We start from the raw sequence: 144,179 nt of genomic DNA, 5'->3' as shown, positions 1-144,179 counted from the left end.
GAGCGCAGGAAGCACCCACACTGTCCAGACACAAGGGCCTCGGCCATTGGCTGCTGAAATCACATGTTCTCTCTATATAAAGAGCGGCAATGTTCTCTCAGCGCCATTTTATGCATGTCACTGCTCACAGACGCTGCAGCTGAGTGTGCTCCTGTGTAAAGAGCGATTTTAGCTAGATAGATAGGCAGTTGTTTGGAAGTCAGATAGTTTAGATAAGTAGTCTGCTGTGTGCCTGTGAAATCGACCTTGCGGCACATTTTTTTCTTGTGCAATTACTCAGGTTCAGACAAAAACAGCAGGGCCCATGGCATAGAATTGTGTTGTGCAGTGTTTGTATTGTGCTCTATGTACCAGTATTCCTTCAATCTACTTTTTCACTTGCTAATGTGATACAGCAAGCAAGCAAGTTCTACCAGCCCACCTGTTCATTTTGTGGGGTTAAAATTCAGCTGTATGCAGACTCTGTAGAGCTCCTGTGTGCAGAGCACAACACTCTTTTTTTTCATTTGATAATGTGATAGCTCAAGCTATAGTAGCCCACTTTGTCATTTTTTTGTGGGTGAAATTCAGCTGTATGCACAGTAAAAAATATATATTTTTTTCTATTGCTAGGCAGAGTCCAAACAAAGATTTTTTTCTGTCGCAAATGTGATATACTCTGCTATAAGCCACCTACTACTTTAGTGACATTGAACTTCAGCTGTTTTCAGAGTAAAGAAATATATTTTTTCTGTTGCTAGCCAAACTACAAAAATATTTTTTTTGGTCTCAAACATGTTACACTCTACTATAAGCCACCTAGTCCTTTAGTGGCGGTGAAATTCAGCTGTATGCAGAGCTTATGCAAGAGTAAAAAAAATCTATTTTTTGTTGTGACTAACGTAATACTTTCTTTGATTCCTAATGTTATACAGCAGGGGACATCTCAGTTTGAAACAGTTTGCAGAATATCTCGTATGTTATACAGGTCTCATCCACAATAAAAAAAATACTTTCTTTTGCTACTAACCTCATACACTATGGGACATCTCATGGTGCCAAGGAAGGGTCGAGAGGGGGTTGGGGATACCAGAAAAACTGTTAGTGAAGGTGCAGGAGGCGAGGAACAAATGGAAGATGAAGAGGTGAAGGACGAGCAACAGTCAGAAGATGAAGAGGATAATCATCCCCTCTCTGTTCGTGTTTGGCAGGAGGGGACGGAGGAAACAAGCATCAAAGGTACCAAGCCACCAACACAGCATGGGCTTGAACCTCATGGGAGAGCCCAATATATGAGCGCCTTCTTGTTGCACTATCCGCAACATGATTCCTGTATAGTTATGATTCGAAATAGTGCTGACTACTGGGTTGCCACTCTGTTACATCCACGTTATAAGAGTAAATTTTGCCAGATGCATCCCGCCCTAAGAACGGACCCGCAAATGCTGGAGTATCGAAATACGCTTTTACACAACCTTAAGATAGGTTTTCCCCAAGACAGCAATGAGGCACACAGAGTGCATTGCAGCTCTACACTTCCAACCTACGGCACGTCAATTCGTCAACGCCAAAATATTAGCAGCAGCAGTAGTATAAGTGGCAGAAGCAATTTCTGTGAGTCTTTTCACACATTTTTTAGACCAGCTTGTGCACCTGCACAACAGAGTACAAGTCTGCACGTGGTGAACGACTGGAGAGGATGGTGCACTACTGATTGAGTGTCCATCTTCTGGGTTGTGTCAAGGGTGTGTCAGAAGTGACAGACGCCCTGCAGTTGGTTGCAGGAGATCTCTACATTTGGCATTACAGACATCTTCTTAGAGGCTGTCTCTAGGACCCAGCGGCTACCTTCCTCTGGCTAATTAACACCCTGCCTGGGTGTATAAATGTGTTTCAGAGGGAGGTGCCAGCGATATTAATTACTACTTGTGAAGGCTTAGCAAGAGCAGTACTTCATCCTCTCTGGAGCTTGAGGACGTATGCGCATGTAGCTGGAGCTGTCTAAAGCTAAGAAATTCCCCTTGTTCGTGTACCCTTGTTGTCTATAGTGTTTAATGGAGATCGACTAGTGCTCATCTCCTCCCTTCCCTAGCCATAGCCATATGCCAGGTAAAGACAGGGCGAGGCACGCGTGCGGTGATTGAAGAGCCAATACATGAACATTAGGGGAGACAGGGTGACCCTAGATCAACCTAGGAGGTCTCCACTTCCACCTTTTCCCTAGAGTCTGTGCTCCCTTTCCCTATTCCCTTTGTGTTGCACTAAGTCTTTCCCTCACCTTGCGTGATAGGTTAGCTGTAGGGGAAGAGGTGTCGTTCCTAATTCTACTGTAGTGAAATTGATGCAACTTTGCTGGTGTCTGCCTCTAATTTTTGGAAATGTGGAGAATCCTGATTGGGTCTCCATCTACTGGGTTGGCTGTAGTGGAAGAGGTGTCTGTCCCCATTATACTACTTCTAATCTACTGAAATTGATGCCACTTCAGTGGTGTCAGGCCATAATTTTTTTAAATGTGAACACTTCTGGTTGGGTCTCCATCTGCTGGGTTGGCTGTAGTGGAAGAGGCTTTTGTCTCCAATAGCTATACTCTAGTGAAATTAATTTTTGGTGCTGATATTGTTCTCCACGGAGGGGTACACAAACATGATAAACTCAAAATTGGTTTTCAATAAACAACCATCAGTCGCCCCATCAATCGCATCTGCTTCTTCTTCCTCTGTTACCGTGCCAAGTATTGTCACGCAGGTCTCTGACCACAGAACCTCCGGTTCTTTACCCGCTCCAGTCAGGTTGAGTAAGAGCCCGTCAGCTTTAATGGAAGCAGACAAGCCTGCTGTGTTTGTTTCACCGAGAACACCACATGTTTCTCAATCCACCGTAACATCTCTACCTGCATCTCACTCACGGTCCAGTAGTTTGTCCGGTTCACAGTACTCCACCCTCTCTCAGCAATGCAGCCAGCCCTTGGTCCCGTAGTTGTTGTCACGTAAAAGATTGTTTCCTCCTACACATGACAAAGCTAAGAGATTGAACTCCACCATCTCCAATTTGTTGGCCATGGAAATAGTGGTGTCAGGCCCTAATTTTTTGAAATGTGAACACTCCTGGTTGGGTTGGCTGTAGTGGAAGAGTTGTCGGTCACCATTATACTAGTTCTACTCTAGTGAAATTAATTCTTTGGTGCAGATATTGTTGTCACAGGGGTACACATGATGCAGTCGAATTGGTTTTCTTAGTACCGTTGATTTATAAAGCAGTCTATATTTCATCTTTTAATTCTTTGGTGCTGATATTGTTCTCCATACAGGGGTACACATACAGTAATGAGAGAGCACTAAATGTTCTCAACTTAGTGGTTCAGTGGTTTCTCAAAACTTACCCATATCTGCCAGAGCTGCTTGTGACACTACAACACGTGTGTGCCCATTTCAGAAAGTCCGCTATAGCTTCCACCACCATGGCAGTTCTTCAGCAACTTCCAGCTCACCGACTGTTGTGCGATGTCACCACACATTGGAAATCAATGTTGCAGATGTTGGGAAGGATTTATGAGCATTAGAGAGCAGTTATTGAGTACCAGCTTCAACATGCCCGTTGGAATTCAGGTCAGTCTCCGCACATAAGAGCTGTTGAGTGGGCATGGATGTCTGACATCTGTGCCATCCACCAAACCTTTGAGGGCTCCACTAACATGGTGAGCAGCAATGACGTCATAATTAGCGTCACCATTCCGCTTCTCTGTCTACTGAAACGCTCGGTGCTCACAATTAAAGAGGAGGCATAGCAGGCGGATGAACAATACAGGATGATACTACACAGCCCAGCCTCATATCAACACGGATTAGGTGATAATGAGGAGGAGGAGAACATGGACAGTCGTCCTCTTGGTGAGGACAGGGAAGTCTTGGATGTCTTGATACCCCTCTTTCAGTCTGTGGGAAATATGTACGAGTTTCGCTTAATGATGATCTTAAGTGGCTTAAACCGTGGCTTTGCTTATGCAAGTTATTTCTAAAAACGCATTGCAGATCAGGCCATTGCCCAACTCTGCATTCGTGAAATTCAAGGCGCAAAGAAAGTTCTTTGTTGAAGCATCACCGAGAAGTGTGAGCTGATGTTGGATTGGTTGCACTATGAATCTATAAGATCCCTTCACTGGTCCCAATTGCCCAGCGTATCCAGTTCAAACTATTTACACTGATCTACAAAGCCATCCATAACCTTTCTCCTCCATACATCTCTGAGCTAATCTCTCCCGCTATATTCTCTTACGTAATCTTCAATGTAACATACTGGAGAAACTTGTACCTACTGCCACTCAGTATCTTCAGCTACTTTGTGAGAAACTAATGTTTGGGCAGTCTACCAAATAAAATTCTTGAGAAGGAAATTGTGGATAGCTTCGCTTCTGGTACTGGGTGCACTGCTAATACCAATGGTGTGCCATAATTCACTGAAAATATTCCAGGTTGGTTGGAGACCAGCTCATTATCACAGAAAAGTACCAGCAGCAAGCTAAGGAGATGGTGGCCTCTACCATCACCACGACCTGCAAGGTTTGCATTATGAACTCTCCTGAAAGAGAAGCCAGGGCCCACCAGAGGAGTCTCCGGTTCTCTGGTGGGCCAGTCCAACCCTGCCAAGAAGCAGCCCTGGCTAAGAAGTGTATGAAGGTTCCCGGACACTCTATGGCAGCTTTTTTCAACTGTGCACTGGCTCCGGCAATCTATAAGATCCCTTCACTGACTCCCACTTGCCCAGCGTGTCCAGTTCAAACTACTAACACTGACTTACAAAGCCATCCATAACCTTTCTTTTCCATACATTTCTGAACTAATCTCCCGATATATTCCCTTAGGTAATCTCCGGTCCTCCCAAGACCTCCTTATCTCCTCCACACTTATTTGTTCCTCACCCAATCACCTCCAAGACTTCTACAAAATGTCCCCGATCCCCTGGAATTCTGTGCCTCAACATGTCCGATTAGCCACCACATTCGGATGCTTCAGACAGAACCTGAAAACACATCTCTTCAAGACAGCCTACAGTCTGCCATTGCCTCGCTGCCACCTCAACATCACTGGAGCTAATGCAACTCCACAACCTACTGTCTCCTTCCCCACCATCCTGTAGAATGTAAGGCCGCAAGAGCAGGGTCTATAAGACTTAAGATGCAATATGGCACCTTGGCAAAGCCCAGTTATGTTCTCCCTCTGATATCTAACAATAACAAACAGGTCATGCTGGAGAAACTTGCACCTACTGCCACTCAGTGTCTTCAGCTACTGTGTGCGAAACTAATGTTTGGGCAGCCAGTCTATCAAATAAAATTGCTGAGGTATGGAAATAGTGGATGGCTTCGCTTCTGGTACTGGGTGCTAATACCAAACCGTGGCATGCTATTCATTGGGTATTCCTGGCTGGTTGGAGACAAGCTCATTCCCACAGAAAAGTACCAGCATGCTAAGGAGATGGTGGCCTCTATCATCATGAAGGAGTTTGCTCGTTGTCTAGTAGACTGGTTGTTATACTAAAGATCCTGTTAGTTTTTATAGTTTTAAGTGAGCACACAGAGACCGTGGTTTCTGCAGCAGCGCATCCAGGCCGGGATAGTGGCGAAGAAATTGCTGTACCATCAGGTTGAGGATGCGAGCCATGCAAGGCATGTGTGTGTGGTTGCCCCAGCATAGGGCCGCCACCAGGTTTGCACCGTTATCACACACAACCTTTCCTTGCGCCAGGTTCAGTGGAGACAGCCATTGCTTAAACTCGGCCTGGAGAGCTGTCCACAATTCTTCAGCTGTTTGACTGCGATCTCCAAGGCATATTAATTTTAACACTGTGTAAGGTGGCTGCCGGACAGGTCGTGGATGGGAGGTATGTGTCCCCGAAGTGCCAATCTTCGGTGATGTAGGACCCGGAGAAGCAGGCTCCAGCACACATAGTGCGGAGAGGAATTTAATGGGCCAAGATTACAGGGCCGGGCTTTACAAGCAGCTGAAAGAGCTGGGGGGGTGGGACAGCTGCTCACTTACCTCCAGTCCAGGTCTTGGAATGCTGATTTAAGACAGCTGCGCCTGTCTCAGTCTGTCTGTGTGTGTTGAGCAAGGTGAGCAGACATTGCATGTGCTGCTTAGACTCTGCAGGAGGCAGAGGAAGGCACTTTGTTTAAACGGCTGAGGCCGTGCTGCATGGACTTGTTATTTTTATCTTTGTTCTGTTATTCCTTTTTTGTGCCACGAAAAGGCTGTTACTTTTGTTTCCATCACTGTGTGAACCTGTGCCTACCTCCAACGCGGCTCAGTGAGTACAAATCTCTACAACTGCCTGATTGTGGTGAGCCTTGGCTGCACAGTACAGAGGTGGGAGGGATTCTCTGTGCACTGTTGGAATGTGTGCCTCATTAAGGCAGAGGTTGAGGGCGCAGGTGGAGGCCCTAAAGGAGGTGGAGGAGGCAGAAGCATTGGAGGAAGTGTTAGATACAGAGGTTTGTCCCATTGGGATTCCAACACTTGCTGTCTAGTGACACCTTGGTGTCTATGGTTTAGTTCTACATCCCCTGGTGTGTAGTAGTTTAGTTCTCCAACCCTAGCTGTTTAGTAGGTTAGTTTTCGAACCCCTGTTGTAATATTAGTTTAGTTCTCCAACCCCTGTTGTCTATTAGTTTGGTTCTCCTTCTTCTGGTGTCTAGTGGTTTAGTTCTCCATCCCCTGGTGTGTAGTAGTTTAGTTCTCCAACACTAACTGTTTAGTAGTTTCGTTTCCCAACCCCTGTTGTATATATTAGTTTAGTTCTCCATGTTCTGGTGTGTATTTATTTCGTTCTACAACCCATCCATGCCCACCCCCAGGGGGTTAGCGTCTGGTGATGAGGGTTGGGATTTTTCTTGGACCCTACTTCGTCCGGGCCCGGATCAAGGGTAAAAAAAAAATTTGGGCATCGCTACACATGCTTTCCCCCTCTTGAGTCTGTGAAGCTTTGGATCAGACCTCTGATGTCCTGAAACAGAATGTGTGAACAGCTCTGCAGACTCGCCCATCTGTGCTTCCCCACAGTCAGTTGGGCGGTTGTAGAATTGTGATGTGGGTGAAAACAAGGGTAATTTGGGTGCCTCTTCTGAGGACTGTACTATGTGTGATGTTAAGATGGAGGAAGAGGGGCAGAAGCCACTTGATGCATCGCTTGTCATCTACAGGAGCACATTTCCTTCCTGGCCCTCAACTACAAGGTGTACCACTGTGCGACTGCCAAAGAAAGGGAGTTGAATCCAGTAACAGAAGTTTTCAAAATGTTGCACAATTGCTCACTGCTGCAAAACCAACCTACTTCTTGTTACGCTCACACCCGGACTGATTGGCGTGAGCGTGGTTAGTGGTCCCACTGGGCCACGAACCGAGGAGTGCCTGGAGGGGTGTGACTAGGGGCCTTGCCAGATCTGACCACGAACACACGGCGGCTTAATCGACTCCGTGGTCTGAGGAGGGACGTGGGAGGTGGCCACGGTGCTACTCCAGGTCAGACCCCAGTCACAGCTGTTGACCCACACCGGGGAATGCAGAAACAGGCAGGCACGGCTGTTATGCAGACAGGCGTGTACTGGCAGGCACAGCTGCTATGCAGACAGTCGGGTACTAACAGGCACGGCTGGTATGCAGACAGGCGGGTACTGGCAGACAGACAGATACTGGCAGGTAGGAATGCAGACTGGAGAGGGACCAGTACAGCCTGGGATACAGGAACAGAGCCGCAGGTGCGGAGGACAAGCAGAGCAGAGCGAAACCGCAGGTGCGGTGGACAAGCAGAGCAGAGCGACACCGCAGGTGCGGTGGACAAGCAGAGCAGAGCGACACCGCAGGTGCGGTGGACAAGCAAAGCAGAACGAAACCGCCTGTGCGGAGGACAAGCAGAGCAGAGCGAAACCGCCGGTGCGGACGACGAGCAGAGCAGAGCAAAGCTGCCGGTGCGGAGGACAAGCGAGGCAGAGCAGAGCAGAGCTAAACCGCAGGTGAGGAGGAACAAGCGGAGTAGAACAGAGCAGAGTGAAACCGCAGAGCAGAAGGTGCAAGCAGACAGGACAGGGCTCTTTTCACATGGAACAGACTGGGAAACACAGGAAGATAGTTAGAACACAGGAGGTAGATATGGAGGCAGGGAAACAGGACAAGAAGAACCAGATACACACAAGGTACTTACAATGAAGTAGAGAGTGGGCACAAAACTCACAAACAGAAGTACAGAGACAACGAGTTGGAGTTAGGTGCAGGTTCAGACACTGCAGGAAAAGGGAAGGTACGGACATAGAGACAAACAGGTAACGGGCTAGGACACAGTTCAGATAGGAACTGAATCCGGAACAAGATACAGGAACAAGCCTGGGAACTCAGCCCCCAGGGTGGCGTAAACAGACTAGAAGTCACAGATACAGGTAACGTGCCTGGGTATACAGCCCCCAGGGTGGCGGAAACAGACAAGATACAAGACAGGACCTGGCAACTCAGCTGCGCAGAACACACTGAAAGAAAGTGCACCTCCTACTGGGTGGAGGGGGTTTAAGTATCCAGTGACTCACAGCAATAGGCTGGGGACGCATTAGGAGTGCGCACACTGTAACTTTAAGAATCAGGCAGTAACCGCGCCACCGCCCTAAGCAATCAGACAAGAGACATGCACACAAGCAAGTACTGGAGCAAAGTGTGCAGTCTGGACTGATAGGTAAGTTGGCAGTCTTGCATGGTGGGAGATGGTAAGCCATGCCAGCACGCCGCCAGGGATGTTACACTTCTTATCTATCATATCATACGTGTCTCACAACCCTAAACAGTTATTCAGTACTTTCAAGTCTCTCCTCTGTCCACCAGCTTCCCCTCCCTCTCCTCTTATCCCCGCTGTAGACTTAGCCTCATTCTTCAAGCAGAAGATTGACAACGTAGGACAAAGCTTTTGATTAAAGTCCCAACAGCCCCTCCTCATAACTACTCAACTCTCCACCTCTAAAACCCGCTTTCCGCCATCACGGAAGATCATCTTTACTCTCCAAATCACATCTCATCACCTGTGAACTTGACATCCCACCTCATTCTAAACCGCACCACAGTCTTCATCCCAAGCCTATCCCTCTTCTTCAACCTGTCACTAACAACTGGTGTCTTCCCCTCATGATTCAAACATACCTCGATCACACCCATCCTCAAATAGCCCTCCTTTGACCCATCCTATGTCTAGCTATCGCCCCATCTCACTTCTCCAGTATGCCTCCAAACTATTGGATCAACACGTCAATTGTGAACTGTCGTGCCACCTCTCCTCCTGTTCCTTCTTTGAACGCTTACAATCTGGCTTCCGACCGCACCATTCCACTGAAACTTCCCTGACTAAAGTCACCAACGACCTACTAACTGCCAAATCCAAGCAACACTACTCTGTCCTCCTCCTCTTAGACCGGTCATCTGCCTTCGACACAGTAGACCATTCCCTCTTACTACAGACTCTCATCTCTCGGCATCACAGACTTGGCCCTATCTTGGATCTTTTTATACCTAACCAACAGGACATTCAGTGTCTCCCACTCACACACCACCTGCTCAAAATGTGTCTGTGTCCCCCCAAGTTTCAGTTCTAGGAAAATGCTTCAGGAATAACGTCACAGTTATTACCACAGTAATATTTGACCATGTTTTTAGGCAGTGGCGGTCTAACGATGCTATTGGTCAGTGGCCTAGTGTGTATATGTTTTGAACCCACAAATGGCACACTTTAAATGGAGTATAATATTTGGCAGTTTCCCAAAAATGTCGGGATTATTACCGCATAATATTTGATCACCTCTGATGACCACGTTTTTAGGCAGTGGCGGTATAGCGATGCTATTGTTGAGCGGCCAAGTGTGTATATGTTCTGAACGCACAGCTTGCACACTTTAACTGGAGTATAATATTTGGCAGCTTCCCAAAAAATGGCACGATTATTAGCGAAGTAATATTTGACCACCTGAGATGATGGACAAGTTTCTCTGCTTAAACTATACAGCAATACTATTAAAATCAACCATATCTGGCTGTATGCTGTTAACAAGCAAATGGAGCAGTATAAATGGTGCATTATATTGCTTTTAACAAAAATTATCAGGATTAAGAGCAAAAAGAATATTATTAGTTTTGATATCTAGGGCTAAGGATATGAGTTGCAGTGGCATGAAAAAATGTGCCGTGGAACCTATTCTGTACTATACTAGCTCGCCACAAACTTTGCCTAACTACTGCTAACAGCAGCATTAATATTTGTCCCGCGCCGGGTTCAGCTCTGCTACATCTAGAAGGCAGGCTGCATTATTGCATGATGGCACTATACAGCCTGCCATCTTGCAGAGACACTGCTGCGCACCTCAGAGACTCAAGGTGACGTGATGAATTAATTAATATTTAATGAACTCTATTCACCTCAACGACATCAGTCACCATGAGCATGAGAAAGTTTGCATGCTTGCGGTGCTGTTAGAAAGGTGAGCGGAGCTCAGAGACAAACTCCTTTCAGCTCATTGTTGTCAGCGCGAGCACCATGGGAAAGTTCTCATTGCGCTCGTGCTGACGTCATTGAAATGAACGGAAATCATTGGATATGAACGCCTCTCACTACACCACATCACCACAAGTCACTGAGGTGCGCAGTCATGCACAGCTTAGTGTCTCTGCAGAACGGCAGGCTGTATAGTCGCATCATGCAACAATGCAGCCTGCCATCTAAATGTAGCAGAGCTGAACCCGGCACAAGACAAATGGATTATTTTCTCTTCGGACAGGTGAGAAATATGGTTGTTTATTTTTTTTAAACTCAGGAGACACTGGCTTCAGTGGATTGGGCGTTATGGTACTTATAATTGTTTTTGGTTAATGTAGATTCAATAAAGGAGTCTGTGTCATTATTTCAAATAAAGTACTTTATTCTGCGTGTTTCTGTTTTATTTCACTGTTTGACTATGGGGTTAGTAATGGGAGCGTCTTATAGATGCTTCTCCATTACTAACCTGGGCTTCATGTCAGCTGCCAATACAAGGCTGACATGTACCCCAACCCTATTACCCCACTTGCCACCACATCAGGGCAAGTGGAAAGAGTGGAGGCCAAGTACCAGAATTGGAGCATCTTATGGATGCGCCATTTCTGGGGCGGCTGAGAGCTTATGTTTTTGGCCTCGGAGGGGGCCAATATCCATGGCTCCTTCCTAGGCTATTAATATCAGCCCAGCATGGTCTGCCTAGACTTTTAATTATAGGGGGATCCCCACGTAAATTTTTAGGGGGGTCCCCTGTGACGATACAGAGTAAAATATTAATTATGCCAGACATACTTTCTGATGGCAAGAGCAGCATTCCTTTATTTTTATGTTGACTCTTTAATTCGTGTTCTTCTTTAGTTGATTAACCCCTTTACCACCGAAAGTGGTTTGCACGTTAATGACCAGGCCAATTTTTACAATTCTGACCACTGTCACTTTATGAGGTAATTACTCTGGAACACGTCAACGGATCCCACTGATTCTGAGACTGTTATTTTGTGACATATTGTACTTCATAATAGTGGTAAAATTTCTTCAATATCACTTGCGTTTATTTGTGAAAAAAATGGAAATTTGGCGAACATTTAGAAAATTTCACAATTTTCAAACTTTCAATTTCCATGCCCTTAAATCAGAGCGATATGTCACACAAAATAATTAATAAATAACATTTACCACATGTCTACTTTACATCAGCACAATTCTGGAACCAAATTTTTTTGTTAGTGAGCTATAAGGGATAAAAATTTACCAGCGATTTCTCATTTTTACAACAAAATTTACAAACCATTTTTTTAGGGTCCATGTCACATTTGAAGTCACTTTGAGGGGTCTTTATGACAGAAAATACCCAAAAGTGACACCATTATAAAAACTGCACCCCTCTAGGTGCTCAAAACCACATTCAAGAAGTTTATTAACCCTTTACGGGCTTCACAGCAATTAATCGAACGTGAAAGGGAAAAAACATTTAACTTTTTTTCACTAAAATTTTAATTTAGACCCCAATTTTTTTATTTTCACGAGGGTACCAGGAGAAGTTGGACCCCAAAAGTTGTTGTGCAATTTCTCCTGAGTATGCTGATACCCCATATGTGGGGGAAATACATTTTTGGGCGCACAGCAGGGCTCGGAAGGGAAGGAGCGCCATTTGATGTTTTCAATGCAAAACTCGCTGGCATTGACATCGGACCCCATGTCACATTTTGAGAGCCCCTGATGTGCCTAAACAGTGGAAACCCCCCACAAGTGACCCCATTTTGGAAACTAGACCCCTTAACGGTCACGCTATGATTGCTATCAATGTGATTGGCGATCGCACCGATCATAGCGGTGCTTTTATGAGCACCGATCCTAGGCTGCACATCACTGTTTCCGGCAATCTGATTGCCGGAAACAGTGAGAAATGCTGTGATTGGCTGTTCAGAATTGAACAGCCAATCACACCGATCGTGGGTGCGGGGGTGGGGGGCGGCGACACTTCCGGGGATGATGGCGCCATCTACCCTGAGGTAAGATGGCGCCGTAAATTTAATGCGACCACCGCGACCAAAGTCGCGGTGCAGCATTAAAGTTAGGGTGTACTAATAAGTATCAGGCTCTTAAGTCCCAGGGTGCAGATACGTATTAGTATACCCTGGGCTTTAAAGGGGTTAACACAGACTATTATTTGTATAACCTTGAATGCTATCTGCGCTTTGATTCTGAAACAATGATGTGTATTTACAAGAGCCCCTGTGATACAAGCTATGCAAATAGATTAGCTAGAACAATGAATGTTAGCTAGATATGTTAAATACTATTGTAGGGTGTCAATCTTGGGGAATGAACTGTGGATGCTCGAGCCCTACACCTTTACCTCTTACCTGTGCCTGATGACCTCACACAGATGTAAATATAAACAGGGATGTCTGTTGTGCTAGAGTCAGAATCAGTCTTGAGAAAGAAATTCAGAAGGACTTTGGAAGGAGAATGGGAGACATCCTTCAGAAAAGTAGATGGATTGCATGGCATCCAAAGAGACACAGATTTGTATTCTACATGATTCTAGTCTAAGGATACTGGCCCTGAATGGAAAGATTCAGATCTGCTCCATTAACCATCAGAGAGATATGGATACCTTTTGGGGATTCCAGGAAAGGATGAAGATGTCACCTGGCCCCATGTATATGTTGTTTTGGGGTTGCTAGGAGTGAGCCACCGGTCGCCTAGAACCCATGGAGACATTCGCAGTTGCCAGGACGGACCCCCCCGGTCGCCTGGCCCAATGGAAACTCTCAGAGAGGCCAGATTTGGACCCTCGGGTCTCCTGGTCTTATACCTCGATGGACTGCTAGCTTCCTAAGCTTGCCGCTACCTCCTCTCTCTGGGGGCCCGCCAGAAGTGGGGAGCCACTGGTTGAGGTAGTTGGCCCTTGAAGTCTCCAAAGTCACAGCTGTTCTATCCCAGGAGGGTCATCGGAAGGGTGAGACTGTGTAATGTACCATCTTGGGCATTTGCTGGGACTGTTCTGTGTGTTTATTGTCCGCTTTGTGGTTCAATAAAGTATTGCCACGCTGTTTTACCCTCACCCTGCGTTGTCTGAGTAGTGTTACACCCACGGAAGACCCCGTGTCATTCACATTTTAATAACCAGTAAAGGCTAAGTATACAGCTGTGAGCTGATATAAATAGACAGGGAAGATGCATGTCCCAGCCTATGAACATCAGCCATAGCTGTCCGCTTTTCCGCTTCTGGTTGATAAAATTACAGGGGATCCCACGCCATTTTTTTCAGAAATGTAATCATTTATTAATAAATTACACGAACAGTATGGTACACACGCAAAGCACTGATTATATATACAGTACAGACCAAAAGTTTGGACACACCTTCTCATTTAAAGATTTTTCTGTATTTTCATGACTATGAAAATTGTACATTCACACTGAAGGCATCAAAACTATGAATTACCCCATGTGAAATGATATACTTAAAAAAGTGTGAAACAACTGAAAATATGTCTTATATTCTAGGTTCTTCAAAGTAGCCACCTTTTGCTTTGATGACTGCTGTAACATACCTGGCGGCGTCCTTGCATGGTGGTCCATCTCCCACTGTGCAAGAGGGCGCACTTGATCTCCTGTCCAGAATGTCTCTCTGGCTTCCCTCCATGCTGTCTGTTTGTGTCTGTTTCTGCTGCTTAAGGGCGGCGCCCGATCACTTCCTGCCTTTTGTACCTGCTGTGGGTCACACCCCTTGTGCGTCCTCAGCCTATTGCTGTCTGTCACTTGGTATATAGCCCAGCAGCTCCCTTCTATCCCGGCCTGAGCATAGTGTTTCCTTCAGTGTGTGCTTGCACTCTGAAGGTGCCAGGTCCCGTCTCTTGTCTCCTGCTTTTTGTATCAGTTCCCGTGTCTGAACTGAGTCCTGTATGTCTCCTGCTTTGCGGTATCAGCTCCCGTGTCTGAACTGTGTCCTGTATGTCTCCTGCTTTGCGGTATCAGCTCCCGTGTCTGAACTGAGTCCTGTATGTCTCCTGCTTTGCGGTTTCAGCTCCCGTGTCTGAACTGAGTCCTGTATGTCTCCTGCTTTGCGGTATCAGCTCCCGTGTCTGAACTGTGTCCTTTTTGTGTTCTCTGGTCTGTCCTGTCTGAACACGCTCCTTGCCTGTTCGTTCCGCCTTCTAGTGGCCGATTTCCTAGACCCGCTCCTGCGTCTGGTCTGTCCTGTCTGAACACGCTCCTTGCCTGTTCGTTCCGCCTCTCTGGGGGCCGTATTCCCAGACCCGCTCCTGTATCCCTCTGCAGTGTCGGTCTCCTCCGTACACTCAGTTCCAGTCTGAACTCTCTCCTGTCCTTTACCTGTTTTGCCTCTATGTCCGTTCCCTTCCTTTTTCTGCAGAGTCTGAACTCGTACCTAACTCCTGCTTGTTGTCTCTGCAAGTACTGTGTGAGTATCTGGCTCTGTCTTTCCCTTCCTGTCTGTTCCGTGTGAACAGAGCCCTGTCCTCCCTGCTCAGCCTTGTCTGCACTCTAGCTGTGCTTGCCTGTAACCCTCTGCCTGTATTGTTCCTGAGTCCCGGTGTGTACTGGGTCCTATCCCGCCTGTGTTCCTACCTGCTAGTGCCTCCCTGTCTGCACTCTAGCTGTGCTTGCCTTTACCCCCCTGCCTGCATACCCGCCTGCCTGCATACCAGTCGTGCCTGCCTATACCCACCAGTCTGTGTGCCAGCCTACCAACCTGTTCCTGTATTCCCCTGTGTGGGTCAACAGCCGTGTCCGGGGTCTGTCCTGGAGTAGCACCTGGTCCCTCTGCTCGGTTCCTCCTTGGTGCACTGGCGTCGTATGCCGTCGTGCGACCCTGGTCGGATCGGGTGAATACTTAGTCACGCCCCTCCAGGCATTCACTCTCCGGCACGGTCCAGTGGAATCACTACAATCACACGCACACGCCGCTTAGGCCGGGCGTGTGCATAACAGCTGCTTTGCACACTCTTGGCATTCTCTTGCTGAGCTTCAAGAGGTAGTCACCGGAAATGGTCTTCCAACAATCTTGAAGCAGTTCCCAGAGATGTTTAGCACTTGTTGGCCCTTTTGCCTTCACTCTGCGGTCCAGCTCACCCCAACCCATCTCGATTGGGTTCAGGTCTGGTGACTGTGGAGGCCAGGTCATCTGGCGTAGCACCCCATCACTCCCCTTCATGGTCAAATAGCCCTTACACAGCCTGGAGGTGTGTTTGGGGTCATTGTCCTGTTGAAAAATAAATGATGGTCCAACTAAACGCAAACCGGATGGAATAGCATGCTGCTGCAAGATGCTGTGGTAGCCATGCTGGTTCAGTATGCCTTCAATTTTGAATAAATTCCCAACCGTGTCACCAGCAAAGCACCCCCACACCATCACATCTCCTTCATGCTTCACGGTGGGAACCAGGCATGTAGAGTCCACCCGTTTCCCTTTTCTCCGTCGCACAAAGACACGGTGGTTGGAACCAAAGATCTCAAATTTGGACTCATCCGACCAAAGCACAGATTTCCACTGGTCTAATGTCCATTCCTTGTGTTCTTTAGCCAAAACAAGTCTCTTCAGCTTGTTGCCTGTCCTTAGCAGTGGTTTCCTAGCAGCTATTTTATGATGAAGGCCTGCTGCACAAAGTCTCCTCTTAACAGTTGTTGTAGAGATGTATCTGCTGCTAGAACTCTGTGTGGCATTGACCTGGTCTCTAATCTGAGCTGCTGTTAACCTGCGATTTCTGAGGCTGGTGACTCGGATAAACTTATCCTCAGAAGCAGAGATGACTCTTGGTCTTCCTTTCCTGGGGTGGTCCTCATGTGAGCCAGTTTCTTTGTAGCGCTTGATGGTTTTTGAAACTCCACTTGGGAACACTTTCAAAGTTTGCCCAATTTTTTGCACTAACTGACCTTCATTTCTTAAAGTAATGATGGCCACTTGTTTTTCTTTACTTAGAATTTGTATTATGACAAGCAAAAAGCAGCTAACAGTCTATTCAGTAGGACTATCAGCTGTGTATCCACCTGACTTCTGAACAACACACCCAATGGTCCCAATCCCATTTATAAGGCAAGAAATCCCACTTATTAAACCTGACAGGGCACACCTGTGAAGTGAAAACCATTTCCGGTGACCTCTTGAAGCTCATCAAGAGAATGCCAAGAGTGTGCAAAGCAGTCATCAAAGCAAAAGGTGGCTACTTTGAAGAACCTAGAATATAAGACATATTTTCAGTTGTTTCACACTTTTTTGTTAAGTATATAATTCCACATGTGTTAATTCATAGTTTTGATGCCTTCAGTGTGAATGTACAATTTTCAGTCATGAAAATACAGAAAAATCTTTAAATGAGGTGTGTCCAAACTTTTGGTCTGTACTGTATCTCTCATATTTCTAGCTATCTGTATATCTACACACATGGTCAAAATTGTTGGTACCCCTTGTTTAATGAAAGAAAAACCCACAATGGTCACAGAAATAACTTGAATCTGACAAAAGTAATGAATTAAAAATCTATGAAAATGAACAAATGAAAGTCAGACATTGATTTTAAACCCGGCTTCCACGGATTTTTTTAAAAAAAATTAAACTTATGAAATAGGCCTGGACAGAAATGATGGTACCCCTGAAAATAATGTGACAAAAGGGACATGTTAAGTCAAGTTGTGTACACTAATTAGCATCAAAGGTGTCTACAATCTTGTAATCAGTCAGTGAGCCTGTATATAGGGCTACAGATACTCACTGTGCTGTTTGGTGACATGGTGTGTACCACACTCAACATGGACCAGAGGAAGCAAAGGAAAGTTGTCTTAGGAGATTAGAAAGAAAATGATAGACAAGCATGTTAAAGGTAAAGTGTAATATTTATAATGGATAACTCGAGTCTTTTTTGCGTGGAGCAAAGACACAACAGAACACAGTTTATAGGTGAAAAAGCCTATATTATAGCACACGGAGATTCTAAACAAGTGCAGCAGAAAACGCAAAGTCCATAAACACACAGTGTAGATATTGAATGAAAACTTAAAGTCTGTTGGAAACCTCAGAGGAAAATGCAAGCAGCAGAGCAGTCTATAAAGCGCAGTTTACACTTAGGGTGTGTGCAGACGATCCGGCATCACTGCGGGTTTGACGCTACGGACTTATGCAGCGTCAAACCCACAGGCCAACTGTTACAGCATAGTGGACATGGGATTTGTACAAATCCCATGTCCACTATGCGTCTCTGTGCACCCGCAGAAACTGACATGCGGTGCGTCTTTCCAGACCGCAGCATGTCAATTTCTCCTGCAGGTCCGCATGCAGACTTTCCCCATAGACCTAATCTCTATGGGGAAAATCCGTAGGTTAAAAAAAAAACAAAAAACAAAAAAAACCGCGGAGCTCATTTACATATCTGCGCCCGGCTACTCCGCAGCATCTGGGCCGCAGGCTGGGAGATACGTCTGCTTGAATCAAGAAAGACTATCAAATCCAAACACAGATATTTATTAATGTTGATCGAGCACTAAAATGCTCGGCTGCTCGAAGCTCGGGCCGAGCTCACTGTGATACTCGGGTGCTCGACCCGAGCAACGAGCCTAATGTTAGTCTATGGGAGACCCGAGCATTTTTGCAGCGGCACCCCCGGCAGTCTGTAGAAAGACTAAAAAGTGCCCAAAACGATAGTGACAGTGCTCAAAAGACACGGGGACAGCATGGGCACCACCCCAGGAAGCATTTCTGACCCCCAGGTAACTGCTGTCAGGTCAGAGGTATTAAGCTACTTTTACGGGCTCACAATAAAACGTTCAAAAAAGAAACTGAAACGGTTTTCCTGTGAAATATGTTAAGGAACATCCTTTCCAGGGTAAAGACTTGTGTACAAGGTAAAATAAATAACCAAAAAACAAAAATATTCCTCCACACCTTGGGCTATGTTCACAAGTAGCATTTTTTATGCGCTTTTTGCACTTTTGTATTGCTTTCAACCGTGACAAATGCATTCATCGGGAAATGTCATTTTAACATTTTACAACCTTATTTGGCCATGTGCTGTGTGACACATGCATATAGTGCTGAAAAGACATGGGAACAGCATGGGGAAGACCCCTGGAAGCATCTGACACCCAGGTCACTGCCTAAAAGTGTGCCCATCAGAAGTGATCCTTGCCGCATCAGAAGATGCAGACTTGCAACTATCCCCGTGCAAGTCCTTGTCCCAGGGCAGTGTTCAATTGTACCTCCCCCATTCCTTGCAATGCAAGGGTAAGTGTGCAACCTGCCACCCACCCACCGGCTGCAGTACCATACTGCTAGCTTGCTTGCACTTGAAATCGGGCCTTTTAGGCATGAGGAGGCAGACGCCGGCCACCATGTCATGGCTGCGTAGGCGGCCTGGTATCCATACTAGGTCCCCAGCCGCCTGGGGGCGGCCGGGTGTCCATAAACTGTCCCCAGCCGCCCCTATTTCTCCTTGGAACAATCCCCACACTTTTCTTAGCCTGGCCTGCTTTAGGGCAGCATTGGACGAGCACACCAGAGAACCAGACTCCTCCGGTGGGCCTTGGCTTCTCCATCAGGGGAGTTGAGAGTGCCAAGGTGAGGAGCATGATGATGATGATAGAAGATAGCATCTGCTTTGTTTTCTTGGAATGCAAGCGCATGTATGTAGTAGCGTCTTGGCCTGAGGTGGTCAGCGTTTTGGCGCATATCCTACCTCCTCCGAGGATAGCTGGATGTTTTCCTACTATCCCAGTTCTATGACTCCCGTTAAAACAAAGCTTCAGGTGATGAATGATGGATGGAGGTGGTTGCAAAGGAGAAAGAGCAGGATGAACAGGGACCATTCACATCAATATCAGGCCAGTCAACCACATGTCTTGTAGGATATGTTTCTGTACCAATAGGAGCGGTTTGGCTACACAGTTATCGGGCATGCAGTGAATGCAATACCTACCAAAAATTTCGAGGCACTCCAATGCCCCTTGGAAGTGACATGGAGGTTAGAGGGCCTTAACTAAACAGTTTTTTCCATTTATAGCAACTGGGTCTCCTGTGCACTGTTGGCCTAAGCAGTGAATGGAAGGCTTTCCAAAAATTATGAGGAACTGCAATGCCCCTTGAAACAGACATGGATTACAGCATACTAAAAGCCTTCTACCCATTATTGGGGAGTGGGTCTCCCTTAGTGTTCGCCTATACATTGAAAAGCAAAAGCTGACTAAAATTAGGAGAAAATGCAATGCCCGTTGGAAGAATGGTGGAGGTCGCAGTGGAATAAAAAGACAATATCCATGCCCCTTGGAAAAGTGGTGGAGGTCGCAGTAGCTTAAAAAGACGGTTTTAATGCCCCTTGGAAGAGACGTGAAGATTGCAGTAGCTTAATAAGACGGTTTTAAGGCCCCTTGGAAGAGCTGTGGAGGTCGCAGTAGCTTAACAAGACTGTTTTAATGCCCCTTGAAAAAGTGGTGGAGGTCGCAGTAGCTTAACAAGACAGTTTTAATGCCCCTTGGAAGAATGGTGGCAGTCGCAGTGGAATAAAAAGACAATATCAATGCCCCTTGGAAAAGTGGTGGAAGTCGCAGTAGCTTAACAAGACGGTTTTCATGCCCCTTACAAGAGCCATGCAGTACAGCATATTAAAAACATTATTCCCATTATTGGGGAGTGGGTCTCCCATAGTCTTTGCCTAAGCCTTCCAAGCAAAAGCTGCCAAAAATTAGGATGGAGGAACTTGCAATGCTGGCAACACAGACCACGGTCACCCTGATGGTATAGTGGTGGTGGAGGCTGAGGATAAGGAGAAGAGCAAAATACAGCTGAAATGAGGAACCGTATACCCATGTGTGGGTGTGAAGCGGTGCATGGGAATACACCTCCCGAAATAACACAGTGGATTTGACTTCATGTTACTCTGCTGTCATTTAGTGGTGATGAGAAGTCTGGCCCAATCCAGCCCTTGTACATTTTGATAAGGGTCAGCTTGTCAGCATTGTCAGTTGACAGACGAGTGCGCTTATCAGTTATAACTCCATCGGCACTAAAAACACGCTCCGATAACACGCTAGCGGCAGGGCAGGCCAGGACCTCCAAGGCGTACAGAGCGAGTTCATTCCAAGTGTCCAGCTTGGATATCCAATAATTAAAAGGCACAGAGGAATCATGGATGATGCTGGTACGGTCGGCAAGGTACTCCCTCACCATCTTTTGAAACTTTCCACTCCTTGTGAGAGTACACTGCGCCTCAGGGCCTGTAAGCTGAGCGGGTCTCAGAAAACTGTCCCAGAACGTTGATAGTGTTCCCCTGCCTCTGCTGGATTGGAGTTGCGTCTCTCTCGCCTGTAAGCCTTGGTTGGTCAACGAACTGTGACCTCTGCCATTAGCGTGTTCAGATGGGAATTTTTTTTTTTAACAGTTCTGCAGCAAGGGCCTTCTGGTACTGCCACAATTTTGTAGACCTCTCCACCTCAGGAATAAAAGAGTGAAAGTTCTCCTTGTAGCGGGGGTCTACAAGTGTCAACCAGTAATGACTGTCACCCAACATTTTGATAACGCGAGGGTCACGGTTAAGGCAGCGTAACATAAAGTCAGCCATGCATGCCAGACTGGTAATGGGCAAGACTTCCGTATCCTCACCAAGATGACGACTGACCATGCTCTCCTCCTCCTCCTCCTCCTCCTCCCCCCTGTCCTCAGGCCACCCACGCTGAACCGACTGTATGACAGTTGTATAGGTACTACCGTCTACAGCGCATGATACCAGCTCCTGTTCTTCCTCCTCCTCTCCCTCATTGTCCCCCAATGCACGTTGGCATGAGATGAGGCTGGGCTGTGTGTAATCGCCCATTACGGCTTCTTGATCCATCTCATAATACTCTGGCTGCAATGCCTCCTCTTTAATTCTGTGCAGAGAGCGTTGCAAAAGACAGACACAGTGGGATGCTGATGCTAATGATGGCATCATCGCCACTCACCATCTTGGTGGACTCCTCAAAGTTTGTCAGGATGGTACATATGTCAGACATCCAGGTCCACTCCTGAGGTCTTATGTGTGGAGTCTGACCTGAATATCGACGGCCTTGTTGCAGCTGGTACTCCACAACTGCTCTCTTCTGCTCACAAATCCTTTGCAACATGTGGAGGGTAGAGTTCCAACGTGTGGGGACATCACACACCAGTCGGTGTGCCGGAAGCTGCAAACCCTGCTGCAACACAGCAAGGGCCGCGGAAGCTGTAGCCGTTTTCCAAAAATGAGCTGACAGGTGGCGTACTTTGACGAGCAGATCTGGCAACTCGGGGTAGATTTAAGAAACCGCTTAACGACGAGGTTAAGCACATGAGCCAGGCATGGTACGCGTGTGATCTTGCCTCAGAGCCGCCACCAGGTTCGGCCATTGTCACACACAACCATGCCTGGATGTAGGTTCAGCGGTCTCAGCCACAGATCTGCCTGCTCTTTCACAGCTGTCCACAACTCACAAGCAGTGTGAGGTTTATCACCTAAGCTTATGAGTTTCAGCACAGCCTGTTGTCGCTTGGCTGAGGCAGTACTGCAGTGCTTCCAGCTTGTAACTGATGTGGTGATATCCGAGATGGAGGCTGAACATGAGGAGGAGGAGGAGGATGATGATGCGCAGGAGCTGTACACTGTGGGGGCAACTCTGACTGACATAGGGCCCGCAATTCTCGGTGTGGGGAGGATGTGTTCCGTCCCAAGGTCTGACTGGGTCCCGGCTTCCACTATGTTTACCCAGTGTGCTGTCAGGGAGATGTACCGTCCCTGGCCACAAGTACTTGTCCACGTTTCCGTTGTCAGGTGGACTCTCCCAGTAACTGCATTATTGAGGGCACGGCAGATTTTTTGGGACACGTGCTTGTATAGTGCGGGGATGGCACACCAGGCAAAATAGTGGTCGGCTGGGGACCGAGTACCGAGGGACGGCCACCGCCCTAAGGTTGCGGAAGGACTCCGTCTCCACCAGCCTAAAAGGCAGCATTTCCAACGCAAGCAGTCGTAAAATGTGCGAATTTAAGAATGTGGCGTTGGCTGCGAATTTGCGCTTTCGTTCAAAGGTCTGGGATATGGACAATTGAACGCTGCCGTGGGACGTGGACGTTGATGCAGTTTCTTGAGAAACTGCCATAACAAGTGAAGACTGAGAGGAGGGGGCATCTTTGCATGCAGTATGGACAGGGGATTGCCTTGCACGCACAACAGGGGGTTCTCTTACTCGCACAACAGCGGAAGAAGCAGTGGTGACACCCGCTGACACTGGTCGTGGACCCTGGGGTTCGCCCCACAAAGTCGGGTGCTTTGCCGACATGTGACTGATCATGCTGGTGGTGGTCAGGCTGGTAGTTTTGTCACCCCTGCTGATGCTGGCATGGCAGGTGGTACAAATGGCCTTTTTGAGGTTATCAGCAGAGTCTTTAAAAAAATTCCAGAGTCTGGAAGACCTACCGGTTGTACTGGCAACGTCCCTCGTGTTGGTGTTACGGGGAACTGTTGCCTGCCTTCTGTGTGCGGCCACCACACTGCTTCTTCCTGCCTGTTGGGGTACTCTGCCTCCCTCCCCGTGTGCTGCTGGCCTTGCTCTGCGTGTCCTCCTGCCACGTTGGGTCAGTTACTAGGTCATCCACCACCTCCTCCTCCTCTTCCACTTGCGCACCACGATCCTCCTTCTCACTTCCTGGCAATTGTGTCTCGTCATCGTCCACCTCGTGACAAATTGCCAGCGTAGACTTCCTGTGGCCGTGGCTGTTCACATATTTAGGCATCGCTACATGGGCTCTCCTCTTCCACCACTTCAAGCGGAGCAGGCAAGGGGCAGAAATATGAAAATGGACCAGTGAACAGCTCTTCAGAGTGTCCAAGTGTGGGATCAGTTGCCGTCGGACGACACTCGGCATGGTGGGAGGAAGGAGCATCAGGGTGAGGAGGAGTATGCGGTTGAGACTCACGGCTACTAAAACTTGACCGTGTGGAAGACAGACCGGAGGTGGTGGTGCCCAGGTAACTGGAAGTATTATCTGCTATCCAAGTAATAACCTGTTCACATTGATCAGTTTGCAATACTGGTGTTGTAGTGTGCTTCCCTAGTAATTCAAGAAGTGGGAGCAAGAAAATGTGGCTGTTGGTTGTGGCACATTTTCACCTTGGCCACGGCCACGGCCCCGTCCTCTACACGCACCATCACCAGAACGTCCAGTTCCACGTCCCTTGCCACGCGCCTTGCCCATTGTAAATGAAGTAAAATAGCTTACACTCGCACTATCAATGGAAAAGACGTAGTTACTTACCGGTAACGGGATTTCTCGGAACCCATGACGGCACCACGGAGAGAGGGGATCCGCCCTTCAAGGGCAGGAAACCTACAGATAAAAAGGGTGGCACTTCTCTCCCGCATCAGTTGTTTACAGAGCACAGAGAGGACCCTCAGGTTAGTAACACAAATTTTAACAGGAGCTTGCCAGACGGACCCTGTGACTAAACATAGGTAATAAGTAAATATGCACACCCATGTGTGAAGGGAGGGAATGTACGGGTGCCGTCATGGGTTCCGAGAAATCCCGTTACCGGTAAGTAACTACGTCTTTCTCTTTCCCCATGGCGGCACCACGGAGAGATTTGCAGAGAAGTGTCGTTTAGGGAGGGACCACCGCCTCCAGAACCCTTCTGCCAAAGGCAAGGTCCGAGGAAGAGGTTAGATCCAACCGATAGTGCTTAAAGAATGTAGAAGGGGAAGACTAGGTTGCAGCTCTACATATCTGCTCGATTGAAGCCCCAGCTTTCTCCGCCCAGGAGGCTGCAACTGCCCTTGTCGAGTGAGCCTTTAAATCCTCTGGGGTGGTTTCTCCGCTTGAGGAGTAAGACAGGGAGATGGCATCCCTTATCCACCTTGCCAGAGTGCTCTGGGAAGCCTTCCGTCCCTTCCGAGATCCCTGGAAGCGCACAAAGAGAGACCTGTCCTTCCTACACTCCCGTGTGGCCTCTAAATACTGGATAATGCACCTCCTGACATCTTAGGTGTGTTGGACTTCTCCCCCCTTGTTTTTTGGGTTTGAGCAAAAGGAAGGGAGGGTGACCTCCTGTGACCTGTGGAAGAGTGATCCCACCTTAGGAAGGTATGCTGGGTCAGTCCTAAGTGTCACCCTGCCTCCTCGAATTTGCGTAAAGGGAGGCCTTGCTGATAAGGCTTGTATGTCGCTAACCCTACGTGCTGATGTGAGGGCTACTAGGAGAGACGTCTAAAGAGACAGAATTTTAAGAGATGCATTCTCTAGAGGTTCAAAGGGACGCTTGGTCAGGGCTGAAAGAACTAAATTTAAGTCCCAAGGAGGAGTATTCCGGGAGGGGATCGGCCTGGACCTATTAGATGCCCTGATGAATCTGGAGATCCACCTATCCCTGGCCAGGTCGCAGTTATATAGGGCTCCCAGTGCCGCAACCTGAACTTTTAGAGTGCTTGTGGCCAATCCCCGCTCCAACCCCTTTTGAAGGAACTCTAAGATGGCAGTAATAGGGGCCTCCCCTAATACTTTCGAACCTATGAATGAGAGGAAATTTTTCCAGGTTTTACCGTAGAGCCTGGTGGTTACGGGTTTCCTACTCTGCAGTAGGGTGGAGATTAAATTGGGGGAAAAACCTCTATCTCTTAAGAGCGCCCTCTCAAAATCCATGCTGTCAGGTGCAGGTTTGCTACCTGAGGGTGAAGGACTGGTCCCTGAGAGAGAAGATCCGGAATTTCCGGAAGGACCCAGGGGACAGAGGTGGACATTATCCTCAGCCAGGAAAACCAAGGCCTCTTTGGGCAGAAGGGGGTGATCAGAATTATGTTTGCCTCGTCTTCCCTGATTTTCCTCAGAAATGCCGGAATGAGAGCAATCGGAGGAAAGGCATAAGCTAGCTGGTGGTTCCATGGGATTGAGAAGGCATCTAAATCTGCTGGGTTCCCGTTGGGGTCGATTGAGCAGAATATGTCCACTTTTTTGTTTTGCCAGTTGGCGAATAGGTCTGGTGAGGACCCAGCGGTCATGGTGCACATTGGCACAAATGACAAAGTTAGAGGTAGGTGGAAGGTCCGTAAAGATGATTTCAGGGAATTAGGCTGCAAGCTGAAAGCAAGGACCTCCAAGGTGGTATTCTCTGAAATACTACTGGTACCACGTGCCACGTCAGAGAGGCAACGGGAGATTAGGGAGAGAGGGATTTGGGTTCCTGGAGAACTGGGCCGACTTCTCAGTTGGCTACAGACTCTACGCTAGGGACCGGCTGCACCTCAATGGGGAGGGTGCAGCTGTGCTGGGGGAGAAAATGGCTAGAAGGTTGGAGGAGTGTTTAAACTAGGGATTGGGGGGGGGGGAGGGTATTCATTTTATAAGTGGAGAAGATAGTGCAGATAGTGACCTGGGCACAAATAAAGAAATTGGGGGTGGGGTTAGAACAGTCAATATAGTAAGAAGGAATAGAGGTACAGAGAGATACATAAAATGCATGTACACTAATGCCAGAAGCCTCACCAAAAGAATGGAGGAATTAGAATTAATTTTGTTGGAAAATAATTATGACACGGTAGGGATATCTGAGACGTGGCTGGACGAGAGCCATGACTGGGCGGTTAATTTACAGGGCTATAGTCTGTTCAGAAATGACCGTACAAACAAGCGAGGGGAGGGTGTGTGTGTGTTTATATTTAAAATCATCCTTAAAACCCGTCTTGCGGGAGGATATAGGTGAATCTAATGAAAATGTAGAGTCCCTGTGGGTGGAGATAAGGGGAGGGGGAAAAAATAATAAATTACTGATAGGGGTTTGTTATAAGTCTCCAAAAATAATGGAAGTAGCGGAGAATATCCTCGTAAAGCAAATAGATGAAGCAGCGACTCAAGGAGAAGTCATTATTATGGGAGACTTCAACTACCCTGAAATACATTGGGGGACAGAAACCTGTAGTTCAAGCCAAGGTAATAGGTTTTTGACAACTATGAGAGACAATTACCTTTCACAACTGGTTCAGGACCCAACAAGAAGGGGGGCACTGCTAGACCTACTATTAACCAATAGGCCAGACCGCATATCAAATATACGAGTTGGGGGTCATTTGGGTAATAGTGATCACAAAATAATATGTTTTCATGTAACCTTTAATAGGATGTGTAGTAGAGGGGTTACAAGGACACTAAACTTCAGGAAGGCAAATTTCCAACGGTTGAGAGATGATCTTAGTGCAATAAACTGGGATGATATCCTGAGATATAAAGCTACACAAAGCAAATGGGAGACATTTATTAACATCCTGAATAGGACCTGTGCACAATATATACCCTTTGGGAATAAACATGCTAGAAATAGGAGGAAACCACTATGGCTAAATGGAGCTGTAAGGGGCGCAATAAGTGACAAAAAGAAAGCATTTAGAGAACTAAAGCAAGTAGGTAGTGATGAGGCATTAAATAAATATAGAAAATTAAATAAATTATGTAAAAAACAAATCAAGGCAGCAAAGATTGAGGCAGAGAGAATCATTGCCAGAGAAAGTAAAAATAACCCCAAAATATTCTTTAACTACATAAATAGTAAAAAACTAAAAAATGATAGTGTTGGCCCCCTTAAAAATAGTCTGGGTGAAATGGAGGATGAGGATGAGGAAAAAGCCAATATGCTAAATGATTTTTTTTCCAACCGTATTTACACAAGAAAATCGCATGACAGAAAACATGATTAGTGATGACAAAAATGCTCCATTAAATGTCACTTGCTTAACCCAGCAGGAAGTACGACGGCGTCTAAAAATCACTAAAGTTGACAAATCCCCGGGCCCGGATGGCATACACTCGCGAGTACTGCAGGAATTAAGTAACGTCATAGATAGACCATTATTTTTAATCTTTAAAGATTCCATAATAACAGGGTCTGTACCACACGACTGGCGTATAGCAAATGTGGTGCCAATATTCAAAAAGGGGACAAAAACTGAACTTGGAAATTATAGGCCAGTAAGCTTAACGTCTACTGTGAGTAAAATCCTGGAGGGTTTCCTAAGAGATGTATCTGAAGAAAAATAACCTCATGACCCAATATCAACATGGGTTTACGAGGGACCGTTCCTGTCAAACTAATCTGATCAGTTTTTATGAGGAGCCAAGTTCTGGACTGGACCAAGGAAATGCAGTGGATGTTGTGTATATGGACTTTTCAAAAGCTTTTGATACGGTTCCACACAAAAGGTTGATACATAAAATGAGAACAATGGGGATAGGGGAAAATATATGTATGTGGGTTAAGAATTGGCTCAGGGATAGGAAACAAAGGGTGGTTGTTAATGGAAAGCACTCAGACTGGGTCTCAGTTAACAGTAGGGTACCACAGGGGTCAGTATTGGGCCCCCTTTTTAACATTTATTAATGACCTTGTAGGGGGCATACAGAGTAATATTTCAATATTTGCAGATGACACTAAACTCTGCAGGGTAATCAATACAGAGGAGGACACTTATATTACAGGAGGATCTATGTAAACTAGAAGCTTGGGCTGATAAATGGCAAATGAGCTTTAATGGGGATAATTTTAAGGTAATGCACTTGGGAAGAGGAAATAAAATATATAATTATATGCTTAATTGTAAAACACTGGGCAAAACTGTAACTGAAAAAGCCCTGGGTGTATTGTTGGAAGACAAGCTCACGTTTGGTGGCCAGTGTCAGGCAGCTGCTGCAAAGGCAAATAAAATAATGGGATGCATTAAGAGAGGCATAGATGCTCATGAGGAGAACATAATTTTGCCTCTATGCAAGTCACTAGTGCGACCACACTTAGAATACTGTGTGCAGTTCTGGTCTCCGGTGTATAAGAAAGACATAGCTGAACTAGAGCGGGTGCAGAGAAGAGCGACCAAGATTATTAGAGGACTGGGGGGGTCTGCAATACCAAGACAGGTTATTACACTTGGGGTTATTTAGTGTGGAAAAAAGAAGGCTTAGGGGTGATCTTATTACTATGTACAAGTATATGAGGGGACAGTACAAAGACCTTTCTACTGATCTTTTTACTCTGAGGCCAGAGACGGGGACAAGGGAGCATCTTCTACGTCTGGAGGAAAGTAGGTTTAATCATAATCACAGATGGGGATTCTTTACTGTAAGAGCAGTGAGACTATGGAACTCTCTGCCACATGATGTTGTAATGAGTGATTCACTACTAACATTTAAGAAGGGCATGGATGCCTTTCTTGAAAAGTATATTACAGGTTATAAATACTAGATTCCTTGATAGGACATTGATCCAGGGAACTAGTCTGATTGTCGTATGGAGTCGGGAAGGAATTTTTTCCCCCAATGTGAAGCTTCGTGTTTGCCACGTTTTTATTTTTATTTTTTTTGCCTTCCTCCGGATCAACATGTTAGGCTATGGGTTGAACTAGATGGACTTAGCCATCCTTCAACCTTAAAAACTATGTTACTAATCTACCTAGGTCCAATATTGCCATCTCAGTGTGTAGCTCCACCATTACTCCCCAGCAACAAGCCCGCTGTCTTGGGGTTATACTTGATTCAGATCTTTCCTTCTCTCCCCATATCCAATCACTCGCCCGCTCGTGTCACCCACACCTCAAAAACATTTCTAGAATTCAACCTTCTTATATGCCTCTTCCCTGTGCCAGTTGTTGCACTGGTTATCCATCCGCTACAGAGTTCAATATAAATAAATCACCCTCACCCACAAAGCGCACCATGCTTCAGCACCGCCCTTCATCTCTTCTCTCGTCTCAGTCTACCACCCTACCCGTGCCCTCCGTTCTGATAATGAATCAATAACCCGGACCTCCCACTCCAGTCTCCAAAACTTCTCACGTGCTGCACCAATTCTTTGGAATACACTACCCAGGACTCTTGGATTAATCCCCAATACCCACAGTTTGAAGCGTGCCCTAAAAAAGCATTTCTTTAGACTGGCCTATCACCTCACCTCACCTATCTTATTCCCTCCCCCCCCATACAAAACTTTCTTCCAAGTCAGGTCGCTCGTATCTTCTGTTCACACACCCCATAACTTAGTAGACGTCTGTGTCTGTACTTGTTCAAACACTGGTTTGTGACTGGTTCATTTAGCATTAAGTGATTACCCTTTTTATTACACTGATTGTTAACTGTACAATACAAGCAATTGTTACCATCCACCTTTCGCATCTCCCCTATTTCCTCATAGATTGTAAGCTTTTGAGCAGGGTCCTCCATCCTCCTGGTATCTGTTGATTTATGTGATTGTTATTCTGTAATGCCTTTCATTGTCTGTACAAGTCCCCTCTAAAATGTAAAGTGCTGCGGAATATGTTGGCGCTATCGAAATAAAAATTATTAATTAATTATTCTCTAGGACTAGAGAACAAGGCAACAGAGATGCTTACCTAAATTAGAAACCAGGGCTGAAGTTGTATCTAGTACCTGTGGGAAAGTTGACAACCCGTTGGGCCTTATCCATTAGTTCTCCCTGTAAATATTGTAAATATTCCCACTTCCTAAGTAAAGTCCCAGTTATTGTTATAAACTTAGTGTCCTCTGAATTCATTGCTGCCCTGGCTCCAGAAGAGAAATGACTAGACACAGACGCGACCTGCTGGTCAGAAGTAAGTGGAAAAAAACACATACACTGCAGCACATCAGAGGGAGGACACACTTTGTAGGGTGCCAGAGCAAGTATGGGCTACAGCTTGCCCATGATTTCCTCGCTTGGGCACCTTACACATGCGAGACAGCAGAGCTCGTGATGCAAACATTCTGCATGAGCCACTTGTTGACAGAAAGAACATTGTATTCCTATCTCTGCACATGAAACAGTCTCATGATGCAATTTTTTAAAGCTTTCCCAACTAAAAGGAGACTGCTTCAATTACCTTATTTTGCCATTTCCTAGCCTGTCATTTGAAAAAATAAAATCTGGTGTGGTTGATAGTCTACAGATTCAGCAGCTCATTAAAAATGAGCATTTCATCGGGGCAATATCAGAACTCTAAAAGAATGCTTGGTTATCATCCATAGACCATGTCAAGGACTTTATTGGAAATACACAAGCAAACAATTACATCACAATTGTCCTGAAACTCTTGGAGAGCTAAAAAATGCTTGTTTGCTATATGAGCATCAAGGTGAATTGTCTGCATAGCCATCTTGCTAACTTCACTGAAAACCTTGGTGCAGTCAATGATGACCAAAGTGAATAGTTCCATCAATGTTTGAAGGCCATGGAGGGACTGTATCAGTGTAGATGTACCTACGATTGCTGACTATGGTTGGAGTATCAGGCGAGATTGCCAACAGATTGAACTCCATGAAAAGTTAAAACTAATTTTTTTTTTTTTACTTAATTGCTACCTAAATGTAATATTTGCACACAATTTGACTTACAGTAACGATATGTCCTTTGTATGAACAAAATAGCTTCAAATAAACATTGCATTCAGGTTATTTTTTCCATTATTTTCCATTGTGTGTACATTTTGTATGGTTTTGGAGACAAAAGAAGGGTATCCTCTAGTTTAAAAAGTTGTGATAAAGAAAAACTGGGATCACGTTTGGATTCAGAAGCTAAATGTTAGTCAACAAGTTACAGATCTAAATCAATGAAAATTGTTTACTTCAGTGTTATGTTTGTACATCTTTCCAACTTTCACTGAATGGAATCCTGTTTTTCACCGTAATGGGATCTCCTGCTTCTTCATTTTAAACCTTCACCACACCATCCACAGTTTGTGTGTGGGTACTATCCAGGGTCGGACAGAAGGGTCATGAAAGATGACTTGTTCTAAAGAAAGATCCTAGTTACTTACCGGTAACGGGATTTTACAGAGCCCATGACAGCACCACCTGAGAGAGGGTATCCGCCCACCAAAGGACAGGAACCTACTGAATAAAAAGGCGGTACCTCTCTTCCGCATCAGTTTTTGTTTGAGCATGAGAGGGCCTACGAAAACAGGTTAATACATAACCGCCACATCAACATTTGTAATAAACACCTTAAAAAGTGCACACCATAGTGATAAAGGGGAGGGAATTAATAGGGTGCTGTCATGGGCTCTGTAAAATCCCGTTACCGGTAAGTAACTAGGATCTTCTCCCCTTCTCCCATGACAGCACCACCTGAGAGATTTATAGAGATCAGACACCAGAGGGAGGGATCACCGCTTGCAACACCTTCCTACCAAAGGACAGATTAGTAGAAGAGGAAAGTTCAAGACGGTAATGTTTGTAAAATGTAGGGGGGGTGACCAAGTTGCCACCTTACATATGATGTCGATGGGCACATCCGCCTTCTCAGCCCAGGAAGCAGCTACTGCTCTGGTGGAGTGGGCCTTCAGGTTCTCTGGAACTGGCAGATTGCTAGAAGAGTAGGCTAAGGTAATAGTATCCCTGACCCATCTAGCCAAGGTCCCTCTTGTAACCTTAAGTCCTTTCCTAGCCCCCTGAAAGGATATAAATAAGGCGTCACTCTTCCTCCAGGCTTTTGTCACCTCCAAATACTGGACTAACACCCTCCTAACATCTAAGGTGTGAAGCTTATGTTCTTCAGAATCCCTAGGATTAGGATAGAAGGAAGGGAGAGTGATTACTTGCGTCCTATGGAATTTGGAGGCTACCTTCGGAAGATAGGCTGGGTCTGGTCTTAAGATTACTCTATCCGTACATACTTGAGTGAATGGATGGTTAACGGATAGTGCGTGTAAGTCACTGACTCTACGAGCTGATGTCAGGGCTACCAGTAGGGCAGTCTTTAAAGTTCGAATTTTTTCTGAAACTTCCTCTAAGGGCTCGAAGGGAGGTTTGGTTAGTGCCTCCAGAACCAAATTAAGGTCCCAAGGAGGCATCCTTGGAGAAGGAATAGGCTTGGACCTATCACAAGCTTTAATAAATCTAATGATCCACCTATTCGCCGCCAAGTCATAATTATATAATGCCCCCACAGCTGATACTTGTACCTTAAGAGTACTGGTAGCTAGTCCCATGCTTAACCCCTTCTGGAGGAATTCTAGTATGGCCTCAATAGGAATCCTCCCTTTGGCGGACTGACCCGAGGTAGACAGGAACTTAGCCCAGGTTGTACCATAGATCCTAGTTGTTACCGGCTTTCTACTTGTCAGTAGGGTAGTAACCAGATCCGGAGAAAACCCCCTTTGTGTCAATAGCGACCTTTCAAAATCCAGGCTGTTAAATGCAGGCCCGATCTTTGGGGATGACCGACTGGGCCCTGCCTGAGGAGATCTGGGATGTCCGGAAGAAACCATGGATCTGCTTGGGATATTCTCTTCATCCAAGTGAACAATGGTCTCTTGGGCCAGAACGGGGCGACCAATATAACCCTCGCCCTTTCCTCTCGGATCTTCATCAGGATAGTAGGGATCAGTATTAAAGGGGGAAAAGCATAGGCTAGAGTAAAAATCCAAGGAATCTGCAGCGCGTCCACCGCAAATGCCCCCTCTTTTGGATTCAGGGAGCAAAAGATTTCGGTCTTTCGATTGTGTCTGTTTGCAAACAGATCTATTTGGGGCTGTCTCCATCTGCCCACAATCTGCTGAAATACGGCTGGATTCAATTCCCACTCTCCTTGTTTTAAGATGTGACGACTCAGGAAATCGGCCTTTACGTTCTCTTCTTTTATATGCAGCGCCGAGAGCGTGAGCAGCTGACTCTCGGCAAACCTGAAGATCTGATCCGCTACTATAATCAGAGGGAGAGACCTGGTACCCCCCTGATAATTGATGTAGGCGACTGTCGATCTGTTGTCTGACATTATCCGGATGTGATGACCTCGAAGAACAGGACTGAACTTTATTAGAGCATTTTTGGCTGCCAACAGCTCCTTCATGTTGGAAGAGAGACTTGTGTCGCTGTCTGACCAGAGGTCTTGTACAGAACGATCTCTTAGGTGAGCTCCCCAGCCTTCTGCACTTGCGTCCGTTGTAATTGTATCCGACACCTAGAAGGTCCAAGGAACCCCCAAAGATAGATTAACTGGAGATCTCCACCAGTCCAGGGAGTTGATTACAACCTCTGGAAGAGATATTTTCCCATTCAGGTGACCTTTGAGCCGCCTGTCCGCTGCCAGGATCTCCTGTTGAAGACATCTGGAATGGTACTGGGCCCACTGAACCGCCGGGATGCAAGATGTCATTGTACCCAACAGAGACATTGCATTCCTCAGGGTCATGGTCAGATTGCTGATAACCTGAGATATTAGGGATCCGATCTTCAGCTTCTTTTCCTCTGGTAGAAGACAGGTTAGGTTTTCTGAGTCCAGAATGAGACCCAGGAAAGACTGGACCCGCTTTGGTTCCAGCCTTGACTTCTCTAAATTTAACAGCCAACCCAGGCGTTTTAGACTGGCCATGACGTCCGCCAGGGCTAGAGCACAGAGTTGTCTTGATCTGCCCACTACTAAGAAGTCGCCCAGATAAGGGATGACCAGAATATCTTTCCCTCAAATATGCTGTGACCTCCAGAATAATTTTTGTGAAGACTCTCGGCGCCATGGAAATGCCAAAGGGAAGAGCTGCGAACTGAAAATGCCTTACGTACTTACCGAACTGTACAGCCACCCTCAGAAACTGTTGATGATCTGCCAAGATCGGGACGTGGTAGTAGGCGTCCTTCAGATCGAGGACGCACATAACAGTCTGGAAATAGCATCCTTATGGCCGACTATATTGTTTCCATTTTGAACGGCCTGTAGATTAAATGGTTGTTCAGCTTCTTCAAGTTGGCAATGGTCCTGAAGGAGCCATCCGGCTTCTTTATTAGGAAGAGAGTTGAATAGAATCCCCTTCCTTGCTCGGGTGCAGGTGTTTCCACCATAACCCCCTTCACGAGCAGAGAGAGAACTTCCTGCAGTAAGGCTATCTGCTCCGCTAGACACCTGGGGGCTGAAATTTTGACGGTGTTCCTGGGCCTGCTCTTGAACTTCAATGTGAGCCCCCTCCTGATTATCTCTAAGATCCAAGAATTGGATGAAATTTTCTCCCAGGCGGGCAGGAAATGGGACAACCTTCCTCCCACCTGGGGGGAACTGTCACTTAGGGGCCTTCTTATTCTCGGAGGAGGGACCCCCGAACATGAAGCCTCTGTTATACGGCTTCCTGTCTTTCCAGCTACCTTGGTCTCTGGGAGCTTTACTGCGACTGTACTTCCTCTTCCGAAAGGAGCTTTTAAACTGGGAACCAGACACAGTAGGAAACCCATGTTTTTTGTCTGCGGCCTTATCCAGGATGTCATCTAGACCTTTGCCGAACAGGAAGTCCCCCTCACAAGGGATTGAGCATAGTTTAGTCTTTGATTGCACATCCCCTGGCCAGCTCTTGAGCCATAATGCCCTACGAGCTGCATTAGAGAGATTTGCAGACCGGGCAGCCAGCCTCACTGAATCTGCCGATGAGTCTGCCAGGAATGCAGCCGCCCCCTGCACAAGAGGAAGGTCCGACAAAATCTTCTCCCTCGAGACATTTCCCCTAATCTGGTCTTCCAACTGTTGAAGCCAGATCATCATAGATCTAGCGGTGCAGGTGGCTGCCACTGCCGGTTTAAGGGTCCCTGCTGATGACTCCCAGGCTAGTTTAAGGAAAGACTCCACTTTTTTATCAAGCGGGTCTTTCAAGGCGCCTAAATCCTCAAAGGGCAGAGTGGATCATTTTGAGGACTTTGCAATGGCCACATCAATCTTAGGGGTTTTGTCCCATTTAGCCGCATCCTCCTCAAAGGGGTATCTCCGCTTAGAGGAGGAAGGCAGCTGACCCTTCTTCTCCGCTTTTTTCCATTCCCTTTCTATAAGCGATCTGATCCTCTCATTAACCGGGAATGTGCGTCTCTTCCTCTTGTCCAAGCCCCCGAGCATAACATCCTGGACTGTTCTGGGAACTTTGGTATCAGTAATACCCATAGTCACTCTGACGGCTTTAACTAGTCCCTCAGTATTATCTACCGAAAAACAAGGCCTGCCCCCCCCATCATCATCCGAAGATTCCGATGATGAGAGATTAGAGGAGGAAGGCAGTTCTCTTGTAAAACGGGACTCTACCGATTCCTCTGATTCTGAGGAAACTAGTTTTTGCTTCTTCCTGTGTGAGGTTAAGCTTTTTAAAGAATCCCTGACTTCTGTCTGGATCAGATTCTTTAATTCCATAGAAAACCTTGGGGACTCTTCCGCTATGGTTTTCTGAATACAGTCCGCACACAGGTTTTTGACGTAGGAGGTGGGAAGACTGATTTTACATAACGCACACTCCTTGTTTTTACTCTTAGAACTACACTTCTTTGGCTCCTAACACCCCAAGAATTGAAAGGAGAAAAAGAGAGGAAAACAGAGAAGAGCACATTACTCAAGGTGAGACTTTCATGAAGATCACTCACCACACTGCCGTTCAGACTAGGGTACCGGAGGAGATGGTTGCCATTCACATGAGGGCTCCCATCTGGCGGAGGTGGACTGACGAGGTCTTTTCTGACCGGTTCTGCCGGAACTCGTACGCCCTCCACTGCTGTGGCTTTGGTGATGGGAAGATTCTCGATGTTCCAGTTGCTTAAGCTGCTTGCGCTGCTTTGGCGGCTGTGGCTGCTGCAGTACCTCCTACGGTGGTGACAGCTGCTGCCCAGGTGACTGCGGCTCTTCATTCATTATGGCGGGGATGCAGACACTGCCATCTTGATTGCTCCCCATATTTAAAAAGCAGTAGGGCTCCACCTCCTTTAGGCTCCTCCCCTTCCGGCAGCGTGCTCACTCTTTTTTTTTTTCTTTTTTTAAACTTGGCCAGCTGGCGCGCTACACCACAGATTCTCCTCCTTCTGCGCGTGCGCAGCCCAGCGGCACCCGGCGCGCTTGCAGCGGGATGTCGGCCTCCCACCCGCGCATGCGCAGACCCAACTTCCGGTGCACTCCGTGATAGGGCACATCGCCACCCCGCGCGTGCGCAGCCCGGACTTCCGGCGCGCTCCGTCACAGGGTGCGACGCGACCCCCACGTGCGCAGACCTGGAAGACCTGCCGGCCGGCGCGCTCAGTCTAATCCATTGTGAGGCGCAGACCCGGCCGCAGGACCCGGCGCACGTGGGGAAGACTCCGGAAGGCAGCCCCCCCCACACGCAGACCCGGGCAGCAGCCAGATGGGCTGAGAACAGGGGCCATCTGCTGCTTCCACGGCCTCCAGGCCGCACCGACCCCGGAATCCACGGTCCAGGTACGTGAGGTACCACCTGGCGAGGCTCCCATCAAGGACAGGAACCAAAACTGATGCGGAAGAGAGATACCGCCTTTTTATTCAGTAGGTTCCTGTCCTTGGTGGGCGGATACCCTCTCTCAGGTGGTGCTGTCATGGGAGAAGGGGAAAAAATGGAAGCTGTTCAGAAAAGGGCTTGGGTTTCTTTAAAAGAAGTTGTGTAGAAATTTCTAGGTAACAAAGATCCAAATTTAAGTCCATGGTGGAGAACATGCAGAAATATTTCAAAACTTTGGGCTGTCTGACGAACTTGAAGTTACATTTTTTACATTCCCATTTCTATTGAGTACATCAAATTTGCTTCACCTTTGGCTTTAGGTAGTGCAAATGTGCGTTTAACCCCTTAATGACCACCAATACGTCATTTTACTGACCTGAGATATAAGAGAATAGCATCCCCAGACAGGTGAAAATCAAGCAGCTATCAGCTGTACTCTATAGCTGACAACTTGATGCATCAGCCAAAGTCAGTGCTGGCAACGACCATGGCTGTTTAACCCCTTCAATGCTGCTGTCAATAGTGACTACAGCATCTAAATGGTTAACAGTGCAGGGGCTCCGCTCCCTCTTTAGCCTAATTGGCACCCTGAAATTATGACTGTGTAGTCCTGAAGTTTGCCATGGAAATTTACTGTCAAATAATGGCCTTAGATACAGATACAATGGCCTGTGCATTAGTTGCATCATTTAGGTGGTAAAAATAAATATGTTTAATTCCTGTAATGCCACTTTGCATTAATTCCTGAAAAGCACTTGAATGGTTAATAAACTACCTGACAAATTTTGGATATGTTCAGATGGGTGCTGTTTTCAAAATTCTATTACTTTTGTGGGTTTTCCAATATACAGGTTCCCAAAGTCACTTCAAAACAGTATAGGTCACTAAAAAAATAAATTTTGTAAAAATTTAAAATTACTACTAGATTTTTAAACCTTTTAAAATACCAACAAATTAAAAGAACGTTTTACAAATGCTTCTTATGTGAAGCAGACAGGAGGGAAATGTTATTTACTAACATTTGTGTGGTATGACTATCTGGATTAAAAGGCATAATCAATTATAGTTTGAAAACTGCAAATATTTTAAAATTTGTCAAATTTCTGATTCTTTTTTATAAACAAAACAGTGACCTAAATTTACCCTAATAAAATTTAATGTATCACAAAAAAACAAACTCTCTCAAAATCACTGGGATATTTTGAAGCAGTCGAGTTATAACCATATAAATGTACATTAATCAGATTTAAAAACTTTTGCCTCGTCACTAAGGGGTTAAAAATCTGTACTGAGTGTTCAAAAGGAAGAAAAATCATATGTTGTAAAGGCTGGCATTAAGCATGACAAAGTAAAACCAGTGGAATTCATTTTGCCAGAATGAAATGCCTTCTAATTACGCAACTGACACATACAGTTTGATATCAGCCTTCTAGAATGGTAGAAGAATAAACTAATTGAAGCACCCACTGCTTGGACTAAAAAAAAAAAAAAAAAAAAAAAAAAAAGAACTTGATGAGGCAACTTTAACGTTTCAGAAAAAAACAACAATAAATGAAGTCAAAGCCATGCATGTATAGCTCAATCCATTGACTGCATTGTTAATGCATCACCTTAAAAGGGAATCCTGTCACCACTTTGGAGTTATCAGACCTCTACTATGGGCATACAGGGTATAGAAAAGTAAATCTATACACACCTGTATGGCCCATAGTAGAGGTCTGATTGCAGAGAAAAGCGCTTTAATCAATTCTATTTTTTACAGGCTTGGAGTCTGGGGGCCGGGATGAAGCAAAGCGCGCTCTATGTCAGCAGCGCTTTGCACATGCCCAGGAAGTCAGGGGTCACAGTGCAAGTCACAGGGCCTTGTGAAGTGCAGGGGAGGGCGGAATATGATAATTAAGCATATAGGCGGGGATTTGGTGGAATAAGCACACATAGGCAGGGATTGCTTGCCGTTCCTCAGGTGCCAAGCCTGTACAAAATAGAATTGATTAAAGCGTTTTTCTCTGCAATCAGACCTCTACTATGGGCCATACAGGTATGTATAGATTTACTTTTCTATCACCTGTATGCCTATAGTAGAGGTCTGATAACTCCAAAGTGATGACAGATTCCCTTTAATTACACAGCCAACTTATCTACAAAAAAACATACAAACAAGTCCTAGCAGATCTGATGAGGATTTTGATGAGCCTTAGCATTTTCCCTGAACACTGTAAATCGGACTCTGGTGGAGTGGGCCTATTCTCATCTACTAAATCTATCTAATATCTGGAGTTAGACTAGTACAAACTATCAGAAATGAGCCAATGCTCTGGATTTTGGTGTGACTGTTCAGCTTGGTAGCTGGCCACACAAAATTGGTTCTTTGCAGTTAAGATTAGTCAGACTATGCATTCATTGCACTACCTCAGGAAGTAGAAATAGCAGATATGGGCAGCATGGTGGCTCAGTGATTAGCACTGCAGCCTTGCAGAGCTGGGGTCCTGGGTTCAAGTCCCACCAAGGACAACACTGCGAGGAGTTTGTATGTTCTCCCCGTGTTTGCACGGGCTTCCTCTCACAGTCCAAAGACATACTGATAGGGAATTTAGGTTGTGAGCCTCAACGAAAATATCTGTGAAGCCCTGTGGAATTAATGGCGCTATACGAGTAAAATAAATATATACTAGATCAGTATTTAAATAAGTTTGATTTTTGTCATGACACATTGCATGAGGGTTACAAATAATCTGGTCATAAATGTATAATTAGTTGAGAAAGGTTGAAGTTTAGGACTTTTAGGTACATAGATTGAAAAAAAACTACATATGACTTACCTTTGGCCTACAGATATTGCTAAAATGGGAATGGAGCATATTATATGTTGGGCTGTTCGGGTTTGTGCACCAGAAGTCTGTAAATCCTAGTTCAGCCCTACGGGTCAACTATAGTCTCAACTGGCAAATGTAGTCGATATCCACATGGTATTATGTATGGATGGATGCTAATCTTCGTCATGTACCAACAAAACATATTTAAAGGTTTTCTTTATTTTAATGAAACACCACTTTAAAATGACAAATCTGTGAGAAATACTTGCATTGCTTTAATTTTATTTTCTACTTGACTATGTTAACATTCATCAATCACAAAACTAGAATCCTATATACATCTGTAGGCATTTCTATAAATGTAAACCTGAAATTATATACAAATCTTGATAAAAGTATGGTAAAAAAAAAACACATATACAAGATTTGCAAATCTCTTATTAAAATATCCTTACAATGATTTCGGTGCACCACTGACTAGCTGTGCAAAGAAACAACATACAATAATAAAATGTGCATAAAAAGTTTTAAGTTTTGTAGAAACAAATGCAGAAAGAATCTCACTTTTATAGGTTATGGAAAATAATTCTTAACAAATAAAAGCACTTAATGTTTCTTTACACAAGGTAAAATACCTTGGGCTTTTTAACCAGTCTACAGGAAATCACTCCAATACCAAGTATTTTCAGAATTCAAGGCTTGCAGAGATTACACAAATTTAAAGCATAATGCAATCTTGCAAAACCAGGATGGCACAGAGTTCCATGGCACATCTATCTATACTAGTTTTACTTGTCAGCAATGGGAGTAAAAACAATTTTGCCAGCATGAATGAGATTATTATATATATATATATATATATATATATATATATATATATATATATATATATATATATATATATATATATATATATATATATATATAAAACCGCTACACAAGAATGGGCACAAATTAGATGACAGAGCAGTCATATTTTAATAGGGTACAACCATGCATACAAAAGGTAAAAAAAAACAATAAAAATATTAAAATGCTTTAGCAACATATATTTTAGTATATGCAAGTGATTTATATTACTATGTTCAGTAAGAATTAGGCATTGGTCTATGAATTGGTCCTGTTATTAGATCTACACAAGTAGACCACAAAGTTTCATAATGCTGGTTCTTCTTAAGTACAATTATAGGACAACAAATTTACTCATTCCTTGGAGGAAGAAAATAAACGGCAACCTGAACGCTAACTTACATGCATTTCTCTGCAGACATTTTTGTAGCACTGAAAGTCAGCAACATAGTTGGGCTAAAAGAAGATAAGAAGGGAATAAATAAATATAAACGTGATTAAGTTTCACAAATAATCCCCATATAAAAAAACAAAAAATGAAATAGCACTTCAGAGTTTAGTATTTTTTTGTCAAGTGCATATTATAATGCATTGATTGTGTTACTAAACATAAAACAGGGACACAATACTGGATAACCTTATACCGGTGAATACAAGACACTGAATTGTTGACCCAGTTTACATTTAAAGTCAAACCAAGGAAAATTTAGAAGAATAAATGGACAATTCAAACAATGTACAAATTAGAGTAACAATATCACTGAATTTTGCATGCATCCCAATCTCAAAGATTACAGACTGGCACCCTATGTTTGGAAACGCAAGGAATTTTCCTTTGCATTTTACATAGAAAATACAACTCCTATTGGCAAATCTGTTCCTTGCCCCAATCTGGATTACAGCATACTGTAACAATATCAATAGTAATATATATTTAAACACATCAAAACATTACTTTTCCAATGTATCCTAATAAAAGGGACCAGTAAGGCTAGCTACGTTCCCCTACAGATGGTCAAAAAAAAAAGAAGCAATTGGAGTCATTAGAAAGCTACACCGCCTTATACCTATACAGTGGTATACATCAGAGGAAATGGTTACAAATTCTTCGACATATACCTCCAACCTCAGAGGTGAAATGCTGTGTGCGCCGGAGCATTACTTTGCAAGATCCATCACTGAACGTAAGTGAAATGAATCAGACCATCATCATTTATCAAGTTGGCATTTAAACAGCTTTATATATGAAAAATAAAGGGTTGCTACAACTGCTCAGTTCTCCATTTCGCAGCTATTACTGCAGCATGCCCTCTTTTGACAGAATACTTTTTCTTCGTACACTTCTACAGACAGCTGAAGAAATTCAGAATCCTTGAAATTGTGTAGTGTATAGTAAGAATATAATAAAGTGGTTTAAAGGGGTTGTTGACTAATCAAACAACCGCTTCTTTAATACTGTACTCCCCCTGAGTAAAATAAACAGACACTTACCTCCTGCATTAGCTCCACTCATGATGTCAGCACTGGGTCTCCAGGGCTCATGTGACATTGAAATGCTGTGTGTGCACCAATCCACTCACATTTTTCTTGTACAATCGCTGATGTCTGGAGGAAGTGTGAGAACTGCATTCTATTTGAGGCTGCTGACTGGCTGCAGTGCTCACCTGGCATAACAATGTTACGCAAGTCCTGGGAGATAAAGTAAAATCGCTGGAACAGTACTGGTGCAGAAGGGGAGTATTTTTTATTTTACTCAAGGGAATTTAAGAAGGACCTGTCCAAGAAGTGGACAACCACTTTAATGCAATTATGATAAGGAAGTGAATAACCATTTTATCGACCAGTAGGGAAACAACTATTTGCTACCTGTGCATAGATGTGGACATTTATATTTTACTTCAAACAATTCTAAATAGCAATTATATGCAAAATAAAAAGTTAAAGATTTCATAGAAAAATACTGCTTTCTAACCATTAACCATGAAAGAGCAAAATTGTCCACAAGCTGATCCAGTGAGATACTCAATATTTGTCATGTTCAAGTTAAAAAGTCCACATCCTATACACATACACAGGAACGATAAGTATTTAGCAGGCTGTTCTACTTTCTACATATGCTATATTTTGCAATACATTGTCAGGTAGTTTAAAGAAAAGAAGAAGGTATGTAAGTGGGTTGCAACAAAAATCCCCAAAAATAAGATTAGTCCATTTTTATTCCTAGTCTAGGATGTAATTTAACATGCCTACTGACCCAAGTCTTTGGGTTAGGAAAAATAAATAATAAAAAAAAAAAATCAGACATGACTAGGAAAGCATTCTAGTTCTGGTTTTCATATTTGTTTAATAGAAAAGCTTTAATAACAATTGTCATGTGCAAAAAAGTCGAAAAAATAAATGTGAAAACTGATGCTAAGGATTAACCAAGCATTGATGAAAACTGGTCAATTTTTAATATTAACACCAGTACGAGGCTTTGCATGCTAATCTGCAGCAAATTCTACAGATGCAGACTGACAGAAAATACAAATTGTTATACACAAATTACCAATTTACTGCAGCTCCCGTTGTGAGGCTTCCTTAGTCTTTCCCAAGCCGCAAGCAATGTTAACAACTTAGACTTGAAAGCAATTACTGACTGCAGCAATCACAAGAGTGAACAGTTGCAGGAGATCAGCAAAGCCTCCGGATAGGAAATGTAAAATTGGCATCTATAATGATTTTATTTTAGCAAATTTGCTTTTGGAATTTGGAGTGGCAAAACCAATTCAGAGTTACTTGGTATTAATTTCCAGCTGCAACTTTACAGTCCAAAATTTCTGCAGCAAATCCATCCTGTGTGGATCCAACCCAACTGAACAGCAATCATGTTTATAAAATTGTTATAAGCTAGCACATAACCAAATGAGAACAACCTATAGCAGTGACATACGCAAAGTATTTATTAAAATGTCTTAGGTCCCACAAATTAGGAAGAAAAAAAGCTGACATTTTTTCCTCACTATATGCACAAATCTCAAGTCATATTCTAGCATTAGGAAAAAGGTATACATTCAGATATGCATTGTGTATCAATTTAACCCAACTTTAAGTTCCAAGGAACCTCCACTGTATTTCTCGAAAATAAAAATAAGCCATAATAATATGAAGATTACACAAGTAATCAGCTCATTACAAAATATGTTAAAACTTGCTGTAAAGGTATGTCTAACTTATCCACAGCAGCAAAATTCACATCAAATTATATGGCTTTTTTTGTGGATTTGTTAAACTGACAATTTGCTGCAATTTCACCCATTAGCATTGAAAATTGCACGGCAAAATGCAGCATAAAAAGACATTGGCCTCGATTCATTACAATTTGCGTTTCCTACACCAGTCATGATGACGTGCGGCCAGGAAAAACATGTACCGAATTCACTAAGAAATGCATGACACTTAATGTAGCACATTATATCCGTGGCAAAAGCCTCATCAAATGTTAATCCAGTCAAAGCCTGGAGTAACATTGCTGATCTAAGAAAAGATGCAACTTTTGACAAATATGACCGGAGGTGTAGCCGAAGCTCATTCCCTCCCCAGCTTCACCCATTTTGAAGGAGTTACCTGAAACTAGCGTGAAGATGACATAAGTAGCTACATTTTCATGTAACTTTGAAAAGACATTAAAGGTTTATGAAATGCAAAGTGTTTTAACTTGTGCAAAAACTTTGATTAATAGGGCCACAGGGCCGGTGTTAGGCACAAGTTTGGCATAAAACACCTTCAAATGCTGCAAGAGCTGGCTGTGTTTTTATGCCAGTGCTGGCCAAGCTAGCCAAAATGGGTGGACCTGGGTCGGGATGGTGAAGCCTTTTAATTAGGCACATCTTACTCCATTGCTGCCTTCATTAAGACTGGCATACACTAGTCTTAATGAAACAGGCCCATACTGTGGATTTAATAACATAAAAAATAAAGGTGAATTTATGCAGTATGTATGTGAAGGAAATTCAATATCATCTCATGCTCAAAACTGCTGTTGTATTGCTCTGGACTTCCATCCACACGCAGATATGTGGAGGAAAATCTGCAGTATAATTGTTATGTGGAATCATACTCCAACTGACGTGCACCTATGCGTCCATCACATGACCAAGGAACTTTGGAAATAACGATAAGGGTATGGGCATGTGACGTCTTTTTTAGGTGCTCAAGTGTCAATTTTTCAAGTGTAAGATACATGAAACTTTAATCCGATGTTTTTTTTGACAGTTTCCGTAGCAATTTTTTGACAGCTGCAGGTTTTGTTTTTTTTAGCGTGCATCTTTAGTATTTGTGTTTTCCAGATGTTTTATTTGAGCCTCACCATTGACTTACATTGGAAAGTAGAGTGTGTCTTCACAATGGGAGACTCCTAAATATTTATCTAACCACTTAACATCTTTGAACACCTAAAGCGGTCACAAGACTCAAGAGACTGAACATATGTACAGCAAGTCTTTTTGATCTACAAGTTAAAGAAGTTGTCCACTACTTTATTCCCCCTCCGCCCCCCCCCGCCAATCTATCCCCCCTCGGGGCCCCTAAGACTTCTTGTAAAAACCTTCTGTTGCTGATAATGCCTGTGAGCGGCGCTATCAGTTGCCGCTCGCAGGCATCACGTGTCCTGACGCTGACGTCACAACAAGTGAGGCGTGACTCAACGCTGGGGTCCCCGCGGTGGCTGCTGGGTCACACCTAGCATCCACCGCGCGCTTTCCCAATGAATGGGGAGAGGCAGAGTGCGCGGTGGATGCTGGGTGTGAGGCGTGGGGTAATCCCACCCACAGCCTGGCATCCACCATGCAACCAGGAAGATCGTGACCCGCGGCTGCTGCCAGCACTTGTTGTGACATCAGCGGATGTCAGTCAGCTGCAGCCGGGGGTCATGTGATGCCTGTGAGCGGCCAGTTATCGCGCCGCTCACAGGCATTATCTGCAACAGAAGGTATTTACAATAAGTCTTATGTATTCCCCGGGGACCCTGTGGGGGTGGGGAGGAATATAAAGTAGTGGACAACCCCTTTAATTGAAGTTGATTGTTTTGAGTGCTTTTTCAGGAGGGTTTTGGAGCAGACATGCTCCAAACTCAACATAAAAAAAACAGTTGTGTGAACATACCCTAAGAGTTAAACTAAAAATTACATAAGCTTCCAGGTTTTAAGTAAATAAAGCTTATTTATGGTTTATTCAAGTTGTTTGAGTATTTAAATCTTCTCTTCCCCTGTCCATTACGCTTATTAAATTCATTAATTTAAATATATATGTTTAGTGTTAACATTCAGGTGCTAAAAAAAACCTGTCTGGATCTCTTGTGCTCTGCATAAATGCACAACCCAGAGTGTAAGAAGACTTATCCTCTAATAGTCTTGTAGCTTTATATACAGTAGTAAAGGTGTACTTTCTAAACTCTTCAATGTTTGAAATGGGATTGATGTAGTTAAAAAATACAAACAAACAAAAAAAAAACACTGAAATAACACTGGCTATCTTTTGTTGCCAAAAATTATTTGGTTTATAATTCCCCCCTAACCCAACCAGCATTGACTTCTTTGCATAGAAAGCAAAGAATATAGTTGCATGACATCTTAGGTTCTGTGGTTAAAACAAAACAAAAAAAAAGAAAAAACAAGCAAACAATAAGATATACACATATATGTTGTGCGTGGCACTTACCGGTAATACAATTAATTTTTGAAGGCATGTTGTATAGTACTGTATAAAAACTCACTTGCATAATATCCCCAAATCATCATGAGGTATTTTTTTTAGCAACAATATTTTAAAAGGCTTCTAAAATATCTAATAAACATACTAAAAGGAAAGCTAAACTGAACAAGGAATAGTAAAAATTAGAACAAGATTCCTGGCATTATCAAAATGTCCAAAAGTTGCAGGAAGGGCTATGGGAGCAAGTTGAGGGACTTAAATAGGAAAAAGAAGGGTAAAACCAGCATCTTCAATTGTACCATTAAAAATATTTCTAAATACACATTTACAAAATATCCTGGGAAGATGGCGATCAAAGCATACAATGTTAAGGGAGAGGTCTTGTATGTATGCAATGGGTGGCAGGTGAATCCTATGACATTTCAGAAAGGCAGCATTAGACTGTGTCCTCGAGGAGGTAGAACACTGTTTCTTCAGATCAGGCAAACCAGGTAAAGAAACAAATGGTGCATTTTAGATCAGCATGATGGATTACATTTTTATGCCTTCTTGCTGGCTGAGCTGTGACAAAGTTTTCTTGATTCGTAAAGCAGTGAGTCTTGCAGCTCCATTGGCATACCAACATTCTCGCATTATTTTGGCCATTACACGTAAAGCCTGAATAGAGAGACATTAAAAAATAACTTATTATCCTACATTCAAACATCTATTTTTCACATTCATGTGCTGTTTATAATATTGACAACACTCTGATTCATGCAGTTTAATGGAACCATGTGCCTGTTCCGTTCAATTTAATTCAAGTCCTATTCTCGTCAGCTATTGTCAGACCAATTTAATTCAAGCCTATTTTCAAAATTTTTTAAAGAAATTAAAAACAAATGACATAAGGGAGAAAAATGGTCTGCTTTTGACAGGTGTAAAAGAAAAAAGGAAAGGGACATGTGAATGTAGCTTTACACTGAAACTTAGCACAAAACATAAAAATGTAAAGCACGTAATAAGCAGAAAACACTCTGCACCCCCAATTTATAGATTAAATCAGTAAATAAGACTCAGGGAAGTGGCGCTGCACAATCTCTGCGCACAAACTCAATGGCAAGCAGGAATATGGCATTTTCAAAAACCATGAATCTAAGGGTTTGACACAACTCCAAATAGAAGGTTAGACATACAACTCAAAGTTGCACTGCATTGGACAAAGAATTAACTGCTCGCAGCATTTTTGTATCCGTTATTATTGAAAACACTAGGAAAATAAGTGGTCAAACCTGTTCAGAATGGGATCCAGTTTTTGTCCTGCAATTTTTGCCTGCCACCTTTTCAGATTTTCCAGCTACACCAATAAGGTGATATTGCCCTTCAACTATTATAGAACGCGTCTGTTCTGTTTGTAATTTGCCTGGCTCACCAAACACTGCTCATCTTATTTCACAACGTCAAAAGAACCATCGTACTCCAGCCTGAAAAAAGGCACGAGTTCTTTACTCACTCGAAAACTTGATGCATTATTTAAACCCCTTATGGGGACTTTAGCTTAATAAAGATCCCTTGAGGGTTTGAAACGTCACAGAATGCCTTTGGATATGAAAAGGACTCCGTTCTGCTTTCAATTTGGAGTGGTGTGGTTTCTCCTGTTTTCTGCTGCTGTTCCTCTGTGTATTCTTTTATACATACTTACTTCACAGCTCTGCCATCTGTTTGGAATGTTTGGCCTCAGTTTCTGTTCACAAACCACCTTCCTCATCTCTTCAACTGATGGATCAGAAGGCACAAGGTCATAATAAGGTAACTGATAATCTTCATGGATTCCTGGAAAATATACACCAAAGATTGTGGACAAATTATTTTCTGTTAAAAGACAACAATTTTTATAATCATTCATCAAACATGCTTGCTGTTTACCGGCATTTACTGCAGGTAACTGGCTTCTTATTAAAAATCTTCTCCAAAACGCAAAAATGAAGGGATTTGATAAAATAGTTAACAGCTTGTTGCCTCTGAAACTGCAGGGTGGTTAATTTCGCATGTAGAAAAGCAAAAAAATCCTTCTATATTACTTTCTCTTGCTGCCAAAAAGGCGTTTGACCAAATTAATTGGGATTATATGGTAGCCACTCTAAATAAATTCGGAATTCATGGATAAATCATGAAATCTATTATGGCCTTATACTCTTGTCCCTCTGCAAAAGTCCAAGTGAATAAAATATTATCTAACTCATTTTCTATCTCCAACGGCACACGGCAAGGTTGCCCATTATCCCCACTCTTATTCAACCTAATCATGGAACCTTTTGGCAAAACCATTAGAACAAATTACTTAATAAAGGGAATACCATTTAACTCTAGGCAACATAAACAGAGTCTATTCGCAGATGACACGCTAATCTTTACCAGTGACCCTATCAATTCATTGAGAATTATTACTTCTATTATAAGAGACTTCTCGGCGGTTTCATACTATAAAAAAAAAGAAAAAATCTAAAATTTTAAGCTTTTTCATAGACCACATAACCAAAAAATTTATAGAAAAAGAATTTCCCTACATGTGGGAAAAATATCATATCCCATATTTAGGAATTATAATTACCAATTCTTTACGTAAGGTACTAGATGAAAATCTGAATCTCCTACAAAAACAGCTTACAAAAATTGATAATTTTGATAAAACAAATACCTCGTGGCTTGGCAGGATTGTCTTATATAAAAGGATAATCCTACCAAAACTTCACTATATCTTTAGAACTGTTCCAATTCAGATTCCAGATATATGGATTAAGAACGTCCATAAACAAATGCTGAAATATATTTGGAATAAAAAATCACCAAGAGTAGCCAAATCATTATTATATAAAAACACAAGAAATGGAGGCATTAGTCTCCCAAATCTACAGGCCTACTCCGAAGCCAATATCATAATGTAGAGCAGGAACTGGCTTATAGATGAAGTAAAAACAAGCTGGGCAGAAATGGAAAAATCATACAATGGGAATTCTCCCTTAGAGGCGCTTATTGTTGAAAATTTACTAAACCAATCCCTTCCTCTACCAGAGAATGTACTAATAAAATCTACAATTATGACTTGGAGGAAATTATATAACATTTCTAACAACCAAGTTAGTTCCCCATTAGAAAACCTTTATTTATATTCCGCCCTGCTCTTCCGGACTTCCCTATAGACAAATTGAGAAATAATGGTATAAAATTGTTCAGCCTTATTCACTGGACCTTCTGGAAAATCCCTTAAAAAATACAATTTGGAACACCAAAAATCTGTATACACTCTTCAATAGTGACATAAGTATTGAAAAGTCAAAACACATGGTTAAGTGGGAAGATGATATGAATGTATGTTTTTCGCCTGAGACATGGAAAGAAGCAGTTGAAATAAAATACAAAATCAAATGTAAATGCTAATATTCATGAGAATTATTTTAAAATCTTATCTCGTTGGTTCTATTCTCCGGTCAGATTAAAGAAGATTTTCAAGGATGGATCAGACTTATGCTGGAGGAACTGTGCTCAAAAAGCTAACATATTGCATATTTTCTGGTCCGGTCCTAAAATAATCGACCTGTGGAAAGAAGTAGCTAATTTATTGAGCAATATTAACAACTCTGTAGTTGAAATCTCTCCTCAACTAGTTTTGTTCTCGCTTGATTCAAATCAACTCCTCCCAAAAATTAAACATCTTGCAATTCATCTATTTCCTGTAACAAATACTTATAGCATCTAAGTGGAAATCAATAGATCTTTCTTCCATTTCAGAAATAATGAAAAGAAGGTCTGCCCATAATTCTTTTGAACATTCTTACGCCCGAAGAAATAATTCTTTAAAAAAATACTTTTCCACGTGGTCACCTTGAAACCTATTTCTTTTCTCAAATCAGAATGCCCTCTTTTAGATAAAAAGATTTATTATATGCCAAGAAATACAATCACATTTAACTAAGCAAATTGAAAAGTGTTTTGTTATAAATATGGTTTCAATAAGGATGATCTTTTCCCCCATCCCGACTCTCCACATTTATCTGATCCAACCTTCTCCTTGGCCCTTTCTTTCCTTAGCCTTCCCCTCTACCTTTCCTATCTTTTCCTTCCACATCCTTTTCCTCTTGCACCTACCCTTTTTTCGCTCTTGATTCTTCTTTGATAGAACTAATAACTTGTTTAGTTGAACTAGTTTTAGATCATTCTGTTATGTTTTATCACTCACTTTATTGAATATAATCCCCTCCCTAAAAATTGTTAAAAAATCCGCCAAATAAAAAGATTATTATGAACTGCAGGGTGGTCAGTTATCTACATAAGCAGCTTGCCCCACTAGCAGGCTCTATGCTTTACAGCAGTATTCCCCAAGTCCAGTCCTTAAACCCTTCACACCAGAGCCGGTTTTTACTTTCATTACCGGGCCAAATTTTACAATTCTGACCTCTGTCACTTTATGAGGTAATAACTCTGGAACACTTCAAAGAATCCCACCGATTCGGAGCATGTTTTTTCGTGACATATTGTACTTCATGATGGTGGTAAAATTTCTTCGATATCACTTGCGTTTATTTGTGAAAACAATCAGAAATTTGGTGAAAATGTTGCAATTTTCAAACTTTGAATTTCCATGCCCTTAAGTCAGAGAGATATGTCACATAAAATAGTTAATAAATAACATTTCCCACGGGTCTACTTTACATCAGCACAATTTTGGAACCAAATTTTTTTTTTGCTAGGAAGTTATAAGGGTGAAAAGTTGACCAGCGATTTCTAATTTTTCTGACAAAATTTACAAAGCCATTTTTTTTTTTTTTAGGGACCACATCACATTTGAAGTGACTTTGAGGGGTCTATATGACAGAAAATACCAAAAGCGACACCATTCTAAAAACTGCACCCCTCAAGGTGTTCAAAACCACATTCAAGAAGTTTATTAATCCTTCAGGTGCTTCACAGGAACTGAAGCAGCGTGGAAGGAAAAAATGAACATTAACTTTTTTCACAAAAATTTACCTTCGACCCAAACATTTTTTATTTTCGCAAGGGTAACCCCAAAATGTGTTGTGCAATTTCTCCTGAGCATGCAGATACCCCATATGTGGTGCAAAAACACTGTTTGGGCACATGGCTTGGAAGGTAAGGAGCACCATTTGACTTTTGGAATGCAAAATTAGCTGGAATCGATAGAGGACGCCATGTTGCATTTGGAGAGCCCCTGATGTGCCTAAATAGTGGAAACCCCCAACAAGTGACCCCATTTTGACCCTTGAACCCCCAGGGGCTTCACAGAATTTTATAATGCTGCGGTGTGAAAATAAAAAAAAACATTTTTACCACAAAACTGTTATTTTAGCCTCAAATGTTTACTTTTCACAAGGGCAGCAAGAAAAAATTAACCCCAAAATTTGTTGTGCAATTTCACCTTAGCACACAGATACCCCGCATGTGGTTGGAACCTATAGTCTAGCCACAGTGCAAATCTCAGAAGAGAAGGAATGCCATATTGGAGAACAGATTTGCTGGAATGGTTTCTGGGTGACATGTCACATTGTCAGAGCCCCTGAGGTGCCAGAACAGCAGAAACCCCCAAAAGTGACCGCATTTTACATTCTACTCCTCTGTATGAATTCATCTAGTGGTGGGAAAATAGGTAAATGGTCACTACACCCATAGATGAATTCCCAGAGGGGTGTCATTTCCAAAATGGGGTCACTTCAGGGGGGGGGGGGGGGGGGTCTGCTGTTCTGGCACTTTTCAGAGCCGCCAAGTGCCAGAACAGCAGAATCCCCCCTTAAGTGACCCCATTTTGAAAATGACACCCCTCTGGGAATTCATCTAGGGGTTAAGTGACCATTTTAACTCCATGGATGATTTCCAGAAACAAGCACGCAGTGGAAGGTTAAGATTCTGGAGAAACCACCCCCCTACCACCTCTGGAAATTGTTTAGAGAGCTCTACTCGAATGTGTCATTCACTAAATAAACCAAATGCTTGAATGAAAAAATGGGATAAATTTTTACAGTTTAAAAACGGGGTTCTGTGAGGAAGATTTTAAAGCAGTCAGTGACGCATAAGGCTGGCAATGATGGGCATTGTGGGCAATAGTAGCTGGTATCACGCCTCATTCCTCAATTAGAACACACAACATTTTTTCTGGGTGTTCCTTCTTGTTCCTGTTGCTGGAATAAGTGCAATAAAATGTCGCTCAGTGAGTCTTTTCACATCCTCAGATTCTAATGGATGAGCGGGGCGAACACTTTCAAAAACAAGATTTTCAATTACCTTTTCTTGAAAATCAAGTAAAGTATCTGAATTCCCTGCTTTTTTGTACAAACACAAAAGAATTGTATGTGGCCACCTGAAACAAAACTTTTTTATACTAGGTATAGGACTTTCTTGATACCTGGTATGGCTGTAGAACCTGGTCTGCAAGGTCTACACCACCCACCATGTGTTTGCTGTAGTCAATGACTGACACAGCTTTTTGCTTTGGAGTAGTGGATCCTAGTTCTACAGCGGCCCTTGTGGCATTTGTGTGGATCGAGCTGAGGACAAAAATATATGGACACCAACTAATGTCCCGGAAATAAAAAAATTATTATTTTTTTTTTTTTAGGACTTACATTTGCCATGGGGCTTGTTGAAAAACGAGCATTAGATCCTACTGGTCCAACTGCCCCGTTCAAGCGACCCCTATATTTTCAGTCATTCTTCCTAGGACCCATTATGAAATGCTCACGAGATTTTGGCATTTTAACGACAATAGTCAATGCCTGCCCAGAAATGCTCCAGAACATGACAGATTATATAAAATCAGACCCATCATTGAAGATTTGTCTGAAAAATTCTTAAGGCTCTATACCCCAATGCAAAACATTTCTATAGAGGAGTCCCTTGTAAAATTCAAAGGAAGACTGCACCTCAAGCAATTTATCCCATCTAAGAGGGCAAGTTTTGGGATAAAGATCTATAAAATGTGCAAAAGTTCAACCGGATACACATCCGCTTTTCGCATATATGAGGGGAAACTTTTAATATAATTCTTAAAAAACTTTTTATATACCAATAGGCAAAAACACCACCATACATAAAAAGACAGACAATTAAAGGTGTGGGACCATAATTGAGTGCTCCCACATCCAACTGTGCTATGCTCTCTCTTTCGTGACAGTGGTCACATTCTAGCACCAAGTCTCATATAATTAGAAAAATGTAAAAACTGGATTGGTCTCACCCATTCCTTTGGATTCAGCTGTGGGTGGTGACTGCCTTCTCATCCAGCACTTCTGATAAATGAAAGAACCAGTCAATTCATCAGGTGGAGTCAACTGTGAGACCTATTAAACCCTGTATATTACTATCATGGCCCTAGGACCCCATAGATCCCGCCCTGACAAGGGGAGTGCATCTGTTCCTTAAGGTGTAAACAGCCCTACAATAACTTGTGTTACTCCCTCCTGGGTTCTTCAGGGAAGTCTGCTGCCAGTTATGAATGAGAGTGTGAGTTAAATGTATGAAGGGGCCCTAATGAATTAATAATTGCGCACCAGATTCACCTACTGCCACGACTGAGATAATGGGAAGGGTTCTCCTGTTGGTCGAGTATTCTGCCTCTGCCACTTCTGCTGTGGATGTTGCCAAGTGAAAATTGCAGACTTGCTACTGTAGTGCCCGTACATTGTAGTGATCAGAACATGATGCCCAGGTCGCGCTCCTGGAAACCTTCACCGGTAAATTACACAGGCTTTCATCGCTACAGAAATAACAAACATGGATGCTAAATGTGGTTTAGGCGCGCTGTGGGGCTCAGAAGGGAGGGGGCATTTGAATTTGGAGCGTATAAATTGCCGAGGGGGGGGGGGGGGGGCATTTAGCATTTTCCAGAGCCTTTGTACTACTAACATGGAAGTCACCTATATTTCCAATAATAGATGACGGACCAGAGTCATCTGTTATTGGATCATGATCATGTTTATCCTATGCTCAAGGGATTCATTCACTATAATGAGGCAGCAAAGTTACTATGTACTCAGTCTGGCCTCTGTTCAGCATTGTTCTTTTAAAAAGTGCACAAAACTGTGGCCACCGGCACTTTTATGAACGGTTCATAAGATGGACACCGCCGGATAATAGGTCAGACGACGTCCACAGTGCCTCACCTCATTATAGGGAATCTTCCGCCATAGGTTCCATCTGAATTACTTAGTTCAGATATTTACACAGAAAAATCAGTGCAAGTGGTCAGCAAATAGCGCAGTATAAAATGTGAGCCGAGACTTACTGCAATCTTTGGGAGGCAGAATGAACAAATCATAAGCAGTTGAAAAAAATTGTTTTATTTATATTTTATGCCATTCCTCGTGCAGTATAAGTGATAACACAAATTTATTCTTCAGGACAGTGCGACTACAGCGATACCAGAAATATAACTTATTTTAATGTTTGGCTGCTGTCTTACACTAAAAGAACCTTTTTTTCTTTTTGCAAAAGAAGTTTTGTCATCGCCATATTTTGAGAGCTATAATTTTTCCATTTTTCTGCCAACAGGCATGTGAGGTCTTTCTTGCGGGATGAGTTGACATTTTTATTGGTACCATTTTTGGAAACTGACTGCTTTCTATTCCGATTTTTGGGGGTCAGAATTAACACAAACCAGCAATTCAGGAATTGCTTTTATAGTTTTTTTATTATGCCGTTCCAAGTGTGGTAAAATTGATAAGACAGCTTTATTCTTAGGGTCAGTACGATTACCACATTCATAATTTTTTTGTGTTTTGTGCTTTTACAGAAAAACTTTACAGAATAATTATTTTTGCATCGTTTTATTTTGAGAGCTGGAACTTTATTTTTCTGCTGATGGAGCTGAATGGAAGTAGGTTTTTTGCAGGACAAGATGACGTTTTCAGAAATACCATTTTTATTTACATTTGTCTTTTTGATCGCATTGTATTTAACTTCTTATTTTTTAAAATATTATGAACGTTTTTGCCTAGTTTAAATTTATTTTTTACGGTGTTCACTGAAGGCGTTAGGCAGTTTTTCAAGTTGTTTCGTTCCGGAGATGGCGATACAAAACAAGTGTATTTTTTTTTTTTTTTTACATAAAAATAAGTATTTATGGGTATAACATTTTATTTTGTAAATTTGGTAAAAAAAATTACAATTTTTTTCAACTGTTTTTTTTTTTACTTCGTCCCTCTATGGGACTTTAACTTTTAGCATTCTGTTGGTATAAAGCATGAAAGGTGCATTACCATGCTTTATACTTGTTATAGCTGCACTGACAGAAGACTTTGAGCATGGTCTAACAAGCTTTCTGCAGCCTGGTGACCCGGATGTTGTCATGACTACATCGGGTCCCCATCATGGCAGCGATCGAGCCCTCGTGATGACTTTACGAGGGGCGCTGATCAGAAAGGAGAGGAAGCCCCCTCCCTCTTCTTGATTTTTAAATGCTGCAATCTGTGTTGGCACATTTTTGAATCCCCCAGCGCAGTTACAGTGCGCTGTGAGGATTCGCTGGTTTCGGAGTCGAGAACAGTGGTGATGTCGCAATATGCATACTCCTGGGCAGAAGCTACCTAGTGGGCGTGGCCTCACTCCATACAAGTGTATGGAGCGAGGGCGCAGCCTATACACTTGTATGGAGCAAGGCTGCGTCCACTCAAGGGCTTCCGCCTGGGAGTATGCATATCACATACATCACCACTGATTCCAGCTCAAACTGCCGAATCGTTGCAGCGAAGTGCTAGCTCCGGGGAGATTTTTTTCGGATGGTGGGAGGTCACCCAGGTACGGCAATTACAATCCTTTTCTTCTCATGTTCTACAGTGTTATCGCTTCATAGACGATATTTTTTTTTGATTAGGACGGGCACATGAAAGGAATTTGAAACATCTCACTTGTAAAATAACCCATTCTCACATCTAATTATTCGCATCGGTACAGTTTTTGGATCTTAAGATCTCGATAGAAGGACAACGAATCAGGAAGACTGTTCAGTAAGCCAACGGCAACGAACAGTTTGCTTCACTACGCAAGCTTCCGTCCGACACATTTGTGCAACAGAATACCAAAAAGGCAATTTTTGAGACTTCGTAGGAGCTGCAGTACGGTGGATGATCAAGCCAGTGACCTCACAACAAGGTTTGTGTACCCACGTACATATTACACTTTAGCCTTACCTACCATCTTCCAAGTTCTAGCATAAATTCTAGTAGTAATAAGTTTTCTACTACGCATTAGTGTAGCTACTAGGTCCCGAGAGAACCCTTATGTTCTAACATCGACCTTTCAAGTTCCACACTGTCAAGTGGAGGTCAGAAGCTTGAGGATCACCTCGGGCAGGACCAAGGATCGGAGATGGACATATTTCTTAGGCATGAGAACCAGGGCCTCCTGGGCCAAAAGGGTGCGACCAAAACTCTTGCCCTGTCCTCTCAAATCTTCCTTAAAACCATGGGAAGAAGATTCAATGGGGGAAAGGCATAGGCCAGGTTGAAATCCAAAGGTATTTGGAGGACGTCCACTGCCAGTGAATGTTCTCTGGGATTTAGGGAACAAATGAGCCTGGTCTTTCAATTTAGTCTTGTGGCAAAGAGGTCTACCACCAGAGGCCCCCCATCTTCAGACTATTTGGGAGAAAATGTCCTGTTTTAGTTCCCAATCTCCCAACCTCAGAAGATAGCAGCTTAAGTAGTCTGCTTTTATATTTTCTTTTCCTTGGATGTGAAGGGCCGTTAAGGAAAGGAGATGACATTACGAGATCTGAAAAAGCAGAACCGTCACTCAGTGATTTTGAGCGTGAACCCCCATGGCGGTTCATGTAAGCTACCGCAATTCTATTATCTGAAAGGATCTTTACGTTTTTATCATGGAGGAAAGTCAAGAAATAATTAACCGCCTTGTCTACTGCTAGCAGTTCTTTAGCGTTTGAGGAAAGACCCTTTTCACTATTCGACAAGGACCCCTAAGCTCCCCGCCAACTGGGGACTTGCATCGGTGGTAATTATCCTAGTGACTAAGTACCCAGGGAACTCCACGAGATAGGTGCGCCTCTTTCACCCACCACTGTAAGGACTCAACTGACCATGGTGACAAGGATATTTTCCCTTCCAAGTGTCCCTTAAACAAAACTTGGTTTTGTAGCACGTCCCACTGTAGAACCCTGGAGTGGTATTGTGCTCATAGAAACCCGGGAGAACAAGATGTCAGGGTACCCAACAGGGACATTGCTGCTCTAAGGGACATAACCGGGTTTGATATTGCATTTTTCACCTGAATTTTAAACCTTTTGTTTCTTGGCTTCCGGGAGGTAACATACTTGAAAATCTGAATCCAGCATAATACAAAACTGCTGAACTTTCGAAGGCACTACCCTAAATGTTTCCAGATTTAGAATCCAGCTCAGACTCTTTAAGATGGTAACTACATGTTTCAGGTGTTTATTACATTGGGAAGCCGAGTCTCCAACTATCAAGAAATCATCCAGATGAGACAATTAAAATCTCATGTTCCCTGACATGAGCCATGATCTCTCCTATAATTTTAGTAAATACCCGAGGTGCTATGGCCAGACCGAATGGCATGGTCCTAAACTGGAAATGCTTAATTTCCCCATCCATGATCAAGGCCACCCTAAGGTATTTCTGGTAATCCTTATGGATAGGTACATGGTAATAGGAGTCTTTTAAATCTAATACTACCATCTAACAGCCCAAAAATAGCAACTTTATTGTTGATTTCATCTTAAAAGGTGGGGACTATCAAAAACTTAAGGGCTTTCAAGTTAATGATACACCTAAATGAACGGTCCGGCTTAGAGACCAAAAAGAGAGGCGAGTAGAATCCTAGCCCCCTTTCAAATGCCGGGACTTCCAACAGGACTGCTTTATGAACCAAGTCCAGGACTTCCTTTTGTAGGGCCACCTTCTCTAACACAGAGGAACGGACAGGGGTCCAGAAGAATCTCCCAAGAGGAATCGCCTGGAACTCGAACCTCAGACCCGAACCTACCAGATCAAGGATCCAGTTACTGGCAGAAATTTTTGTCCAGGCAGGTAAGAAGCCCAACAGCCTCCCTCCCTCCCCAACTAAGCTACGAGTCATTGACTCGGCTTCCGGGGCTCCCAAGTAGAAGAAGAGCTGAATACCTGTTGTCTTGCCATTTATCCTGACCCTTTTGCTGTCTTTTTTGTACAAATCTTCTATGAAAAGAACGATTATAAGTGGGCACAGATAGGCTAAGGAACCCTTCTTGTCACTAGCTTTATCCAAGATTTCATCCAGAAAGGGGGCCAAAAAGATGTTCCCCTTCACACAGTATAATACAGAGTCTCGTTCTCGCTTGAATATCACCAGGCCAACATTTAAGCCACAGGGCTCTACGGGCTGCGTTGGACATGGCGGCTGATCTTGTAAATTCAACTGAATCTGCGGAGGCATCAATCAGGAAAGCTGCTGCCCCATGTAAGGGTGGAATTTCTGATAAAATCTCCTTTCTGGATGTGTTATTTTTAAAGGTGGAATTCAAGCGGGTTGAGCCATATCATTAAGGACCTGGCCGTACAGGTTGCAGCAGCCGCCAGCTTTAAAGTCCCAGCAGTCGTTTCCCAGGTCCCTTTGAGAAAGGTGACAGCTTTTCTGTCCAAAGGGTCCTTAACCCCTTTACCACCCAAGGTGGTTTGCACGTTAATGACTAGGCAAATTTTTACAATTCTGACCACTGTCACTTTATGAGGTAATTACTCTGGAATGCTTCAACGGATCCCCCTGATTCTGAGATTGTTTTTTGTGACATATTGTACTTCATGATTGTGGTAAAATTTATTCGATATCACTTGCGTTTATTTGTGAAAAAAACTGAAATGGTGGCGAAAATTTTGAAATTTTCAACATTTTAAATTGTTATGCCCTTAAATCAGAAAGATATGTCACACAAAATAGTTAATAAATAACATTTCCCACGTGTCTACTTTACAACAGCACAATTTTGGAACCAAAGTGTTTTTTTTTTTTTATTAGGGAACTATAAGGGTTAAAAGTTGACCAGCGATTTCTCATTTTTCAACAAAATTTACAAAACCATTATTTTAGGGACCACATCACATTTGAAGTTACTTTTAGGGGTCTTTATGACAGAAAATACCCAAAAGTGACACCATTCTAAAAATTGCATCCCTCAAGGTGCTCAAAACCACATTTAAGAAGTTTATTAACTGTTCAGGTGCCTCACAGGAATTTTTGGAATGTGCAAGAAAAAAAAAATGAACATTAACTTTTTTCACAAAAATGTTACTTTAGACCCCAATTTTTTATTTTTGCAACAGTAACAGGAAAAAAAGGACCCCAACATGTGTTCTGCAATTCCTTCTGAGCACGCCGATACCCCATGAGTGGGGGAAAACCACTGTTTGGGCACACTGCAGGGTTTGGAAGGGAAGGAGCACCATTTGACTTTTTGAAAGTAAAATTTGCTTGAATAATTAGCGGACGCCATGTTGCGTTTGGAGAGCCCCTGATGTGCCTAAACAGTGGAAAACCCCCACAAGTGACCCCATTTTGGAAACTACACCCCTCAAGGAATTTGATAACATTAGGTCATCATATTGAATAAGTTGTCATTAGTCTTGAGCGTAAGTACTCGCTACTTGAGTTTGCATCAGGTACACGGGTATGCACCAAGTATCACGGGTGCTCGAGTGACTTACTAGAGTCCCCACCCCGCATGTTTCATGGTTCTTAAACACCCAAAGAAAAACATGCAGGGATCGCTTGTGCATGGCAGGCAATCCCTGCAAGCTTTTTTTTTTGGCCGCGAAGCATATGGGGCGGAGACTCTAGCATGTCACTTGAGCACCCGCGATACTCTGTGCATACCCGAGTACCCGATGCAAACTCAAGTAGCGAGCACTTGCGCTCAACACTAGTCGCCATATCGTTATCATTTTTCTTTTTCTTTACTTTTGAAAACATCCTAACCCCAACAACATTTATTTTTTACACCGTTCCTTGTGCAGTATAAGTGATTAGACGACTTTGTTCTTTGGGTTGTGATTACAGAGATGCCAGATTCATATTGGGTTTTTATGATTGACAGCTGTCACACTAAAAAAAACACACTTTTTTTTTGCAAAGACTAGTTTTTGCATCGCCATATTTTGAGAGCTATAATTTTTCCATATTTCGGCCGACAGTCATGTGGCAGCTTGTTTTTTTCGGGCACGTGACATTTTTTGTTCGCTTTCTATTCTGATTTTTGGGAGGCAAAATAAATAAAAACCAACAATTCAGGAATTTTTCTTTATGCCGTTCTGCGTGTGGTTAAATTGATAAAGCAGCTTCATTCTTTGGATCAATACGTTTACAGTGGTACTACATTTATATCGTTTAATTTTTTGGCGCTTTTACACAGAAACGATTTAATAGAAAAAAGAATTAAATTTGTATCACCTTATTCTGAGAGCTATAACTTATTTTTCAGCTGATGGAGCTGTAGGGAAGTTTGTTTTTTGCGGGACAAGATGACGTTTTCAGCGGTACCATTTTTATATACATTAGTCTTTTATTGTGTTTTATTCCATTTTTTGCTTGACTGTATGATAAAGCATTTTTTTTTTTTTTTACCAAGCAAAAAACAAAGAAACTGTTCACTAAAGGGGTAGTGGGACAGTTTTATTAGTCAGGTCGTTCCGGACGTGGCGATACCAAATATGTGTACTTTTATTGGTTTGGGTCTTTTTTTTTTTCATAATATTTATTTATGGGTACAGTTTATTTTTATTTCTTTGGTATTATTTTTTTCATTTTTACAATTAAATTTTTTAATTTTTTTTTCACTGACACTTTATACCACTACGAGACTTTCACTTTTTGCAGTCTGATCGCCTGTATAGAATAGAGATGCAGCAGCAGCATCTCTATGCTATACAGGCGATCAGACTGCATGCAGAAGTTACTTTGAGCATGCGCAGTGCAAAGATCAAGGTAACTTCCTGGTGTCTGGTGGCCCGGATGTAGTCATGACATCAGGTCACCATGATAACCACCGGGACCCCACACAGACAGCATGGGACGCCGGTGAGCAGGTAAGTATTGGAACTTACCTCCTCTCTTGCTCCCAGAATGCTGTGATCGATGTGCTGGGAGCGGTGTAGGACCGCCCCTAGCACATTGTCACAGCTGACACTCTGGGCTAATCAGCTGACACCCAGCAGCAATCGCGCCCCCCGCAGAGCCTAAGTGTGGGCGAAATCGCCAGGGAATACTAATACGTATCTGGCCCAAGGCACAGATTTGTATTAATACGGCCCATGTCAGAAAGGGGTTAAAAAAGTTGTTCTTTTTTGCGGTTGTTTAAACTCCAGGCTTTCTGTACATAAAAATAGAGTCAGCAAATCTCATCTCCTGCCCTCCTGGTTGAAGACACATTGACATCACTTGACCACTACAGCTAATCAATGGGCTAAGTGGTCTAGTGTTATCTACAACAGCATCAATACTGAACCCAGTAAGAGGCTGTAGCGGTCGCTCCTGAATAAATATCAATTTAAAAAAAAACAAAAAAAAACAACTTTTTTTTATTCCAAAGACAAAAGGCATGCAATTAATGGGAGTGTATTGCACATACTCCATATCAAGGATTTTGAACTTACCACCGATTGAACAACGACGGGCTATTTCCCAGAAGACTAATCCCATTGCATAGATATCCGCTCGCTTAAAGGACTCAAAATGTTTCATATTTATAGAATCATCAAGAACCTCTGGTGCCATGTATCTGTAATATAAATAGAAATAACCTGTTGCAATAATCTTTTTTCACATGACAGGTTGTTTTTTTTAAAAGGCCTCATTCTCATCTCAATGATTTTGCATCAGTATTTTATCAGTGTTTGTATGCCAAAACCAGGAGTCTCCAAAATTACAGAACAAGTGCAATTTTTCAATTATAGTTTTTCTCTATGCTCCACTTATGGCTTTCACATACAAACACGGATGCCAAATACTGATATATGAATGAGGCCTTATGCCTCAGTGCAAGGAAATACACAGCACTTAAAAGTAGGTTACAGGTTTGAACTCAACAAAAAATATCTGCTTGGAGGTTTAAAGTGTATATAAAATGTCTACACAGCCTAGCTACAATGACTAAGACAGTAGGTAGAATAATTTTAGAACTTTTCCACCTTTGATGTCAACCATAATCTGTACAAATCAATTGACAAAAAAAAAAAAAAAGTGATTGAGACGGTAAATAAAAATGCCAAGACTAACACAAAAAGGTTGCATGTGTGTGAAAACCCTTTTATAAAATTGTGAATATGTCTGTATTCAGAAATAGCCATCACATTTAAACCCATGTTAAATAGTAGTCAGTACACAGCTGTCATCAGTTCAAGTGGTTCTGAGTAACCTCATAAAATTTAGCTGTTGTAGTAGGATTTTCGAGATATTCTTAGTTGCGTTTTACAGTAAAAACCATGGCCCATAATCAAATTACAACACAAGTGGATCAGAGTTTTAGAAGCACTGGGAAACTGATCCTGCCAGCTTAAGATCAGAATATGCAGGCAACTAAAGCATAGAGCCTACAAGCGGGACATGATACTTGCTGTAACCATCCTTCTTGAAACTGCAGAGTGGCCAAAAACATAGGCAATTGGCAATTCATAAAAGTATTAAAATCTTTTTTGAGAAATCTGCAAAGTTGCTTGTTTTACAAACACTTTGCAATTTCAACCACTTAAAGAGGCCATGTCACTTGCTCAAAAATTGTAGTAAATAAATATTTTTGGAACTCGCCATAACATTTTTCTTGTAGCCTTCATTGGGAAATACAGGAACCATGGGTTAATATGCTACCACCTGGAGGCTGACACTAAAAATACATTTTAGCAAAAACCCAACTCCTCGCCACCAGGATACACCTGGGCAGCAGACACCCAGTTATTGCAAAAGCAGAAGGAAGAGTAAAACCAAGACTCCCTCCCACAAACAAGGAAGGTGCTGTGTCCTGCAATGAAGGTTATGAGAAAGACATTTTATGGCGAGTACTAAAACGCTTTCTCGGTCGCTTCATTGGTGGACATAGGAACCATGGTACCTTCTAAAACTGTCCCCGAGGGTGGAAAACGAATACCAGTACCGAGGAAGGAAAAATAACAATCCCTCAGGTTAAGACTTGCACCTCTAGAAGCAAAGGTAAGCGTTTCACAAAGGTGTGGACAGAGACTAAGAAGCAGCTCTATTAAATAGAAGAACAGACGCCCAGAGGTGTACAATCGAGGAGGCCTCTACCCCCCCAAAGAGGAAACCATGCTCTGGCAGGGATGCCCGACCTTCCGCATTGACAGATCAAACTCGAAGAACAATGGTTGCCCCAGAGGCGGTCAGGCATCTTCCACAGCATATCAAAATGACTCATGCGGCAATCAAACATCTGATAAGGAAAAAATGCAAAGATCCGTACTCACAGGTGATTTAAAAAAAAAAAGGAGGTTTATTTAGAATAAAGTTACAATGAAAAGGTATAAATAAGGAGAAGATAATCCAAATTCTGGCTCACAGTCATGAAGTTCCCACGTATGCCCAAGCAGAATTAAATAAAAACAGTTCTCAAAGATGCACATCTGAGAAAGGAGACTTCCAGACGTCATGTTTGAGAGAAGTTCCCATCTATAGTACAATGTCTTACAGAACGTCTTACAGGACATTCTGACAATTCAGAATGGAGTTGTGAGAGACCAGTAGAGCTGCGCAGCTCTGACTACATCAGATTGTGCAAGAACCTTTCCAGGAGATGAGAGATGAAGTACCTGAAAGGAAGAAGAGCAATCTCCTCATTAAAGGGAAAGACTGAGAACCTGCTAAGGAGGGAGCTAAACTCCATACCACTCTGTCCTGGAGAAGGAGAGAGACAGATGAGCGCACCCTCCTTAGCCACACGTGATGAAAGATCGTTAAAGAGCGATGTGGGCGGGAGAAGAGAAGGGAAATCAAGAGAATGCTTTACCTGGATGCTACAGGTGTTGCCCAGGGTCTTCTGCAATGAAGAACTGGAGATCTGGTCTCAATCTGAAGAATCTTAAGAGGGGTTTTCCCACAAACAAAAGTTAATTTTAAAAATTGTCTGTGTCTGACCCTGTACGGAACATACCACATCTCCTGGGCAGGGGAGGAAGCAAAAGACAATACAGACATTACAGCAGGGGATCACAGAGGAGTCATTTTGTATGAGGTAAAACATTTCACTGCGTGTTTTTAAACAATATTTTACCTCACAAAATGAATCATCTGCGATCCCCTGCTGTTTTGTCTGTATGGTCTTTTTCTTCCTCCCCTGCCCAGGAGATGTGGTATGTTCCGTACACGTCAGACACAGACAATTTTTAAAATTAACTTTTGTTCGTGGGAAAACCCCTTTAAGCTTAGCAGACACAAAATCTTCAATGCAAGCTGGGGAAAGACCAAAATTCCCCTGGAATATAGAAGAGCCTTGACCTCCACCCTGACCCGTCACCTACCAAGATAAACTCTATTGGAGGAGGTAGGCATCTTGGGAGACCAGAAAAGTAAAATCTCCAAACGCTCTGGTGGTCCAAGCAACAATAACTCGATCGTCTGAAAGACATGCATTCACACTTGAATGAGACAGACTTAGCCAGCGCTCCAATGCAAGATACAATAAACATAACTCCTACTGGCTGAAGAAACTTATACAAGTGTGACCCGCCGGAATTCTGAACTGCAAACCAAAATTGATTAGCTGAGTGAGGCAGTCACCCCCTGCCTCTTGAATTAGAGCAAATGTTCCTGCTGAAGGTTGGAATCAACCAAAAGGGAACTACCATCCTCTAGTTCAAAAAGCCAGAGCAGGGGTACGTTTACTGCTTGAGATTTACACTAAGCTGAGAGGTTTCTTCCAGAGACAAAGATCCTGGCTGGAAGTTTAAGAAGCACAAAGAAGTCTTGTAACTTCGCAAAATGGATAAGTCTGTCAATAGGTCTAAATAACCTAGGACGAGATCAGAGACTTGCCGTTCACCATAAATACAACCTACTGAGAAGGCGGAGTTGGCTGGACTGACTGACCTGGCACAAGATCAGAGTCTCCACAAGTCCATATATGCAAACTGATCTACCAAGCACTACCTGCTAGATGGTGATTGAACCGGATAGTGGTCCAAGCGCCAACTGGATTGCGCACATGCTCAGCCCTACAAAAGGTGCCTAGCCTCCCTTGTGCCAACCTGCTGCCAAAATAAATGGTCAGAATTATTCCAATGCGATATGCAATACTGAGGGCCTCACTTAGCCTGGCTGACTCACCTATGAAGAGTCATTTGCCCTGGGAGGTGGTGAGAGACCTCTAAAGATTGGTTACATGCTGTCTTCAACAGAGTTGTTGGGAGTCCGGCTTGTTTCAACTAAAAATTGCAAATGCACTGCATACATTTTCCGACTTGCAGGACCAGTCGGTAGTGATGGAAAAAAGGAGGAGAGGCCAACAGGGCTCAGCAAACTCTTGTCTCACCAAAAAAAGGCCGCAACACCAAGGAAAGCCCCCCTCCCAGGCTGGATGACCCAAACCAGTAACGGGGCAGAGGAGGGGTGCAGGGAAGCGAAAGAGGGATGGGGGCTGCAGCGAATGCTGGCAGGCGCCCAGCCACGGTGGGAGAACCTGGGCACCAAGATAGGACAACACCAAAAATGGGAAGTATAAAAAGGTTATTTTAAAAAGTGGAAAGAGAAGGATTGAGAAGAGGCTGTCAAGAGTAGTGCACAACCCATGTAAGGTTCTTCCCCAACAGTGAGTTATTTTTTACACTTAAATACAATATGGTAAGTGTCATTGCTTATGCATCATATGCAAAACCTTTCTGGAAAAATGTGGCTAGTAAAAGGAGTTACTTAAAATAGGATTAGTCCGTCAGTCAACAAAAATATATTTTGTCTTAAAGGGGTATTCCCATCTACAAGATCCAGTCTCAATAAGTAGTATGTGTAATAACATTAGCAAATACTTCCAATTAGAAATGTAGTATAGTTTTTCAGATTCACTATGTCTCTTTCCTCATGTTGAAGGCATTGCAGGACCATGGTTACGACCACTAGCAACTAGCTGTCACTATATCAGTGGTCATAACCATGGATACCCAAGGTCCTGCAATGCTTACACATGAGGAAAGAGACCTAGCTAATCAGAAAAACTATACATCATTTCTAATTGGAGGTATTTGCGAATACACTGCACAAGAAAATAAAGGGAACACTTAAACAAAAGATTATAACTCCAAGTAAATCAAACTTCTGTGAAATCAAACTGTCCACTTAGGAAGCAACACTGATTGACAATCAATTTCACATGCTGTTGTGCAAATGGAATAGACAATAGATGGAAATTATTGGCAATTATCAAGACACCCTCAATAAAGGAGTGGTTCTGAAGGTGGGGACCACAGACCACATCTCAGTACCAATGCTTTCTGGCTGATGTTTTGGTCACTTTTGAATGTTGGTTGTGCTTTCACACTCGTGGTAGCACGAGACAGACTCTACAACCCACATAAGTTGCTCAGGTAGTGCAGATCATCCAGGATGGCACATCAATGCGAGATGTGGCAATAAGGTTTGCGGTGTCTGTCAGCGTAGTGTCCAGAGGCTGGAAGCGCTACCAGGAGACAGGCCAGTACACCAGGAGACATGGAGGGGGCCATAGGAGGGCAACAACCCAGCAGCAGGACCGCTACCTCCGCCTTTGTGCAAGGAGGAACAGGAGGAGCACTGCCAGAGCCCTCCAAAATGACCCAGCAGGCCACAAATGTGCATGTGTCTGCACAAACGGTTAGAAACCGACTCCATGAGGGTGGTATGAGGGCCCGACGTCCACAGATGGGGGTTGTGCTCACAGCCCAACACCGTGCAGGATGATAGGCATTTGCCACAGAACACCAGGATTGGCAAAGTCGCCACTGGCGCCCTGTGCTCTTCACAGATGAAAGCAGGTTCATACTGAGCACATGTGACAGAAGTGACAGTCTGGAGACGCCGTGGAGAGCGATCTGCTGCCTGCAACATCCTCCAGCATGACCGGTTTGGCAGTGGGTCAGTAATGGTGTGGGGTGGCATTTCTTTGGAGGGCCGCACAGCCCTCCATGTGCTCGCCAGAGGTAGCCTGACTGCCATTAGGTACCGAGATGAGATCCTCAAACCCCTTGTGCGACCACATATGCTGGTGCGGTTGGCCCTGGGTTCCCCCTAAGGCAGGACAATGGCAGAACGCATGTGGCTGGAGTGTGTCAGCAGTTCCTGCAAGATGAAGGCATTTAAGCTATGGACTGGCGCGCCCGTTCCCCAGACCTGAATCCGATTGAGCACATCTGGGACATAATGTCTCCCTCCATCCACCAAAGTCACGTTGCTCCACAGACTGCTCAGGAGTTGGCGGATGCTTTAGTCCAGGTTTGGGAGGAGATCCCACAGGAGACCATCCGCAACCTCATCAGGAGCATGCCCAGGCGTTGTAGGGAGGTCATACAGGCATGTGGAGGCCACACACAATACTGAGCCTCATTTTGACTTGTTTGAAGGACATTACATCAAAGTTGGATCAGCCTGTAGTGTGTTTTTTCACTTTAATTTTGGGGATGACTCCAAACCCAGGCCTCCATTGGTTACTAAATTTGATTTCAATTGATGATTTTTGTGTGATTTTGTGGTCAGCACATTCAACTTTGTACAGAACAAAGTATTCAATGTGAATATTTCATTCACTCAGATCTAGGATGTGTTATTTGAGTGTTCCCTTTACTTTTTTTGAGCAGTGTATTATTACTACACCTACTACATATTGGGATAGGATCTTGGAGAAGAAAATCCCCAAACTTTTGTTAAGATGGGTAGAATGCATATCTGATGGCAATAACCACCAAGCAAGAAAGAACAATATGTCTTTTGGCAATTTTCCCTGTCTCAGGGTGCTGACAGACCCTCATTGAGCAGGGAGCAGTAGCATTCAGGTTAATGACGACATATTGTAGTTTACACAGATGCCACTTTAAACAAGGAAACATCTTTAAAATCTTACACCATACGCTCAGGACAAAAACGTATAAAAAGGTGTATTTTTACATGGTGCTTTTTTATGCATATTTACTGTGAGGTTTATTTTCAAAAACTATGACTGCATCAATACAACCATCACATTTTATTAAAGATATTTTCTAAACAAAATTACCTTTTTGTTCCAACTCTATGATTTGGTGCGATGTCAATTGTATCTGTAGCTGAATCATGTCGTACAGCTAATCCAAGATCTGCAATGCAGCAAGTTCCATTTTTCTTAACCAGAATATTTTTTGATTTAAGATCTCTATGTGCGATAGCTGGCTTTCCTAATAATTGAAAATAAAAACCTAAAATTAAAATGTATACACCCAAAAGTGACAAAATATTTTATTTGCCAGCCAATGAGAGTGCATAGCCCCTCTCCAAAGAACAGAAAGGAATTGTGCTCACATTTTGGCTTTTTAACAATTTCTATAGGGGGTGGCCGCATGGAATTAGCATGTGGTGAAGTTCTACTGGATTAAGGGCCACAGTCCAAAGTTGGCTTTGCTGCTGCTAAAGGAAGCGGAAGTTTGTGGATGAAAGTGCCAATAAAAGTCTTTACAAGATACCTACCACATCTACGGCAACACATCCAATTTCGGTCCCGTGGTTTAGCAAAATTGCATTGCATTCTGATATGCTTGTATGTATATTCTCCCTATGAGATTAGACTGCAGCCATCTCCAAAAGATAATTAGCTCTATTTGTGCAGTGATCTCAAAACAACATCTGAAGGTGAGCGAGCCACCCTTTGGAAACTTTATACCCCAACCTACATAACCATAAATTATTCACCCTTACAGTCATATTGTGATGTTTCACAAGCACACTCCCCCTTGATTTCTAATACGGTTTCTCCCAAGCATCAGGACTTCTACAACTCTCTCAGATACAAAGTAAGATGGGCCAATGCTAGACGCAAATAAAACTACTGTTTAATAGATATGTCACGAATGTTTAGAGTTGCCGTAGGACAACCAACAAATTCAAAGCATTTTTAATTTCTATTCTGATTTTAAATAAGCACAATAACTGTATAATAGAAGAGCATAATTCTAATCCTTTGTTGAGTAAACCGTTTAGCAACATAATCTAAGTAGTAGTTTTGCTACAAATTTTTACAAAAAAAAAAATCATAACTAGTGTTGAGCATTCCGATACTGAAATATCGGGTATCGGCCGATATTCGCGGTATCGGAATTCCGATACTTTTACAATATCGAATACCGGAATCGGAAGTCCCCATAATGCCTGCGCTCTGCAGTGTCTCTGAAGGATGACAACCTGGATGGCAGTGCTCAGCTGCGATCCAGCCTGTCATCAGAATGCCATCCCAGCGTGAGAGAATTCTCCTGATTGTTTAAAAGCCGGCTTCCCCGCAGCCTCCCACCCCGATCCTCCGCTCCCCTCGCCACCTCCCATCCCGATCGTAAGTTAGGACCGGGCGGGGAGCGCAGCACAAAGGAGCGGGGAGCGAAGGACCCGGGCGGGGAAGCCGGCAGTGAAAAGACTTCACCGCCGGCTTGCCCGTTCTGTGCTGCGCTTTCCCGCCGGTTATTTCAAATGAACAGCTGAGGTATCAGGTGATGCCGATCAGCTGTTCATTTGAAGTAGCCGCGGTGCCCTCAGAGGGTTCATGTGAGTTCATGCTTGACTGCATTGCATGAACTCACATGAACTTTCCCACGGCCGCACAGGTCAGCCTCACCTCCCAGACCATCAGACAGGTCATGATTGGTGTGTGTGGGTGTCTGTGCGATGTCTGCAGGTGTGTGCGGTGTCTGTGCGATGTCTGCAGGTGTGTGCGTGCAGGCAAACATAGGCCGATGTGACACTACTACTCCCATCGGCCTATGTCTGTCCCCCGTCCACTCGTGCCAGCAGGATCAGCTTGATGGGAGCAGTAGTTCCCATCAGCCTGATACGGCTATTTAAACTGCCCCATATGTTATTTTGGCCCCCATAAGTTTATATTTTTGCCCCTATACGTGTTTTTTTTTAGGCCCCCATATTTTTTTTTTTGTTTTTGGTCCTCAATAAATTTTAAATACATGTCATTGGTGGCCAGTGGTTACCAAAAATAAATTAGTTTATACATTACCTGTCCCCGCCGATCGCCACCTAAAATAAAGTAAAAAATAAAAAACTACACCTATACTCACCTAGACACCTAATTCCCCGAAGCCATTGATCTCCTGTAATAAAATGTAAAATAATAAACCACAACCTTATCCTTACCCCTCCGTAGTAGTCCACGAGTGTCCCACGAAGATCTCCAGTTTAGAGCAGCCACATATAATGTGACAGCTCTGAACCGCCTCCGCCGCTAGAATGACGGGGCCGTAAAGCAGCCCCGTCATTGCATAAGCGGGTTCGCCGGAGTTCAGGCAGCGCTGCTCCAGTTAGCTGCTTTACGGCCTCGCTGTACCGTGAGAAATTCCCACGATACAGCAGTGCCGTAAAGGAGGTCTCTGGAGCTGCGCTGACAGAATGCACTCCGGTGACCTCAGTCAGGGGCTCCCGCTGCTGGGAGCGGACGTGTACCCAGCAGTGTGAGCTTACAGCAGCCATGCACAGCTGTCCCCATCTCCAGATGTGACAGCTGTGCATGGGAGATCAGCGCAGGAATGTGGACAGGTAACTATTTTTTTTTAGTAAACTAAGAAGTAAATAAAATGGTGTGTTTTATTTCAAATAAATAATTTTTTTTCTGGGTGTAGTGTGTTTTTTATTTTTAACACTTTGTAGGTTAGTAATGGGGGTGTCTTATAGACGCCCATCATTACTAACCTGGGCTTCATGGCAGCTGGCGCTGACATCAACCCCAGCCCTATTACCCCCTGCCACCGCACCAGGGCAGCGTGGAAGAGCGAGGCTATGTGCCAGAATTGGCGCATCCTATGAATGCGCCAAATCTGGGGCGGCTGAGGGCTGCTGTTTCTAGCCTGGGAGGGGGCCATTATTCATGGTACCCTTCCTGGGCCATTAATATCAGCCCCCAGCTGTCTGCCTAGCCTTTGCTAGCTATTAAAATAGGGGGGACCCCATGTCATTTTTTTTTTGGGGGGGGGGGGGGGTCTCCCATTTTAATAGCTAGTAAAGGCTAGGTATTCAGCTGGGGGCTGATATTAGTAGCCTGGGAAGCTCCGTGGGTATTACCCCCTTCCCAGGCTTCAAACATCTGCCCCAGCCGTCTGCTTAACCTCCGCTAGAGACTAAAATTATGGGGGATCCCACGCCAATTTTATTTTTTAATAAATCCTTTATTTTAACACTAAATGACACTTGAGAGGTTAATAAAGATGCAGTCCCTAAATTATTATTTATTTTTTAATAAATTTTTCCCAAAAATTTTGACGTGGGCTTTGCCATATTTTTGTATGCCAGCCAGGTACAGCAGGCAGGAACGGGCTGCCCCCAACCACCAGCTGCCTATTTGTATCTGGCCGGACACAACAATATAGGGAAGCCCTTTTTTTTTAAAAATTATTTCATGAAATAATTTAAAAAAAATTGACGTGGGGCTTCGCCCTGTTTTTGTGTCCAGCCAGGTACAACTAGGCAGCTGGGGGCTGGAAACCGCAGCGTAGGGAGGCCCAAGCTTTCTGCCCCCCCCCCCTCCGCTGCAAATTGCAGTCCGCAGCCACCCCGGAAAATGGCGCGTTCATAGAAGCGCCATCTTCTGGCGCTGTACCCAACTCATCCAGGGCCCTGGTGCGGTGGCTCTCTGGGTAATAAAGGGGTTAAGGCCAGCTTGGCATTATCAGCTGGCCCTAAGCCCGAAATTCATGGGGTCACGCCAATATTAGACATGACCGCCATGAATTTCTAGTAAAGTATTTAAAAAAAACACAACACCCAGAAAAAAGTCCTTTAATTGAAATAAACACACGATTCTTTATTGTTCTAAATTAAACCAGCACTCAGCACTTCAGCAGGAGAATTCTCCCACGCTGTCAGTGAGGTGCATGAGGTGAGCTCATGTCCAATGAACTCAGCCGACCTCGTGCAAGTCACTGACAGCGTGGGAAAATTCTCCTGCACTCAGCGCTTCAGCGTGAGAATTCTCCCACGCTGTCAGTGACGTGCATGAGGTGAGCCGAGTTCATTAGACATGAACTCGGCTCATCTGGATGCCGTCACAGAGAGACACTGAGGAGCGCAAGCAAGCCTGCGCTTCTCAGTGCGTGCGGCATGGCAAGCTGGATGGCAGCTTTCTGCTGCGGTCCAGCCTGTCATCTCGATGTAGCAGAGCTGAAGCTGTCGTAGGAACCATGGAAAGGTAAGGATGATGTTGCTTTATTATTTTTCTTTTATTGCAGGAGATCGTTGGCTTCAGCTGGAATGGGCGTGATGGTAAGTATGGTTTAATTTAGAACAATAAAGAATTGTGTCTTTATTTCAATTAAAGGACTTTATTCTGGGTGTTTGTGTCTTTTTTTTACTTTGACTATGGGGTTAGTAATGGGGGTGTCTTATAGACGCCTCTCCATTACTAACCTGGGCTTGATGTCAGCTGGCATTATAAGCTGACATCAACCCCAACCCTATTACCCCACTGCCACCGCTACAGGGCAGTGGGAAGAGCGTGGCTAAGTGCCAGAATTGGCACATCCTATGGATGCGCCATTTCTGGGGCGGCTGACGGCTGGTGTTTCTAGCCTGGGAGGGGGCCAATATTCATGGCACCCTTCCTGGGCTATTAATATCAGCCCCCAGCTGTCTGCCTAGCCTTTGCTAGCTATTAAATTAGGGGGGACCCCCACGTCATTTTTTGGGGGGGTCCCCCATTTTGATAGCTAGTAAAGGCTAGGTATTCAGCTGGGGGCTGATATTAGTAGCCTGGGAAGCTCCGTGGGTATTACCCCCTTCCCAGGCTTCAAACATCTGCCCCAGCTGTCTGCTTAACCTCCGCTAGAGCCTAAAATTACGGGGAACCCCACGCCAATTTTTTTTAAAATAAATCCTTTATTTTAACACTAAATGACAAGTACAGTAAGCAACACTGTCACTGTACTTATTATATGTTGTATCCCTGACTTTGATGCAGGCTCACAAGCAGAGCTTACATCTTTCTGGCGGATGATGTTGAATTACTCAGCCATCATCTGCCTCTAATAGCCAGGGGTGGAGCTTCGCTCTGCCCCAGCTCTTAATTTGCTAAATGCCACTGTCAATTTTTCACAGTGACATTTAATGTGCACCGGCAGGAGGGTGCGTCATTCCATGCGCCCATCGGTGCCCCAGTGACGTGATCACATGGTGCCGATGGCTCTGCTGAAGACTTCCGTGTTTGTCATGACTATTCTACTGTGAAAGCCAGCTGGCGTTCATAGGAGAACTTCATTTTCGCTGGACATAACGCTAATGCACTGCTTTGAATAGTACAAGTGATCTGATATTCGCAAGTTCAAGTCTTGTAAGGGGACAAATACAGTAAAAGTTGACTGGAAAAAAAAAAAAGTAACTTTTATATTTAATTTTTCTTATTTTTAAAATCATTCTTGTTTTATTAAAAATAAACCAATTTATTTTTCTTTTTTTTTGTATTGCTGAGTTCGTAAGAGTCCAATCAAAATATAAATTAATTTAAATGGTAAAACTGCATAACGCGGAAAAAAAATAGAAACGCCAGAATTTAGTTATTTTTTTTTTTACTTTTGGCTGCTGCAAAATTGCAATAAAACGCAATATGAGGTGATAAATAAAAAAAAGTCAGCTCGGTGCACAAAAAAAATAAGCCTTCACACAGCCCCAGTTCCCAAAAATTTTAAAAGTTATGGGCGACATGCAAAAAAAAAAAATGTTTTTTGTTTATTTTACAATTTTTTTTTATTACCACTTAAAAAACAAAACAAAAACAAAAAAACGATACATGTTGGCATCTGCATAATCTTATTGACCGGAGAATCATATTGCCAGGTCAGTTTTACCATTTAGTGAACATGGTATATAGGAACTCAACTGTGGAACTGCACTTTTTTAGCTATTTCAACACACTCGGAATTTTTTTTTCCTGTTTTCCAGTTCATGACAGGAAATAAATAATGAAATAAAATGGTGCCATTCAAAAGTACAACTTGTTCGGCAAAAAAACAAGCCTTCATACGGTTATGAAAAAAAAGTTATGGCTCTTTGAAGAAAGAAGTAAAAAACAGAAAATAGCCCAGTCACAAAAGTGATTAAGGAAAAAAGCGCCAAACAATCTGGTAAATTACATGGGATTAGCTATTAGGAAAACCGATGGGCGGAGTAAGTGACGCGCTTACGGCGTGGCGCTGTTAAATGCCGCTGTCAGAGATTGACAGCGGCATTTAACATGCTAACAGCAGTGGGTGGATCGCGATTCCACCCGCGGGTGTTGCGGGCACAGGTCAGCCGTAATAATCAGCTGACATGTGCTCGGTTCAGTGCGGGCTCACCACCGGAGCTTTCACTGAACAGGGGGGTTAGAGTTTGGTGCGTACTAATATGTCCCAGGCTGTAAAGGGATTAAGCCAAAAAATAAACTGTGGGTCCCATGGCTGATGTTAACCCTTTAGTGACCAAGCCAATTTTGACCTTAATGACCAGGCCAAATTTACACTGTGTGCAGAATTATTAGGCAAATGAGCATTTTGATCACATGATACTTTTTATACATGTTGTCCTACTCCAAGCTGCATAGGCTTGAGAGCCAGCTACCAATTAAGTAAATCTGGTGATGTGCATCTCTGTAATGAGGAGGGGTGTTGACTAATGACATCAACACCCTATATAAGGTGTGCTTAATTATTAGGCAACTTCCTTTCCTTTGGCAAAATGGGTCAGAAGAGAGATTTGACGGGCTCTGTAAAGTCCAAAATTGTGAGATGTCTTGCAGAGGGATGCAGCAGTCTTGAAATTTCCAAACGTTTGAAGCATGATCACCGAACAATCAAGCGTTTCATGGCAAATAGCCAACAGGGTCGCAAGAAGCGTGTTGGCCAAAAAAGGCGCAAAATAACTGCCCATGAATTGAGGAAAATCAAGCGTGAAGCTGCCAAGATGCCATTCGCCACATTTCAGAGCTGCAACGTTACTGGAGTATCAAAAAGCACAAGGTGTGCGATACTCGGGAACATGGCCAAGGTAAGGAAGGCTGAAAAATGACCACCTTTGAATAAGAAACATAAGATAAAACGTCAAGAATGGGCCAAGAAATATCTTAAGACTGATTTTTCAAAGGTTTTATGGACTGATGAATTGAGCGTGACTTTGATGGGCCACATGGATGGGCCAGAGGCTGGATCAATAAAGGGCAGAGAGCTCCACTCCGACTCAGACGCCAGCAAGGTGGAGGTGGGGTACTGGTATGGGCTGGTATAATCAAAGATGAACTTGTGGGACCTTTTCGGGTTGAGGATGGAGTGAAGCTCAACTCCCAGACCTACTGCCAGTTTCTGGAAGACAACTTCTTCAAGCAGTGGTACAGGAAGAAGTCGGTATCGTTCAAGAATAACATGATTTTCATGCAGGACAATGCTGCATCATATGAATCCAACTACTCCACAGAGTGGCTGGCCAGTAAAGGTCTAAAAAGAAAAAATAATGACAAGGCCCCCTTGTTCACCTGATCTGAACCCCATAGAGAACCGGTGGTCCATCATAAAATGTGAGATCTACAGGAAGGGAAAACAGTACCCCTCTCGGAGCAGTGTATAGGAGGCTGTGGTGGCTGCGGCACGCAATGTTGATCGAAAACAGATCAAGCAACTGACAGAATCTATGGATGGGAGGCTGTTGAGTGTCATCATAAAGAAAGGTGGCTATATTGATCACTAATTTTTTTGGTTTTTGTTTTTGCATGTCAGAAATGTTTATTTCTAAATTTTGTGCACTGATATTGGTTTACCTGGTGAAAATAAACAAGTGAGATGGGATTATATTTGGTTTTTATTAAGTTGCCTAATAATTCTGAACAGTAATCGTTACCTGCACAGATATCCTCCTAAGATAACCAAATCTAAAAAAAAAAAACACTCCAACTTCCAAAAATGTTAAGCTTGGATATTTAGGAGTCTTTTGGGTTGATTGAGAACATAGTTCTTGATCAATAATAAAAAAATAATCCTCTAAAATACAACTTGCCTAATAATTCTGCACACAGTGTATGAAATCTGACTTGTGTCACTTCATATGGCAATAACTCTAGAACCCTTCAACAGATCCCACTGATTATAAGACTGTTTTTTCATGACATATTGTAGTTCATGTATAATTTATTTGATCTGACTTAAGTCTATGAAAATATTGGAAATTTGCCAAAAATTTTGAAAATTTCATAATTTTAAAACTTTTAATTATGTCCTTAAATCAGTCATGTCACACAAAATAGTTCACAAATAACATTTCCCATATGCCTACTTTACATCAGCACAATTTTTGAAACCTAATTATTTTTTGTTAGGTAAAAAACATTTTTTTTTGTTCGGGGTAAAAGTCGACCAGCGATTTCTCATTTTTCCAACAAGTTTACAAAACCATTTTTTTTACGGACCACATAATTTTAAGAATGTGACAGTCTACGACAGAAAATACCCAAAAGTGCCACCATTTTAAAAACTGCACCCCTCAAAGTCCACAAAACCACATGCAAGAAGTTTATTAACCCTTCAGGTGCGTCACAGGAACTAAAGCAATGTGGAAGGAAAAAAAAAATGAACATTTTACTTTTTTTTTTAAACAAAAATTTTACTTCAGCCCAAGTTTTTTATTTTCACAAGGTTAACAGGATAAAATGGACCTCAAAATTTGTTGTGCAATTTCACTGGAGTATGCAGATACCCCGTATGTAGGGGAAAACTATTGTTTGGGTGCACGACAAAGCTTGGAAGGGAACTAGTGACGTTTGATATTTTTTTTTGTATAAAAATGGTTGAAATAGAGAGTGGACGCCATGTTGCATTTGGAGAGCCCCTAATGCGTCTCAACAGTGGAAACCCCCACAAGGGACCCCATTTTGCAAACTACACCCCTCAAGGATTTTATCCAAGGGTATAGTGAACATTTTAAAAATACAGGTACTACACAGAATTTGATAAGATTAGGTAGTGACATGGAAAAGGTTAAATTTTTCACAAAAGTATGTTAGCTCCAAATTTGTAATTTTCATGATGGATAATAGGTGAAAAACTAAACCGAAATTTCTGCTGAAAGCGATAAGCCATATGTGGTAAAAAAAAACAACACACTTCTGTTTGGCCACATGACCAGGCTAGGAAAGGAAAGAGCACTATTTGTGTGGAATAAATTGTAAATGCCATGGCACATTTGGAAAGACCCTGACATGTGAAAACAGTAGAACCCCCCCCCCACAAGTGACCCCATTTTGGAAACTAGACCTATCAAGGAATTCATCTAGGGGAGTATGGCGTATTTTTAACCTAAAGGTGATTTACAAAACTTTATAACATTTAGATGTGAGAACAAAAAAAAATTTTTTTCCACTAAAATACTGTTATAGCACCAAATTTATAATTTATATAAGGGGTAATGGGAAAAATTGGACCCCACAATTTGTTATGCGATTTCTTCCGAATGTGGCAGTACCCCATATGTGGTTGTACACTACTGTTTGAGCACATGGAGGGATCGGATGGGGAGTGCTACTTGGCTTTTAGAACGTTTGAATAGGTGGTGGGCTTCATTAGCGGAGCCCGTGAGGTGCCAGAACAGCATAAACTCGCCCAGGTGACCCCATATTGGAAACGCCACTGCCTAAGGAATGCATCTAGAGGTGTAGTGAGTATTTTGAACCCATAGTTGCCTCACAGAAAGGTATAACATTGAGACATGGAAATATGACATCTTAGTGGTAAAAATGTAATTATTGTATTTGCTGCAATTTTAAATCAGGTACACAAGCGTTAATGGGTGAAACTCGACCCCATAATTTATTGCCTAATTTCTCCCGAACGCGTGATGCCCCTTATATCGTCAGAAGTTACTGTTAGACCTCAGATCAGGGCCGAGAAGGAAGGAGCGCTAGTTGGCTTTTGGAGCACAGATTTTGGTAGAATAGTTTGTGGGCGACATTTGGGGGGCCATAAAAGGTACCAGAACAGCAGGAAAACCCCAAAAGTGACTCCATTGCTGAAATTACACCTCTCAATCTACGGATGTAGTGATTATTTTTTAACCATGCCATGTTTTATTGTGGAGAATTGTAAAATATGCCAGTTTGGTGCCCATACATTGAGCCCCCATAGAGTGTAGAGCCCCCATACATAGTGACCAGCTTGTGCTTCTGGAGATACGTACCACGTAAATTGTTAAGTGTTCTCTCCCCAATTCAATAATACCAAACGTGGTCGCTGTAAGGTTGCAGCCGGACAGGTCGTGGACAGGAGGTATGTGTCCCCAAGGTGCCAAGCCTTGGTGATGCAAGACTCAGAAAAGCAGGCTCCAGCACACAGTGCTGAGAAGTGTATAATGGGCATGGATTATAGGGCCAGGTTTCACGAGCAGCTGAGAGAGCTGGGTGGGATCGGCTGCTCACTTATCTCCAGTCCAGGTCTTGGAAAGTCTGATTTAAGACCGCTGCGCCTGTCTCAGTCTGTCAGTGGGGTTTTGCAAGGTGAGGAAGTCTTGCATTGGCAGCTCAGACCCTGCTGAGTTCAAGGAAAAGCACTTGCATGTAAACAGCTGAGGCCGTGCTTGATGGACTTGTTTTTGAGTTTTGTTCATTTATACCTGAAAAAGGCTGTTAATTGTTACCCTGACCGATTTATGGATGTGGAATAAACCGCCTTTTTGCTTGCACCAACGAACTGCATCCCTGTGTGAATCTGCACCTACCATAGAGCCAACTCTCCACACAGCTTACTGCGGTTCAGGCACAGTGGGGCTCAGAAGGAGGGAGGCATCTGGTCCTGGGAGTGCAGAATTTACTTGATTATATTTGACAGGGCGGGAGCCATGTTACTTATCCAGAGTTTGTTTTACCAGTAACGTGGGAACCCCCTATAGTTCCAGTGACAGATGATGAACCTGAGTGCGGGATGGTTTTGTGTGGGATAAATTAAATCTTTTATTGGTAACACTCTGGGGTACATAATACTTTTTGACGCTTCCAGAATAAGGCTGGATCACATTCTTGTGTTCTATGCTGAGCACTTACGTCGGGTTTCCGTGTAAATCCCACAAAAATGCGATTCAGACGAAACCCCCGACGGAACCACCCACCATAATGAGGCAGATGGAGACACTTTGGGCTCAGTTTGACATCTGCTCCGGTGGTATCCATCTTTTTAGGCATGCAGAAATCTGTGGTCGTCCCCACTTGTGCACTAAAAATACGCCTAAAATGATGGGACACCGCCGTAACCGAGACCAGGCCATAGTGACTCCATCTGCCATCTAAGCGAGTGGTTCCATCCGGGGTTTTATCTGAATTGTGGTTTTGGAGAATTTACACGGAAACCCGTGCTCAGCGGTGAGCGCAGTATATTTGTGAGCCGAGCCTAGTTCCGATTTTTTGGGAGGCAGAATGAACAAATAGAGTACCAGAATAGTTCGATTTTTTTTCGTGGTTCACCATGCAGTATAAGTGATGAGGATTTCTTCTTCGGGTCGATGAGATTACAGCGATACCAGCTTTAGAGCGGGTGTTTTTAGGTTTTGCTGCCATCAAATCAGTAAAAATGTTTTTTTTTTTTTTTTTTATAAAAAGTAGGTTTTAGGTTTTTTTGTCGCCATATTCTGAGAGCAGTAACTTTATTTTCTGGGGAACAGAGCAGTATGAGGGCTTATTTTTTGTGGGACGAATTGCAGATTTTTTTGGGTACTATTTTGGGGTACATAATATTTTTTGATCGCTTTTTATTCAGATTTTTCAGACACAGAATGAACAAAAAATAATTACTTACCAGGTAATTTAATTTTTCGGAAACCCATGACAGCATACGAGAGAGTGGGATCCGCCTTTATTACTGGACAGGAAGCCCTGAGCACAAAATAAAAAGGCAGCTCCTACTTCCTCCATCAATGTGGTTTCCTAGGAGTCAAATAAGAGTCAACAAATTTAGCATCAATATTATTTATTAATTCGCTGAAGCCCATTCTTCATTGTAAGAGAAGATTGAGAACCATCATCAACCAAAACCCAGGAGGTAAAATTAAGGTGCTGTCATGGGTTTCAAGAAAATCGAATTACCAGTAAGTAATTATAATTTTTCATCTCACCAGTGACAGCACATGAGACGATAGAGGATTCCTTTGCTAATAGGGAGGGAGCACCCGAGGATAGAGCGATATAGTACAGACCAAAAGTTTGGACACCTTCTCATTTAAAGATTTTTCTGTATTTTCATGACTATGAAAATTGTACATTCACACTGAAGGCATCAAAACTATGAATTAACACATGTGGAATTATATACTTAACAAAAAAGTGTGAAACAACTGAAAATATGTCAGGTTCTTCAAAGTAGCCACCTTTTGCTTTGATGACTGCTTTGCACGCTCTTGGCATTCTCTTGATGAGCTTCAAGAGGTAGTCACCGGAAATGGTTTTCACTTCACAGGTGTGCCCTGTCAGGTTTAATAAGTGGGATTTCTTGTCTTAAAAATGGGGTTGGGACCATCAGTTGTGTTGTGCAGAAGTCTGGTGGATACACAGCTGAATAGACTGTTAGAATTTGTATTATGGCAAGAAAAAAGCAGCTAAGTAAAGAAAAACGAGTGGCCATCATTACTATAAGAAATGAAGGTCAGTCAGTGCGAAAAATTGGGAAAACTTTGAAAGTGTCCCCAAGTGCAGTTGCAAAAACTATCAAGCGCTACAAAGAAACTTGCTCACATGAGGACCGCCCCAGGAAAGGAAAACAAAGAGTCACCTCAGCTTCTGATGATAAGTTTATCCGAGTCACCAGCCTCAGAAATCGCAGGTTAACAGCAGCTCAGATTAGAGACCAGGTCAATGCCACACAGAGTTCTAGCAGCAGACACATCTATACAACAACTGTTAAGAGGAGACTTTGTGCAGCAGGCATTCATGGTAAAATAGCTGCTAAGAAACCACCGCTAAGGACAGGCAACAAGCAGAAGAGACTTGTTTGGGCTAAAGAACACAAGGAATGGACATTAGACCAGTGGAAATCTGTGCTTTGGTCTGATGAGTCCAAATTTTAGATCTTTAGTTCCAACCACCGTGTCTTTGTGCGATGCAGAAAAGGTGAACGGATGGACTCTACATGCCTGGTTCCCACCGTGAAGTATGGAGGAGGAGGTGTGATGGTGTGGGGGTGCTTTGCTGGTGACAATGTTGGGGATTTATTCAAAATTGAAGGCATACTGAACCAGCATGGCTACCACAGCATCTTGCAGCGGCATGCTATTCCATCCGGTTTGCGTTTAGTTGGACCATCATTTATTTTTCAACAGGACAATGACCCCAAACACACCTCCAGGCTGTGTAAGGGCTATTTGACCAAGAAGGAGAGTGATGGGGTGCTACGTCAGATGACCTGGCCTCCACAGTCACCAGACCTGAACCCAATCGAGATGGTTTGGGGTGAGCTGGACCGCAGAGTGAAGGCAAAAGGGCCAACAAGTGCTAAGCATCTCTGGGAACTCCTTCAAGATTGTTGGAAGACCATTTCCGGTGACTACCTCTTGAAGCTCATCAAGAGAATGCCAAGAGTGTGCAAAGCAGTCATCAAAGCAAAAAGGTGGCTACTTTGAAGAACCTAGAATATAAAGACATATTTTCAGTTGTTTCACACTTTTTTGTTAAGTATATAATTCCACATGTGTTAATTCATAGTTTTGATGTCTTCAGTGTGAATGTACCATTTTCATAGTCATGAAAATACAGAAAAATCTTTAAAATGAGAAGGTGTGTCCAAACTTTTGGTCTGTACTGTATAATCACCCAAAACGTAAAGTGCTCACCAGGGTGTGAGAAAGACGGGGGGGACCACCGCCTGAAGTACACTTCTCCCAAAGGTAAGGTCAGAGGAGGATAGATCCAACCGATAGAAGGTGGATGGTACAGACCAAGTAGCAGCTTTACATATCTGGTCAACTGAGACGTCTGCTCTCTCTGCCCAGGAGGTCGCTACAGCTCTGGTGGAATGAGCTTTAATACCGTCCGATGCCGGAACACCTGTAGATATGTAAGCTAGACAAATGGCCTACCTAAGCCACCTAGAAATAGTTCCCTTTGACACCCCATGACCTTTCCTACTCCCCTGAAAGGCCAGAAACAAGGAGTTGTCCTTCCTCCACTGACTAGTCATGTATATGTGCTGTAGTAAAGCCCTTCTAACATCTAGGATTGTGGAATCTAACCTCCCTGGGGTGTTTGGGTTACTGCAGAATGAGGGAAGCTCAATCTCTTGATTACAGTGGAATCTGGAAACTACTTTCGGAAGGTATGCTGGATCTGTACGTATGAATTTGGGTGTATGGGGGATCAACAGAAAGGGCCTGCAGGTCACTCACCCTACGCGCAGACGTTAGGGCCACTATGAGAATGGTTTTGAGGGTGAGGAACTTTGGAGAGATAACCTGCAGGGGTTCAAATGGGTCGCCAGAGAGTGCGTTTAAAACAAAACTCAGGTCCCAGGGAGGAACTCCGAGCCCGAACTGGCTTAGCTCTGGAACAGGATTTAATGAATCTAGAGACCCACATGTTCCCTGCCAGGTTGCAATTATAGAGCGGACACCTGAACTTTAAGTGTTCCCGTAGCTAATCCCAGGTCACGTCCCTTCTGTAAAAATTCTAGGACATCTTTAATTGGAGGTTTATCCGACAACGGGGAGTCTATAAAATCCAAGAATTTTCCCCAGATTCTGGTATAAATCTTAGTGGTTATAGGGTGGAAACTAGGCCTAGTGAAAACTCCCTATTGCTCAGTAACAACCTCTCAAATTCCAAGCTGCCAGATGGAAACCTTTGGCTTGTGCATGGAACATCGACCCCTGTACGAGAAGGTCCGGCCTGTCCGACAGGACCCAGGAATCCGAGATCGACATTAGGCGAAGCAGGGAGAACCAGAGTCTTTTTGGCCAAATGGGGGCTATCAGAATTATTCTTGCCCCCTCCTCCCGAATTTTCCTCACAACTGCCGGGGCCATTACCATCGGTGGAAAAGAGTAGGCCTTCCTGAACTTCCAGCGTATCTGGAGAGCGTCTACAGCATAGGGATACTCTGTTGGATCTAGTGAACAGAATCTCTCCACCTTCCTGTTCGTCCTGGTGGCGAACAAAACTATGACCGGTGACCCCCATAGTTGGATAATCTGTTGGAAGACTATCGGGTTTAGTGTCCACTCTCCTTGTCTTAAAGTGTGGCGACTGAGGAAATCTGCCCTTGAATTTTCTACCCCCCAGATGTAAAGAGCACTGAGGGATGGGAGATGTTGTTCTGCTAGTTGCAGGATTCTGTATGCCACTACCATCAGGGAGCATGATCTTGTTCCTCCCTGGTGATTTATATAAGCCACTGTCATCCGATTGTCGGACCTGATCTGGACATGGCAACCCTGTATGTGGGGAAGGAAGCCTATCAGGGATTTCTCCACTGCCAAAAGCTCTTTTAGGTTCGATGAGGTCTCTATTTCGTGACGTAGCCAGAGCCCCTGAACCGAGAGATCTGCTAGATGACCCCCCCCCAGCCGGTGCCACTTGCATCTGTTGTAATTGAATGGTCGACTGGTCTGGACCACTGCAAGACTGGAGGTCAGATTCTCCCTGTCTATCCACCAGGAGAGGGAGTCTACTGTCTCCAAGGAAAGAGATAGTCTTTTTTCTAAATGTCCGTTGAAGGATTTTTGCGCTGACAGGACCTCCCACTGAAGAAGCCTCATATGACTTTGGGCCCATTTGACTGCCGGGAGACAGTAAGTCATGGAGCCCAGTAGGGACATTGCTCCTCTCAGGGACATTACTGGAGACTTTATGGCCCTTGAGACCAAGCTGATTATTTTGCAAAGCTTGTCTTGCGGGAGGAAGCAGGATTGGAGTTGGGAATTTAGGGTCAAGCCTAGAAAGATCTGAGTGCTTGAGGGGGATAGTTTAGATTCTTGAATATTTATCAACCATCCTAGCTGATGTAAGGCTGTCCTGACCTCTAAAAAGTTGAGAGGTCCTCCGATTTCCCCATTACCAGAAAGTCGTCCAAGTAGGGAACAAATCACCACGTTTTTGATTCGGAGAAAAGCTGTCACCTCCGCGATAACCTTTGTAAACACTCTCGGAGCTATCGAGAGTCCAAAAGGTAGGGCAGTAAATTGGAAAGGTCTCAATTTCCCTTGGATGAATAGAGCTACCCTTAGGTAGTTCTGGTAGTCTGGATGGATTGGGACGTGATAATAGTCATCTTTTAGGTCGATAACTGCCATGAAATAATGGTGGTGTAGGAGTTTTACTGCCAAGTTCACTGATTCCATCTTGAAAGTTTGGTTCTCTATCAACTGATTTAGACTTTTGAGGTTGATAATGGTTCTTAAGGACCCATTTGGGTTTTTTTTTAATCACAAAATAGGGGGGAATAAAATCCCCTTCCCCAATGTGAATTTGGAACTTCGTGAAGGACCTGCTTGTTGACTAAATCTAGCACCTCCGACTCTAGGGCTATCTGCTCCTCCCTGGACTTCCTCCTGGAGGTGATCATGAAGGTTCAGTGAGGGACTTGACTGAAGCGTATCTTTAGGCCATTCTTTATGATACTCAACACCCAGGGATTTGAAGTAATGGCTTCCCAAGCTGGGATAAAATGACAAAGACTTCCCCCGACCTCTAGCCCTGCGTTATTGGGGAGATTTTTTGGTACGGGAGGATGGCCCCCCAAACATGTAACCAGAGTCTTTTTTATTAGATCTGGGCTCCCATCTTTTCCTTTCTCCTGGAGGGCGACCCCGGTGAAATCTTTTCCTCCGAAAGTAGGACCTTTTTGTGTTCCCCGTCAACCCTGGGAAACCTCTCTTCCTGTCGCCAGCCTTCTCCAAAAGCTCGTCCAGTTTTTGGCCAAACAAGAGAGTTTACCATCACAAGGAAGGGAACATAGTTTATGTTTAGACTGCAGGTCTCCTGGGCAACCCTTGAGCCACAGGGCTCGTCTAGCAGCATTAGATAAGTTAGTAGACATGGCAGCGAGTTTAACCGAATCTGCTGAGGAGTCGGCAAGGAAAGCGGACACTGCTTGTAGTAAAGGTAGATTGGAGAGGATTTTCTCTCTGGGTATCTTTTTATCCTTGAGCTGGTCTTTTAATTGTTGAAGCCACACCATGAGTGACCTAGCGACACAAGTGCCTGCTACTGCTGGTTTCAGGTCCCCTGCTGCCGCTTCCCAGATGTGAAGCAGGAAGGAATCTGCCTTCTTATCTAGAGCATCCTTTAGACTCCCGAATCTTCCAGGGGTAGGAATGATTTTTTGGTTGATGGGGCAACAGACCCGTCAACTTTAGGAATTTTACCCAGGACCCAGAGGCACTATCCTCGAAGGGGTACCTTCTTTTAGAGGATGAGGGCAACACTCCCGATTTCTCAGGCTTCCTCCATTCCCGGTCTATAAGGGTCTGAATTTTAGGATTCACTGGAAAGGAGCGTCTCTTATTTTCCTCTGGCTGCCTTCTCCTCCCTCAACCCCATGGTAGATCTGACCGCTCTGACCAACTTGTCAGTACCCTCAATAGGGAAACAAAATCCGGGGTGTTCTCCGCTATGGTTTGGTTAATACAGCTAGCACAAAGCGGTTTCTGCCAATCTATGGAAAGGGGGACTTGGAATAAGGCGCAAACCCTGTGCTTCTGTTTGGCGCTACTCTTAGGTTCCTAAGGAATGAAGCACATAACTTTCCATTACCATTAAGTGACATTAACGAAGATCACTCACCCCTGAGGTTACAAAAGGGTACCGGATTTGGAGGCTGTGGCAGGACATAAGTTGAAGCCCTTCTGGATGGCCCTGAAGCGTCCGACACCTTACTTCTCCTGCTGCCGCTACGGTTGCAGGAGCGGTTGTCTGTGTGAGAGGCGTCCGTCTGCTTCTTCCGCTGGCGTTGTTGAGATTGAGGGGTCAGCTACTGCTGCTCCTGGCTGTCCTGGTCTGCCATAGCTGCTATACCACAAGCATGATTGTAGGAAGCGTTTGATCAGGACAACTCCTCCACCTTAAATAGGGCACACCCGGAACCTCCTCCGGTTCTTGTGTCCTCCCCCCTCCTGACACCCGCCGGCCGAGGTTTGAAAAAGCCGTCCGGCAAGTGCCGCCATGTTGGATCCGGGTGCCGCCCTCCGACGTCATTGGGCACACCTCTCCCAGCGTGCGCCGCGCCGTCAGGCGCATCACACCCGGAAGATGCTGCTCCCGGCGTGCGGCCAGCCAGGAGCTTGCGGCAGGGAGAGGACAGCGCAGCGGTCTGCGGAGAGCCGGAGCCCTCCTCTCCGCCTGCGCATGCTCGGACACTGCTCCAGAGAACCGCGGACAGCGCTTCTGGAACCCAGTGCACAGACTGGTGCCCGCTCTTCCACACCGGAACAGGCCCAGGTAAGTATGGACATCTTCAGACAGGTTCCCATCAAGGACAAGAAACCAACTGAAGCGAGGGAGAGGTACCGCCCTTTTATTTCAGACGGTTTCCTGTCCTTGGTGGGGCGGATCCCACTCTCAAGGTGTGCTGTCATGGGTGAGGGGAAAAAGTCAAATGGTGCTCCTTCCCTTCTGAACCCAGCCGTGCGCCCAAACAGTGGTTTTCCCCCACATATGGGGGTATCGGCGTGCTCAGGAGGAATTGCACAACAAAGTGCATTGTGCAATTTCTCCTGTTACCCTCAAGAAAATGCAAAATTGGAGGCAGAAAAACATTTTTGTGGGAAAAGTGTGAAAATTGTATTTTTATGGCTCAATGTTCTAAACTTCTGTGAAGCACCTGGAGGTTCAAGGTGCTCACCACACATCTAGATAAGTTCCCCGAGGAGTCTAGTTTCCAAAATGGTGTCACTTGGGGGGTTTCCACTGTTTAGTGGCTCCCCAAACGCAACATGGCGTCCGCTAATAATTCACGCAAATTTTACATTCAAAAAGTCAAATGGCGCTCCTTCCCTTCCGAACCCTGCCATGCGCCCAAACAGTGTTTTTTCCCCATGTAAGGGGTAACTGCATGCTTAGGGGAAGTTGCACAACAAATTTTGGGGTCCATTTTTTCTTGTTACTCCTGCGAAAATGAAAAAAAAATAGGGTCTAAAGTAATATTTTTGTGAAAAAAGTTAAATGTTCATTTTTTTCTTCCACATTCCAAAAATTCCTGAGAAGCACCTGAAGGGTTAATAAAGTTCTTCAATGTGGTTTTGAGCACCTTGAGAGGTGCAGTTTTTAGAATGGTGTCACTTTAGGGTATTTTCTGTCAAAGACCCCTCAAAGTGACTTCAAATGTGATGTGGTCTCTAAAAAGATGGTTTTGTAAATTTTGTTGGAAAAATGAGAAATCGCTGGTCAACTTTTAACCCTTATAGCTCCCTAATAAAAAAAAAATGTTGGTTCCAAAATGGTGCTGATGTAAAGTAGACATGTGGGAAATGTTAACTATTTTGTGTGACACATCTCTGATTTAAGGGCATGAAAATTAAAATTTTGAAAATTGCAAAATTTTCACCAAATTTCCGTTTTTTTTTCCACAAATTAACGCAAGTCATATTGAATACATTTTACCACGATCATGAAGTACAATATGTCACGGAAAAAAATCTCAGAATCAGAGGAATCCGTTGAAGCGTTCCAGAGTAATTACCTCATAAAGTGACAGTGGTCAGAATTGTAAAAATTGGCCCGTCATTAAATTGCAAACCACCTTGGGGGTAAAGGGGTTAAGAATGACACTAAAGTGTTTAATAGATTCTCTTGTCAGAAACTAAAATTATTTTTCTTATTTTCTGTTACAGTGTCTGAGTGATGAGGAATTCTTATGGGAGAGGTAATAGCATATTTTTAATCAGTATAATGTTTTACTCCTTATGATTATTTTAATATAGATTTTTTAGAAAATTGCAGGCGTTGGTCATCCCAAATGTTATTATACAGACAAATTCATGTCCATACACCCACATCAGTATACTTCTGAATGCGAACTCCCATAAATGTTCTTGAAAATTGAGGCCAAAAAATACAATTACAGGACTTAAACACACATAAAATTAGCATTTTTTGCCACACAAAGCTTTTTTTCCAATCTATATTAGTGTATAGTGCAATGGGCATGACAGTCGTACTAGTGTTCCTTCATCTTAGGAGCAAACTCAGATTTTCCCCAAAGTTGGAAACATTTGTCTCCATACTTGAAAAAACAGTACAGCTTATACATTCCCACACACGCTACAAAAATGGTTACCAGCTATGCTAACAAGACAGAAGTTAGATATACAGAAAATGCATTTTTAGGGGCAAGACTCCATTTAGCAGCTTTAAATCCTGGTAGGATTTTACTGCTCACATACCCTTGTAATCTTATAGTAGGGCCAGAAATTTAATCAATTCTTCCATAAAAACCACACGGTATTTCTAGTTTAGGCACAGCCGTGTATCCAATAATCACATTGGGGTCTTTCTAGATACTAAGACTTTGGAACACAGAAGAGCCAATCTAATGAAAATTTGATGTGTTTTTCTCAGAATACACAAAAAAAAAAAAAGAATACTAAGTGGCTTAATTGTACAAAATAAAAGGTAAAATAATAATTTTTTAAACTTGCGTTGAATTAACTAAAAAAAAAAAAAAAAAAAAAAAAAAAAAAAAAAAAAAGAAAAAAAAGATGATATCATAACACTTACTACCCCTCTAGGTAAATACGTTAAGCTGTGTGTCCACTATGTGTTTTTTAAGCGTTTCCGCAGCGGCAATTCCGCCGCAGAAACACTTAAAACGCTTGGTAGAAGGTCTGCAATGTTCCTCATCGATAATCCGCATGTGTTGTGCACATGCTGCGGAAATTACCGCTGCGGATTATCATTGCGGAAAAATCCGCAGCACTAACAATTATTTTGCGTAATCGCTGCGTTTTCGCCACCATTGAATCGCTTAATATCAGCATGACTACATGTGCACATGCGGATATTAAGCGATTCAATGTGCAGATGGTACCTGGGTTTGGAGAAGAGGAGACTCTCCTCCAGACCAGGGTACCATAGTACCTGTAATAAAAAAAAAAAAAAAAAGGAATTAAATAAAAAATATACATTATACTCACCTTCTGATGGCCACCGGTCTCCATAGTGATGTGTCCTGGCGGCCTGGCAGCTCGCGATGGTCTAAAAGGACCTGCCATGATGTCATTTAGTAATGTGATTGGTCAAGCGACCGCTGACATCGGCGGTCGTGTGACTTGTCACATGACTAAATGACGTCATGGGAGGTCCTTTTAGACCACCGCGAGCCGCCCAGCAGACCAGACGCACCGGAGGAAACCGGGGCCATTGGAAGGCGAGTATATTTATTTTTTACCATTCTTTTACTATAACTTGGTCACACTATATAAATCCATGCCGGTTGCAAGCACTTTCCAAGTGATACTAAAATCGCTTGGAAAGCGCTTCACAATCTGCATGCGAAATCGCATGATCAAAACACTTCACTTGCACTTGTCCCTGGCAATAAAAACGCAAGCAAAATCCGCATGTGTTTTTTTCTGCCAAGGAGATGCAAAAACGCTCAGGCACTTAAGCCTCATAGAAACTAATTTTCAAAATAGAAGCAAGCATGGGAGTCTTCTGTTATTCTAGCACCACAGGGAACTCCGTAAATGTGAATCTGTTCCAAATACACACAACTTTTGAGTCCTACCATGTCCTAAACAGTAGTTTCTAACATATGGGATTGTGTCATGTTTGGGAGAAATTGTGGAGTCCATCTTCGGTTATTATGCATTGCAAAAAAATATACATTTGGGGCTAAAACAACAATTTAGAGGAAAATAGGTTTTCATTTTTTTGTATTAATTCTACTGAAGCACCTAAAAAGATTAACCTTCTTGACAGAAGTTTTGAATACTTTGAGGGGTGCAGTTTTCAAGGCTATGTTCTCATGATGAGCTTTTGATGATGCAGATTTTCTGCACCATTACTGCAAAAATTAAAATTACATGCATTTTTGAGCGTGCTTTTTACGCGTTTCTCATCTTTGATGCTGCAGTTTTTGTTTCTTTCTGGTATGCCATGATTTAAATAAAGCTGCTCTGTTTTTGATACTTCCTCGTATTTGGCTTTGACAAATCTTTAGCTCTGTCACTCAGGGGTTGAACATTACCAAAAAAGAATAATCCACACAAAGATTGCAAAAACATCTTTCTTATTACTTAGACTTTCTTTACAAGGTGTTTTGTCTAGCCATACCTTGTGTCCCAACTATCTCCATGTGAAGATGAGCCAAGCCGCTTGCTGTAGATAATGAGAGCTTTAGCATTCCTTCCACAGTCACTGTGTACCTGTTTAAGTAATCAAAAAGCGAGCCATGCTCGTGATAATCCGAGACCAGCCAAAGTTGAGTCCACGTTCCATTATCTGGAAAAACAAATTCAGTATCAAGAAGAAGTCTTATCATATTAAACGATTATTCTCATCTGAACACATTTTCCAAGATCATTTTTGTAGTAACTGTTTATTCCTTGGAATAAGCCAAAACTATTTTATTTATAAATATTGCATTTTTTTAAAAGTTTGTCCCATATTGTTGAGCAGAAGAACACCAAACCAATTGACATTTTGGCTCAGTGACAAAGGTACACCACTGGTCCAAACTGTGTCCTCTCCAGTGCTGCACCCAGAGGGAACTTCGCCTCTGCAACATCAAAGGAGCACAGGTGTACTTAAGCCGGCCAGATCCACATGCACTCTTTGCCTAGCACACTGGCCATCACTAATCGACTGCTAACAATTGCCGAGTACCCTGTAATCTAAAGGCCTCCAATACACATTAAATTTAAATGGTCCATACACAGAGATATGCATTGGATTGGACAACAACCTAATGTGTAGGGGTGAAGGGGAGATCAGGATCAGGAAGTTTTTATTCTCTGGGAGATATGATATAGACGCCTTCTCCAATTTCTCTATTGAAAACATACACTCAAATAAATAATAGCAGCATATAACAAGGTGTAAAAGGGAATAAAGTTATAGTGGACAGGTGAACAAGTGTTAAGCCGTCTATTGCATGTGTACAACCAGCTTTCCGTCCACATATTGTGCTATCATAGGTGATAATTACTTTCCTTTAGACAGATCAGGCAAAAAGTACACCTTCAAAACAAAAAAATTATATAATGATTTGTTTTATATATAATTATTTTTTTGTTTTGTTTTGGGAGGTTTACTTTTTGCCCGGTCTGTCTAAAGGAAAGTAATTATCACCTATGATAACACAATATGTGGATTCAAAGCTGGTTGTACACATGCAATAGAGAACAGCTTAAAGGGACTGTAAGCACAGAATTACTGCTGAAACCAAGTACAGGCGCTCAGTGCTTCATGGCGGGGACAATAATTTAAAGACAACTTCCTACCCGCTTGGTCTCCCTCTATCTCGGCTCTTCACTGGCTCTATGAAGTCACAGTTGTCAATTAAATAAGTGGGGAGGTTGTATTTAAATGATTGGCTCCTCAGTGAAGCACCGAGCGGCGGCACTTTGTCAGCACGGAATGACTGTTCAGACTAAGCCCCTTTAAACACTTCTTGGCCATTCAGCTATTCCTTTATTATATATAGCAAAGTTTACAGACCTTTGTTGTCTGCCGCAATAAAGCCGAGGATATTTTCATGACGTAGCATCACAGTTTGGTAGATTTCTGCTTCGCGGAACCATGAGCGCTCTTCTCTTGAGGAAAAAATTTTCACTGCTACTTCTTCACCTCTCCACTTTCCACGCCATACTTCTCCAAAGCGACCTTTTCCAATGCTCTCTTGCAAAACTATTGTTCGGGCAATAGTTCTTTGCACAAGTAATGGGAGACCTGGCAATACAAAAATCAATGTCACATTACAAACCAGCTTTTGAAATAACAGAGCTGTCCTTTATTCGGTCATATAACTATGCAGGAAGTACAGTATTTTTCGGACTATAAAGATGTACCGCACCATAAGACACACCCCGAATTTTAGGGTGGAAAATAGGAAAAAAAATATTTTTTTTATAAGATGGGGGTCCGTCTTATAGTCTGAATAGGTATCTTACCTGTTGGGGGGGGGCGCGAGGGTCACAGGAGGCAGCGTCCTTCAGGAAGCCAGCGGAAGGGGAGGCATGCTGGTACCTGGTGGCCTGGCGCTGGGGGCCTGGTGTGCGGGGGCCTGGGGTGTTGGTGCCGGAACAAGAGGCGAGGCGAGCCGGTATCTGGCCGGGGGCTGGGCACCAGGGCTGGTGTATTGCTGTGAGCAGAGTTTGCAGAGCAGAGTGAGCGGCTTCCGGTGGCCGCGTTCCTTAAGATGTGCTCTACAGGAAAATGGCTGCCATTTTCCTGTAGAGCACAGCTCCAGGAACATAGCCGCGTCCACCGGAAGCAGCTCACTCTGCTCCGCAAACTCCGCTCACAGCAATACACCAGCCCCGGTACCCAGCCAGGCCTGGCCCCCAGCCAGATACCGGCTCGCCTCACCTCTTCTTCCGCCGCTGCCCTGCGATCCCGCTCCACCACCACCGGTAAGTTGCATTTGGACCATAAGACGCACCAACCATTTTCCTCCCAAATTTGGGGGGGGGGGGGGTGCGTTTTATGGTCCGAAAGATACGGTATACAAACCTGTTACTTGTTTTGAGCACAGAAATATAATTACAATTTTAATCAACCATTGAGAGAACTGAGCAGATATGGCAAACAAGGAAATTCCTCAGATTAAACATGCAGCAGGAAGTGTGTTGCCAAAAACCGCTGTACATGTGCGTTGTTACAATCGTGCCGGCTCACATGGAGAGCCGGAAAAATCAGTGGGTGTCAGCTATACACCATAGCTGACACCCTGCAGTAACGCCCACAATCACGGCTAAAGGCTGATCCCCTCTGATGCTGCTGTCAATAGCGGCAGAGTCATCAATCTGCTTAGAGAGTGGAGGCTCCCTCGCTGCTTTGATCGGTACAACGTGAATGCAATCGACTCATGCCGATGGGACACCATGGTGTCCCCGGGCCAAAAAAAAAAAAAGGTCACAGGGGTCACCCAGTTAAGGTGGCCTGTAAGGTCCAGCCTTAAACAGGACCTGACACGCTTTCTGCCCAAGTCTGATTGACAGCACTAATGTCCTGCAATTTAAAAGCATTACAGTATATTGGATCAGTGATCAAGCCAGGGAAAGTTTACGTCCCATACTTGGGAATAAAGTAACAAAATAAAAAGTGTGACATAAAGTTTGTAAAAACATGAAAAAATAAAAAAGAGAAACAATGAAAAAAAAAAAAAAGGAAAAATATTTCGCAAATAAAAACACGGTAAAAACAAATGTAAAAGGAAAATAAGTACACATTTGGTATTGCTGCATCTGGAACAGTGGTTCAATGTATAAAAACAGACATATTTAACCCATTTCGTGACAACCCAGAAAAAGTAAATTAAAAAAAAACAAACAAAAATATAGCTTTTTCATCATACAGGAGTGTTTTTTAAAAAGTTATTTATTAGGGCTACCAGTGAAAACAGATCTAATGCCATAGTTTCGGCCTATTCGGCCTTTATCAAGGTTGTCTGTATAGAATACAACATGAACAAATATATCAAAAACAAGGAAATAACGACAGTCTAAACAAAATACACCAGGTAAGTATAATGTAACTACATTACAAAATTAATAGTAGTAGTAGTTCATCAGCATTGTTCAATACATGTATGAATTAATAGGATTCTCAAGCGGCTGTTACTTTAATCAAGTGAATGAAGTTCTGTGATGTAAAAGACTAAAGCTGATAAGACAGCCTATTTAATGATGGGAAGTCAGGTAAAGGGGACCACTGTATGCAAAGAATGAAATGAAAAAGTAAAAGCTGGCAAAAGTGCGTTCCTGGTAATATGAGTAAAAGTGATCTTATAACAAGGAGGATCCATCCAAAGAATAACAATCATGTAATAGGTGATTCTCTGGTCACATATCAGTCAGTGCTCATCTGAGAAGGGCTTGTAAAGTAAAAGTGGTGTGTCCTAGCACGTTGAGGTGTATGGCATTGAAGCAGAAGTGTCTGCTTTAAAGAGGAAGAAGTGCATGGAGATCGTGACGCACCTCCCGGTGTCTGATGGGAGTTAGTGACGTGCGTGTTCCCAAGTGCGCATGCACAGTGACCCAGGTGGCCGGAGATTACCGAAAGAAACAGAAGGAGGAGGGAAGACATACGGAGAAGAGAAATTGATAAAGCATTGGAAAAAGAAGCATTTGGAATCCAATAATGGTTTTGAATAATCGTTAAATTAGCGGGAGGTGGATTGTATATACACAATACATATGCTTTGGAATTTATCATGCAGTTTACAAACACAAAAAGTCCTTCTGGATCCCTATGCGCCATCTTGATCTCCCATCTACTGGTCTTATGAATTAGAAGCAAGACCCCTCTCTAGTAACTTGTGTTAAAGTTATGCATTTACCATTGTACCTATGGTTTGTTTAACCGTCTAGCTGAGTCTCTAGTGAGGTGTGTGTCTCTATCAAAGCCAAGATGTGTGGTTGATAACTATGTGCGAAAAAACCTTAACCCTTTTTCGAGCAGATTTAATACCTCTTACATTCCAGGTCATACATTTCAATTGTGATGACATTACCTATAAAAACAAAAAGAAAAAGCAAGGGGATAATATCCATTTGTGATACTTCTTCCAGGCCAACCATACCATTTTAGAAAGACTATGATCGTGATTCGGCATATGATTAAAATAAATATAAAAAAGACATCCTAGCAGCACTTAACTTAAAACCAACAACAAGCAACATAGTTGAGAAAAGGAATGAGACTAAGAATTCCTTGTATCGCTCATTTCAGCGAATACCATTACTAACCCAAGTGAAAGGTATGATTATATCTCTAGTTGCAAGAGATCAGACCTCCAGATTAAAATGCGGTATGCACGACCCATTTAAGTCACAATATTTAGTATTCGTATCAGAAGAGCGAAATATTAAAAGTCAACATCTTTCCAGACCAGGGTGTAGCTGTAGCCACTCTTAATGCCTCGTCTGAGGTGGCAAAGAAAATCGTGAAGTTTCCAAAGGCAATAAGAAGAGGAGCAGGATAAGTCAGAGTAGGTGATGCCTCTGTCTTTGAGTTTCTTCTTTATGTACGTAAATTGAGCTTGGCTTCTGTAATGCCACTGAATAATCTGTAAAAATGAAGATTGTGGAGTTGTTCTATTTAATGAAGCCTTTTTGCCTAGCAGGCATAAGGTAGTATCTCTGTCCTTACAATTTAATAGCCGAGCAAGGAATGGCACGGGGAATGGGGGGGGGGGGGTAGGAGCAATTGGCAAGATGCTTTATTCTTACACTACCTGAATTTATCCCAGTTTTGGTGGTTTCAGTGTGCGTTGGGCAAGTATGTCGCAGACCATTCGATCTGTTAATAGTAAGTGGGTCCATTATTGTTAGACAAAGAACCCTGATGAGACCTTGTGTATGGTGTTTAGTTTCTGTTTTGTATGGAGTGTGGGGATTTGGTATTTCACTGGTCATTGTACAGGGGGTTGGAGTGTAGCGATTAGTTGATTGTACCCGGTGGAGCAGACGTTGGTGATGGTCGGCAGCAGTTTCTTGTATTGCTAAGGAAACCCATATGGTTCCGGCTCCTAGACGTAGGGGCTGATGGTTTTCGTCTGACTATAAGTCAGGCATGGAATGACAGAGTAGAAAGCCATAGTGTGTGTGGCAAGAGTCCCCGCTGGCTTGTCTCTCTAGTCCTATATTCCTGTTTTTAAACAAACAGAAGATGGGTAGTAATCTGTTCAATAAGGAGCAGATTGAGCACGGTAGAGGTACCATATAGAGTAGAAAAATCATAGTGAGTGTGGTATGAGTCCCCGCAGGTTTGTCTCTCTAGCCCTGTATTCTTGTTAAGAAATAGAAAAAAAATAAAGAAAATGCATAGGTTTTGTTCGGTGTCTGGTTGTCCAACTGGTGGCAGATTTCATGAAGGTTTCTGGAAAGTATTAAAGGAATATCAAGCTTGTTTAAATGATGCTGGTTTACTAGACCAGTTTGAGATGTGGTGGAAAAACTCTAAATCTGTAACTAGAGGCGAGTTGGAGGAAGAAGAACACTGATTAGTTTTTTGTATGTTAAAGTATGTACCAAAAATGGTGTTGATCCTCCGGCCGCTCCCAGTTTGACTCCACCCCCGTACATTGTCCATGAAGGATGGACATGTTGTATACGTATGAAACAGAATTCAGTTTGGGTGGAGACCTGTTGTGTATGTGGTGCCCCCTGTTTGCACATAGGAGTAGGAGGTTTAATGGTTCCTAAGTAAGAATTGTATCTTTTGTTACCACCCCACAATCCATTTGCATAGTGTGGCCCCCCCCTTGGCCAGTGCGCCAAGTGCTACACCCCTATAAAGTCTTCGCCAGGCCCCCAATGAACATTATGCCTGCACTGGATGGGAATAACGCCCCTTCAGATCCTGCCCTCCAACACCTCCCCTGACTCAACCCAAATGGGCGCAGTAGTTATACATAAGCCTTTTGCAGCCATGCAAGACTCGCTAGGACAGTCAGGGAGCTCAGCTCACCTTAACCCCCCCTGCTGCTCGCCCGCAGCGCTCACCCAGACTGCAATCACCAGCCCTCACATCCCAGTCTAAGGAAGCCGATACTGTAGAGCCCAAGGAGGGTGTGTGGCATCCCAGAAATCCTACTGAAATGCTGGCAATGATGAGTAGAATGCCAGACCCTGAAATGTTTCCCACGCCATTTGTTAGAGAAATTGGAGAAAAGTAGAAAAATATTATACTCTGCTCTGGCAAAGATAGCAGGACTTTGTATATGAGAGCGCATCTAAAGTTCACCCCCGTTAACCGTCTTGTGCCTCTGTTGAAGGTTTAAAGCCTGTGATTAACGAGCCACTAATAGTGTCCCACCTAGAGTACCCGGATGTTACACAAAGTAGCCAAGGGTGTGGAAGCAACAAATGCCCTGAATAAGGCAAAAACCCGGTCCAGAGCCCCTTTTATGTACTACCGATGCAGGCAAGGACAAAGAAATTTCACATGCTATAATTTTGAAAAACCTGGACACACAAACTGCAGTCTGAGATCAGAAGGGAGAGGAGAGCGCGATAACCCCTCTCCTTCCCACTTATCCAGCAAGGAGGGGGGAGAGTCAGTGTCTGTTAAATATTAATTATGGATATTCATTTTTATTCTGAATTCTGTACCCATATATTGCATAAGATTGCATCAGCCATCGTGCTAGAGTTTTTAGCTGACATCACAATGTGCTATTCTTGTGTTTTTAGTTCAGTGTAAGTTAGTACCATAAGTAGAAGAATAGGTGCTATGAAGTGCCTATATAACCCATACAGGAAGGGGGGTTTGGTGTCTTTCCATTCTTCACTACACAGCTCAGTCCTAGGATCCCAATGCTGGGGAAACAGCTGACAAGGCCCGAACACATGTACTCTATCCAGACATGTGCTTGACAAGGAGATGAAAATTACGATTCAGGATCCAGGAAAAGATGGACACTCATGAATCAAATCACTTTGTAACTATTTTATCTATTTTATGTAACTACTGCAATTATTCTTTTTAAATGGACAATCCAAGAATAAACGGCTACATTTTTTTTTTTTTTTTTAATAAGAATATCGTGATATATTCTATTCTTTCAACAATCGCATCTGATAAGTCCTCTATAAAAAAATATACAGAGATAAGTATATTTTAACAATGTCACACTAAGTCATGAAAGCTGCGCAGCTCTTGCTGTATAAGTCTCCTGGAATTTCTTTAACTTTCTCTCTCACCGTTTAAGTCTCATGATGTTACTGACATTCTCTCTCAGTACTGCGGGACATCTCAGAATTGAATGTGCCCTCCTCATATCACCATTCGCCGTTACACTACTCTGAATCAAGCCACCTTGTTGCCTCTGGAGGGGGGAGAGGGGGTAGTAGTGGTAATGTGGATGATCTGCTAGTTAAGCCACAAGAGGAACATGACTGTACAAATAATGTCCCACGGGGGTTTCAGTTATGTTGTCCCAATAAATATCCCAGATCATGATCTCTTTGTGGATGGATCACAATAAGGCGTGGATGGATGGCCAGTTATACAATGGATATGCTGCTGTTTCCCTACTTGAAACCATAAAAGCAGAATTGCTTCCCCCACACATGTCCATCCAGGAAGCAGAACTTTGTGCCCTTGAAGAAGCCTGCAGACATGCTAAAGACCAGACTGCCACAATTTATACAGACATACCCTATGCTTTCATGACTATGGACCTATATGGAGAGCTTTATCTTTCCTCGCGGCATCAAGAATGATAAATCCATCCAACGCCTGATGGAGAACCAACCTTTACCAGAGAAAGTTGCCATGGTGAAAGTCAAAGGCCATGCAAAGGAGGACTCAACTACAGCTAAGGGTATGTGCCCACGATGCAGATTAGAAGCAGAAATTTCCTGAGCGTTTTTTGCCTCTCCCTAGCAGAAAAAGTGCATGCGGATTTAAATGCGTTTTTTGAAGCATTTTTTTAAGTGTTTTTGAGCATCTTATGAATGATTTTTGGAGCTAAATAAAGTTGGTGGGACATTGCTTAAGCCCTTGGAATACCCAAGAGCTGGGGTGAGTATATTAGTTCATTTAAATGAATAAAGAACATGTCTATTGTATTTCAAATAAAGTGTTTACACTGTCTGTGTGGTTTCTTTACTTTGGTGATGTCATGGTGTCAATCAGACCTTTTCATGACCAAACAAAAGAGCTGGGTGTCAGCTAGTCCCATTCACCCAGTGTTCATTAGCATTTCTATTCATGTAATTTATGCAGCTGCTGGGAGATCGTTTTTTTTTTAGCCAGGGAATGTGCCACTAAGCAAACAATTCTCTGACCATAATTAACATCTCACAGCTGGTTCATTAGCGACTACGTCTCCCCTCCCTGATCAGCACTTAACAAAGATTTGGATACAACGTAATTATGTTGCATCCAAAACGTGGTGTTTTAATACCGCACTTTTGTTGTCAGTACATCTGAATATACCGCGTATAATAACAGTTCAATCGGTCAAAATCTGCAGCGGAGACTAGCATGTCCACTACAGAAATTGATACGCTGGGGGCGAGTTTGGGTATGTGGCCATGATCAGGAGCCGCTGCAGGTTTGAAGCTGCGTGTATATACAGCGTCAAACCTGAAGCGTCCAGATGTTACATTATAGTGGATGGGATCTCTAGAAATCCCACGTCCACTATGCGTGCATCAGAGGCTGCAGATCACACGTGGACAACGACATACAGTGCGTCTTACAGGACCGCAGAATGTCAATTTCTCGTGGAGTCGCTAGAGTCCACAACATAAATTTGACGACTAGAATTTATTGAATGCGGTAAATCCTCATGGTTCAGTGAACCGATGTGGATTTACCTGCGTTCAATAGAATGCAACGTTTTGGACGCAGAAAAAAATTTGTGTTTAAATCTGTGCTACGTCTGAATTATGGGCACAATGCCTAAAATAAAAAAAATGGCGTAGGCTACAGTTTTTTTTGTTTTGTTTTTAAACCAGCAGAGGGAAAGCCAACGACTGGGGGCTGATATTAGTAGCTGCGGAAGGGGTCATTAACCAACAATGTTCCATGGCTATTAATATCAGCCCGCAGCTGTTTGTTTAGCCTTTACTGGCTAGATTATAGGGGGACCCCAGAAAAAAATTGACGAGGGGTCCCCCTATAAAATCTAGCCAGCAAAGGCTAAACTAGACAGCTGCAGGCTGATATTAATAGCCATGGAAGGGGCCATGAATACCAGCACCCTCCGCAGCTATTAATATCACCCCTCAGCAGTCCCAGAAATGGTGTTTCCTTAAATGTGCGAAATCTGGCGCTTAGCCTCGCTCTTCCACCAGCTCTGTAGCGGTGGCAGGGGGTAATGGGGTTGGGGTACACGTCAGCCTTGTATCGGCAGCTGACGTGAAGCCCAGGTTAGTAATGGAGGGTGTCTATAAGACGCCCCCATTACTAACAGCGAGGTAAAGTGAGCGGCGCTTTTTCAAAAAAAAAAAAAAGACATGGCCAAAATAAATTATTTTAATGAAATAAAACAGACACAGTTCTACAATTTCATTTATTACTCGCCTCCGCGGTGAATGTCCCACGACGATCCGGATCATTTCTACAGCTGTGACATCAGCAATCACTGATGTCACAGCTGTAGAATACAGCACTGTATACTGACAGAGGTGTAAAATTACCTCTATCAGTATACAGTGCTGCAGGGGGTGGGGGGGGGGGGGGGGTCACTGGGGTTCATTAGATGAAGATCAGCTGATGAGCCCCGGTGAGCTAGAGAGCGTGGGAAAATTCTTGTAAATTTTCCCATGCTCAGCATTGCCGGCTTCAGCAATCAGCTGATGGTCACGTGACCGTCAGCTGATCGGTGACATCACTGACCATCAGGTGATCAATAACGTCACCGCAGGTCCTGTAAGCACATTGTAAGCCCGCGCCCCGCAGTGTACGCTGGACAGGACAGCATCACCCAGAAGGACCCCGGAGAGGTGAGTATGAAGATTTTTATTTTATACTTAAATTTTTTTATTTATTTATTTTTTTTAACTAGCGCTGGCACGCCGGCTGGGAGAAGCAGGCTGCTGCTTATCCCATCCACACTGCTCTCGTTGTGATCAGCCAGAGCAGCGGTCGAAGGACAGGAGTAGCAGTCTCCTCTCCCGACCCGGGTACCATCCGCGCATTGAACCACAGCAAATGCGCATGTATAGATATTATATATGCGGGTTTGCTGCGGTTTAATGCAAGAGAATGGGCGCGATTTCGCAGCGAAATCGCACCTATATTGCTTGTGCTGCGGATTTTTCTGCAAAGATAATCCGCAGCAGAAATTTCCACAGCATGTGCACGGAATACATGACAGACCTCTTAAGTGATTTTAATGCGTTTCTGCAGCGTAAATAACGCCGCAGAAACGCATCATGGGCACACAGCCTAAAGGCAAATCACCTGGCCGACCAGACTGCAAACTCTGCAGCTTACCAACCAAGAGACAATCCTGTCGGGTTGGCAGCTGCACAGGTGGCCTCCACCGTGGACCCGCTTGTGACCTATAACCTTCTCCAGAAGCTGCAACAGGCTGGTGATGAAGAACTCGCCAGATGGCAAGAGAAGGGAGCCGTGCAGTCATCAGAAGGACTGTGGCATGTGGCGGACTAAAAAGTTGGTCTTTCCCAAGTTCTGCATCCCATGATGGCTCAAGCTACCCACGGCAATACCCACCAGTCAATGACTGCCATGACAGACCTCGTCCAATGCCATGGGTACGCTCCTGGGTTCAGTGTCACTGCAGCAAAACACGTTCAAGCCTGTCTGACCCAAGTGCTCAACAATGTGAGAAGCATCAAAAAGATGCCTATGAGACACACACTGATGCCCCTGTACCTGTTCCAGTGTCTTCAGAAGGACTACATTCAACTTCCCAAAATTTAAACTTGAGTATGTACTTGCATGTGTTGACCTCTTCTCACGATGTACAGAAGCATACCCAGTGTGTAAACCACCGCCAAGGCTACAGCAAAGAGACTAATTTCAGAAGTCGTCTGCAGATACAGAGTGCCTGAGGCCATAAAGAGTAACAGATGTAAAGAGAGGAGAGAACAAGGCGCAATGGGTGACTTAGTATTGCAATTTGTAGAGGGGTGTGGGGATGGCTACTAACCTTATGAAGTTGTGCACCTCTGCACAACCCCAGTGTAAAGCTCCACAAGCTCTGCTCTGTTGGTGGCTGTCATCTATTTCCAGCGGCGTTCACAGATCCTGATCTCTTCGTGGTATATCACGTGGTCAGGTTAGTAGCATGTAATGCCGAGATAGACGCCCAGCTTCACCAACACCCCCGGCAGCGTTCCGGAGGGGTTAAGGCAGCGCAGCTTGGAAAACCAGGGTAGTAATTTTAATTAAATTGCTCCCTCCAGCCAAGAGCCAAACAACGATTTCAGTTTAAATCTGATTACTACTTATGGTAAACCTACGCAAGTGTTATCCAGTTTATTAAAAAAATACTGGTTCATTTTAAGTAATGATCCAATATTAACTGGTCATTTACCGGAATTTCCTCATGTCATATATCGGAGGAGTAAAAATCTAGGAAACTATATAGCCCCTAGCAATACAACAATTGGTAGAAGACCGAACCATTCAGCTCCTATTAGCAATAATGGATGTTATAAATGTAATGTCCCTAAATGCTTATGCTGTCAATCCATTGATAACGGAGCCAAAACATTCGTCTCTGCGGTCACTGGAGAGATATATCCCATTCGCTTTAGACTTACATGTCAGTCCTCATATGTGATATATCTGCTCCAGTGCACCTGCGGCCTGCAATACATTGGCCGCACTATCCAGGAAATGCACTCCAGATTAAATAAACATTGCCAAAATATTAGAAACGGCTTTCCCCTACATAGTGTTTCTAATCATTTCTTAAAAGAACATAAAAAAAATCCTAATAACCTAAAACTAACTATCATTGATCATATAGTTGATACACACCCTGATAGACTAAATCGTCTCATTACACGTGAAAATTATTGGATTTTCAAAATGGGAACCTTGTCTCCTGAAGGTTTGAACCTTAATATAGAGAAGACAACTTTTTAAATAATTGTTTTCATATTTTAGCAAATTTATTATATATATCTTTTATATGGAGGAGGAGGGGGGAGGAGAGAGAGAAGGAGGGAAGAGGGGAAAGGAGAGAGGGAGGGGAGGAGGGAGGAGAGAGAGAGAAGGGAGAAGAAGTTTAGAGGGAAAAAAAAAATTATTTTTTTTGGGATTTTTTTTTTTTCTCTTTCCTTTCTTCGTCTACATTTCCTAATTATAATGATAGAAACTGATTGTAATTTTATACTTTATATTTATGCATTGTTTTATGTTGTATGTAAAAATTATTATTATTTTTTTATATAATCTAAAATATAGGGTGGTAGATGACAATATATCCTATGAAGTATTAAGATTATAGGATTCACAAGTTTTTTTTTTTTTTACAGCGAATCCTTTTTATAAGAACCCTATATGCTTCATTAGGCATTATTTTATAACAATCCTTTTTACTCTATTGAGCATATATGAACTCAAGGGGTTAATATAGAGGTATTACTCTGTATCTGGCCCCGCCCCTTTTAAGTAATTGTATACCTAGTCAAATGTATATAAGGATCAATTGTTTGCTGCTTGTCACACCTGATGAAGGTGGCTGTGTCCACCGAAACGCATTGTGTGTGTATTAATAAATCAGTCCTTTTAATATTTTTGCCCTGTTATTGGCGCTCTGGTACCGCTTTTCATATTCACTGATAAAGAGTAACAGAGGCACCCATTTTACTGGAGAAGCAATGCAGGAAATAATGTCCGCCCTGTGAGTGTAAAAGGCCTTATATACAGTGTACTATCCACAAAGTAGCGGTAGAGTAAAGAGATTGAATGGGACCCTGAAACTGAAAATCCAGAAAGCCATGGCTAAAACAGGCAGACCATGGACAGAATGCTTTCCCCTTGCACTCTTCTCAATCAGGTACACTCCCAACAAAAAGACAGGCCTCAGCCCATATGAGGCCTGTCCACAGCAGCTCCAGATGCAACACGACACGCTGTCTTCTTGTGTTATTGAACTTACAAACCGCTTAACTAACATATAAGCTCAAGTTAACTTTTTTCTAGATCCAGATTCTGTGGAAGGGAGCCATCCCCTGCAGACCGGAGACTGGGTGGTGGTAAAAAGATCCGTCAGGAGAGCCCTTGAGCGTTGATTTGATGGGCCCTTCCAAGTCCTGATGACAGCTGTAAAATTTGAAAGAAAGCCCAACAGGATCCACACCTCACACTACAGGAGGATAGCTGAGCCCAAGAAAGCCACTGTGTGATGTGGACACACACCCTGTGCTTTATCCTTGATATATGAGGGCTCATCGAAGACTATGTCCCAAGAGAGAAAGAATGGGGAGCTAGTTACCACTGTCTGGTTTGATACCTCAGACCCTGCAGTCCGTTATAAATTTGACCTGTGTAACATGGTCTCCTGACCTAGGGAGGAGTGGCAGCATGGGGACACCTATAGACTCACCCAAAAATATATACAGTTGTGCTGAAAAGTTTACATACCCTGACTTTTTATTTTTTTATTTTTTTTTTTTATTGGCCTTGTTTCAGAGAATATGAACAACAACAAAAAAAACAACTTTCTCCACTCATGGTTATTGGTTGGGTGAAGCAATTTATTGTCAAACTACTTTGTTTTCTCTTTTTAAATCTTAATGACAACCAAAAACATCCAAATGACTCTGATCAAAAGTTCACATACCCTGGTGATTTTGGCCTGATAACATGCTCAGAATTTGACATAGATGGGTTTGAATGGCTACTAAAGGTAACATCCTCACCTGTGACCTGTTTGCTTGTAATCAGTGTGTGTGCATAAAAGCTGAGCAAGTTTCTTGGATCCAGACAGACTCTTTCATCCAGCCACTGACGTTTCTGGATTGTGAGTCATGGGGAAAGCAAAAGAATGGTCAACGGATCTACGGGAAAGAGTAGTTACTTACCGGTAACGAAATTTCTCGGAACCCATGACGGCACCACGGAGAGAGGGGATCCGCCCTTCAAGGACAGGAAACCTACAAATAAAAAGGGCGGCACCTCTCTCCCGCATCAGTTGGTTTACAGAGCACCGAGAGGATCGCCAGGTTAGTAACACCAAATATGGCATTTTTATTTATATTATATATGTATTTTTTTTTTCTCCCCAGGCACACCCTGTAACTAAACAAACCGGTAGTAACGATTGTGCACACCCATGTGTAAGAAAAAAGGGGAGGGAATGTACGGGTGCCGTCATGGGTTCCGAGAAATTTCGTTACCGGTAAGTAACTATTCTCTTTCCCCATGACGGCACCACGGAGAGATTGCAGAGCAGTAAAGATTAGGGAGGGACCACCGCTTCCAGAACCCTTCTGCCAAAGGTAAGATCTCAAGACGATGTTAGATCCAGCCGGTAGTGTTTAAAGAACGTGGAGGGAGAAGACCAGGTCGCCGCTCTACATATCTGTTCGATTGAAGCTCCGGCCTTCTCCGCCCAGGAGGCTGCCACTGCCCTCGTCGACTGAACCCTTAGGCCCACTGGCGCCGTTTCCCCGCTTGAGGAATAAGCCAGGGAAATGGCTTCCCTTATCCACCTTGCCAAGGTTCCTTTGGAAGCTTTCTGTCCTTCCGAGATCCCTGGAAGCACACAAAAAGAGCCCTGTCCTTCCTACACTCCCGTGTGGCCTCTAAATATTGCATAATGCACCTCCTGAGGTCCAAGGTGTGAAGGGCCTCTTCCCCCTTGTTTTTTGGGGCTGCGCAGAAGGAAGGGAGGGTGACCTCCTGTGACCTGTGAAAAAGGGATCCCACCTTAGGAAGGTAAGCAGGGTCGGTCCTAAGTGTCACTCTGTCATCTAGAATCTGCGTAAAGGGGGGGTCCTGCGGATAGTGCTTGGATGTCACTAATGCGGCGAGCCGAGGTGAGGGCTACCAGAAGGGACGTTTTAAGGGACAAGATTTTTAGGGACGCTTCCCCTAGAGGTTCAAAGGGGCCTCTGGTCAGGGCTGAAAGAACAAGATTTAAATCCCACGGAGGAGCCTTCCAGGAGGGGATGGGCCTGGATCTATGAGATGCCCTGATGAACCTGGAGACCCATCTATACCTTGCCAGGTTGCAGTTATACAGGGCTCCCAGAGCTGCCACCTGAACTTTCAACGTGCTCGTGGCCAACCCCAGCTCCAACCCCCTCTGAAGGAACTCCAGGATGGTAAACACGGGGGCCTCCCCACTATATCCGTACCTGCAAAGGAAAGGAATTTCTTCCAAGTTTTCCCGTAGAGCCTAGTAGTTACAGGTTTTCTACTCTGCAGCAAGGTAGAGATTAGATTGGGGGAAAACCCTTTATCCCTCAAGAGTAACCTCAAATTCCAAGCTGTCAAGTGCAGGTTTGTTATATGCGGGTGGAGTACTGGACCCTGAGACAGCAGGTCCGGAACTTCCGGAAGGACCCAGGGGTCGGAGACAGACATGATCCTCAGCCAAGAAAACCAAGGCCTTCTTGGCCAGAAGGGGGCGATCAGGATCACATTCGCCTCGTCTTCCCTGATCTTCCTCAGAACTGCCGGAATGAGAACAATCGGAGGAAAGGCATATACTAGCTGGTGGTCCCATGGAATCAAAAAAGCGTCTAGTGCTACTGGGTTCCCCCTGGGGGTTGATCGAGCAAAATGTGTCCACCTTTTTGTTTTTCCAGTTAGCAAATAGGTCTATACATGGGATTCCCCAAGCCCTCGTGATCTTTTTGAACACTAGCTGGTTCAGCTCCCATTCGCCCTGTCTCAACTGGGTCCGGCTTAGGAAGTCCGCCGTGACGTTCATGGACCCTTTTATGTGCAGAGCTGATAAGGACTCTAGATTCTTCTCGGCTACGTGGAGGATGGAGCTTGACGCCTGAAGAAGGGAGATGGACCGGGTACCCCCTGGTGATTTAGATATGCCACCACTACTCGGTTGTCCGAGAACACTCTCACGTGGTGACCTTTTAGCACGTTTAGAAATTCCAATAGGCCATACTTCACCGCCAGAAGTTCTTTCATGTTGGAGGAAGAACCTTCCACCCCTTTTGCCCAGACCCCCTGCGCCACTCGGTCGTCTAGATGAGCCCCCCACCCCCTGGGGCTTGCATCTGTCGTCAGAATCTGGGGTGTCGGTATTGTCCATGGGACGCCCCTGCCTAGATTTTCTTCCTTTGTCCACCATGCTAGGGAAAGTAAAGTTTTTGAGGATAAGGTCAGTCGACCGTCTAAGTGCCCTCTTATAGATTTTTTCGCCACCAAAATCTCCCATTGTAAGACCCTGGTGTGCAACTGAGCCCAGCGGACACCCGGGATGCAGGCAGTCATAGAACCTAGGAGGGACATTGCTCCCCTTAGTGTCATAACCGGATGCTTTCCCACATAGGACACACGGGCTATCATATTTTGGACTTTCTCTTCCGGAAGACGGCATTCCTGACTCCTTGAATCTAACAGGATACCTAAGTATTCCTGCAGCTGAACTGGCTCCAATCTGGATTTTTTTAGATTTAGAAGCCATCCCAAACTCGTCAAAGAATCCATGACTACTGCTAGCTGGTCTTTGCAGTGGCTGAACGAGTTGCCTATAACCAGTAGATCGTCCAGGTATGGGACTATCAGGATGTTCCTCTCCCTCAGATGAGCCATGACTTCCGACACCACTTTCGTGAAGACTCTGGGGGCTATTGCTAACCCGAAGGGAAGAGCCGCATACTGGAAGTGTCTGATTGTGCCCCTTATTGGTATAGCTACCCTCAGGAATTTCTGGTAGTCCCTGTGAATGGGGACATGATAGTAGGCGTCTTTTAGGTCTAAGACCGTCATGAAACAGCCTGGAAACAGGAATTTCACACAAGTTTTTATTGACTCCATCTTGAAAGGTTGTATATTCAAGAACTTGTTTAATTTCTTCAGGTTCACGATAGTCCTGAGTGTACCGTCCGGTTTTCTCCTGAGGAATAGGGGGGGGTAAAAACCCTCGCCTGCCTCCTGAGATGGGACCTCCTGCAGGACCGCTCTGTCCACTAGGTCTAGGACTTCCTGTTCTAGAGCCAACTGCTCTACCACTGAGGACCTTACGGGGGTTACTGTGAAATTTCCTCGGGGAGTGGAGAGGAACTGGAGTTTTAGCCCAGATTTTATCAGGCCCAAAATCCAGCCCACATTTGAAATCTTTTCCCAGGCTGGGAGGAAATGGAGCAGTCCCCCCCCCCCACCTGGGGCTGCGTTTCATTGGGCGGGCTTCTTGCTGTCACTAAGGGGCCTGTTGAACATAAACCCCTTGGCCTTCCTCTGTCTCCTATCTTCCCACCTATCCTGATCTTTGGGGGGCCTCCTTCGCATGAATTTTTTGCTCCGAAAACCCTTCCTGAATGATGAACCGGAGAGGACCGGAAATCGTTTGTCATCCCCGGCTTTATCCAGGATGTCATCCAGGGTAGATCCGAACAAAAATTCCCCTTCACACGGGATGGAGCACAGTTTGGATTTTGTCTGGAGGTCGCCTGGCCAGCATTTGAGCCATAGAGCCCGCCTAGCTGCATTTGAAAAACTCCCTGCTCTGGCTGCCAGTCTGACGGAGTCGGCTGAGGCGTCTGCCAGAAAAGCCACTGCGCCTTTCATCACAGGGATGGTCCCTATAATATCCTCCCTTGAAGCCTTGTCTTTTAGCTGAGATTCCAGCTGGTCCAGCCAAACCATCAAGGATCTGGCTGTACAAGTGGCTGCCACTGCAGGTTTTACCCCCCCCCCCACCGCCGCTTCCCAGGCTCCTTTCAGAAAGGAGTCCGCTTTTTTGTCCATAGGGTCTTTGAGTACCCCCATGTCTTCAAACGGTAGGGCATATTTTTTAGAAGCTTTTGCTATCGCCACGTCAATTTTTGGCGCTTTATTCCAGAAAGAGCATACAGGGTCCTCAAAGGGGTATTTCCTTTTTGGGGCCAACAACCCTTTCCTCTCTGGTTTCTTCCATTCTCTCTTAATCAGATCGTGTACCTGATCATTAAGAGGGAAGGATGTCTTTCTTTTCTGACCTAAGCCACTGAACATTATCTCTTGGATGGACTTTTTGGGATGAGGATCTACAAACCTCATGGTGGACCTAACTGCTTTGATTAAGCCATCTGTTCCGTCTATAGGGAAACCGTTACGACCACCGTCCTCTGAAAATGAGGAAGCAGATGATGAACAGGATGATTCAGATACTGCAACTTCCTCATCTGATTTACTAGACTCTGACTCCGGGGAAAGGTACCTAGTTTTTTTTATGCTTCTTCCCCCCCTTTTGGAAGGATTTAAAAGGTATCTTCGACTTGCGATTTTATCAGGGATCTGAGATCGGTAGCAAACTTAGGGGTCTCCTCACAGATAGTTTGCTCGATGCATGAGCTACATAGTCTCTTTTGGCAGGTGGTGGGTAGATCCGCTGCGCAAAGTGCGCAGGCCCTGTGTTTAAATTTCCCCGTGCTCTTCCTTCCCTAGGAAGAAAAAAGAGAGGGGGTAGGGCCCAAGTTACAAGTGAGCTTTCACGAAGATCACTTACCGCCCAGATGAAAGAGAGAGGAACACCGCATTCGAAGAGGAACCTGCTCTGGTAGCTGGGTCTTTCGCCGAGGCTGATGCCATGCCGGAATCTTCGCCACGCTGTGAAGACCTGCCGGACCGACTGCTTCCTCCGTCACCTTGAGTATGTTGACGATGAGGGCCGCAGGAAGGTCCTTTCGTGCGTTTCCTCTGAGGCTATGGTGATGGTGAGTGGGGGCGCAGGGACTGCACCTCCTGGTCACTCATACTGCTGATTTCAACGTATGCCAGGAAGCATTTTCCCATTGCTTCCCTGGCTATTTAAGCTATGCAGGGGACCGCCCCCTCTCCCTCCAACACCGATGCGGGGAGTGCCCCCCTCTGTGTCCTACATATTACCTTTCCCACGCGCGCGCGCGTTTGAACTTGCCGCTCCCATAGGGACCTGCGGCCGCGTCACTTCCGGGCGCCTTCGCGTCACTTCCGGCGCACGCGTGGGGGAGCGTCAGCGCGTGCGCACCCGCCCAAACGCCGAATTGCTATCCGGCAAGCATGCGGGGCGCGCGCTGCAGAAGGCCCAGGCCCTGACCCAGGGCTCAGGCCTACTCTCAACCCGAGCCCCGGTCCCCTATACTTACTGCCTGGGCCCGACGCCACAGGAGACCACGCTTGTTTCGCGTCTCCCTGCCACCCTAGAGGCCTGCTGACCCCAGCTGTAGCACTTCAGGACACCGCACCAGAAGAGGCAGGGAACCCCCGCTGCCTGAGCCGGACTGGTCGGGCCTGGTAAGTAAAATCTTCTTTCTTCTTTTTTCAGGATTTTTCATCTGTAGGTCCCGTCAAGGACAGGAAACCAACTGATGCAGGAGAGAGGTGCCGCCCTTTTTATCTGTAGGTTTCCTATCCTTGAAGGGCGGAACCCCTCTCTCCGTGGTGCCGTCATGGGGAAAGAGAAAAGGTAGTTGAACTGTAAAACACAGGAAAGTGCTGCAAAAAGATATCCAAGGAATTGATAATGCCAGTCAGCAGCGTTCAAACTGTGATTAACAAATGGAAAATCAGGAGGTCTGTAAAAACCAAACAACGGTCAGGGAGACAAAAAAAAAAAATAAAAAATAATGTCGGCCACAACTGCCAGGAAAATTTTCGGGATGCAAAGAAAAACCCACAAACATCAGCTGAAATTCAGGAAAACTAGCGGTGTGGCTGTTTCAAGAAGCACAATAAGGAGGCACTTGAAGAAAAAATGGGCTGCATGGTCGAGTCGCCAGAAGAAAGCCATTACTGCACAAATGTCCAAAAGTATATCGCCTGCAATCCGCCAAACAGCACAGAGACAAGCCTCAAAACTACTAGAACAAGGTAATTTGGAGTGATGAGACCAAAATTTAACATTTTGTCCACAACCATAAACGTTACATTTGGAGAGAGGTCAACAAGGCCTGAGGAAAGGAACACATTCCTACAGTAAAGCACGGAGGTGGATCACTTATGTTTTGGGGATGTGTGAGCTACAAAAGGCACAGGAAACTTGGTAAAAGTCGAAGGAAAGATGAATGCAGCATGTTATCAGCAAATACTGGAGGCAAATTTGCACTCATCAGCAAGAAAGCTACGCATGGGACTAAGTGGGACGTTCCAACATGACAACGATCCAAAACACAAGGCAAAGTCGACTTGTCATTGGCTATAGCAGAACAAAAGTGAAGGTTCTGGAGTGGCCATCTTAGTCTGCTGACCTCAATATGATTGAGCCACTCTGGGGAGATCTCAAGCACGCAGCTCATGCTAGACAGCCCAGGAATTGGAGGCTTTTTGCCGAGAAGAATGTGCAGCTTTACCATCTGAGAAAATAAAGAACCTCATCCACAACTACCACAAAAGACTTGAAGTGGTCATTGATGTTAAAGGGGGCAATACACGGTATTAAGAATTGGGGTATGTGAACTTTTGATCAGGGTCATTTGGATGTTTTTGGTTGTCATTAAGATTTAAAAAGAGAAAACACAGTAGTTAGACAATAAATGGCTTCACCCAACCAATAAAAAAAACTTTTTTCTCCACTCATGGTTATAGAATTCATATTCTCTGAAACAAGGCCAAGAAAAGAAAAAAGTTAACATACCCCGGCAGAATTTGAGTACAACTGTATGTCACCACCACCAATACTGGCTATGGGTCTGATTCTAAGTCCTGGAGTATGGTGGAGTGGAACATTGGGGAAGACTGGGCCTACAATCCTTCTGTAGCATGAAAAAAGACGGACAGCATGGGTAGAAGCCTCCTTACTAGAATGACTATGCTACAACCAGAATATGTTTCCAAACGTGGAACAGTAGGATCCTGCCTTACTTTTAAGTCTAACAACAGTCTTGCCATATATTTGATGATAAAGAACCCTTGTATCACAGGCGCAGGACTATATATGTTATAGGCATAAATATCCTGGGGGGCACTGACCGATTAGGACACTTATCTTAAGGATAACAGGGACCGATCGCCCGCAACTTAATACTTCCAAAGACTTATTCTTGGTGTCCTTCCCTATAAGCGACTAGACAAACCTCATTTCTTTCTCCTGCCCAATTCTGGCATTTTCTGCTACAGAAGGAAAATAAAATACTGCTCCTGCAGTTGTATCCCCTTATCAACCCTGAAAGTGTAAAGGCCAATGGGGGGAATTACACTTGTTTCCAGAGTTTAGCATGTACCATTGATCTAAAGCATTTAGGTTCCTCCTACTGCAGTTCCATTACCACCACTAACTCATATCTGGGGGAGTCTGTAGAAGGGCACTTTAGCTGGAACAGCCATCCACTGCAACAAGAGAAGGGAATTGTGAGAGCAGGATTTATATGTATGTATCCTGACTCCATCTTGGAGATTCTAAGGCTATGTGCCCACGTTGCATTTATGAAGCAGAAAATTTCTGCTTCATAAATGCAAGTCCTCTCCCGGAAAAACGCATGCGGAATTCCGCACGCGTTTATCGTGCATTTTTCGCGCGTTTATCACGCATTTTCCACATGCGGAATTGCCTTGCGTTTTTTATGCATTGGACAAAGGCAATTCCGCTTGCGGAAACGCAAAATTAAATGACATGCTGCGGATTTTTGAACGCAGCATAAACGCTGCGGAAAAATACGCAGCATGTGCATAGAACTTGCGGAATCCCATTGGGGACCATGGGGTGCGGGTTACCAAGCGTTTTACAAGCGTTTCCGCTGCGGAAATTCCGCATCAAAAACGCTTGAAAAACGCTACGTGGGCACACTGCCTAAGTCCATCTTTTGATTTCTTAAATGTAGTTTGAGCCAGTATGTGTTTTTAGATAAGGGGTCCCTTAGGAATGTCTGTCTGAAGACTTATAGAAAACATAGGAAAGAGAAAAGAAACTAGAAAGTGAGACATTCCTAAAATCCAAAAGATGGGTGTAGACAGAATTACCTTTAGCCAATGAGATGCATGTATGCTAATGCCAGCACATATGTAGAGATAAGCTGAGCCAATCATATTGTTACCATATATGACTATTAAACTATAAAACCCGGACCAAAGATGTAATAAAGGCAGACCTTCCCTGATGCTCAAAAGTATCAGTGTAGTTCTTCCGTGCATGTATATGAATTTTACTATTTTAATTTGGAACAGGCACAACGTCTCAGAACATCCCACGACACCCCCCCTCCCTCATCATTCGACATATGACTCTTACATTGTTCAGTGGTTTTGATTGTCGAGAATATTGTGCCTTTCCATAATCTGGAAGTTTCTGGAGGATCCCCCCTAGTGAAGTCTTTTAGCTTGTCGCTATGTTTGAATTCTTTCTCCTACTCATCTCAACAGATAACACAAGCAGGGTGTAATAAAAGGAGTTACAAGCACACTGATCTGTTACATGTTATAAGTAGTGTTGAGCCACCCCCGTAGTGTTCGGGTTCGGTTCATCGAACACCGGGATGTTCGTGAAACTGTTCGTCGAACACCTTAGAACACCGTTAAAACCAATGGCAGGCAAACAAGAACACATAGAAACACAAAAGCTGACAAACTGCTCAGAAGACGCTCTCTTTAAAAAAGCCGGCCGGCAATTCAGCAGCGGCATACACCGGTACCCGACAATTTAGACAAGAAGGAATAGAGCATCACACATAGATTAGATATAGAAACATGTCCGCTGGATAGTTCTTCAATGTAAGATCGGTGGGGTCTGACACGAGCACACCCACTAATCAGCTGAAAACTGCTCCGATAGCGGCCGGACCGAAGCGATGTACGAGCAGAACACAGCAGCCCTGCACATTGCTTAGTAGAGGAGTACGGAGCTTTATTTCCCATTGAAGTGAATATACTTCAGTATTCAGGCAGCGGCCACAATGCTATGTACAGGGTTGTTGTATATAGCCCGTACATCACTTAAAACTTTTCCAGATGTAAACTGTAACGTCACCATGGTCGACCATTCCCAAGACGCAGGCTAAAAGTTGATCTTCCAGTCTCCATGTGACCCACATGCACTTATATAAAGGTATAGGAAAGAGCAGCAGATTGCATGTTCCTATACAGGGGAACCAGCAAGGAGATGTATATCAGGCGATACATGTCTTTGTTGTGGATCCCTATGGTGGACGGATGCTTCGGGATCCATCCTGACAGTGCACACTGATGGGCGCATACCACCCGAACGTATGCACCCAACAATGTCCGCAAGCACAGTGTGGACATAGCCATAGTTCGGGATGCTGCTGAAGCAGTTTCAGCTGATAGTTAGAGTGACGGACCCCCACCAATCTTATAGTGAGATGAGTTGTCAATTTTTAGGTCCTGTACAATGCTTTTAACAATCTATGGGGCACATGTATCCGAAAGCACAAGTTGGGCACTAAGTATTGGGCACTGAAATGGCTTATTTGCAATTTTCACAGCACACTTATTTCTGGAATAAGATAGTGGGGTCAAAATAGTTACTACACCCCTAGATTTGAGTGTAATTTGCAAAATAGGGTTACTTTTTACAGATTTCTGCTATTTTGAATGCTTAGGGGCTCTGAAAATCTGTTCCCTAAAAGTCAAAAGGAACTCTCTCTCTTCTAAGTCCTTCGTATGCCCACATATAAGGTATTGCTGCATTCGAAAGAAATTGCTTTAGAAAATGTTTAAGTCCATTTCTACCTATTGTTTTGAAAATAAAAATTTGGGGCCAAAACCATTTGTGTAAAAAATGTAATTTTTAATTTTCACATGCAGGCGTTATAATAAAAAAAAGACAAAAAAAAAAAAAAAAACGCATCACTAGATGAATTCCTTGAGAGGTGTAGTTTCCAAAATGAGATCATTTGTGGGGGTCTAACTGCTCTTCTAGCAGTACAAGGGCACACCAAAAGCAGCATGATGCCTGCAAACCATACAAGGCAAGTCATCCCAAAACGGCACTACTTTCTTTTGTAGCTCTGTGTGGCCAAGAAGTATTTTTCCCCAACATATGAGTCACTGGCGTAATCAGGAGAAATTGCACTGTCTTTCTCATGTTACCCTTGTGAAAATGAAAAATGTGAACCTAAAGCAACATTTTTGTGGGGTGGGGGGGGATGGGAGGTGTTATTTTTCATTTTCATGGTCCAATTTTTTTTAAATTCCATGAAGCACCCGCGGGTTCAAGATGCTCACCAAACCTCTAGACAAATTCCTTGAGGGGTGTTTACAATATGCAGTCACTTGTGGGTTTTTTTTTTTTTTTTGCTTTTTGGCACCTTGGGGGCTCATCACATGCAACATGGCATCCAGTGTCTATTCTGGCCAAATCTGCGGTCGAAAACTCAAATAGTGCGCCTTCCCTTTTGTGCTCTACTTTGTGTTCAAACAGCAGTTTTGTTCAACACAAGGGGAACTGCTGTGCTCAGGAGAAATTGCACAACAAGTTTTGGGGTTTAATTTCTCCTGTAACCCCTGTGAAAAAATAAAAATTTGGGACTAAAAGCAACATTTCTGTGGGAAAACTTAAAATGTTCATTTTTTCCTTACACATTGCTTTAATTCCTGTGAAGCACCTAAAGGGTTAATAAACTTCTAGAACGTGGTTTTCAGCACTTTAAAGTGTGAAGTTTTTAAATGGTGTCACTTCTGGGTATTTTCTATCATATAGGCCCCTCAAAGTCAATTCAAATGTGATGTGGTCCCTAAAAAAAAAAATATGGTTTTGTAAATTTTGTTGGAAATGGAAAAATTGCTGATAAAAACCTTTAACCCTAACTTCCTAACCCACAAAAACATGTGTTTCAAAAAAAAAAAAAAAAAAAAAGATGCTAGTCGACACACCCAAGACATTGAAAACTGCCACCGCATATGGAAAGGGTCGTACGTTTTAATGTCATGTACGCAACGTACTCACTGCCCATATGCCATGTACAGGTAAGAAGCCCAAACTACCACTTCGTCTTTATTGATATACTTAGGTTCATGAGGGCAACCAGACAAATCTATATCTATCTACATATACACACACACCAAAAGTTTGGACACACCTTCTCATTTAAAGAAAAATCTGTATTTTCATGACTATGAAAATTGTACATTCACACTGAAGGCATCAAAACTATAAATTAACACATGTGGAATTATATACTTAACAAAAAAGTGTGAAACAAATGAAAATATGTCTTATATTCTAGGTTCTTCAAAGTAGCCACCTTTTGCTTTGATGACTGCTTTGCACACTCTTGGCATTCTCTTGATGAGCTTCAAGAGGTAGTCACCGGAAATGGTTTTCACTTCACAGGTGTGCCCTGTCAGGTTTAATAAGTGGGATTTCTTGCCATATAAATGGGGTTGGGACCATCAGTTGTGTTGTGCAGAAGTCTGGTGGATACACAGCTGAATAGACTGTTAGAATTTGTATTATGGCAAGAAAAAAGCAGCTAAGTAAAGAAAAACGAGTGGCCATCATTACTTTAAGAAATGAAGGTCAGTCAGTGCGAAAAATTGGGAAAACTTTGAAAGTGTCCCCAAGTGCAGTTGCAAAAACCATCAAGCGCTACAAAGAAACTGGCTCACATGAGGACTGCCCCAGGAAAGGAAGACCAAGAGTCACCTCTGCTTCTGAGGATAAGTTTATCTGAGTCACCAGCCTCAGAAATCGCAGGTAAACAGCAGCTCAGATTACAGACCAGGTCAATACCACACAGAGTTCTAGCAGCAGACACTTCTCTACAACAACTGTTAAGAGGAGACTTTGTGCAGCAGGCCTTCATGGTAAAATAGCCGCTAGGAAACCACCGCTATGGACAGGCAACAAGCAGAAGAGACTTGTTTGGGCTAAAGAACACAAGGAATGGACATTAGACCAGTGGAAATCTGTGCTTTGGTCTGATGAGTCCAAATTTGAGATCTTTGGTTCCAACCACTGTGTCTTTGTGCGACGCAGAAAAGGTAAACGGATGGACTCTACATGCCTGGTTCCCACCGTGAAGCATGGAGGAGGAGGTGTGATGGTGTGAGGGTGCTTTGCTGGAACACTGTTGGGGATTTATTCAAAACTGAAGGCATACTGAACCAGCATGGCTACCACAGCATCTTGCAGTGGCATGCTATTCCATCCGGTTTGCGTTTAGTTGGACCATCATTTATTTTTCAACAGGACAATGACCCCAAACACACCTCCAGGCTGTGTAAGGGCTGACCAAGGAGGAGAATGATGGGGTGCTACGCCAGATGACCTGGCCTCCACAGTCACCAGACCTGAACCCAATCAAGATGGTTTGGGGTGAGCTGGACCGCAGAGTAAAGGCAAAAGGGCCAACAAGTGCTAAGCATCTCTGGGAACTCCTTCAAGATTGTTGGAAGACCATTTCTGGTGACTACCTCTTGAAGCTCATCAAGAGAATGCCAAGAGTGTGCAAAGCAGTCATCAAAGCAAAAAGGTGGCTGCTTTGAAGAACCTAGAATATAAGACACATTTTCAGTTGTTTCACACTTTTTTGTTAAGTATATAATTCCACATGTGTTAATTCATAGTTTTGATGCATTCAGTGTGAATGTACAATTTTCATAGTCAAGAAAATACAGAAAAATCTTTAAATGAGAAGGTGTGTCCAAACTTTTGGTCTGTACGGTATATGTACATACACATACAGTAGATGCATTCCTCTGTCCGCATAGCGCAATCTCCGGCACCATTTTGTTGAAGACAAATTTGCAGTGTGCAAATTTGTCTAACAGAATGGCGCCAGAGATTGCGCAATGTGCAGGCGCAAACTCAGTTTCCACACTCCTCCTCCAGACTCGCCGGAGATCGAGGACGAACTGCAAGGGAGATTTTTTTTTTCTTTTGTATGCAAGGGGGCAGCACATAACAGGATGGGAGACCATATACCAATAAAAATGCTCGCCACCCAGGCGTAGAGTGGGTTCAATAGCTAATATATTATATAAATATATGTATAATTATATTCATTTATAATATAAATATATTACTATATTATTCTCTCACAGTAAATACCAAATACACTGCTATTTAACTACTCAAAGAGGACATGGTATGGTATGATAAACTTGCTACATCATGGAATAGTTGCTATATAGTTGAATAAAACTAAGTTTAGATTCTAATTTTCACCAAGTCCAAGGAGTGTCAGAAGCATATTATAGTTAACACCCTGCTGTAAAAGCTGGGGCTCTCTATCCCCAATGGGCACCTCAGAATTGCAATAACACTTTGCTGATTGCTGTCATGATGACTCCAGGCCGGGAAAGTCTCGGGGGTCACCCAGATTCAGTGGCATGCTAGGCCCTGTCACAATTGCTGCTGTCCATTTAAGGGTGGCTGCAAACAATCATAAATCGGATGTGGACATGGCAATTTTTAGTTATTTGATAGTATATATTACATTTTTGTCTATATTTTTTTTTTCACTTCACCAAGTTAGACTATTTATTGCTGATGCATCACACACAAATCAAGATTAAAAAATATTAAAACATGTTGTAATATAACAAAATAGGTAAAAAGTCAAGGGGGGTGCATACTTTTGCAAGCAACTGTACGTGTATCAGAGCTGTGCGTTTATGTGTATATAGCACAGCAGTTAAAACTGCATAGAGCATAAATAATGTGAGTTCTGTAAAGCTGTGTGTATAAAATACTACAGAGAAGCACAAACAATAGATCTCCCTATTTTACCCTAATGCAATAAAATTTGTGTTATTGCCCCCTCCATGTCACATGGTCAAGGAAATTTTAAGTTAGTAGGAAATAGGTTTTCCCCATTTTCTGCTGACTAAACCTGGAGTGCATCTTGTGGCAAGGAGTGTCCTATGGCCCTAAAATACACTAAATTACTATTAGTAAATGTGATGGCAGCAGTTACACAAACATTTACCTATTTTCTTAATAAAACCTCAACTGTGACTCATATGTTACAACTAGTGTTGAGCGATACCTTCCGATATCAGGAAATATCGGATTGGATCGGGTCGATACTCAAAAAGTATCGGATATCGCCGATTCCGATACCGGAAACCAATGCAAGTCAATGGGACAGAAATATCGGAATGAAAATAAACCCTTTCTTTCCTTGTAGGTTAATTCTACATGAAGGAAAACAACTAAGAATAATGTAGAATGTATTGGGGGAGGTGGTTGCCCAAATCGATGGGAACAGTACTCCCAGTGAAACATGAAAAGCCGGCAATTCAGCAGCGGCATACACCGGTACCCGACAATTTAGAATAGAAAGAATAGAGAATCACATATATTAGATAGATAGAAACATGTCAGTCACATATATATGAAGTACAGTGACAGTGTTGATTACTGTACTTGTCATTTAGTGTTAAAATAAAGGATTTATTAAAAAAAAAAAAATTAGCGTGAGGTTCCCCGTAATTTTAGTCTCTAGCGGAGGTTAAGCAGACGGCTGGGGCAGATGTTTGAAACCTGGGAAGGGGGTAATACCCACGGAGCTTCCCAGGCTACTAATATCAGCCCCCAGCTGAATACCTAGCCTTTACTAGCTATTAAAATGGGGGACCCCAAAAAAAATGACGTGGGATCCCCCCTATTTTAATAGCTAGCAAAGGCTAGGCAGACAGCTGGGGGCTGATATTAATAGCCCAGGAAGGGTGCAGAGCGCAGGCATTATGGGAACTTCCGATTCCGGTATTCGATATTCTAAAAGTATCGGAACTCCGTATCGGAACTCCGATACTGAAATATCGGGTATCGACCGATATTCGCGTTATCGGAATGCTCAACACTAGTTACCACTCATGTATTGAGGTACTGGTGCTTCCTGCTGAAGCACTTCTAGAACAAGTGAATTCATCTCAAATTAACTAATATTCATATGAAGGCAAAGTAAAAAAAAAATGCCCCTCTAAATACACGCATTGTTTAGATGTAATTCATCCCATTAAATTAAGAAAACATACCTGAGCCAGATCCAGAAGTGGTCATATCATATATTAAATCTTTAAGCGTTGTCCCCTCAGATATGAACGGACGATCCAATGAAGGGTCTTCTTCATTAGGAACCCGATGATGGATAACTGTACGGTTATGGCAAATGTACAAGACGATCATCAGTAGAATGCAGATGAAACATACAGGACCAGCAATGATGGCTGCCAACTCCACTGGAGTAAAAGTGGTTGAAGGTTTGTGTGATGTAACTGTAAGGAAACACAAGATATATATTATATTATAATATATATTGCAGGGGTCGACAAAGTTGTTCAGAATCTAGGAGCCAGCCAAAAAATTTAGGAGCCAGAATTTTTTTTGTTGACAAACTGTACATATAGACCCCCTCACACACGGCGTCTCCCCGGGGAGCACGGCCTTTGTATGTACTTACACAGGTAGCGGGAGATGAGAACGGGCCCCCGGCCACAGCGATCCTTCCCCCCAGGGCCGGCTCCAGGTTTTTCTGGGCCCCGGGCGAAAGAGTCTCAGTGGGCCCTTTTAACACATACACGATTCATGATGCACAGATACGGCGGAGAAATAAATATATATATATATATTTATTACACATGGCCCAGCCTGCCCCCTCATCCTTCACATACGCAGACATATGCGCGCGCACACACGGTACGCAGACATATGTACACAGACATACACATAGATAAAACAGACAAATATATATATACACAGTCATATACACTGACATTCACATACATGCACTCACACAGACCCATTACTAATATTTTTAATATGGGGATTGGGGAAGCCTCACTCACCTGTCCCCGGTCCAGTGTCCTGTCCAGCAGCTCCTCGGGTATGGGGCAGTGCAGGGCCCCCGGCGTGTCACAGACTTCATGGCCCTGGAACATCAGAGGGGCCCACTTGCGGTCGGGTCCGGGCCCCTCCCGCCCATCTGTGCAGGACCTCCGCTCCGACGATGTTTGATTGCCGGCACTCCCCCAGACATGGCCGCGCGCTGTGCGGCTGTGTCTGCTAGTAATGACGCGGCAGGAGCGACACACAAGCACAATTAAAAGGTGCAGTGCCGTCGCCCCTGCCGTGTCATTACTAGCAGACACAGCCGGACAGCGCGCGGCCATGTCTGGGGGGAGTGCCGGCAATCAAGCAGCGCCTGCGTCCCTGAACAGGTGCCGAGGAAGCGGCCAGGGCCCCGACAGTGAGTGGGCGGGCGGGTGTGTGGGCCCGGGCCCCGACAGTGAGTGGGCGGGCGGGTGTGTGGGCTAGGCGCCAGACAACATTTTCTAGGCGCCACTGGCGACCAGGCGCCTGGGTTTGTCGAGCCCTGATATATTGATATATATGGATATTTTATTTAGCTTTTCTATCTTCAGAAGCAACACAACAGTATGTGTTATACCTAGTCATTGACGCACACATTGTTAGCCTGGATAGAGTCCATTTGGATAGTGTGATTAGAAGACTATAGCGTGAGCTAGCGCAGATGGACCTCGTCGAGTATAGTGTTGACTATTACAGTTTGTTGCTATTCTTACTTGGTGTGCACTAATTTGACACAAGCTACTTTTATGATTATGAGTTTTTTCTTACCAGAATATTTTCATACATAGTATGAGCGCTATTGCTACTCCTGTTTGCTTGTTTTTAACAAATAAATAGTCATTTCCAGGCAATGCATTTCTGACCTTAGAACTCCTTAGTCAAGGCCTGTAATGCCTGGCAGATCATGAAAGGATACGCATCTCACTAACAAGACACACTCTTTTCCAGATCTACCAGTGGGGAGAATTAAAACCACAATTCCATGTAAGGGTACGTGCCCACAATCAGGTATTAGAGTTTTGGATGCTTTGTATTTTCGCTGCGTCCAAAATGCTGTGTTCAAATTAAGCACTTTAAAATGCATGTGTTTAGTTAACCATGCGGATTTACTGCATCTAAATGAAAGTCTATAGGGAAAATACACAGAGGAGACTAGCATCTACGCTACAAAAATTAACATGCTGCGGCTCGTAAGCGAGGAGAGTTTACGCAGCACAGTGGGCATGGGATTTCTATAAATTCCACTCACTGTGCTTGCAAAGAAGAATGCAGCTCAAAAAAGCTGCGTCCAAAACGCTATTCCAGATCGTGGGCATGTACCCTAAAACAAAAGTATTATATTAACCTCTTTAACCAACACCAACAAGCCGTTTTTAGAGCAGCCTTCCCGGCTTCCCCGGGGGACTATAGACCGGTGGCCTTAACATCGCATGCGATGAAGTCCTTGGAGAGAATAGTACTTGCTCACTTGTGTCCGAGGGTGATGGCGCATACTGATGCTCTTCAGTTTGCGTACCGGCAGGGACTGGGGGTGGACGATGCTATAGCGTCTCTGCTACAAACAGTACATTCCTTTTTGGACAATGATGGAACCACAGTGCGTGCTTTGTTCTTTGATTTCTCTAGTGCGTTCAACACATTACAGCCACTCTTACTGCGTGGAAAGTTGATTAAAATGGCGGTGGATGAGGGACTTGTGAATTGGATAATTGACTACCTGTCGGATAGGCCACAGTTTGTTAGGTGGGGGACGGCTACGTCAGATAGTGTACTGAGCAGTGTCGGAGCCCCGCAGGGAACAGTGCTGTCGCCATTCCTCTTTACATTGTACACAGCTGACTTTCAGTATAAATCAGACCGTTGTCACCTCCAGAAGTACTCGGATGACTCTGTGATAGTTGGCGGTATTGGGAAGGACCAGGATGAAGAGGAATATAGAAGGGTGGTTGCGGACTTTGTAGTATGGTGCCAGGCTAACCATCTAGAACTAAATGTTAAGAAAACCAGGGAGTTGGTGATGAGCTATGGAAGGTGCAAGAAGGTATGCCTACCTGTTACCATTGACGGTCAGGATGTGGAGATGGTGGACAGTTTCAAATATTTGGGGGTTTACCTGGATAGCAAGCTAGACTGGAAGTGCCACATGGAGAAGGTCTACAAGAAGGGGATGAGTAGATTGTACTTCCTAAAGAAGTTAAGGTCTTTTAATGTGTGTGGCAAAATACTTGAGGTGTTCTACCAATCCATTGTGGCTAGTGCCACCTTTGCGGCAATAATTTGCTGGGGTAACAGTGTGCGTGTTGCTGACGCCAACAAGCTCAACAAACTTATAAAGAAGGCTAGCGCGACGGTGGGCCTACAGCTTGGGACTTTTGAAGAGGTGGTAGAGGATAGGATTAAGAAGAAGTGCAGAGCTATAATGGGCAACAACACACACCCGCTTTATGAACTGTTTGCGAAACAGAAGAGCACATTCAGCAATCGCCTAATACAACTAAGGTGTAAAAAGGAAAAATACAGGAGATCGTTTGTTCCAACAGCTATGGGGGTGTTTAACAAATGTCTGAAAAGCAATGTCTAAAGCATTCCAAATGTTATGTTATCATATGTGTCATGTTCGAGATCTGTGTTCTGCTGCTGTGATACCGCAATTTCCTCCGGGATAAATAAAGTATATCTTATCTTATCTTATTAAGAGGCCTTAATCCTCACAGCTGCTTTTTTTCATGGCACTGAAGATTAAAGAAGTAGTCCATTACTTGGACAATTCCTTGTCATACCCCCACACTTGGCCCCGATCAAATAAAAAAAGCTCATACTCACCTCTCATGCGGTGTTGTGACACGTGAGCTAGGTGCCTAACAAAGCTAGCATCACTGTCCCCGCCTTCGGACAAAATTAACATGACATTACAGAGCAACACATAAATCAGCGTATACCAAAAGGAGTGAGGGCCCTGCTCGTAAGCTTACAATCTATGAGGAAATAGGGGAAATACGAATGGTGAAAAGGTAAATTGCTTGTGTTGTATGGTCCAACCATCAATACAATAAATAGGATATACACATAATGCTGCATAAACAGGTAACCAGCCGTTATGTGTGGAAGTACAGACACAGGGGGCTGTTAAATGCATGGGGATGTGTGTGAACAGATGATACTAAGGTCCTGGTTTTGAAGAAAATTTTGTATGGGCAAAACAGGGACAGTTAGGTAAGTGTGGGGAGGCGATAAGCCAGTCTAAAGAAAGTTTTTAGGGCGCGCTTAAAACTTTGGGTATCGGGGTTTAATCAAATTGTCCTGGGTAGGGTGTTGCAAAAAATTGGCCCAGCAAGTAATCTTAGAGACGGGAGTGGGAGGTTCGGATTATTGAGGATATTAGTCTTGGGTCATTAGCTAACTCCTAACGAAGTAATTAGTTAACTCCTTTAGAGAACATGGTAAAAAAAATAAATAAAAAACGATGCTTTACCATCATATCGCCAAACAATGGAATAAAACGCGATCAAAAAGACAAAATGTAAATAAAAATGGTACCGCTGAAAACGTCATCTTGTCCTGCAAAAAAACAAGCCACCATCACAGCTCCATCAGCCGAAAAATAAAAAAGTTATAGCTCACAGAAAAAAGCAATACAAAACAATTCTTTCTATAAAACACTTTTTATTGTGCAAAAGCGCCAAAAAATGAAAAAAATATATAAATGTGGTACCGCTATAAATGTACTGGACCTGAAGAATAAAGCTGCTTTATCAATTTTACCACAAGCAGAACAGCATAAAAAAACAAAACAAAAACAAGATTCCTGAATTGTCGGTTTTGGTTTATTCTGCCTCCCAAAAATAGGAATAGAAAGCGATCAAAAAATGTCACGTGCCTGAAAATGGTACCAATAAAAACGTCAACTCATCCCGCAATAAACAAGCCGTCACATGACTGTCGGCCGAAATATGGAAACATTTTAGCTGAATCAGATTACAGAAATAGGATAAACTCATGGGTATATAATTATATCTCACATCAAAAAAAGTCCATAAAAAATAACCTTTACTAGATATTATTAAAATATTGTCTTAAAGCACACAAGCAAATACTGTATAACATAGAAAGACATAAAATTTGTGAAAAGATCAAATGCTGTTAGCTCAGGTGGATATATAGAAAGACATCAAGCTATAAGCTATAAAGTCTAACAAGACGACATGTAGTCCAGAGACCCAACCATTCAGAGTCTCTCACAAAAGCCTATTCTTATATAACAGTCATAGATCGTAATAGCAAGATTAGCCACTAAGAGTACCGCTAGAATATATTACTCATTTATTTTGATTCAAAAAAGAACCGCGGTGGAGGCGACATCAGTACAATACAAGATGATTCCTGAATCCTCTAATTCATCTCAGCATATCACCTGTTAATGAGAATATGCTTAATAACTAGCTGCAGTTAGCAGTATAATCACCAGGTGATCGTAGTACTCCAAAATTACAAACTAATATATAAATAACTTCCCCAGGCTGGGATATAACAGCAGGTTCCCTTGCAAACAAAAAAAAATAAATAAATAAAAAAAAAATAAATGAATTAGAGGATTCAGGAATCATCTTATATTGTACTGATGTCGCCTCCACCGGGGTTCTTTTTTTAATCAAAATAAATGAGTAATATATTCTAGCGGTACTCTTAGTGGCTAATCTTGCTATTACGATCTATGACTGTTATATAAGAATAGGCTTTTGTGAGAGACTCTGAATGGTTGGGTCTCTCTGGACTACATGTCTTGTTAGACGTTATAGCCTATAGCTTGATGTCTTTCTATATATCCGTCTGAGCTAACAGCATTTGATCATCGGGTTAAACATTTATAGATGATCACTTCCTTATTGGAAGATGTCACTATGGGGTATTTGACAAAGTTTTAGAAATACTGGTCTCTTGCTTACCTGTGGGAGATGGAATTCTGGTATTGCAGAAATCTTGGCTACAGCAAGATGCAGCATTATGTACAGCACTATTAATGTTGGAAGCACACATGAACGGTCTGTCTACAGGTACAAGATCTGACTTGGCAGCACATAAACTGTTATGGGTTTCCTTGCCATCTTGGATTAGAAGAGTCGCTATGCATAATCCATCAGTCTCACAGGTCTGGTTGTCTTTCACACACTGTTCACAATGACATTTCAAAGCTGAAAAAATATAAATAAATATGTATCCATGAAGAGACAAAAGGAGACAACCAGTTCAGTTTGTCAGAGCTTTACTGCATAGCGTATACATAACAAATATACAGTACAGACCAAAAGTTTGGACAGACCTTCTCATTTAAAGATTTTTCTGTATTTTCATGACTAGGAAAATTGTACATTCTCACTGAAGGCATCAAAACGATGAATTAACACATGTGGAATTATATACTTAACAAAAAAGTGTGAAACAACTGAAAATATGTCTTATATTCTAGGTTCTTCAAAGTAGCCACCTTTTGCTTTGATGACTGCTTTGCACACTCTTGGCATTCTCTTGATGAGCTTCAAGAGGTAGTCACCGGAAATGGTTTTCACTTCACAGGTGTGCCCTGTCAGGTTTAATAAGTGGGATTTCTTGCCTTATAAATGGGGTTGGGACCATCAGTTGTGTTGTGCAGAAGTCTGGTGGATACACAGCTGAATAGACTGTTAGAATTTGTATTATGGCAAGAAAAAAGCAGCTAAGTAAAGAAAAACGAGTGGCCATCATTACTTTAAGAAATGAAGGTCAGTCAGTGCAAAAAATTGAACAAACTTTGAAAGTGTCCCCAAGTGCAGTTGCAAAAACCATCAAGCGCTACAAAGAAACTGGCTCACATGAGGACCGCCCCAGGAAAGGAAGACCAAGAGTCACCTCTGCTTCTGAGGATAAGTTTATCCAAGTCACCAGCCTCAGAAATCGCAGGTTAACAGCAGCTGAGATTAGAGACCAGGTCAATGCCACACAGAGTTCTAGCAGCAGACATCTCTTCACCATCTGTTAAGAGGAGACTTTGTGCAGTGGCATGCTATTCCATCCGGTTTGCGTTTAGTTGGACCATCATTTATTTTTCAACAGGACAATGACCCCAAACACACCTCCAGACTGTGTAAGGGCTATTTGACCAAGGAGGAGAATGATGGGGTGCTACGCCAGATGACCTGGCCTCCACAGTCACCAGACCAGAACCCAATCAAGATGGTTTGGGGTGAGCTGGACCGCAGAGTAAAGGCAAAAGGGCCAACAAGTGCTAAGCATCTCTGGGAACTCCTTCAGGATTGTTGAAGACCATTTCTGGTGACTACCTCTTAAAGCTCATCAAGGGAATGCCAAGAGTGTGCAAAGCAGTCATCAAAGCAAAAAGGTGGCTACTTTGAAGAACCTAGAATACAAGACATATTTTCAGTTGTTTCACACTTTTTTGTTAAGTATATAATTCCACATGTGTTAATTCATAGTTTTGATGCCTTCAGTGTGAATGTACAATTTTCATAGTCAAGGAAATACAGAAAAATCTTTAAATGAGAAGGTGTGTCCAAACTTTTGGTCTATACTGTATGTATAGTTTTTTTGAAGGGATAAGTCATGTGCTAGTCCTTTGTACTAACCACACATACACATTTAAACGAGATCCCCTCTGAGTTGTCATTTTTCTAAGCTAAACAAGCCAAACACCACTGCACGACCAGCTCTACCCTCACCTACTGTATCCTCACCCATCCCTTGTAGACTGAGCCCTCGCGGGCAGGGTCCTCACTCCTCCTGTACCAGTCGCTGACTCGTTTTGTTAAGATTATGTAAATGCTTTTGTTATGTATATCCCTATCACATGTAAAGCGCCATGGAATAAATGGCGCTATAATAATAAATAATAATAATAATAACTTTTCCAACTTCTCATCATATATGAGAGGCCTTCCATCCCTTGTAATCTAGTTGCCCACCTTCTGAATATCCTTTATAAAACGTGGAGCCCAAAACTGGATCCCATATTCTATTCTATCACAAGGGTAGCAAGAAAAAAAAAAAAAGAACCCCAAAATATGTTGTGCAATTTCTCTAGAGTACGCCAATACCCCTTGTGTGGTGAAAGACTACTGTCTGGGAGCATGGCAGGGCCCGGAATGGAAGGCGCACCATATGACTTTTGGAATGAAAAATGGTCTGGAGTTGATAGCGGTCGCAATGTCGCGTTTGAAGAGCCCCTGAGGTGCCTAAACAGTGGAAACCTCCAACAAGTGACCCCATTTTGGAAACTGGACCCCTCAAGGAATTTATCTAGATGTGTGGTGAGCACCTTGAACCCCCAGGGGAGCTTCACAGAATTTTATAATGCTGAGCCGTGAAAATTAACCCCTTTTCGGCCACATCAGTAACAGTACGTACCTGCACCCTGGGCTTTATGGACCAGGTATGTATTATTACGCGTGCGGCCATCACGCCTGCATACAAGCGGTGTCGGGCAATCGCCGCAGGATGTTAGCTGATTGTCAAAGCTGAAACCCGATGCTATGTGCACCGCTCCCTGCACATTAACCCCCGCAATGCTGCGATCGAAGTCGATAGCAGCATTGTGGGGGCAAGGAGGGATGTAAGAGCCGGTACTCGCCTCCTTTCCGGCCAGCGATGTCTGCGGCGGCTCCTGGAGGTTGTTATGACAACCCGATGTCGTCAAGATAACATCCGGGTCACCAGGACGCTACTTTAGTCATGCGACCGCTGACGTCAGCTGTCGCGTGACCTGTCACATGACTAAATTACATCATGGAAGGAACTTTTAGACCACTGCGAGCCGCCCAACGCACCGGAGAAGGAGACCGGGGGCCCATCAGAAGGTGAGTATAATGTTTATTTTTTACCATTCTTTTTAACTATTAACTTGCTCACAGTATATAAATCCATGCCGGTTGCATGGACTTATATAGTGTGACCAAGTTGTCCAGCACTTTTCCAGGTGATGCTAAAATCGCTTGGAAAGCGCTTGACAACCCGAATGCGAAATCGCATGTGAAAAACGCGGGACATATGCCTGTCCCTAGCAGAAAAACGCATGTAAAATCCGCATGTGTTTTTTTCTGCCAGGGAGTAGAAGGAACGCTCAGGAAAAAATCAGGAGCATTTCTGCATCGTGGGCACATAGCCTAAAAGTAATAAAAGGGTAGGAAAGTGAAAAAAAAAAAAAAAAAAAAAAAAAAAAAGATGACGATATGACGAATAGCGTTGAGCGCAAGTGCTCGCTACTTGAGTTAGCATCGGGTGCTTGGGTATGCACCGAGTATCGCGGATGTTCGAGTGACATGCTCGAGTCTCTGCCCCATATGCTGCGCGGCCCAAAAAAACATTGCTGGGATCGCCTGCCATGCACGAGCGATCCCTGCATGTTTTTTTTGGGGGGTATCTAACAGCCGTGAAACATGCGGGGCGGGGACTCAAGCATGTCACTCGAGCACCCGTGATACATGGTGCAAACCAGAGTAAGCAATGCTAACTCAAGTAGCGAGCACTTGCGCTCAAGACTAATGACGACTTATTCAATATGATAACCTTCTGTGTCTTACCTCTGGGTTCAAAATGTTCACTATACCCCTTTATAAAATCCTTGAGGGGGGTCTAGTTTTCAAAATGGAGTCAATTGTGGGGAGCTTCCACTATTTAGGCACATCAGGGGCTCCCGAATTGCAACATGGCGTCCACTCTTGATTACAGCCAATTTTGCGTTCAAACAGTTACACAGTGCTCCTTCCCTTCTGAACTCTGCAGTGCGCCCAAACAGTGTATTTTCCCCACATATGGGGTATTGGCGTACTCAGGAGAAATTGCACAACAGTTTTTAGGTTCCATTTTCTCCTCTTACCCTTGTGAAAATAAAAAAATTAAAAAACATTTTTGTGGAAAAAGTTTGATTTTTCAATTTACACGGCTCCATGTTATAACCCCCAGGTTCATAAAAGTTTAACGGTGCTCACCACACATCTAGATAAGTTCCCTGAGGGGTCTAGTTTCCAAAATGGTGTCACTTGTGGGGGGTTTCCACTGTTTAGGCTCATCAGGGGCTCTCCAAATACAACATGGTGTCCACTAATTATTCAAGCAAATTTTACATTCAAAACTCAAATGGCGCTCCTTTCCCTTCTGAGCCCTGTCGTGCGCCCAAACTGTGTTTTTCCCCCACATACGGGTTATCTGCGTGCTCAGGGGAAATTGCACAACAAATTTTGGGGTTTATTTTTTCCTGTTACCCCTGCAAAAATTAAAAAAATCGGGTCTAAAAGTAACATTTTTTGTGAAAAAAGTTAATGTTCATTTTTTTCTTCCACATTCCAAAAACTCCTGTTAATAAACTTCTTGAATATGGTTTTGAGCACCTTGAGGGGTGCAGTTTTTAGAATGGTGTCACTATTGGGTATTTTCTGTCATAAAGACACCTCAAAGTCACTTCAAATGTGATGTGGTCCCTAAAAAATGGTTTTGTAAATTTTGTTGGAAAAATGAGAAATAGCTGGTCAACTTTTAATCCTAAAAAAAAAAAAAAAATTTGGTTACAAAATTATGCTGATGTAAAGTAGACATGTGGGAAATGTTATTTATTAACTATTTTGTGTGACAAATGTCTCTGAGTTAAGGGCATAAAAATTCAAATTTTGAAAATTACATAATTTTCACCAAATTTACGATTTTTTCACAAATAAATGCAAGTCATATCGAAGAAATTTTAGCACCATAATGAAGTACAATGTCAAGAAAAAAAAAATCTCAGAATCAGCAGGATCCGTTGAATCGTCCCAAAGTTATTACCTCAAAGTGACAGTGGTCAGATTTGTAAAAATTTGACTCCTATTTTAGAGATTCTTCTCAACTGATCAAACTCTTAAGAGGTCTCCCCCCCCACCCCGTGAGTAATTGTCTCATTTTGACTCTTGATTAGTGTTGAGCATTCCGATACTGAAATATCGTGTATCGACCGATATTTGCGGTATCGGAGTTCCGATACTTTTAGAATATCGAATACCGGAATCGGAAGTTCCCATAATGCCTGCGCTCTGCAGTGTCTCTGAAGGATGGCATGCTGGATGGCAGCGCTCAGCTGCGATCCAGCCTGTCATCTCAATGCCATCCCAGAGTGGGAAAATTCTCCTGCTCAAGCGCTGAGCGCAGGAGAAATTTCCCACGCTGTCAGTGACGTGAATGAGGTGAGCTGAGTTCATTGGACATGACCTCGGCTCATCTGGATGCCGTCACAGCCAGACACTGCAGAGCGCAAGCATGCCTGCGCTTCTCAGTGTCTGCGGCATGGCAAGCTGGATGGCAGCTTTCGGCTGCGATACAGCCTGTCATGTGAATGTAGCAGAGCTGGATCTGTCGTGGGAACCATGGAAAGGTAAGGATGAGGTTGCTTTATTATTTTACTTTTATTGCAGAACACATTGGCTTCAGCTGGAATGGGCGTGATGACAAGTATGGTTTAATTTAGAACATTAAAAAAAGTGTGTTTATTTCAATTAAAGGACTTTTTTCTGGGTGTTGTGTTTTTTTTAAATACTTTACTAGAAATTCATGGCGGTCATGTCTAATATTGGCGTGACCCCATGAATTTCGGGCTTAGGGCCAGCTGATAATGCCAAGCTGGCCCTAACCCCTTTATTACCCAGTGAGCCACCGCACCAGGGCCCTGGATGAGTTGGGTACAGCGCTTCTATGAAAGCACCATTTTCTGGGGTGGCTGCGGACTGCAATTTGAAGGGGGGGGGGGGGGGGGGGCAGAAAGCTTGGGCCTCCCTGCGCTGCGGATTCCAGCCCCCAGCTGCCTACATGTACCTGGCTGGACACAAAAATAGGGCGAAGCCCCACGGCAATTTTTTTTAAATTATTTCATGAAATAATTAAAAAAAAAAAAAAAAATACGTGGGGCTTCGCCCTATTTTTGTGTCCAGCCAGGTACAACTAGGCAGCTGGGGGCTGGAATCCGCAGCGCAGGGAGGCCCAAGCTTTCTGCCCCCCCGCTGCAAATTGCAGTCCGCAGCCACCCCAGAAAATGGCGCGATCATAGAAGCACCATCTTCTGGCGCTGTACCCAACTCATCCAGGGCCCTGGTGCGGTGGCTCACTGGGTAATAAAGAGGTTAGGGCCAGCTTGGCATTATCACCTGGCCCTAAGCCTGAAATTCATGGGGTTACGCCAATATTAGACATGACCGCCATGAATTTCTAGTAAAGTATTTAAAAAAAAACACAACACCCAGAATAAAGTCCTTTAATTGAAATAAACACACAATTCTTTAATGTTCTAAATTAAACCATACTTACCATCACGCCCATTCCAGCTGAAGCCAATGTCTTCTGCAATAAAATTAAAATAGTAAAGCAACCTCATCCTTACCTTTCCATGGTTCCCACGACGGCTTCAGCTCTGCTACATTCACATGACAGGCTGGATTGCAGCCGAAAGCTGCCATCCAGCTTGCCATGCTGCAGACACTGAGAAGCACAGGCATGCTTGCGCTCTGCAGTGTCTGGCTGTGACGGCATAAAGATGAGCCGAGGTCATGTCCAATGAACTCAGTTCACCTCATACACGTCACTGACAGCGTGGGAGAATTCTCCTGCGCTCAGCGCTTGAGCAGGAGAATTCTCCCACGCTGGGATGGCATTGAGATGACAGGCTGGATCGCAGCTGAGCGCTGCCATCCAGCATGCCATCCTTCATAGAAACTGCAGAGCGCAGGCATGCTTGATAGGAGGAAAAGGGTGTTGGGTACTGTAGAAGTGATCAGTCATATAGGCATGTGTGTTACTGTCTGCAGAGACAAGTCCTGCTATAAGTTATAATGGTTTGTGTTGGATAAAGAAAAGCAAAAATTCATTATTTCATTTGGATGCGCTACTGGAAAGTCACTGGATTTACCTGTAAAGTAAACACTTATACGATGTACAGAGCTTCCGTGTATAATGTCACTGTTGAGAATATTAAAAAGAAACAAGAAAACAAAACAAAAAAAAAAACACACTGGCACCAAAATTCAGATTCCGCTAGTACTGGCATGCCTTTAAGAACAGCATAACTAACACCGATAATATGGGATCCCGGGTGCTCACCTGAAAAGCAGTCCAATCATGAAATGTCCAAAGAGAAAGGGTGGCACTCACCGTCCCTTTAAAACATGATGGCATGATAGCAGGAGAATGATGTGAACACTTGTCAGTCCCACAAGTGTTCACATCATTCTCCCACCATCAGGTGATAATATTAAGTTAGTGCTGTGGTTTTTGATAGTGTTCAGTATGGTGGTATTATTTGGTTACAAAGCAATCATCATGTTGCAGTATTTATCCCTTGTACACTGGATTTTGTTCAGTAACATAATGGTGGTTATACTCACACAGAATGAAGGAACCACACACCTAAAGGCACTTTCAGATGCCTCACAAAGGATTTGTCAGTATTTCATATCCATTGCGGTAAGTACAGCATTACATAATGTTTCGGGTGAAGACCTTTCAGACATATAGGCTACATTCACTGCTTATAGGTCAAGGGGATCCAGGGTGCTGGGTGGGAGTCCCTCAAACAGGGACGATATAGATTACACTCACTGTGTGATAATATATGGCCTTTGGTGATATTTATCCCTTTGTGCGGTTTATTGCTGTTATATTAGTTTTGGGGTACCAGGCTTGTTTAGTAACAATATGGTCATTTGTTATTTGGTAACCAAATTTCGATTTATTACAGTGTAAGATTATATGTTTTATCAGTTTTGTTTTTTTTAAATTGGGGAGGGAGGAGAGGGCAGGGAAGGTACTAGAACGAACACCTTTATAGGATTTCTAACATGACATCTGAACAACAACATGCAACTGGGAGCCTATAGGACTTTAGTTATGCAACTCATGTGATATGTATTAATGCAACAACCCATTTTAAAGGTGTTTTCCACCTTCAGGAAAGCGGAGCCAAGCTCCGCAAAATACCACACAGAACAGGTATTCACCCTTGCCTGGTCTCTGTGGTTCGGCTGCAGTGGTAATATCACAGCTGTAGAGTCCACGTCAGCACTGAGATCAGTGATGTGCGCTCAAGTCAAGGAACAGCCTTGCATCACTAGGTTAAAATCCCACCAAAGGCAACATCCGCAAGGAGTTTGTATGTTCTCCCCACATTTGCGTGGGTTTCCTCCCACACGCCATACCAATAAGAAAATTTAGAGATTGTGAGCCCCATTGGGGACAGTGATGATAATGTATGTACGCTATATAGGTGAGCATAATAAATAATGCAGCCAAAGCATTAAGATCAGAGCAGAAGTGGAGAGGTCCAAGAACCTGCTGTTTTGGAACTTTAGAGCGTTTGCTGAAAATGGAAAACCGTAAGTGTATTTAGAAGTTAACATACTGATAGGGAATCTAGATTGTTAGCTCCAATGGGGACAGTGTAAATGTAAAATGCTGTGGAATTCATGGTGCTGTGTACATGTTCATCTCCAGCCCCCTGGATCCTGACAGATTCCCCCAAATATACACGGCGTAAACCCGGCACGGGACCCATCGGCATAAACCCGGCACGGGACCCATCGGCATAATCCCGGCACGGCACCCATCGGCATAATCCCGGCACGGCACCCATCGGCATAATCCCGGCACGGCTCCCATCGGCATAACCCCGGCACGGCTCCCTTCGGCATAAACCCGGCACGGCTCCCTTCGGCATAAACCCGGCACGGCTCCCTTCGGCATAACCCCGGCACGGGACCCATCGGCATAACCCCGGCACGGCTCCCTTCGGCATAATCCCGGCACGGCTCCCTTCGGCATAAACCCGGCACGGCACCCATCGGCATAAACCCGGCACGGCACCCATCGGCATAATCCCGGCACGGCACCCATCGGCATAATCCCGGCACGGCACCCATCGGCATAATCCCGGCACGGCTCCCATCGGCATAACCCCGGCACGGCTCCCATCGGCATAACCCCGGCACGGCTCCCATCGGCATAACCCCGGCACGGCTCCCTTCGGCATAAACCCGGCACGGCTCCCATCGGCATAACCCCGGCACGGCTCCCTTCGGCATAAACCCGGCACGGCTCCCTTCGGCATAAACCCGGCACGGCTCCCATCGGCATAACCCCGGCACGGGACCCATCGGCATAACCCCGGCACGGCTCCCTTCGGCATAATCCCGGCACGGCTCCCTTCGGCATAATCCCGGCACGGCTCCCTTCGGCATAATCCCGGCACGGGACCCATCGGCATAAACCCGGCACGGCACCCATCTGCATAATCCCGGCACGGCACCCATCGGCATAATCCCGGCACGGCACCCATCGGCATAATCCCGGCACGGCTCCCATCGGCATAACCCCGGCACGGCTCCCTTCGGCATAAACCCGGCACGGGACCCTTCGGCATAAACCCGGCACGGGACCCATCGGCATAATCCCGGCACGGGACCCTTCGGTATAAACCCGGCACGGCTCCCATCAGTATACACAGTACAGCCACGGAAGCCCGTCACGAACAATGCAGCTCCCACACACAGCCTCATCCCCTCCTGGGCCAGGATGATAGCATGGGACACCACAACCCGTAGTACTCACCCGCAGGGCCGGGCAGCCTTAGTGCCAGCAGGAGGAGGCAGAGCCATGACAGCCCGAAATAAGCAGCCCCAGCCATCATCCGGACAACGGCCGTGCCCATCACATTACCCCTGCGCTCCACCGCTTCCTTCCTTCCTAGCTGTTGTCTCCGGGTCGTCCTCCGTTTTACTGCCTCTCACTTTTCCGCTATGGGGTCACCCCTCCCTCTCGGACTGCTTCCTATTGGACGAGTGAGCCAGGCCAAGTGTCAGCCAGTCCTCGCCCATCACAACACTGGCCGTGACGTACATCACCGCACTCCTCCCATCATGGACCTGGGCGAGCGAGCACGCCTGCTCCGTGCCGACGTCAGGACGTACACGCACTGCCGTGCCTGCCCTGTGCCGAGCGCGCCTCCGTAGAGAGGAGAATGGGATTCATAGATGAGTAGGGAGTGTCAGTGTGTGATGCTGCAGTGCACCTGGACTGGACAGCACTAGCCTCCAGGAGAAGGGAACCAAGGGCTGGGACAAACATAGGATAGAATCTGAATTAGGGACGTTCAGAGATTAAAATCAGGGGTGTACATAGAAATCATGGGGCCCCCCTTCAAAACAAAATGAAAAGAAAGAACCATTATTTGGGTCACAGAAGAGCATATCTCACAATGTTGCAGCCCTTGCAAACTAATGTTCCTACTAGTGAATCTGCCAAACAGCCTAATGACCCCCCTACAGCCCTCCAAACAGCGTAATGACCCCCAAACAGCCTAATGACCCCCCACACAGCTCTCCAGTCTAATGACCCCCCACACAGCTCTCCAAACAGCCCAATGACCCCCCACACAGCCCTCCAAACAGCCTAATGACCCCCCACACAGCCCTCCAAACAGCCTAATGACCCCCCACACAGCCCTCCAAACAGCCTAATGACCCCCCACACAGCCCTCCAAACAGCCTAATGACCCCCACACAGCCCTCCAAACAGCCTAATGACCCCACACACAGCCCTCCAAACAGCCTAATGAGCCCCCACACAGCCCTCCAAACAGTCTAATGCCCCCAACACAGCCCTCCAAACAGCCTAATGACTCCCCACACATCCCTCCAAACAGCCTAATGCCCCCACACAGCCCTCCAAACAGCCTAATGACCCCCCACACAGCCCTCCAAACAGCCTAATGACCCCCCACACAGCCCCCCAAACAGCCTAATGACCCCCCACACAGCCCTCCAAACAGCCTGATGACCCCCCACACAGCCCTCCAAACAGCCTAATGACCCCCCACACAGCCCTCCAAACAGCCTAATGACCCCCCACACAGCCCTCCAAACAACCTAATGACCCCCCACACAGCCACCCAAACAGCCTAATGACCCCCCACATAGCCCTCCAAACAGCCTGATGACCCCCCACACAGCCCTCCAAACAGCCTAATGACCCCCCACACAGCCCTCCAAACAGCCTAATGACCCCCCACACAGCCCTCCAAACAGCCTAATGACCCCCCACACAGCCCCCCAAACAGTCTAATGAGCCCCCACACAGCCCTCCAAACAGTCTAATGACCCCCCACACAGCCCTCCAGTCTAATGACCCCCCACACAGCCCTCCAAACAGCCCAATGACCCCCCACACAGCCCTCCAAACAGCCCAATGACCCCCCACACAGCCCTCCAAACAGCCTAATGACCCCCCACACATCCCTCCAAACAGCCTAATGACCCCCCACACAGCCCCCCAAAACAGCCTAATGACCCCCCACATAGCCCTCCAAACAGCCTGATGACCCCCCACACAGCCCTCCAAACAGCCTAATGACCCCCCACACAGCCCTCCAAACAGCCTAATGACCCCCCACACAGCCCTCCAAACAGCCTAATGACCCCCCACACAGCCCCCCAAACAGTCTAATGAGCCCCCACACAGCCCTCCAAACAGTCTAATGACCCCCCACACAGCCCTCCAGTCTAATGACCCCCCACACAGCCCTCCAAACAGCCCAATGACCCCCCACACAGCCCTCCAAACAGCCTAATGACCCCCCACACAGCCCTCCAAACAGCCTAATGACCCCCCACACATCCCTCCAAACAGCCTAATGACCCCCCACACAGCCCCCCAAAACAGCCTAATGACCCCCCACACAGCCCTCCAAACAGCCCAATGACCCCCCACACAGCCCTCCAAACAGCCTAATGACCCCCCACACAGCCCCCCAAAACAGCCTAATGACCCCCCACACAGCCCTCCAAACAGCCCAATGACCCCCCACACAGCCCTCCAAACCGCCTAATGACCCCCCACACAGCCCTCCAAACAGCCTAATGACCCCCCACACAGCCCTCCAAACAGCCTAATGACCCCCCACACAGCCCTCCAAACAGCCTAATGACCCCCCACACAGCTCTCCAAACAGCCTAATGACCCCCCACACAGCCCTTCAAGCAGTATAATGGCCCCCACGCAGCCCTCCAAACCGCCTAATGACCCCCCACACAGTCCTCCAAACAGTATAATGGCCCCCACACAAACCTTTAGGCTGTGTGCCCACGATGCGTTTTTTAAGCGTTTCCGCAGCGGCAATTCAGCTGCAGAAACGCTTAAAAAACAATTGGTAGAAGGTCTGCCATGTTCCCCAATGATAATCCGCATGTGCTGTGCACATGCTGCGGAAATTTCCGCTGCGGATTATCATTGCGGAAAAAAATGCAGCACTACCAATTATTTGGCGGCAACACGGCCGCCATTGACTTGCATTGGAACGCATGTAATCCGCATCACTGGATTTGTACATACGGATTACACGCGTTTCAATGTGCGGATGGTACCCAGGTTTGGAGAAGAGGAGACTAAAATAAAAAATAAATATTATACTTACCTTCTGATGGTCCCCGGTGTCCCTGTCTCTGCTTGCCGGCAGCTCGTGGTAGACTAAAGGACCTGCGGTGACGTCATTTAGTCATGTGACGGGTCACGCGACCGCTGACGTCGGCAGGTCCTTTCAGTGTACCGCGAGCTGCCGGAAAGCCAGGACGCATCGGATAAAGACTCCGGGGGACATCAGAAGGTAAGTATAGATTTCTTATTTTTTAACATTCTACGGTCACACTATATAAATCCATGCTGTTTGCATGGATTTATATAGTGTGACCAAGTTGACAAGCACTTTCCAAGTGATGCTAAAATTGCTTGGAAAGCGCTTGTCAACCCGCATGCGGAAATGCATGTGAAGAACACTTCACTTCCGCTTGTGCCTGGCAGGAAAAACGCATGTACAATCCGCATGTACAATCCACATGTACAATCCACATGCGTTTTTTCTGCCAGGGAGATGCAGAAACGCTCAGGAAAAAATCCTTAGCATTTCTGTATACACTGTATAATTGCTACAGTATAATGGCCCCCACATAGCCTTGCAAACGTTATAATGACCCTCACATAGCCCTCCATATAATATGATGACCCCTCATATAGGCCTCCAAATATTATAGTGGCTCCCACATAGTATAATGGGCCCTACATAGCCTTTCATAGAGTAAAATGGGCCACACATAGCCCTCCATGTAGTATAATGGGCTCCACATTGCGTTCCATGCAGTATAATACTCCCTATATTGTCGTCTATGTAGTATAAGGCACCTCAAATTGTCCTTTATGTATAATTCACCCACATAGTCCTCCATATAGTATAATGTGCCCTACATAATCCTCCAAATAGCTGCTAGGAAACCACTGCTAAGGACAGGCAACAAGCAGAAGAGTCTTGTTTGGGCTAAAGAACACAAGGAATGGACATTAGACCAGTGGAAATCTGTGCTTTGGTCTGATGAGTCCAAGTTTGAGATCTTTGGTTCCAACCACAGTGTCTTTGTGCGATGCAGAAAAGGTGAACGGATGGACTCTACATTCCTGGTTCCCACCGTGAAGCATGGAGGAGGAGGTGTGATGGTGTGGGGGTGCTTTGCTGGTGACACTGTTGGAGATTTATTCAAAACTGAAGGCATACTGAACCAGTATGGCTACCACAGCATCTTGCAGCGGCATGCTGTTCCATCAGGTTTGCGTTTAGTTAGGACCATCATTTATTTTTCAACAGGACAATGACCCCAAACACACCTCCAGGCTGTGTAAGGGTTATTTGACCAAGAGGGAGAGTGATGGGGTGGTACGCCAGATGACCTGGCCTCCACAGTCACCAGACCTGAACCCAATCGAGATGGTTTGGGGTGAGCTGGACCGTAGAGTGAAGGCAAAAGGGCCAATAAGTGCTAAGCATCTCTGGGAACTCCTTCAAGATTGTTGGAAAACCATTTCCGGTGACTACCTCTTGAAGCTCATCAAGAGAATGCCAAGAGTGTGCAAAGCAGTCATCAAAGCAAAAGGTGGCTACTTTGAAGAACCTAGAATATAAGACATATTTTCAGTTGTTTCACACTTTTTTGTTAAGTATATAATTCCACATGTGTTAATTCATAGTTTTGATGCCTTCAGTGTAAATGTACAATTTTCATAGTCATGAAAATACAGACAAATCTTTAAATGAGAAGGTGTGTCCAAACTTTTGGTCTGTACTGTATATACGTATATATGTATATATAGCCTCTACTATGGGGTCAAGTGGTGTTCACAAAGAAGCTACTGTCTCATGAGTCTAATACTCATAAGGGGGCTTCCTACCTGCTTTGCCCATCCACCCTCATTGTGGACCCCCACTTTCCCCGTCAGTAGTGATTATCCGCAGTTTATGATACACTATGGAGGGTTTAACATTAAATTAACGCATACATTATTCAATAGCTTGGGAAATATATATATATCAGTGCTTTTACAGTTGCATAGAGCAATAAGCAAAACAATAAAATCTACATGCAAATCTTTACAATACTAGAAATCCAACCCGCTAGGCCATTAAACCAGTTGGCTGGATTTAAAAAAAAAAGGAGAATGTATTCCCCCACCAAGAGTCTCCGTTTGCGCTTTGTTGCTTTGACCAATTGTCTCTAAGTTCACTAATTTTGGTTTGGCAAGAGGGCCTGTAAGCACAAGGTCCGCAAACCAAGAATGCTCCTTCTGGGAGAACACAAACATGGGAAGGGGTATACATTGGTATAAATTCAAAAAGCCCCAAATGGATTTATGGGTGCACCAAGTATTATTCATTTGTTCTCCGTCTATACCAAATGTACATTTACCTCTTTCCTTTCTTACCTACTTTTACTTACTTTCCTTTCTTACTTCAACACCATTTTGGTATACTGTCTCATTAACCTGGGTTTGATTATGCATAGATATTTAACTGCAATCAGTGATTAGTACTCATTAGTGACTCATCCGACTATAGTCCATGAAGAAGATATGTCACGGGGCACATCCTTTCTCCAAAATATAGATTGAGTCCAGTTCTTATTGTGTATAAAGTGTGGTGTTAATACCTCCTGTGGCTCCAGAGGTAACGCTAAGTACGGCATAGTCCTCGCGGATACTGGGCTGTGTGTGCAGATCCAACAGTCAACAGTCTTTGGGCTTTGCTCCTTTCATGTCCTTTATAAGAAAAGCATGATGTTGAATAAGTTTGTTGTCCCAGTCCACCAATCCATATTTAAAAGTTTATCCAGAGTCTCTGTAGGGTGCAACGATCCTGCTACTCCCAGCAGGGTGATAAAAAGGACAGTCGGACAGTCATTCTGTCAGTGAAGCGACCTTTCTGCAGTGACCGTCGTGGATCCAGATGGACCTTCCCTCAGGCTTTACTGATGTGGATGTGGTCAGCTGGACTTGGAATGGGCCATCAAATTATGGATCTAGGCTCCTTCTCACGTGTCTGCATACGATCACCAAAATCGCCTGGATTCGACTGATAAACATCTGCACTTGCATTAGGATCTGGAATGGATGAAAACACATGTTTATGCACCACATCAAGTTTTTTTCTGCAAGGCATGAACACAGGCTGTCATAGTACTGTGTTGCATTTGCAGTACCTGTGGGAAGTACAGACCCTGTTTTTGGGGCACTTCCAAACAGGACTTCAAAAGGAGACAACTTGTCTTTCTATTTGGAGTGTGTCTGACTGGAAAGAGTGCAAGTGTCAAGCACTCTACCCAGTTCTTTCCTGTGTCTGCCATAGCTTTGGTTTAGGTGTCCCATTTAACCTCTCCGCTTTCCTATTGATTTGTGGCCTGTGGGGTGTGAAATGCTTGTTTTATTCCTAGAAGTGAAGTGTGTATCCTTGTCACTTTCTATGGTTTATGGGACACCATATCGGCAGATCAGTTCTTTCATCATTTTGTCTGCAGTCGTTTTACCATTGGCAGATTTTACTGGATAAGCTCCTGGCCAACCTAAGAAGAGATCTACATACATCAGGACATTTTCATACACACCTACCTTGGGTAGATGTATGTAGTCAATCTGCAGTCTCTGAAGTGGGTAGAGAGGCCTTGGTGTCGCTTTCTTGGGGACTTTTACTGTTTTACCTGGGTTATGTTGTGCGCAGATGAGGCAGGACAGCACGTGTTTCGCGGCTGCGTAACTGAAACCAGGAGCAATCCAGAAGGCATTTACCATGGTACACATGTGACTTTTTGAGGTGTGAGTGGGGCCATGTGTTGCTTGCGCCGTCACAGGGAACAGGGATCTCGGTAAGCACAATCTATCCCTAGTCTCCCATACTCCATTTGAGTTAAGCACAGCTTTCATTTTTCCCCGAGTGTCTTTCCCTGAGGGGGTTGCCTGATGCTAGAAGGATTTCTGGATGTCCAGACTGGCCGTGGCTGGAATTCGCTGACTCCTCACCACAGTCCTCTGCTCCCTAGGCCACCTTGCTGTTACTTTAGCGGCCTCGTCCGCCCTTCTGTTGCCCACTACCTCCAAGGAGTCACCTTTTTTGTGTTCTTTCACCTTGATTATGCTAATTTGGACTGGTAACATCCATGCCTCCATTAATTGTTTCACCAGGTCTGCATTTTTAATGGGCTTACCAGCTGATGTAAGAAAATCTCTGCTTCTCCAGACGGTGCCATAATCATGTGAAATTCCTCATCCATAACTCGAATCTATGTAAATATTAGCGACTTTACCTGCCGCAGCTCTATACACCTCAGTGAGTAATAAACAAGAGGCCAATGGCATAATCAAAATAGCAGCTCTGCCCCTGCAGGCTGCTGATAAGCAATGACTCCTAACAGAGCATCAAAAAACAAGGAGGAATACGGAGTCTTAAATGGTATAAAAAGGTTAATTTTTTATTTTCTCTTGCAAAAAATATGAAAGAGGGAGGTGGGAGAAAGAGGGGAATATTTGTCATAAACCAGGCATAATCAGACAAACAGGAAACGAGTGGCAATAACATGTTCCATAAACTCCCTAAAAAGGTGCATGTGATAAGGTACTCACACCTAGTTATACAATCATCAAATACAATGTAAAGCTTAGCAGTAGTGCACAATATTTTATAAATAAGGCTTCCTTACCACCACTGAAGAATCAGCTGCGGCCAAGTTTAAGGGAGGAAAAGTGGTTGTTTATAGTGTAGGATTGCGCCTCGACGCGCGTTTCGCCGCCAGGAGACCAGCTTTCTCAAGAGGCGATAAGGGAATAAGGAAAAGGACCTGATTTTATGTAAATCGGCTGGTCACATGACCTCCGCATTGATGAGTCACGTGGTCATAATGGAAACTGCCCAATATGTGTATTACGGTGCATGCGCCGGGGACCCGCTCAGACCGCCAAGGGCGGGCTCCGGGCACACGAGGCGGGCCATTAGACGGCCGGGAGCACGCGCGGCCGGGCGAGCCCCCAGCGCACGCGCACCTCACCTAAGGAGAAGTAATAATGGACCGGCAAATACCACAGCAATGAAAACAAAGTAAGTATATAACAGACATAACAGAAAAAAAGTCTTTCATATGCTCATTAGATGTGGTCTTGTAATAAGTAAGTGGTGGTTATTGTCCAGCCATAATCCAGAGGTGATGATATGAAAGATATACCACGGACATTAGTGGCAGCAGGAAAGTAGTAGAAAGGAGAAAGAGGTCCATTACCGGATTAGACCCTATATGGTTAAAATAACAAAACAAAACAATTAAAAACAATGTGAGAAGCACTAAAACATAAATATATTAGAGCAGGTGATCCTAAATGCACTAGTAGCGCATTATAGATAGCAAGAATGTCACATAAAGGGGATAGGAATAAAATTGGAGGACAGTGGTTTCATACGGTCCTAGGCAAAATTTAATTATTTATAAAAAAGGGGAAAAGCTGAGGGATTCTTTCAATCCCCAGGGGGTCATTGTGTCCAAGGTGGTTTGGCGGGCGCGTGGCGGTCGGAGCGGGTCCCCGGCGCATGTGCCGTAATACACCTATTGGGCAGTTTGCATTATGACCACGTTACTCATCAATGCGGCGGTTATGTGACCAGCTGATTTACATAAAATCAGGTCCTTTTCCTTATTCCCTTATCGCCTCTTGAGAAAGCCGGTCTCCTGGCGCGAAACGTGCGTCGAGGCGCAATCCTGCACTATAAACAACCACTTTTCCTCCCTTAAACTTGGCCGCAGCTGATTCTTCAGTGGTGGTAAGGAAGCCTTATTTATAAAATATTATGCACTACTGCTAAGCTTTACATTGTATTTGATGATTGTATACCTAGGGCTTACCTGCCAAACCACTTGTACTCACACATTTGTGAGTACCTTATCACATGCACCTTTTTAGGGAGTTTATGGAACATGTTATTGCCACTCATTTCTGGTTTGTCTGATTATGCCTGATTTATGACAAA

General features: G+C 43.9%; 1 protein-coding gene across 1 annotated transcript; it reads right to left on the bottom strand.

Moving 5' to 3' along the window:
• Positions 1–44,728: 44,728 nt before the first annotated feature.
• TGFBR1 (transforming growth factor beta receptor 1) lies at positions 44,729–135,740 on the bottom strand. The gene is made up of 9 exons (XM_073678389.1): positions 135,410–135,740; positions 125,749–125,994; positions 119,971–120,210; positions 91,948–92,178; positions 90,562–90,729; positions 68,341–68,497; positions 61,757–61,881; positions 47,794–47,924; positions 44,729–46,769 (listed from the first exon to the last, which is right to left on the bottom strand). The coding sequence occupies exons 1-9, from the start codon at positions 135,507–135,509 to the stop codon at positions 46,644–46,646; spliced, it is 1,524 nt and encodes a 507-aa protein (XP_073534490.1). The 5' UTR covers positions 135,510–135,740; the 3' UTR covers positions 44,729–46,643.
• Between the last annotated feature and the right edge of the window lie 8,439 nt (positions 135,741–144,179).

This window comes from Phyllobates terribilis, unplaced genomic scaffold, assembly GCF_046119375.1.
Source record: "Phyllobates terribilis strain yellow unplaced genomic scaffold, ASM4611937v1 Scaffold_4__5_contigs__length_816908805, whole genome shotgun sequence".
NCBI lineage: Eukaryota > Metazoa > Chordata > Amphibia > Anura > Dendrobatidae > Phyllobates > Phyllobates terribilis.
This window is presented reverse-complemented; position numbering and strand designations above follow the sequence as displayed.

Bases quoted from the DNA above. Each gene is read 5' to 3' on its own strand.
- TGFBR1 (XM_073678389.1), bottom strand. From the start codon at position 135,509: ATGGGCACGGCCGTTGTCCGGATGATGGCTGGGGCTGCTTATTTCGGG. The intron at 92,179-119,970 runs GTATGTTTTCTT...TTGTATTGCCAG, and splicing joins CACTTCTGGATCTGGCTCAG to GTCTCCCATTACTTGTGCAA. The intron at 61,882-68,340 runs GTAATTTTGTTT...TTTATATTACAG, and splicing joins CATAGAGTTGGAACAAAAAG to ATACATGGCACCAGAGGTTC.